A 144179-nucleotide genomic window follows, 5' to 3' on the forward strand; every position below is an offset into this window, starting at 1 on the left:
TATAAGTTTGTGGTGCAGGGCAGCGCTGCCCTGCATCACAGGAAAAGGGCAAGAATGTGCCATATTAATGGTATACGACGTATTCCTGTCCTTTCAGCCATCAGTGGTGCACAACTCAGTGCCTTACGCTAATGCAGGTATCATTGCAGCAAGGTGCAAGGGTGCCTGCATTGATGGAAGAATTGTTTTGTGCCGGAAGGGCACCTTCCTACATAAAAACATGGAGGCATTTTCCTTGTTCTATGAGAGCTTCAGAAATCCTCATTACACCTGCTCTGGGGAGAAGTAAGGTTTTGCCGCTGCCCAAGGTTTACATGATGTTGTAAATCTGGGGCAGCGTCAATATCCACTAGTGTGGAATAGGAACACCCACTGCAACGCCCATGGAACACCGTCTTCATACAGAGTAAGACAACGCCATGCTTTGTGCTGCCTTGCCTTACTCCATATCTATGAGGCCCTGCAAAATCATACAGGGTGGCTTTGAGTCACCTCATAGACATCATTGAGAGGCCTGCACCCCCTTAACGTCAGAGAAAGTGACACTCCAGCAGCAGAAGCCTCTAGTAAATAAGCCCCTGTGTGCATGTAAGAAGATGTAGGCATGTGTAAATAGGTCTGTCACTGACTGTATGGGTTTTGGAGTGGGTGTGTCAGTCAGTACCTGTGTGAATGAATGTATAGGTGTGTGAGTACATGTATGAATACCTGTGTGAGTGTGTTTGTCCCCATAAATTAAATTACTAATATACATTTTTATAAGTTTATAAATACATTTTATTAACACATTACAAAACAATTAAACCAAACAATTACCAAATAAACATAACTTATTTATAAAGATAACAACATACTGAAACTTGAAGTTAACTACTGTCGGAACTCATCCATATACTTAAAGTGCTGCTGTCAATTAACTTTACCTCTCCAAATGTGTAAGAGAGAAGGAATAAGTCAGAATAAAAGTAAAAACTTTTATTAAAAAAGCATCTAATTTGATAAGGAGGTGGAAATAATGCAAAGAAATACAAAGAAGAATGTTTGTAAAAAGAATAATACAGAATTTGGTGCAGAAAATGAGGGACACTAAAACTAGAAGAGCAGCACTCTATTTAAGAGTGTGTCAACCTCTGAAGTGCAAACTATTTATTTTGATACCAAACAGAATGTTAACACTGGATAAAACAGTTTAGTATATGAAGAAAAAGCCCCCAAAAAAGGGCTTATTAATAAAAGTAAACTATTGCAAAATTTCCAATTGAGAATGGAAGCGTACGTCTACTACTGAGACCATTTTTAACCAAGAAAGCTACTTACAAGAGAATGAATTAGTGTATGCAGTTGAAACAACTGCTCAATGTTATGAAGTAGAAGGCAGTAGTCCCTTGCAAAAGAAGAGATGGTTCCTAGAAATGTAGAAGAAGAGATAGATGAAGAGGTACAAGAAGGACGTAGACATGGCCCTGTGTATAAATGGGAGTGCAGTAGTATTTGTAGCATTTGCTATGAATGAATTGCTACAATAGGACTCCAACAATGTACTTGCAGTACTGCTGCCTATTTACTTTCCCTTTGCAAATATTCAGACGAATGAGTACTGGTATCATCGTCATGTTGAGCTTAAGTGCATGTTGTGAAATTTAAAAACTCCAACTTGGTTCTAACCGAGTTGTGCCAATTATCCAGTAATCCTTTAAATTAAAGCATTACAGTTATCCATCCACTACATTCAAAATAGGTGATTGGGGATGCCTTTAAACTGTATCAGATTAAACAAGCTAAAAGAACTACAATTAGGGTCCGGAGAAAAGTTTAGAGGCTCAACATTTTCCTCAACTATTTTGAACTGGGCTGGGTGAACGGTATGATGACCGCCCTGTGTAAATACATACAGCAGAGTACAGGTCGACAAGATTATATTATGAGGACCTTAGATTTCATATTCCTTATGTATTCTATCTGCTGTTTGAAACAAGTTGATTCTTTTCAGTTTTCTCTTTGGAAAAAAACCTGTTGGAAATACCTTATTAAAAAAAGATCAGTAGTTTAAACAAACATTTCAAAGGTACCACACAAAATCCTCCCAGGAGTGACACTGTTTCTGGCTAACTCTGTATTTCAACCTGTACTCCTCTGGGGTTAATCCATACTTATTGACAAGGGCCTCCTTTATAGTGGGATACTTCAATCTCTTCACCTTCTCTAGAGCCTGTACATCGTCCCTCCCATCGCCATGAATATGACTCCAAAGACACCTCTACAATCCTCAGATCTCCTCTGTACCTCTACAGCTTCTTCTTATGCCAAAAATAACCTGTCTATGTCAACCCCTCCTTAAAGGCATCTACCAAGTCTCTGAATATATGCACTGTTTTTCTTCACTAGACAAGGAAGTGGTGCTCCCACTATGCTTGCTAGACTCTAACATGTATTTGACCTTCAAGTGCATCTCATTGACACTCCAGCAGCAAGACCCTTTTCTTCCAAAGGCTCTCTTAGCCTCAGCTTGTCTCTCCTCTGCACCCAGCTGGGCCAACTGCAGACTCAGGTCCCACTCAGCTTGTCATTTTGCAGTACATATGGAGTACAACTGCACTAGTACTTTACATACTACAAAAGGCAATGTGGGAATTGAGCCCTTATATATATATGTATATGTATATATATTTTTTACTACCCCCAGGTCCCTCCTGTCCTCATGCCCTTCATACTTTACAAGTGAGATAATCTGTGTCACCGACAGAAAAAAAGAAAAGAAGGAATGCTGGTACCACCCTTCTCCCCCCCCCCCCACTGGGAGTACATAACTGTACTCTACCCAGCATTCCTCCTGTTCTTTTTTCTGTCTTCTGACAGTATGAAGGGGCGGGGCGTCTGGAGGCTCCTGGGGCTTACCTACTGCTGGGTGTGTTCCTGGTGTTCCTGGACTCCCTCCCTGCTGAGCTCCGGGGGTGTCCTGCTGGCTCCTCATGCATGGATGACGTCTTTTGGCTTTGGATTCCGTCTGCGTAGTCCTGCGGCCGGAGTCTTCGCCGCACCTCCCAGGTTGCTGGACATGTCGGGGCGCAGCAGTTCCTGTTTCGAGATTGTGGAGGCTGGGGTGCTTCCTTCCATCCTTTTGCCTGACTTCCTGGGATTAGGGCAGGAAGTCAGGTGTTTTCTTGACGTGCGGCTGGCGGTGGTGGCCGAGGGTGCTTGCTGGCCCATTTGTAAGTACCGCACAGTTGTTTCTTGCTACTGTTTATGTTCCCTTGCTTCTGTTGCTGTCCATGGTCACTATTTGCTACTTTGCGGACCCTGCATTGGGATGGTCCACTTTGTGTCCTGTGGTCTGGGGGGTGCTGTGATTACTTGCCAAGGGGCGCTTCAGGTTGGTCTCCTCTGTCTGTGGCGCACTGCTGGAGTTCTCATTTCTGGCTGATCCGTGGATTTCCCTGTCTGGGTCATTTTTACCAGTGTTGACAGGCCTGCGGCCCTGCGCCTGTTATCCTGCTCCTTTGACCATGGGTAAACATGCCAGGAAGAGCAGGCATGTTGACGTTTCCTCCTCGTCTTCATCTGTTTCATCTTCTTCTCCCACTCCTGCATGCTCCAAGTGGCGTAAGGAGGAGAGTTATGCCCAGATTAAACATCTAATTAAGGAGGCACTGCTGGAGATGGGTGGCGCTCCTAGACCCAAGAGCTCTGGTCGGGCTCCGCCGTCGCCTTATTCTGCTTCAGAGGATGAGTAGTTGGGGGGTGAGGAACTGAAGAGCAAGCACATTGACAAGGAGATGTTGCCGGACTTGTTAAAGCATGTGAAGTCAAATATGGGGTTTCCTTGTGACGATTCCCCGAGCACTTCTGGGGGTTCCTTGCTTTGCCAGTTCCAAAGCACTGCTGCGGTTGATCTTCAGGTCCATCCATACATCCGGGAGGCGCTTAAACGGGAGCAGAAGGACCCTGATCGCATTATGCTCCCTGTTTCAAGGCGAAACTCTATTCTCTTCAAGATATGGTCAAAGACTTGCCTGACTCCATTCCCATTGATTCTTTTGTAGTCAGTCTGGTGGGTCTTACTTCGTTACCTGAGGAGGCTGTGGTAAGGGATCCCATGGACAAAAAAAGTGGACGCTTCCCTGCAGGATGTCTATTCTGGTTCCCATCCGGCACTCCCGGCTGGCATTTATGGGACTTCTTTGGCTCAGTCACTCATTTCGGATATCAAGTCCCTTTATGGGTCTAGGGATGATTCTACTGACTGTTCTGCACTTCTAGAACATATTGAGAGGCAGGTGGAGTTCCGGTTCGATGTTTCCTTCAACGTGATGAGAGCCTCGGCTCTATCTGGCGTGGCTTGTGTGGCGGCTCGCCGCAATTTGGTTCTGAAGGACTGGAAAACTGATTCGTCCCAGAAGTCTTCTGCCCTGCAGTTACCCTATCAGGGTACTATGATGTTTAGGGAAGAGTTGGAGGGCAACCTGCATCGTCTTTTTGAGGAAAAGAAGCAATCTTCATCGTTCAAGCAGTCATCCTTGGTGGCGGTTTCTTCTAAGCCCAAGTCCTTCTTCCATCCTCCCACTCGCAGGCAGTTATCTCGTGGTAGAGGATGGTTTCCATATGGTAAAGGTCGGGACAAGAAAACAAAGTGTCCTCCTGTGCAGCCTCGTTCCTGGCTATCTGGCGGGTGATGCCGGATCCTTGGTCGGAGGCCGGCTTTGGTTCTTTCTTTCAGCCTGGATGAACACCTCTTCCGATAAGTGGGCTCTGGACATTGTGAAACTAGGGTACCTCTTCGAATTTTTGGATTCTCCTCCAGACTCTGGGGTTTGTCTGACTCCCTTGCCGTCTTGTCCTTCCAAGAGGTCGGAGCTGTGTTTGGGGATTAAGGCTCTGCTGGACAAGAGAGCGGTACCTGAGGTCCTTCCTGTGGAGAGGGAACAGGGATTTTATTCCATAAATTTCCTGGACTCAAGGTGACAGGGGCGTTCCATCTTGTCCTGGATTTGAAGGCCCTGAACATATTTGTATGATATATGCCATTCAAGATGGAGACTCTCCAACGGGTGATTCCCTGCATTACTGGGTCATTTCATGTGAGCCCGGACCATCAGGATGCCTATTATCAGGTCCCGGTTCACCCCCTCTCTTGTCGGTTCCTGAGGTTTTGTCTTCAGGGGAGGCATTATCAGTTTCAGGTCCTGCCCTTTGGCCTGCGTTCATCCCCCAGGTTTTTCACCAAGGTGGTGGCGCCGTTGGTGGCCTCGTTTTATCTTCAGGGTGTCATTATTTACCCTTACCTGGACGATTGGCTCCTTCATGCTCCTTCAAGGGATCAGTTGTTGAGGGATCAGGAGTTGTTGTGTTCAGCATTGAGGGCCCATGGGTTTGTGTTGAATCTCCCCAAGTGTTAACTGGTTCCTTCACAGGACTTGACGTTCATAGGGGCTCGTTTGTGCACCAATCTGAATCGGGTTTTCCTGCCGGTGTCTCAGGCAGTGACCTAGTGCTCCCTTGCTCATGGTTTTCTGGAGGGTTGTTCCTTTCCGGTATGTCTCTGGTTGCACCTTCTAGATCTGATGGAGGCTTCAGTGTTCACAGTGCCTTGGTCGCATTTCCATCTGCGTCCTCTTTGGTCCTTCCTGTTGGCTCCGTGGGATCCATTGTCTTACAATTTGTCCCTCTTGGTTCCTGTGTCTCTCTCAATCCTCCCTGCTCTGTGCTGGTGGATGGTGTCGGACAATCTCGCCAGGGGTCTTCCTCGGCAGTCCTCTCATCTGATTGTCCTCACAACGGATGCCAGTGTGGTGGGGTAGGGGTTGACTTTGGGGTCGGACTTCCTTCAGGATCGTTGGTCCCTCTGGAGTGTTGGCAGTCTTCGAATTGGCGAGAGTTGTCTGCTATCTTCCGTGCGGTCACGGGGTTCCGGAGTCAGCTGTTGAACCGCAATGTGCTGGTTTGTGCAGACAACACGGTGATAGTGGCCTACTTGAATCACCAGGGGTTGTCAGGTCTAAGTCCCTGATCACTGTGGTGTCCCCATTGTTTTGCTGGGCGGAGGGGCACCTCTCGTCTCTGGTGGCTATTCATATCCGAGGAGTGGACAATAGGGTGGGGGATGTCCTCAGTCGTTGCTTCCCCACCTCCAAGGAGTTGGCCATGATTGACTCCAGTGGCCTTTTGTCTGGTTTGTGTGTGAGGTTTGGTCATCCTTATCTTGACCTCTTAGCTTCCCGGGTCCATCAGGCGGAGTCTTGTGGGGGTGGATGCTCTGACCCTTCCTTGGCCATCTCGGCTGCTGTATGCTTTTCCCCCATTGCTCTGATCACTTGGTTTCTGTCTCGCCTGGTGTTGAAGTATCGGGAGGTGGTGGTGCCCTTCTGGCCTTGCCGGTCAGGGTTTCCCACTCTTAAGTTGTTGACTGTCGGGGGTCCTTGGTTCTTTCCATTCCCTCCATCTCCCTTGCGATCCAGTCCGATGTTGTCCCTCCGGCGGCTTCGTCTGTCGGTCTGGAGTTGAAAGGCAGGGGTGGAAGAATAGGTGTATCCCCGAGCATGTAGCTTTGGCAATTCAGCAGACCCAGAAACCATCTACTCTTAAGTCCTACGGTCTTCACTGGGGCAACTTCAAGCATTGGTGTCTGGGTCTGACGTTGTCTCCTTTGGTTTGTCCCTTGCCTGATGCTCTTCAGTTTCTCTGGGAGTGGTTTGATAAGGGTCTGTCTGTCTCCACTATGCTGGCCCAGTGGGGTTTCTCGTTTTTTGCGTAGCTTTTCCTTTCGTGTCCTGTGGTTCAGCCTTCTTTTCCTCTTTGGGACCTCCCTTTGGTGTTGAAGGCCTTGGTGGCTGCACCTTTTGAGCCATTGGAGGACGTTGATCTGAAGTTTGTCACTTTCAAAGTTGTTTTTTAGTGGCTATTACTTCGGCTAGGCACCTTGGGGAGTTGGGTGCTTTGATGGCTCAGGAACTTGTTCTTTCCTTTTCTGATGATGTCGTGGTTCTAGGTTTGGATTTGTCCTTTGTTTCCAAAGTTACGTCCCAGTTTCATCACTACCAGGAGTTGGTCTTGCCTGCTTTGTGTGCGGAGCAGGTGGATGGGGGTGATCTTCCCTGGTCTTTGTTGGAAGTCTGCCAGGCGTTGAGGATCTATGTGGACTATACTCATCCTTTTCGGCAGTCTGACTCCCTGCTTGTTTTGTTTAGTGTGGCCTCCAGATGGTGCAGGGCTTCCACTTCCTCCATAGGTCGCTGGTTGAAGCAAGTCATCAAGTTGGCCTATTCCCTTTTGGGCTCCCCTCCTCTGGCTGGGGTCCAGGGGAGTTCAACGAGGGGGTGTGGCGGCAACTTTGGCGGGAGTTTGTGGGGTGTCCCTGTCTGAGATTTGTAGGTCGACCCCTTAGACTTCTGCTAATACCTTTGTTAGGCATTACCGTATTCAGAATGTTCTGGGGGATGATGTTAACTTTGGTCTGAGGCGCATCGGGCTGTGTGCTACTGATTCTCCTTTCCTTGTGTGCTGTATTTCAATAAATCACTGGGTTTGCTCTGGTTCTGTGTCCTGATGGTTTGTTGTGGGATGACGGCAGGTTGCTGCTTGGGTATTTTCACCTGTAAAGTATGAAGGCGATGAGGACAGGAGGGACTTGTGGGTAATGTTCTATTACTTACCGGTAATCTTAATTACTCCAGGTCCGGTTGTCCTCGTCCCCTTCATAGCATCCCTCCCTCCCTCCTGGGCTTGCCGGCCCTCATCTGGGGCTTGGTGGTTCAGGAGGATTGCTGGGTAGAGTATGGTTATGTACTCCTAGTAGGGGGGGGGGGGGTGGTACCAGCATTCCTTCTTTTCTTTTTTTCTGTCGGTGAGATAGAGTATCTCACTTGTAAAGTGTAAAGGGGACAAGGACAACGGGACACAGAGTAAAGAAGATTATTGGTAAGTGATAGGACATTCTTTCATACTTCCTCTTGTCCGGTGTTGTAGCTATCTGCGTGAATGTGCAGCGGATTCAAGAAAAGTGTTATTGTGAGTTTTGTATAAAGAAATTATAAAACACATTTCTGTAAAAAAAATGTTTCACTTTACACCCTAGTAAACGACTGCATTCAAGCGTAATTAAATAAAACACATTTTATAATAAGTCAATGGTACATCAGATAGTAAAGAAACGACTATTTTGGAACAGTGTCATGGACTGAAATTTTTACAGACCCTGGACATTTTTTATCTGTTACACAAACAAATGGAAAGGAATGTTTTCTGGGATTAGTTTATTTCAGAAACTTGTAGCACCAAAGACAAGAAACATTTTATTACGTTTTAAAGATGTCTGCTCCAGCATCATGTTTCCCAGTGCAGGCACATTCTGGGAGCTAGGTGCTTATTCTAGTTCTTTACCATTAAAGAATGTTTTTCATTGCAATTTTAAAGACACCAAACATAACATAGCTACGTGCTCCCAATTGGAAATTAGGGCTGATTAATGTAAAAAGAATCTCTAATGTTATCCTATGGGAGGTGCAGGCCTCAAAGTAGTGAAAAACAGATTCAGGAGTTTTTCACTACCAAGACACGTACAACTGAACAATGTGTGTCCAACCTTTCAATTAAAAGGCACCCTGCTCTGTGGGCTACCTTGGGCCTATCTTAGGGGTGATGTGTATGTAATAAAAGGGGTGCTTAGGGCTTTGGAAAGGAATTGTCTTCCAAGTTGAACTGGCAGTTTAAAACTGCATTCACGCTACAATGGCAGGCCTGGGACATATTTTAATGTGCTACTTCAGTAGGTGGCACAATAAGTGCTGCAGGCCCACTAGTAGTATATAATTTAACACACCACTCTACAAGGGACTCATAAGTAAATTATATATGCTAATTGGGCATTAGCCGATTTAACCATGTTTAAGTGAGTGCAAGCACTTTTGAACTGGTTAGCAGTGGGAAAGTGCACAGAGTCCAAAGGCCAGCAAAATGGAGAAAGAGATGCATAAATGTTTTTGTGGGAAGACCACCCTAAGGCTGACAGGTCCAATACATATTGTAAAAAAATAACATGTTTTAGAGTAAAATGGTAGCTTACATTCATGAGGATAGGAACTATTGAGTGTCCTAAATCAGTATAGTGCATGCCCAGCATTGTCTGCTAACTGCATACAAATGTTTATGTATTTTAAATGGCAATTGTTGGGCCCCACCCAAAAAAATTGCATTGCAGGCAGTAATATGACGTGATTGATGTTTTGAAAGATACAATATTCTGCATGTTGCTACACAGAGAGTTTTAGGAATAGCAGGGCTATGTTGATACCCAATAATGAGAATGGCTTGCCGTGAATTTGGCTACTAAAATTGGATATTTTTATTAGACAGCAGTGGCAAGAGTAAGCTTGTCTGAATTACCATGTTACCCTTGACAATAGCATTATCTGGCCAGCCATGGAAGCTAATGGAATTGCTTTAACTTGCTCATGTTGTGAATTCCAGCATTTCTTTATGTTTGGCGGAAAGTGATGGATTCAATGCAGAAATCATAAAAGGGCACATAGAAACAGCACTAGGGGTCAGTTATATAAAGCATCAGAATAGCAATTTCGTAACTTTGATTTTTAGTATATCACAATTAAGAAATAGTTATTTGGTATGCATGATAGTAATTGTGTGTTATTTAGCGAAATGGTATTCATTCAGTGAGATTTAGGTGATATCATTTTGTGATTTTATTAAATTGCGTATATGGATGCAATTTGCTAGAGTCGCTTTTTAGCATTGCCTAATGACCTCACAACCAGGAAGTGTTGCTCAGTTGGAAACTGGAGAGTGTTCATGCTGGATATCATGCACAATATGCAACTTGAATCCTCATGTATGTATGTCATCAACCCATAAAACTGATGAGGTTCAGTGCCTGCAACAAAAACTTATAAAATGTGCAAATACTGTTGCTGAAAACCAGATTTCCATGAATCAGAAACGTGATAGTTTGACAGATGCAGTGAAGACTTTATGTATGGAATTACATCAGGATAATATGAGTCAAAGGCGTAGGGAACACCATTGCGCATCATACAGATATTGTTGGCTTAAGTAGGTTTAATAAATCGCACACGCTACAGCCACATCTGTAGTGTCATGCCACACTGTGAGTTTGTAAGTTGAAATGGGGCTTTACCTCATTCAAATTACTAATGCTGTGGAAACAATACACATAAACAAGAAAAGAGAGGTCAGATCAATCTCTGAGAAATCTCTAAAGACCACAAATAATGGAGTCAAAACAAGGTTACCACACCCGATTTGGGTGGTAAAGAAAGCCCTCACACACCAACCTAGTCGGTGTCATGCTTCATCATCGGGCCCCACCAAAGAGGCCGAGTGCCTCTTCGGTGTGCTACGACACCAGAAAGACTGCGGAGCTGGTTGTGTGGGGAGGGCGTGCTCTAAATTACAGTGAAGTTTAATAGTGCCTTAAAAAGGTATCAAAAATAAATTTTAATGAGTGATCCCTAAGGCACAGAACAAAGAGTATTATGTGTCTGGATTTAGTTGCCAAGGTTTAGGGTTGGTTAAATTCAGAATATACTCAAATTAATCTTAGTCAACATGTTTCTGCCATATGGGTGGTTTTATTTACCAAGGCATTCGTCAGGACTAAACCCCGGCGGTATGGGCTCTCTAATCACCCACCCTGACCTGGGGACGTGAAAGTGAAAATTATAAAGGTGAAAAAAGTGCTTAAAAAGGGGGGAAGAGTAAATTACTCTTCCCCCCTTTTTAAGCACTTTTTTCACCTTTATAATGTCCGATGATGAAGCATGACACTGACTAGGTCGGTGTGTGAGGGCTTTCTTTACCACCCAAATCGGGTGTGGTAACCTTGTTTTGACTCCATTATTTGAAGGCCTTTAGAGATTTCTCAGAGATTGATCTGACCTCTCTTTTCTTGTTGATGTGCATTTGACTGGGGACTGAGAGAGTGTCTCCTTTTTCCCTATCTCTCCCTTTGTTGTCGAGTGGAAACAATACAAACATAAAAAATTTCAAGAAGCAGACAAGAAGGTTCGGCCAGTATGAATCTGCATAGCAACAGGAGTCGCAGTGGCCTTGTAGAGAATGTAGGAGCTACAATATCTTCTCCAGGCAAACAGGAGTCTTACAAACTATGTTACACCACCATTTTGAGTTGCGTCATTGTACAACAATAAATTTAATTTTAAATTTAAGACATTATGAAATGTTCATATTTGCCTACCTTACATGCATTACCATACTTGAAAATAAAAGCATATTATTGTTTACAAATTGCGAAGTCTATTACATGTTATGTATTTGAATTTATCATTTACTAGAAAAATAATGATTGGTTATGTTGGCACATCTGACTCGCCTTCTGCTGCTCTTACCTCATCATGTGGTTGAGGTGGTGGCATTTCTTCGTCATACCCATCAGACTCTGACATCCTTACTTCAAAGCCTTTTCGTGTAGCTATATTGTGTAGAGATGCACATCTTGCTGTAATTTGAAAAAGGTTTCTAGTGAATAGTGGAGTGCAGCATCACTTTTTTAGACAACTGAATCTACTTTTTAGAAGTCCAAAGGGATGTTCAATTACACCTCTTATTCTTCTTTGGGCAACATTCTATCAAGACTCACTTTGGGTTGAAAGAGATAGATAAGGATTCATGATCCAGGAGCGTAAGGCATAGGCACTTTCACCTGCAACGACGAATAACATATTTACAAACAATACTCAAGTAACATTAAATAAATAGATCGAGTAACTTTTGAAAAAGTACCCAATAAATATCCATCCTCAAAATCTCCTCTTTGTAGCCTTGTGTAAAGGCCTCACAGTCTGAAAATTATTGAATCATGGATGTTGACTGGAAATCAGTAATGGCATTCTTGGCATCACACACCACTTTTATGATAAGTGAATTCGTATTTTTTTTATCGCAAAAATAAATTCTTAATATCAGACCGTTGGCATAATGGCCAATATATACCATCTATACAGCGACTTACTTGTGAAAAATTGGCAATACTGTCAATCTCTATTTTTGTATTTTGTAATTCCTGCGCATTGGTAGGAAAATAAATATGCATTTTAATCTCATTAACATTGCATCCAGGTAAGAGTGAAAACTTCTATATAGGGAACTCTGTGGAACTGAACTAGCTGCAGCTATAACATCTTGGTAACTACCAGAAGCTAAGGTGACAATTATGAAGTTGGGCGGATGCACCGTCTCATAAACAGGACCGACTGATATCTGGTCAGTGGTCCTGACCGCCTGATTAGGATGTGACCGAACACTGTTCAGACATTTTCCCATGGGAGCATGTGTTACGGCTGTAAACTTGCCATAGGGAAATGGGAGGAGGTGTAAATCCCTGCACCTTACAGCAGGCACCTCAAGGTGCCTGCCACAGGGGCAGGGATTAACAGAGTTGCAACCAGAGGCAGCGCACACTAGGGAGCCTTGCTAGGGACCCCCAAACATGCTTTGCGACAGGGTTTCCATGTCGGAAAGGCCGACATGGAAACCCTGCCGGAAACTGTGCATCATCATCCCAAGGGTAGAAAGGCGGTCCTTTGGGATTATGGGCCGGCCTCTGACTCCATCGGAAGCCATCCGGAATGACCAGCTGGTTTAAATTATGACCGGCTTATACATTATCAGCCGGTTAGAATTGAAACCGACGATGGCCGTCGGAAAGCCTCTGATCAAAGGTCAGAGGCTTTCCGACCGCCATTGTAATGAGCCCCCAAGAGTTCAACATAAAACCTGCATAGGGGTGGGTATTTGATTACTTTGCACAGTACTATTCTAAAGCTGTGGCTTTAAATCAGCTATGAGGTCCAAGATTACAGCTCTACTTAGCTCATACTTTGCCAATATTTCTTTCTTTAGTCTCTTGGAAAATAGGTATACTGATTCTAAAAATCCTCTCGTGTCTCCTCCGCCTGGCTCATCCTCCTCTTCTGCAAACCAGCCAGTATACAAATTCTTCTTGTCATCACAGCCATTTTAGAAGCCAGAGAAGCATTCTTGGGTTATTTTTTATAGTTTGCCCTTGTTAGTTACTACATGTGTTGAGTTAGCAGTAGATTGCATATGCCATTTACAGCTAGATTCATCAAGCTTAATTGCGCTTGCAAAGGGCCAGATTCTGAGAATCTGGCCCTTTTGCGAGTGCAATATTTGCATTTGGGATTCATCATCCCAAATGCAAAATTCGCTAATAAAGAATTCGCACATTTGCGAGGAATTGCATTTAAGGAATCTCTATTTGAGATTCCTTAAATGCAATTCATGAACCATTTTGAAATTGCGAAATCGCAATTTAGGACCGCTATTTATCACGAAGTCAAACCTCGTGGTAAATAGCGAAAACTTAGAAAAATGCATTTAAATGCATTTTTATAAGTTGCATGTTATACACACACATGGACATGTGTGTGCACAACATCAGTGTAAATTCACATTTCAGGGGTGCTACAGGGTGTCCTTTGGACACCCCTGCACCCTTGAAATCGCTTCCTTATTTGCGATTAGCAAATTGCTAATTGCAAATAATGAATAACTCCCTATTCATTCCTATGGGCCTTCAGCCCCATAGATGAATGGGGAGTTATTTGCGATTCCTTATTTGCGAGTCGCAAATAAGGAATGTGTAGGAATCGCATTTCTTTATGCAATTCCTACATGAATCCCGTTTTGCAAGTCCTTAATAGCGATTCCTTATGAATCGCTATTAAAGACTCGCAAAACGGCCCTTTCATGAATGTAGCTGCATGTCATTTTGTGACAATTCGCAATTTGTAAGTGGGCTTAAAATACAAATTGAAATGCAGAAATAGTTTTCCTTTGCTTGCTTGAGGAGTAATTTATTTGGGGACCGGGGCCTATGAAAGTACTGATAGTGATCGGTTCTCGCACTACCAAGACCCAAGTTGATAAGGCTAGGGCAAATTTCCACCCTATAAAGAAATTAAGGTCATGTCACTGGATATTGAATTTGCATCCCCAGCCCCATCTAAAGAAATACAGATTAGAACATTGGAATGTTGAGCGCTCCACGCAGAAAGTGGGGTGCTCTGGGCTTCTGATGGCAGGTAGAAACATAGAGAGTAGCATTTCAGTGTTGTTTTCATTTCACAGCTATTGCTGTGGGCAAAGGCCTCTCGGAGCCCGAGGTGATATAAAACCCCTCGGGCTCCGAGAGGCCTTTGCTTTTACAAATGAGAACATTCTGCCCTCTGGAGGCAAAATGGTATAATATCCTTAGAGTTCTCTGTAGCGGGTTCTACCGCCCATTAAAGGTCCGCTCCCTTGTTAAAGGCCCTCACCTTTGGCTCGAGCCTTTAAAGCTGGAGCGGGTCTCTGATGGCCAGTAGAGCCCGCTACATCGGGTTCTAAGTCTATATTAGTGAACTCATTTATAATGCACCATAACAATAAATGGCCACATTTAAAAGCCAGATGAACTGTGCATGGATATATATCATGGAAGGATACGCTGAATTTATGCATTATTTTGGGAATGTGTGTGTGCGCATGCGTGTCAATGTTCCGATGCTCACACATGTATGTATGTTTATGGTGTGTTTTCAAGTGCGTTTACTTTTTACATTATGTGTGAGAAAAGTAAATATTTGTGTTTTATTTTAAAGAACCAGTGTCATCTTCTTTGAAGCATTGTCAGTTTTACAAGTAGCAATATAAACTAGCAATATTTGTGTTCTCTTTGAAGACTTAATCTTTTCTGTTTAGATGCACGGTGTGTGCAGCAGGAATATTACCTGGTAACAGGACTATATCTGGCAAAGAAGATGAGGTGAAGTTTCTTTCACTCCTTTTGAAACCTGCTGCAGTGGATGTCTCCCCTTAGCCCTTGGAAGATTGATGGCTCCATTATTTGCATCCCTCTGCAATAAATCTCAGAGTTTAGGATAGAGTGGACACTTTTTGCCTTCTTTGCGTCTTGCATTACAATGTTATTCATCATGTTTAATCATTCATTTGCCTCTGACTACTACTGCAATAGGGGAGGACCAGCACATTATTGATTTTGGAATTTCACCCTTTAAAGTCAGGCAAAGGGCTAGGTAAGAGCTAAATCCATGGTGACGTGCAGAGTAGGGGAACTGCAGACTATTAAAAAAATGCCAGCAATAGATGTCATAAATTATGATGAAGCATTATTGCATTGAATGCAATTAAAATGATTTGAAAAGAAGAGAAGAGAATACGCCCTCGAGGCCACATACAACACAAATGTGCATTTGAAGAAAGGCTGCTTTCTGAACGGTTCACAACAATGGTTTGGTGAGTTTTTTCCTCGAAGCAAAAAAAATGAAGGGGATTGTGTTGCCCTTTTTGGAAGTTTTATTGCAAATCGTGCTTGTTCATGTCCATGATAGAAGCATTGGCCTGTATCCCATTCTTGTATAATTGAATGGCAGCTACCCTTTGACCATTATGTTGCTCTCTACTTTAGCACCTTTTTCACCAGTCCTCGACTCCTAACTTGACCTTCACTGCCTGCATGTACCTGGCGTAACGTTTGGACCTTTACTTGACAGTGGCTGTGTGTCAAAATAGCAAGGTCAATAAGGTAAACCTGCACTTATAGTGTCAGTCAGTCAGTCAGAATACTTTATTTCGATAAATCAATATCATAAAAAGACAATAGTACTATACAAAACATGCATAAAATACATTAATTATACACAATAAAAACAGAATAAAATACATTAGTTATACACAGTAAAAACAGAATATTAACCCTTTAAAAATGTTCCGTGATAATTCATCTAGAGATATCATGATTAAAAAGAATAAAAACATCAATCAATTTAGTTACCCTGGCTACCATTTTTCACTGTGCAAACATTATACAGAGTTACATCCAAGTTCATCTAGAAGCAATCAATCAATCATTTTCCTATTTCTGATCCTAACAGCACCCACTAAAAAACAAGCAACATGAAAAATAATCCTCGGGGTCTGTAGTAATTGCAAATACAAGAGGGCAGGCTTAACCTACAGGAACCCAGCCTCCTATAAAATCGAGACCAAGAATTTCAACCTTAATTCCGTGTAGTGACCACAGAACATCAAGAAATGCATAGTGTTCTGGGTGGAAAATTGTCACATGAACACTGCATAGCATTTTCAGGGGTACTCCAGTTAGGAAAGTAACCAAGGTTGAGATGAATCATGTTAAAACGAAAGCGTGTTAGAAGAAACCTATGGTATGGACGGTTCACCAGGTTAAGATAAAATTCAGGTCCTGGTGAGGTAGATATAATAAGGTTAGCCCTCACAGTCTTTTTTTTAGTTCCAGTTCTTCTCTCTCCAAACTCAGCATTTGACCCATTGCGCCCTTGATCAGTGCAATGTCCTTTGATGTTATTGACTCTGGTGACGAAAAAAGCTCCGGTCTCCCTAGTTTAAAAATACTGTTTTTAATATATGCCAGTCAAACACAATGTAGCCCTACCTCAATCAACACAACCTCAACTATTTGACCATAAATTGGGTAAGTGACCGTAGTGTCTATATCGATACCCTGGGTGTGTGCATTCACACTCCCCCTTAGGCCAGGATGTCTCAATAAATCAACAAGAACCAATTAAAACCACAGGTCGACGTATACTAGAAAAAGTGTGAAGAGTAGAGAGAGTACCTCACGGTCGTAACACCCGAGGGGGTTGCCGGTTTAGCAATACCCGGTATACCCACTTCTCATCATTGGTTACTCTCTCTACATGAAAGAAATGATATACACACAAATAGACTAGTACATTCAGTGAGAATAGTAACGGAATAACACACACACCACAGTGAGTGAATTTAGACAATACTGTGACAACATGTATACAAACTCAGACCCCAATACAACCAACAAATAAATAAAAACTGGAAAAGTCTTGCTGGCAGTTTACTTTCTTTATTCTGGTGCTGCAAGACCCTCCATTAAAAATGGTTAAATATATACCATATCCTTTCCTTTTCAAGCCAACATGTTTCGTTGCTATAAGTTCAGCAACTTCATCAGGGCGAAAAAGGGGTTCACTATTCTCAAACTTCACATCAAATTTAGACTGAACAAGGACCTGTGTAAAGATAAAACCAAAGCATGGCAGTGATTGTACTGAACCTCTACAACGAGAGAGTACAGTTCCAACAGTCCCAAGTTGCTCGCACGAGCCTGAATAAAAAGCAACATTCCTTGTTAACCTTCTGGTTGCCCAGCCATTATGTACCGGCAGCCATCAAACCGACACCGTGTCAAACGATCACGTGTCTCGCAGTGACTCGTCCTGGTCAGAGCAACCTATGTTGGAATAAAAATATACATAGTATATAGACTGGCCTATTTGTCTACAGATGGCAATCATCATAACTGCATTATCAATTTTCTCATACATACATGTGTGCCCAGCGGCATTCTCATACGAGTGGCAGCACCACTCGTGTTTATTATGGCTTGAATGTTAAAAAATGCCGTCTGCCCTTATAGAGGCTTTAAAATCGAATCGCCCCCGATATTGTTATTTATGGCAGCACCACTCGTGTCTGTTATGGCTTGGATGTTAAAAAATGCCGTCTACCCTTATTGAGGCTTTAAAATCGGATCGCCCCCGATATTGTTATTTAGACAAATGCGTGCATAACAACATCCAAGCCAAACATTAGAATTTCTGACTCAATTGCGACAACGCAAATACTGGCGCGTAACACACACACCACCCGCTATGGCCAGAAGGACCACCCGTAACAGATCAGTGCCCAAATACCGCCTTACTAGTGCCGAGTCCCTCCGGCGCTCCAGACGATCTTCACCCGGTGATTCGGGGAGGACCCGTAAGTAGCCCTGGAAGGAAGCTACGCCCCCGTGCCTGCATCACGTCGCGCACAGCGGTGTGGCCATTTTGAAATGGGTGCATTTATTACCCCGAACAGAACCAATTTTCGAGTATATCAAATATACCGAGTAGCTGGCTAAATACGCGGGGCATGTTTCATTAGGGTATTCATTATTGTAAATTATTTTGTGATACTCCATACTCATATCGACTTTAATGTTATATCATCACAACATAGTGCGGCCATCTTGGAATGGAATAGTATGAAAGAGCAAGCTCCAGACTATTGGAATATATGCAGGCATCGATATATATATATGTGTCAGCACCTCCAGAATGTCAAGGTCAGAGCAAATTACTGGAAAAAAGGACATTATTTGATGTTCAAATTGAAAAAATGTACTGTAGTTACACATCATTATAGAAAGGGATCATATGATGTTCAACATTGAAAAGATAACATATCAATATGTTATGCTAATGAGAAACACCCTCGCATATCCCACATAGATCTTAAAAGCAAGTGAAATAGTGTATTAACAAGGTGTAGCCAACTGAATGTGTATGGATGGCTGTTCATGAGATAGGACGTGAACCAAACGTTCTCCCCGCCTACTGACTTTGTTCCACTCAATATTTTCATTTAATCCTTCCTTATCTGCTTTTTCTAGGAAAATCCATTTCACCTCTTTTCTTGCCAGAATACTATCCAGATTGTGTGTGTCCCCTACCACTTTTTCTAGGACAGTCCATTTTAATGTTTTATGGTCATGGCCTGCCTCATTGAAATGCTGCACCAGGCGTCTAGTCAGTTTTTTCGCTCTTATAGTACTCAGGTGGAGACACCAAACTTACCGCCGCCACCGCCGAGAGTCTGCAGCAGGCACCAGCCGCCACCGCCAAGAGTCACAAATCCACAAGGACTGCGCCGCCGCTCCGGGGACTACAATACCCGGCAGGCCACGCGGCGGCGCACAGCACGTGACCTAGGACGCGGGGAGAACGCGCCAGGAGGCGCTACAAATCCCCGACACCCCGGCAGAGCGGGGGAGACACCAAACTTACCGCCGCCACCGCCGAGAGTCTGCAGCAGGCACCAGCCGCCACGGCCAAGAGTCACAAATCCACAAGGACTGCGCCGCCGCTCCGGGGACTACAATACCCGGCAGGCCACGCAGCGGCGTACAGCACGTGACCTAGGACCCGGGGAGAACGCGCCAGGAGGCGCTACAAATCCCCGACACCCCGGCAGAGCGGGGGAGACACCAAACTTACCGCCGCCACCGCCGAGAGTCTGCAGCAGGCACCAGCCGCCACCGTCAAGAGTCACAAATCCACGAGGACTGCGCCGCCGCTCCGGGGACTACAATACCCGGCAGGCCACGCGGCGGCGCACAGCACGTGACCTAGGACGAGGGGAGAACGCGCTAGGAGGCGCTACAAATCCCCGACACCCCCGCGTCGCGGGACGCGAGCGGGACGCCCGGGGCGAAGCCCGGGCAAAGGGCGGGCCGTCTACGGCCCTCATCGGCAGGAGGAGGCAGGGGCAGGGCCCAGAACCCTGCGCAAACACCTAAAGTAAGTTAGATTCCACCACGTGTAATTGTAAGAGTAAAAGATACCTCCTTAGACTGTCAAAACTAAGTACCTGCTCCTACTGCATTTAAACTAAGGGTGGGCGGCCAGCTACGCTCCGTGCACGGAGTGCATGGAGTGCCGTCTCCTACGCATTTTGCGTAGCCGGCGTAGCCAGGCGGCACTACGCGCGCTCCGCAGACGGTGCGTAGCCGGCCGCCACCCGCCTCCCTCCTCCCTCCCGCCCTCCCTAAATACATACATAAATGAATAAAAAGCTTTTAAAAACACTTACCTTGTCTGCCGCGTCCCCTGGGCTCCCTCTCGCCGTCCCGCGATGCGCGCCGCCATTTCGGATCCTAATGCGCATGCGCGGCCGCCCGCGCATGCGCATTTCTCGTGAGGAATGCGCATGTCCGGCCGCCCGCGCATGCGCATTAGGATCCGATTCGGTGGCGGCGCAAATCGCGGGACGGCGAGAGGGAGCCCCGGGGACGCGGCAGACAAGGTAAGTGTTTTTAAAAGCTTTTTATTCATTTATTTATGTATTTAGTGAGGGCGGGAGGGAGGCGGGCGGCGCGGAGTGGGGCTATGCGGAGTGCGTGGGTGGGCGTAGTTGAGCGCCCACTTCACGTAGCTCCGCGGAGCCCCACTCCGCCCATTACGCCCAGGGTTAATTTAAACAACTAATTAACATGTCTAAATCGAAAGTGACTGTTCCCGTCAATACCATAGACAATTACATGGTACAAAAAGTTGTCCAAATTAAACATGACAGGCGATCATCCCTGGGGTTGAGCCAATCACCTGATTTGCACTTCGATAACACGCTACCACCCACCCCTACCCTTGATACCAGCAACGAGGTGTTCCAGACCCAGGATGACATCCCATTGACCCAACTCTTGGTGATCATAGATGAACCAGCCCATGAGAGAATCGAAGATCTAGAAATAATCCCCATAGAAGAGGAGGCCCCTGCACCTGTCCCAGCACCGAGAATAGCAAAGGAGGGGGAGAAGAATATGCCCAAACGGGGTGGCCTACGGTCAAGCAAAAAACGCCCCAATGTGTCCCCCGAGAAAAATAGTGTAGAAGACACAAGTGCTTTGATAGAAGGAAAGGCACATATGGATGATGAGCAATTTAAAAAGTTATTAAATGCTATAGACTATAAAATTAAATCAATAATCAAACCTCTAAATAAAATTGACCATCTAACCGAAGAGGTGAATAGATTAGGGGACCTCTTGCAAAAATCAATAGAGGAGAATATAAAACATTCATTAGCGAAAGCACCTGCAGTTGATTCTAAATCTATCCAAACTGCCCCCAGACAAGAAGTATTAGTTGATATTCCCACTATCAATTTAGAGAGCTCTGATCGTGGGAGGGGGGGTTAAGAGACATGGACCCAGATACCAACATAGGGAACAATGCAGGGCCAAGCCATACATATAGCATAGAAGATGCCAAGCTAGACAAAGGGGCTGTAGAATTAGTTGTTGAGGCCTCTCCACTAATACTAGTCCTCGCAAACGTCCCTCAACTGGAGCGAGGGCAAGTAGAGAACATCCCCTCCCTAATAAATAAATCTCTTCACTGGCTATCAGGGAATATGGCTTTTTCACAAGGAGGAAGGGACCAGCTGGCACAAGAAATAATTAAAGCTAGAAGAGTTGAATGGATCGGGGGCGGCACTAACAAATTTAAGGGGGATTGTGTGGTGCTGCATCTCACCGATCCAGAAGTTCTGCCAAACATATTAGCTGCCATTGCGCTTGCGCTGCTGCTAGCGCTATTTGTATTTTAAACTTACCCTGTTTGATATTTGCTTTGCTTATCTCTTTTTCGTTTTCCCCTGTTTTTAAGCGGGATCAGGCTGGGCCTTACATCTCTCCCTCCCTCTTACCGCATTTAAAGGAAAGCACATCGCCGTTTTGGCGAGTCCGGGTCCCGGGGGTTGCCCTGCCTGGGAGCCATCTTAGTTTGGGCTCCTCACCACATCGACGGGCGCCATTTTGGAACGCCCTCGCGATCGCGCTGGGCCTGGAGTGCCTATTTAAGGCGGTTTCTTTACCATCTCTGCCCTGACAGGTACTGCTGCCTTTGCGCTTGCGCTGCTGCTAGCGCTATTTGTATTTTAAACTTACCCTGTTTGATATTTGCTTTGCTTATCTTATTTTCGTTTTCCCCTGTTTTTAAGCGGGATCAGGCTGGGCCTTACATCTCTCCCTCCCTCTTACCGCATTTAAAGGAAAGCACATCGCCGTTTTGGCGAGTCCGGGTCCCGGGGGTTGCCCTGCCTGGGAGCCATCTTAGTTTGGGCTCCTCACCACATCGACGGGCGCCGTTTTGGAACGCCCTCGCGATCGCGCTGGGCCTGGAGTGCCTATTTAATGCTCTCCTCTACCGCGCAGCGGGACGCGCAGATGGGTCGCCCTCGCTTAGCCGGAGTCGTGCCTGAGTCCTGCCCGTCTGCGCCCGTCCACGCTGAGGACAGGCTGCAGGACGGGCCGCCCTCTGCTAACGTGACTTCAGGTATGTTATCTCGGGACGGTCGCGTTTGTTATTCATCCGCGATACTCCATTCACTGCGACCCTCTGCCCCCACTTCTTGTGCCTCTTGTATTCTGCTGTGTCATTACTTTTCATGTTCCGGCTGTGGTTTCACTACTGGCAAAATGCAGCTTTCTAAAACCCAACAGTACATTAAGCATTGTAGGGGGAAAAGGAAGCCTACGAAGGGTGGTATTTCTCCTCCCTCTCTACTCCATTTTTGGAGCTTAAACTGTAGATCGCTCCCCAAGAATAAATCAGACATCTACGATTTCATAACCGAGGAATCTCCTGATGTTCTATTCCTGACCGAGACCTGGATACATGCCAGTTCGGGTCCGGACATCGCCGTAGCCATTCCCTCCAATTATGTTATGCTACATCAGGATAGACCCTCAGGTAAAGGGGGTGGAATTGCTATTATTTTTAAATCCACCTACCAATGCAAACTGGAAGCACTACATCTTCCAGGTAGTGAAGCTGCATTGTTTAGACTTACGATTAATCCCCGACTGACGCTTTCTGGCCTGTTAATTTATCGGCCACCGGGGAATGCTGCTTCTTGGATTCCCTTACTTGTTGATTGCCTATCAGCAATACTTCTGAAATCAAAGAATTTCACCATTCTTGGTGATTTAAATATTCATCTAGATGATGTCAACAATTCCCTTACTAAATCTTTTCCTTTCGATCTTGAGGTTTTTAACCTCAAACTTTGCAATACTGGAGCTACTCATCTTGCCGGTCATCTTTTGGACCCAGTTATTTCCACTCTTTCATTTGACTGCACTCACTTGGCACGCCCGCTTGTTTGGTCCGATCACTATGCTGTACACTTTGTGCTACCGCCCGGTCTCTATATAGCTAGTGATTATGTAGAGGAAACAAAACCTTCATATCGATGGGACAGGATTGATATAGCTGCTTTTAATCTGCATCTGACTGAGACAATTCCATCTCTCATTAACATTGAGCAAAATTTTAATGCCCCCATCTCTAGGTGGCTAACAGATGCAGTATCTGTTCATGCCCCTCGTTCTGGCAGTAAATTTCGATCCTTGCGTCCCCCAGCACCTTGGTACTTGGATGAGTTAAAAATCCAACGTGTTAAATGTAAAGCCTTGGAGAGGAAGTGGAGAAGGTCCTATTCCATTCCCTCTAAAGTGATTTACAAGGATGAGCTAAAAGCTTATCACACCAACTGTAAACGTGCCAAAGCTCTTTACCTTACCTCTACAATCACTTCAGTGCAGAACTGTCCTCAGACTCTTTTTGCTACTGTCAAGAAACTTACAGGTGCGGACACTGTCCCCGCGTTGCCGGCTTTAGATGGTATACATTGCAATGCCATTGCGGACTTTTTTATATCGAAGGTTCAGGGCATCCATCAATCCCTAGCTTCCCTTCCACCTTCTACTGACCCTTCCTTACCTGGCTTTTGCTGTAATGTCTCTGTCCCTCCCAATGAGTTTCTGTACAACTGGAAATTATTTGACGATGTGTCCTTCCTGTCGTGCTTAAAAAGCATTAGGTCAGGCTCTCCTCGGGACCCTGTCCCCATGAAGATATTGAAACAACTTGACCTTGAACCACGAAGATTCCTAATGAGGTTACTCAACATCTCCCTCAGTGAATCCCGGGTTGAACAGGATTGGAAACATGCCATGGTCGTTCCCCTACTAACAAAATCTGGTGCGGACATTACTAACCTGGCCAACTTCAGGCCTATATCCCTGCTGCCAGCTTGCTCCAAAATACTGGAACGCCATGTCAACATCCAGCTAAATGAGTTTGTTGAAAATACGGGATATCTTCATCCATTCCAATCAGGCTTTCGCGCCAATTATTCCACCGAATCCGCACTCCTAGGGGTGACTGAGCGACTCCGACACGGTATTGATAGTGGTGAGACCTTTGCGCTTATCCTTCTGGATTTAAGCGCGGCTTTCGATACCGTGTCGCATTCCATTCTATTGGCGTCCCTTCACTCCCTTGGTGTTGCTGGATCTGCGCTTGCCTGGGTGACCTCATTTCTTAATGAGCGCACCTTTCAGGTATTTTCAAACAAAGCTGGATCGGCGATCTGTTCATCTGCTTACGGCGTCCCTCAGGGGTCTATATTGAGCCCTTTGTTCTTCAATATCTACATCAGACCCCTCGCTACTATCGTAGAGGACGCCGGTCTGTCCATATACTCATATGCAGACGACACGCAGATTGTGTTTTCCTTGTCTGGCAGCAGGGTTCAGGACACCTCTGCCCTTAAAATCGGCCTTTCTCGTGTTGCGGCCTGGATGCAAGTCAATCTGCTAAAGCTCAACGGTGATAAGACTGAGGTTATCATACTGGGCAAACATAAAGATCTGTGGGGCTCTAGACACTGGCCCAGTGATATGGGTCCACTGCCTACCCCCGTGCCAGTTGTTCGTAACCTCGGTTTTTTAATCGACGAGAAACTCTCGATGCGACAACAGGCAACTAAGGTTGCTGCAATCTGCTTTAATACCTTACGCTGGTTGCAGAAGATCCTATGGATGTTGCCTGAGTCTACTCGAAGAACTGTTGTTCAGGCTCTTGTAATGTCCCGTATCGACTACGGCAATGTGCTCTATCTAGGAGCCGATAAAGCCACAATGAATATACTCCAGGTTGTACAGAACTCAGCTGCCCGCCTTTTATGCAATGTTCCACGAAGAATGTCTGCAACGCAAGCCCTGTGTGACCTTCACTGGTTAATAATCCCTGATCGTGTGGCTTTTAAAACCTTGTGTCTCCTGTTTAAGATTCATCAGGGTTCTGCCCCCACTTACCTGCACAATCTTGTTCAGCCATATCAGCCCAGTCGTCCTCTCAGGTCATCAAATAAAGCCAATCTTGTAATTCCTAGAATCCGATTGGCAAAAATGGGAGGTCGCTCATTCGCCCATTTGGGGCCGAAGATGTGGAATGCTCTTCCGTTGGCGCTAAAAACAGAGACCAATCTTTTTGCTTTCCGCAAGAAGTTGAAAACTTTTCTGTTTTAGTCTGGTCACTGCTCCTGCTCCTCCCCTTCCTCAGCAATTATCTGTTTCTCTTCTCTAGTCTGTCCCTGGCGCCGGGAAACCCATTACGGGTAGCTGAGCGCAATATAAATTCAATAAATAAATAAATAGCTAATATATACCCCCCCCCAGCGCAGAACAACGGAAATTGTGCCATTAACGTTGGACTTTTTCTATTCAAGCAAAAGTAACACCTTAAACCCAACCATGTTGAAAACCAAATGGAACCCTGTACTACGGAAAGCCAAAATTAGTGGAAAAATAAATAATTGGGGAATACCGTTGGAAAACAGGTTCTCGTCCCTTTCTGGTCTAAGCGAATGTAATTGACTGAAAGAAAGGTCAAGCACAGAAGTGGCCAAGGCTATAGAAACCTATAAAGGAAAATATGGTATCTTAAATAACATCGAATTAAATTGCAGTGAGAGAACAACACCCATTCACAGGGAAGACACCCTTAGCATAGTTGACCAAATCCCGCTAAGCCCCCATACTAATACAAACGAAGCGGAAATTAATCTTTCACACCCCCAGTCCCCCCCTATCCAGTGTCCTTTGTTACAAAGGGGCATTGCTCAGACAGAAGGTAGCACAAAACTAATTTCCTGGAATATAGCAGGTATCCACCACAAATTGGAGACCCCGGAATGGTGCGAGTTTATCGATAGTTATGATATTATCATGATGCAGGAAACCTGGGCAGTGGCACCAACCTTTCGCCAGGGGTATTTAAATTATCATATACCTGCGAAAAAGAACATTAAGGGACGGCCCTCTGGGGGCTTAATCATTTGGGTACGACAATCCTTACAATGCACTATCAAAAAGAGACCCATTAACAATAGTGACCTACTCTCGTTAGTGCTCACTAGGGTGGATGGCCAAAATATGGCTCTATATAACATTTATGCCAGGGGAACGCTAGGGGGCGTTGCCTCTGATGTGATAGGTGCATTAGATAACGATTTAGAGATCCTACCCGCAAATTATACTATTTGCGTGGGGGGAGATCTGAATACAACATTTGAACCGTTAGGTTGCGAGGATAATGATTTGACCCAAGAAGAAGATTCTAAATGGGGTATTCCGCAATTGGATCTGCCACTGGTAAAGAAGTGGACAGAAGTAGCTATACAGGTCAAGAGTTTATGCCTGTCCAGAGGTCTGAGGGCAGTAAATGGTCGCACCCCTTCTGACCCTCAGGGTATACACACCTTTGATAATGTGAGGTCAAGCAGTAGGATAGATTACATACTCATAGATGTTAGAGATTGGCCTAAAGTGGTAGACATGCAAGTGGTACCGAGACTGGAGAGCGACCACAATCCTTTGTGCTTGCTCATTAATTTAGTACCAGGTGAAAACACAACTAACCAGAAAAAGGGTGTTACAACACTAGATGTTGTCTCATCCAATAATCTCCGCCACATTAAATGGGCAACAATGATGGATAATTCAGGGGACATGCAGGTCTTAGAGGAAATAGTTAATGTAGAGGTTACCAGATTACAATCTCTTACCAATGAGCTGAATTTTAAACAATTGATTGAAGAGTCACAGCAAAAGTTGTTTGCTAATATCCAGAAGTTATTCTTCAAAAAAACTAAACAGAAGAAAGGTTCTAGAATACCATCAAAAGGAGCATGGTATGATAACTCGTGTAGAGAAGCGCGCCAGAAACTCAGTATAGCGCTGAGGACAAAAACTGGAGTATTAAAAGCCAGGAATAACTACAGAAAAGCACAAATTAGGGCAAAAAGATTGTGGGATGAGAACACATGGCTAGATTTGAAGAAAGCTTGTGCTGCTAAGCATCAGAAGGAGTTCTGGGCTATATTAAAGTGGGGCAAAGGGGGAAATGCAGATTGCCCAAAAAACCATGTAGCGAAGAAGGATTGGGTGGAATTCTTCAAACCGCAATACGCAGACAATTTACCTCCCCCAACTGAAACTCCCCTACAAAGGTATTCTACACCCAAGAACTATTTTCGTTGAAAGATGCACAAGTGGCAATGGATGGAGTAACCAGAGGTAGGGCGCCAGGTATTGATGGAATACCAGCGAATGTGTTCCTAGCGGACAGGACTAACTGGTGTAAATACTTTGTATGGCTTGCTAACGCTATTGCACAAGGAGCCACGATTCCAGCAACATGGAAGGGCGCGGAGAGAATACCGGTCTTTAAAAAAGGGGATAAGGCTTTACCAAGCAATTACAGGCCCATCAGCCTTATCGATGCTGCACAAAAACTGATGGGTAGGATGCTACAAAACAAAATACAAGCCTGGATTGATGATAAGGACATCCTCTCCCCGTACCAAGCAGGCTTCCGCCCCCTAACTAGCTCTGTCGACCAGGTATTCCACTTTTTGATAATGTTCTGGAAAAATGTAACCCTGACAAACGGTCCATTATACGCTGTCTTCGTGGACTTGAAGTCAGCGTTTGACTTAGTACCCCGACACAAACTTTGGATTGTCCTGAGGGATCTTGCAATAAGCCCAGAAATGGTGTCCCTGCTTGTGAGACTGCACGAAGACAACTATGCCCGGATTAGGTGGAGTGCCCAGGGAGATGTCACAGAATCCTTCCCGGTGGAGCGGGGGGTAAGGCAAGGCTGTGTCCTGGCCCCCACCTTATTCTCATTATATATCAATGGTATAGTTGACTTCTTGAAACAATCCACGACAGATGCCCCAATGTTAGGTGGGGAGCGAGTACCAGTATTGATGTTTGCCGATGATACCCTGCTGGTCTCGCGTACCCCCAGCGGATTACAAAAGACACTCAACGCTTTTGGTGACTTCTGCCAGATCCGGGGCTTAGAACTAAATACAACGAAGACAAAGTTTATGAACTTGTGCCCGGTTAAGAAATTCAAGGGGAAAATGTACTTTAATGGCTCTGTATTGGAGGAAGTGAATGCTTTTACCTATCTAGGCATTTCATTACAGTCAAACATGAACTGGAAATCTCATATGGATAATGTGGTGCTAAAATTTAACCAACTGGCAGGTTCAATAGCGCTAAAACATAAATCTTCATTTACAAAACCCACTCAGCCAATAATGGAGATTTACAGCATGAAAGTTCTGGGAGCTTGTTTGTATGGATCTGAGCTATGGGGCTTTTCAAATTTGAGTTCACTAGCCGTCGCAGAAAATAAGTTTCTTCGACGAACGATTGGTGTACCCCAGAGCACTCCTACGATCCCGCTACAATATGACCTCGGAAGGAAAAAGATAGAGGACATGGCAAGACTGTGTCCCCTACTATATTGGAGACGTGTAAAAACTACTCCCGAACTGAATCATTACGCAGCTGCCCTTATGGATGTTGTAAGCTCTGATCACTTTCATAAGATATTATGGCTCAATGAAGTAAGAACCTTGCTCCAAAAACTGCACCTAGATTACTTGTGGACAGCAGTAGATCCACAAGTTTTTCCATCCAAGACATGTTTGAAAAAAATGTATTGGTATATGATATTTAACACGGCATTGATTTTTAACCAACCATCGATGTTGACATCCCAGTTCTTGGATTTTAAACCCACACCTAAATATGAACAGTATTGGGACCTGATTTCCAAACCCCTAGATAGAAAGTTATATTTCCAGTTTAGAATTGGTTCCCTACCCCTTAACGCTTTTACTGCCAAATGGTCCTCTGGTAGTGTGAATACTTGCTCTCATTGCAAAGTACATGTAGAAGACATCCCACATTTTTTGTTCGTTTGCCCGCTATATGCTGCCCCAAGAAGTAGATGGCTAAAACCGGCATGCAGGAATTTGGGGACTAGGAATTACTCAGAGGCACTAAGAATACTAAGATCTAACTGTGTCCCGCATCTTGCTATTGCTGTAGCCAAATATATGGGGTGGGCCTGGCTAATACGCACGCGCACTTTAAAATTGTAACTATAATTGTGTATGTATGCAAGGCTTTACGCTGTGACTTGGATTTTATAACGTATGATTTTTATGAACTGAATTATTCGCCAGCACTATACAATATGTATGGTTTAATCTGTATTTTATCTTGCTCTTAAATTTTAGAATAGTATTTATTGTTATAGCTTAGGGAAACATGCTTTTATGACAGTGTTGTCGAATAAAGTATTCAAACTTGAGTACTCAGGTGTTCCTGGATACGGATCTTGACTTTGCGGCTGGTAAGTCCAATGTAATGCAGACCACAACTGCATGTAAGTCTGTAAATTACATGAGACGTATTGCAGTTGCTGAACCGGTTTAAAAACCAGGTTCGACCATCACGTGATGTGACACTTTTTGTGGCTGATGTAAGGCCACATACTGAGCAACTGTCACATGGATAATGTCCCGTGGGGATGGTATTGGACTGGGGAGTACTTAGCGCTCGTGTGTGTACCAATTTGTCACGGAAGTTAGATGGTCTCTTAAAAGCAAAACAGGGGGTTGGCATTTTCTCAGTGTTAGTATCCAATATGGACCAATGTTTTCTGATGATTTGTCTGATCCTTGTTGAAAGTGGATCAAAGGTTGTGACAACAGGGAGGCAAGTTTGCTTGTCTTTCACGTTGCGCTCAAGTAATGCTTCACAAGGTGTATTAAGTGCCCTCTTCTGTGCATGTTTGATCACTTTTTTAGGATAATTCCTTTGTTGCAGCTTGGTGGCTAGTTCTGCTGATTGATCCAAAAACGCTTCTCTGGTGGAACAATTGCGCCGATATCTCAAAAATTGCCCAACCGGAAGGTTGTCGTGGAGGGCCCTCGGATGAAACGAATGGTAATGGAGAAGAGAGTTCTTGTCAGTTTCCTTGTGGTGCACACTTGTCATCAGTACTTGGTCCCTTGCAACAATATCCACGTCCAAATAGACAGCCGATACGTTGCTGATGGTCCAGGTGAACCGTAAGCTGGTATCTGCACGGTTGAACCACTGTAGAAACGAATTCAAAAGGTCCTCTGTACCTGACGAGATACAGAGGACATCATCAATATAATGTTTCCATAACGAAATATTGCCTCGGTATGGATTGGACGGATGGTTGACCACATTTGTCTCGAACTGGCCCACATAAATGCACGCCAGACTCGGAGCAAATGTGGCCCCCATCGAAGTACCCGATGTTTGAAGGTACAATTGGCCCCTGTATTCAAAAAAATTTCTTGTAAGTGCCAGTTCTATGCACTGTAGCACAAATGTCTGCGGTGTATCATAAAACCATTCCAGCGCCCCAGGGCCCTTGCTGCTGCCACCAGCGTGGCATCCTGGGGGATGCTGGTGTACAATGACTCAATGTCTATTGTAACCAGAAGTTGGCTTTCGGGATCAAACACAGTATCTCTCAAGATCTTAAGGATATCTGTGGTGTCCTGCACGTATGAATCCTGAGTAACCACGGCTTCTCGTAAAAAGAAGTCCGCGAACTGGGAAAGGGGTTCCAGTATTGATTGAATCCCAGAAACGATGGGACGGCCGGGAGGAGGGCGTTGAGGCTTGTGAATCTTTGGCAAGATGTAAAATGCCGGAACCCTAGGGTTGTTGTTAGTAATGAAGTCTGCTTCCTATGGGGTAATCCATTTCTTAGCCACCGCCTCAGAAACCATATTTTTAATGGTTTCTGCAAGTTCAGGGGTAGGATCGCGTAGCAAGGGGTGGTAATTAGTACGTACACCAAGGAGCTTAAGAATCTCAGCCTCGTAGTCGGTGGTGTTCAACACGACTACTGCTCCGCCCTTATCGGCTGGCTTGATAGTGATAGCCGCATTTTTTTGCAGGGAAGTCACAGCCAACCATTCCTCTTTGGTCATGTTGTTGCCCTTTCCCAGTTCGCGGTCTAATTTAAGGGACTCAATGTCTCTGATAACGCTTTGTTCAAACACCGCCACTTCAGGGCCCAAGAGTGAAGTAGGCGGACAAAAACTGGAGGAGCGCCGGAGATTGGTATCAAACAATGACAAAGGCACTTTCTCCTTGTCATTAAAAAATTTGTGTAGTTTAATCCTCCTCATCATTTCTGAAATTTCTGTCCTACATAAAAAAGGATCGTGTTTGGGTGTGGGTACGAACCCAAGACCTTTATTAAGAACACCCAATTCAGTTGGTGTCAATACATGTGAAGAGAGATTAACCACAATGTCATTAATCTCCGCAGGTTGCGGATCTATCACTCCCCTGTGTTCTGGAAAGATTTGCCTCTGCTCCTTGTAATTTGTGGCGAGTGTGCTTGCCATTTTTGGTGTGACCGCCCTCTGCCCCGTCCTTGTTGTTGGCCTCTGCCCAGCTGACCCCCTCTCGTGGTTTGTCCTAAAAAAGACCTCAAGAGAGCGCCCAGATGTTCGTCGGACCTGTTCTCTGTGTCAGCCATTGAATCTTGTTGTTATTATCCAAATGGAGACAATCTTTCAATATAATATGATTCAAGGGAATTTCCTGATTTAACCAGGTCTTCATCTAACATATTATAGGAGCCATTCTTATCGTGTCTGAAATGAAGCCCACCCCAAGTTCAGAGTGAATGGTGTATGAGGGAGAAGACTGTGGCACTGAAAGAACAAATCTCAAAAATGTATTTTCGGTAGTCTGTAAACAATCCGGGGCAATATAGCCCCATATTGAGCTACCGTATGTGGCCACTGCAAGGCACTTCGCTTTATAAACCTTCATTAGTGCTGCTATAGGCCTAGCCCCCAATTCTTTTATAAAACCATGGAGTGCAGAAGTAGTCCTTGCGAGGGAAGTGTTTCTGCTTTTTAGCTGCGAGCCCCAGTTCCCTCTCTCATCAAAAGCAACCCCCAAATAAGGGAATGTTGGCACTCTGCAGAGTTCTTCTTTGCCACAAAAAAATGTCTTAGATGGCTTCTTCCTAGGCCTTCTCCCCATGATCATGATCTGGGACTTCTTAGCGTTTATTTTAAGGTCCAGGGAGCCCATAAAATTCCCGAAGACATCTAGCAGCCGTTGTAGTCCCACCCCGGTCTGCGAAAGAAGGACAGCGTCATCCGCGTATAGGAGAACTGGGATACCAAGTTCCCTTATACGCGGGATATCGAGGGTGGCCTCCTTTAGTGCAGGTTCTTGGGCATTAATGTATATCGTAAAAAGAAGGGGCGCCAAGATACACCCTTGCCTGACTCCCCTTTCTGAATTAAAATGGCTGGAACAACGCCCCTCGGTAGTGACCCTGACGGAAGCTAATAAGCCTGAGTGTAAGTCCGCCAGAAGATTAACTAAGGCCCTATCGAGTCCCATGTTAAGTAAAATTTTCCACAGCTTTGACCGATTTACAAGGTCAAAAGCCGAAGAGAGGTCCATGAATCCCAGATACATGGACCCCTCCTTGGCCCTAGTGTATTTTTCCAGTAACAATTGCAAATTGAGACATTGGTCCAATGTGCTCTTTTCGGTCTAAACCCATATTGCACATTGGACAGGACCCCTCTGTCATTCACCCATTCATTTAGTTTAAGCAAAATGACCCGTCCCAGAATCTTGACAGAGGAGTCTATAAGGGAAATGGGTCTATAACAAGAGGGGTCCTGCCTGTCTCCCTTCTTAAATACTGGGATGATAATGGATTTTTTCCAAGAGGCTGGGATGTTATTTTGGTTTAAAACGTTAAAAACATTGCACAAAATCTTCGACCAGAATTATGGCGCACATTTGAAGACATCTGCGGGGACCCCGTCAGGGCCAGGAGCCTTATTTCTTAAAGACAGTTCGATCGCTCTTTCTACTTCTTTGTCCTCAAAAATTACATTTGAGCCCTCAAGAACAGGAAGGATATCACCAATTTGAATTTCAGGGTCTGGATTAGAGTATATTTTACCAAAATGTGTAATCCAGCACTCATCTGGAATGTTAGCCTCAAGTGGCAAGTTCTCCTCGCCCAAAAACAACGGTTGTTTTACAATTTTCCAAAACTGCCCACTATTTTTAAGAATATCAGGGGCAAGTAATTGTGACCAGGCTTCGTCTTTCAGCTCTTTTTTCCTATCTAGGATAGCTTTCTTGTAGGCAGATCTTAGGCTGGCTATTTGATCTCGGTCTTTATGGGTGGCCTTCAAAGCCTTAAGTAAGTCGCCATGTGCCCTAGAACATCTTTGTTAAACCATCTCTTAATACAACTGTATATGGGACACACTCTGGGGGAAGATTAACTGATGCTCTTCTCTTGGCCACGCTCCTCCCTTCATTGTTCCTCCCTTCATTGTTCCCCCCACCCCTCATAGGCTGAATACTTGGGGGGGTTGTGTAGCTGATACAAGGGGAGGTAGAGTGGGTGGTACGGGGGGTGAATGAGTCATTAGTGCAGTTTGTGCAATATGTGTGACCCTATTCCCCCGTTGCTAAAAGCAACTGCATCCTTATTGACATTATTGCCAACCTTGAGGCTCTTCTGTGTATTAATCAAGGTATGATGAGAGTTCAAGAGACCACCCAGTCTAGATACTTCTTGTGTTACCTGATCTAATTTTGCCACAAGAGGTTTAATCATGAGTTCTAGTTTAGATTCTATAATACTGGCCAAGAGGTCATTAAGGTCAGGGTTAAGGTTAGTCATCTCTGCCTTTTTTAAGGGCTCATTTACACCTCCTGTGCTTGTCGAAGGTGTCCCAGCCTTTTTGGTTTTCCTTATCCCTCCCCGCTTTGCTGGAGCCTTCCTGCAAGCTCGTACTGCTCTTCGAGCTGGTGAGGATACCGGTGAAGATGTTGGGGAGGTTTGTAATGTGGTATCCACGATTTTATCCGGCACTTCCAGGACAGCCTGACTCTGTTCTGGGAGTGTTTCGTTATCACTAATTAATTCCGGGCTTTCATTACAGCTACGATCTAGAGCAGGGGTAGCTGGGGGGATGGGCAAGCTTGTTGGTGAAGCCGGTGGGCTTACCCGATTTAGTGAGAGACGCCTTTCTTTGTTAATTTTACTCACTTCTTTGACCAGGTAGTTGTCCATTGCACCCGTCTCAAGAGGAGTTTTGGCCGATCTATTTTTAGACATAGTTAAAAGTCAAGATCACAGTTACAGTTGCAAAGCAAAGTTTTTTAGAGGCACCGTTACTGTTACTGTTACAACACACAAGCTTTTCTAAGGATGGCAACAAAATAAGCTTACACCTATAAGCGTATACAATGCATAAAAAATAGTCTCACGGTTTTGGGGTATCTGGAAGCAATAAAAGCCAAAGTCCCTGGCCCAGCCCAGCCTTGTCAGCCACGGATGGCCACAGACAGCCCGCCCTTGTCCCGGGCTTCTCCCGGGCGCGCCCGCGTGCGTCCCGCGGGACGAGGGACCGACAGTGCCATTATGCACCTCCTGGCGCTGGTCTCTGGCGTCACTGGTGCTGGTCACGGGGTGGGAGGGACCCGGCGGAGCCAAGCCCAGCCGGTGGAGCAGGCGAAGCAAAGCCCGGCCCTCTGCTGCTGGTGCTGCGGAATGGCAGAGCCAAGCCCGGCCCTCGGCAACAGCTACTGGTAGTGATTCCGGAATATCAGCCACCTGCATATCATAAATGTAAGCATTTGGGAGGTGTATGGATTTACTGCTCTTAACTCCACTTCTACTTAACTTTAGTATATATTGCTAGCCGAAATTCTGCCGTTAACGTAAGCAATTAGTTGTGTGCTTAGGACATGGATAATTGTGATACCAAGACATTGTTGGATATAAAGTCACACATCCAATTTTGCATGAAGTATTGGAAATGTGATGCACCTGGCCATCTTGGACATCTTAGCCACTGTAATCGGTTGCTGTTACATTGGCACAACAGAAGAATCTGCTTTTAAATCGAAAATCCCTCGTCAGAACCAAGTTTGAGAAAGGAGGACTGACAAAAGTCATTACTTATAAAGACATCATTTAACATATTTTTGGGAAAAAAATGCAAATAATTGCAAAAAAATTATTTGGAAGAGTTTGCAAAAAAAAATTTGTAAAAGTAAGATGTGACAATAAGACAGTGGTAAATGTTTGCAGTAGTCTCTTTTCTATTTCTAGAAGGTTCAGCAATAGGAAGCAGGAACAGAAAATGAAGAACAGATTCAGGACAGGACAGACGAAAGGAAAGATTATGAGAGAAAAGGAGGATTTGGAAAGGTGAACAACAGATCAGCCCAGAAAAACCAACAAGACAAACCAATTCAGGAGTGCTTGTTGAGGACATATTCAGCAATGTGAGGATCGAGAATTCAAATCCAGGCAAAAAAGCCTGAGTTGTTCGCCTTTCTTCATTGCAAGATTGGTAAATTGAGTATAATTATAATGGGTACAAATTACATTTGTTTTTGCTTATTGCAATGTTTACCAATTGCTTCATTGACCGCTTCAAAGAGAGCTAGCATAACACAAATTATATTGTGTTTATGTTCATAGTATGACATGGTGCATATTATAAACTTTAAAGGCATACTATAAACACCAGGGGTACCTCTGGTGAGTGAAAGTTCTTTAAAGCAAAAGGATTATTTTCTGTTTAGGTTGACGGGAGGGTTCTTACATTGAGTCAACCGAGTTGGACTCTATAGTTTATGCAAAGTTCTGTGTTAGAGAAGGGTTAGCACATGCTCGACAGCACATATTCACTCCCCTCGATTTGTTTATGAATACTGTGAACATAAACACAATAAGTAATGTATAAAATGCGAATGATGGGTCTTGTGTCCTAAACAAGACATTTAACAATCACTCATCCTGTGATACTATATGAATTCCAAGATATTCGTGAGAAAGTAGCAGGACTTAGGAAAATTATTACCTCATAAAAGATGCACTGCCGCACATTTGGAAGTGGATACAATTCTGCCAAATCAGTTGTATTTCTGTTATACCTGATGTCCTTCACATGGTTTCCCCTAACTTTTTGCCTTCAGACCTCCTGGTTTGGCTGATTCACTTTTCGCTGGTCTTAGGATTCTGTGCACTTTCCCACGGCTAACCCCTGCTAAAGTTATTGTGCTCTTTCCCTAAAACATGGTAACATTGGCATATCCCCAATTGGCATATTTATTTTCTTATAAGTTCCTAGTAATTAGCACTAGCTATGCCCATGGCCTGTAAAGTAAATGCTACAAGTGGACCCGCACCCCTGAGTGTGCCACCCACTTAAGTAGCCCTTTAAACATGTCTCAGGCCTGTCATTGCAGAACCTGTGTGTACAGTTTTAAACTGCCATACCGACCTGGCAAGACAAACTTATAAGTCACCCTAGGGTATCACCTGGACAGCCCAGAGGGTAGGGGGCAATGTATTTAGAAAGCAGGACATGTACCTTTTAGTTTTGCATGTTCTGGCCAATATCATCCGTAGGATAATATTGGAATTACCTTATTACATTTTATAAGTGTAACATCCAAATAGGAACATTTGAATGGTTCATATTTAGTGTCTCTTGAATCATAATTTAAAATCCTAATTTATGGTGAAGTCAATTATTAAATTACAATTCTGAAAATATCACTTTTAGAAAATTGCCATTTTCTTGCCTTGGCCATTTGGTGCCTGCAGCCTGTCTCTGGTCACATGACTGTGTGTAGTTAGCAGTTGAGCTTTATGTATTCCCCCTAGACAGCCACACACGATAGGGGCTTAGGAGTGAGTTGATAAGCGATCCTGGCAGGATAGGAGGGAGGAGCTGAGCACAGCCTCACTTACATATGAATAGACTGTATCCTGTCCCCACACAAAGAGCTGCATACTCCCTGAAGTTAGTCTGGACCCAGGGCTGGCAGGGCAGGGCATCTGTGCACTTCAAAGAAATGCTTCTAGAAGGTTCTACCTATGTCAAAGGCACAACTGTGTATAAAAGAAGGCTCTCAGACACCTCCGCTTCAGGACACTTCTGGACTGGTGGACACTCTGCCAGGAAGAAGGACTGCTCTGCTGCTGAAAGGACTGTCACTCTGCTGGGTTGCTACTCTGAAAGAGATGCTGCCTTGCTGTGCTGCCCTGCTGCCCTCTTGCCTGGGGTAGAAGAACTGGACCTGCAACCTCCATATTGACCCTAGGACCTCAGAGTGACTCAAAGGGCTAGTCTGCTGGCCTCCTGACCTCTTAACAACACTACTGGGTTTTGGCTCCCAACAGTAAGGCCAAGCCTTTGAATACTAAATAACAACAACAATTGCCAATACTGCAGCCTGCTTTTATTCGAGCTTTATTGCCTACCACTAATTCAGTAGAAACAAAAGGGAGGTTGGACAAATATTTGGTCCGATTGAATCAGGTGTCTATTTATTTAACTTAATGCATATTTAAAGAACTTATTTTTCACTTTTTACATTTTTGTGATAGCGATCATCATACAATTAACATATACAAAAACACAAACCAGAAACCTCAATGACTTTTTACAAATGAACCTATGTGCTTTACAACATTACATTCATGCCCACTCAACACAATTATCCAACACTACACAAATATTTACAATAGTTCAGATTATTTATATACACAACATTTCTTATTTGCCATAAAGGTGAGAATTCCAATTATTTTTCTTTTTGAGCAGTTAATTCACAACACTTCTCTTTTGCAAGACTTTTATGGCTGACAAAGGGGTCTACGCGTTTCGAACTCTAAGTGGTTATAGTGTGTTTTTGTATATTTTAATTGTGTGATGATCGCTATCACAAAAATGTAAAAAGTGAAAAATAAGTTCTTTAAATATGCATTAAGTTAAATAAATAGATACCTGATTCAATCGGACCAAATATTTGTCCAACCTCCCTTTTGTTTCAACTCAATTAGTGGTAGGCAATAAAGCTCGAATAAAAGCAGGCTGAAGTATTGGCAATTGTTGTTGTTATTTAGGCCTCCTGACCTCAGCATCAGGGACATAACTGGATCCCCACTGCTCCAGGACCCATTTAATAAGCTCCTCTCAGGTGCCTCTCAGACCCTAGGCCCTTGGTGTGGCTCTCGAGCCCTTTAAATCAAGCTTTTAGGCTCTTTGCAACTGCAAACAGGTCCATTTGCATCAGGACTGCAATGCTCACACAAAGAATCACCATGAGCCACCACATGTTCGTCTCCTCATACATCAAGCATCCTCCGCTGGCGTAGATTGCCACCATGAGACCCCAGCACAGCCATCCACGACACCCGACCTGCTCTTTGCACCATGCCAACCATCACCAGCTGCGCTTTCCTTGTTCCCTACTAACTTCTTCCCTGCAAATGGGTCTCTTGGCACAAAATTTAAGAAAGCAAACATTCAGCAGAAACAAAAAAACAGTGCTTACTTTGTGAAAAAAATAAGTGCCAATGCTCTCATCAGGAGGCCTTTGCAGCTTGCAGCACACATTGCCCTGACATGCTGCCAATGATAGTAACAACACAACTACTAACTATCACTCCTCCAAGTGTTACAATTCTGACTATTTTAGGCTCCCAATGCTATAAGAATGGCCTGGGTGGCAGGTAATATTCATTTTAATGGATATTGAATTAGCAATGAACAGTTATTGTGGCCATCTCTATATTAACCAGATAGTGCCACCTTGTGGCAGATTGCCACAAGCACCGATGTTGACGATTAAGTGCCGGTGTTGGGCACTGGAAATCACTTGCTCAAATTAAGCACAATCTGGGACTGCATCTCACTCGTGCTCGATAGCGGTCAGTTGGGTGTTTTATACTTTTAGGTGCTATTTTATAGTTTATTCATTAAAAATTCATAGCTCCGGTTCTACTGATTGGATTTTTTGTCATTTTGGTTTAGTTATATTCATTAAACTAAGCTCTATTTTAGTAGCCTGGTGTAGGATATTTTTGTGTGGTGTTTCCACTGTTTTGAAGTGTAGCATACATACTCTACACATTGCCTTCAAGTTAAGCCTGAGTGCTCTATGCCAAGCTACAAGAGGATGAGAACAGGCTAGTTTGGGGTTTACTGGTGCCTAACCCTGACTGAGATTGTGGTTGCTGTTTGATCAGGGCTCACACCTCAGTCAACCGGAAATTTAGGAAAAAAGGTTTCAGTGTTTAAAAACGGTAGAAGTTTGGAGTGAAGGGCTTCATAAAAAGCATATTACAAATAATGAGGAGGTAATAAGCATTAGGAATGATGGCAGAGGAAGTAGGATTGTAAGATAAGCAGCGGGACGTGGAGACGTTGTGGAGACGTGCAGAAGAGGAAGAAAGTAGATTGTAAAGGAAAGTAATGAGGGGAGTGCATTACAGGAAAAAACCTTGGTAAGAAAATAACGAGAGTGTAGGAGAAAAAAAGTCAGAATTGGGTGGGTCCCCCAAAAGAAGATCTCTGCAATAGATGAATATATTTGATAAAATGAAAAACAACTATCAGACTCTATGGCTTACCTCTCCATACTCTGTATGGGTGTAGGGATCATACTTTGAGTGTACTCACATTAGCTCTGGTCCCAGGAAGGAAAGGCTGGAGCAGAAACATCAGTGCTATTCGGCAAAAACGTTCATGTTTTTGGAATACACGCTACATAATAGCACAAGGCACATACTAGATTGCCTAAGAGTTCGAAATCTCACGTAATTTGGGAATAACAGTGGCCATCATTGTTGCTGAATATAAGTTCTTCATAGTCTTTGCTAGGTAATTGAGATGTTTAACCACTGCAACCAATATCTAGCTATCTGAAATCCATGACAACATGAAGGGAGTTGTTTGCACAGACATCATGCATTATAGAACCAATCATAATGCTCTGATCAGTATTCCTGGGATGCAAGAAGGAATTGAACTTATATTCAGAGACCTTTTTATTTAATACATTGTGAATTAGAAATGTAACATTGACTAAAAATTAAAGCAATTTCTGAACTGTTGTTTCTCAGTGCATTTGGATGTGTGTCACCACAAGTTAATGGATAGTATCTTTAAAGCTCAAGTCATGTCTAGTGCTTAGGATGTGTATGTAGTAATCAAGGCAATAATAATTCAACTATGGTAACTAACGCAGTCAACATGGTAACAAAATACTGATTAATGTTCACAAAAGGGTTAACCAGGAATTCATATTACACGCATTAAGAGTTGGAAGTATAACTACAGTTAAAGGTAGCGATTGTTTTAATAGAATTGATACAAGGACAAACTACTACATACTTGAGACTATAAACTCTTATGATTGCTTTCAAATTTTAGAAATAGCAGATGTTTCACTTCACAAGAGAGGGAGAGAAATACAGAGTCCTCAGACCTTGGTCCAAGGATCTCACTCCACCCCATCAGCTCCCTAGCAGGTCAGCGGTGCCCTGAGTCACCTCGCGCCCAGCCAGCCCTCCTGTGCAGGGTTCGAGCCTGACTGCCCTCTGCTTCCGTCATTTTCATCTATTCTGCTTTTTTTATTTTTTTATTATTTTAACTCTAACTTTATTCTAACTCTAATAAGCCTGCCTGCCCTCTGTTCTGGTTATCTGCTTCTGTTCTGGTTATCTTGTAGTGTAGTTCCTATTATCCCAATAGGCTCTGCGCATTGGAATAATACCTTCAGTAGTATAGACCTAGGGCCGAGGTTAACTAGGTCTTCTACTGACGATATTAGACTTAAAGTTTTGGGTTTGCCAGCTAGCTCAGAGTTCACTAGAAACTTTCTCGAATAGGCAAGGAGGAGTTTAACCTCCCTGGATAGACAAGAAGGGATTTAGTTTCTTACAACCATAGAACATGAAACTTTGCTCTCCCCTAATCAAGAGTGTATCTCTAGAGTCGTGTGAAAACAAAAGACAACTTATTTTACTCAGTCAGTTCAGTGCATTCTTAGTTTCACCAGATTGTAGAGAAAAGGAAGAGACGGGCGTGTTCAATAAAAGATGTTATTTATTGATCAGTCTCTTTTCTCGTACAAGAGAAATGAATCGATATTATTGCAATACTTATGGTTAAGTAAAGTGCATACAGTAAAAGCAGAATTATAAAATAATACTGTAAAAGCATTGATATGGTTTCTAAGCCATAAGATATTTAAAATGGATAAAATAGATACATACATATATACATTTGACTAATCGTACTCAACTGGTGCTTCTAACCACGCCTACCCCGGTGTACCTGACCTAAGCCTAATACGTGGGCGGGAGTAGATAAGTAGCAGTTTAAGTTAAGTTTGTTTTGCCAAGTGACTGACTCAAGAATTCTCTGCAAGGGGTTATTCAGTTCTGTACCTGAGATCTAGAATGGTTGAGGGCTGGTATCTCTCGTCTTTGGTCTTGATATTCCAGCTGCCTGCAAGGGCTGCTTGGAAGCGCCGGAGCTGGATTTCTCGGCAGGAGAAAGGCAGCGTCTCCTTCTCAGCGCGTCAGGAAGGCGGGGCAGCGCCAGTGGGCTTCGCTCTGTGCTGGGCTCTTCGGCAAGTCTCGCTGCTCCGATCTCGTCACCACCGCGTGTGTTTGCTTAAGGCAATGTCGGTAATATTTATACCTGTAAGGTGCCGAGATTGACGTAAGGATGGACATATATACGTCAATAAGGATGTCATACGAACTGGTCGTTAGCACATTCTTTTACTGAAGTTCTCGGTGAAATCAAAACAATGGCTGTCGGGATTTTCCCAGGTTGTCATAGGTTTGATTTGTTTTGAGAACTCCGTATGCCTTATCAGGGCTGGAGGAATAGTGCTTGCCTAATTAGATGGCATGCGTTATGACCTAATCAGATAACACGTTTCTGTGCCGTGGTGTGGCTTAATCAGATAACGGTTTTTGCACCGTGGGATGGCTGCTAGTTAATTATTAACCAAACCAGGGTCAGGAATAGGGGGATCGATACAGAACCTATAGGAATACATCACACCCACTCCACGCAGACTATGTCCATATTTACAAATCTAGGCATAGTAAATATACAGTAGTGTATGTGTATACCGTACCACCCCAAAATACATTCATATGCATTTTGAAATTATGTAATATACGAGAAAAAATAATAATCATATGTACTATATGTACTCAAGCAGTAGAATAATGCTAAATTAATCACGCATATCCATACATTATTATTAATCAAATATGAGAATTACACATGAAATGGCTCTTAATACAGGAGAAAACGCGCGAGACCATTTCATCACAGAATAAAATATTTATGAACATGCCAGAGGGCAGCTAATGTCTCTAAAGTTCCTAAAAATAGAAATTTAGTTCTCTAAGAATAGTTTCAACCTTAAGCAGAAGATAAGTGTCCCGAAAAATTGCACAAATATTTTGGGGCCGCTGAAAAAATTGTGCTCCGCTGTCCATAAACTGGAGAAAAATTGTTCATGATACTTTATTATCAAAGTTGAAGGCCAAATTCAGGGTGTTGGGAACGCCGTGTGCTAACTTGCTCAAAAGTCATTATTTCTGCTCTGGTGAGAACATCATATCATTTAGACTGCCGAAAAAGCTGTCAACAGCTTCCTGTGAAAGTTCCACTAACTCGGAAAAGGATGTCACCATGCATTCATGAGCATGATTGCCTTCATTGATGTTTTGATTAGCATTGCTGACAGAAGGTCGTACCTGATTGATGCTGCTTTCATCTTGAACTTCACTACCCCTCAATCGTAGTGGTGAAGTCTCCACGAATGCCGTCATCAGGATTGGTAGCCGCTGGGGACAGCACAATGCATGAGCCGTTACCGGACCCAACAAGGTTTCTGCGTCCATTGGCATATCCGATTGTAGTGTCAGACAGGTGTCCAACATGCATTCTTCTCCGCACAGCATGCACCTTAATACAGGTAAAACACATCGTTGCCACATTGGTCGAAATGAAAGAAACCAAGTCATGTTTAGGTCTCTAAGCCGGGATAGTCCCAGTATTTTAGATATCCGGTCCCGGTATCCAATGGCTAGGATTGTTTCTTCCCTTGTCGCAGGTGTTTTGTCTGTGACACGGTTTGCCATAACGAAATAACAGGATCAAAAATAGGATTCCTGCCACTAGTCCCAAAAGGAGAGGAAGTCCGCCAAAGATGGAATGGATGAAGTCTGGAAAAATACCCAAAATGGCTTTGAATGGTGTTAAAGCCCCCGAAAACACTGTCTTAAATACATTTGAGAGTCCACTGGTATCAGAAATATTTAAGATTTCGTTCAGGATTTCTGCGAAATGTATGGGGGAATTAGTTGATAACAATGAATGAATCTCTGCCGTTGTCCTTGCAACTTGGAGATCATACGTCTCTTTTGATGACGTGAGCCTGGTCGGCGTCTGAAGGAGCACTGTCTTCATTCTGCTCAAAGTATCAATTCGAATAGAAGTAATTTTCAATTTGGGCCATAACCTTGCCTCCCTGTCTGGCGTGGTGCTGGGGAACAATACCCGTTCACAGCACATGACCTTCGCAGTCGTAGTTATGAGATAAGGCATTCCGGGCAGCAAACTACAACATCTGCGGTCTACTATTAGAATGTAACTCCCGTTCGATAGTCTCCTAAAGAATGGTTCTATTTGCGTTGCAGGTGTGCCTAGCTGGTGACATGAAAGGTTATTTGAAGACCCTTCACAGGCTCCATGTAAACTAATACCATTACACAGAAGTGTACCGCTTAGTGACATCGCACAATTATTGCCACTAAGAAACACTTTCTGGCCTTTATTACTGACACATGCATGTGAATAGGGCAAGTTCCATGTTGACTTAATGTACCCTTTTCCCAATTTTTCGTACATGCCAGCCTGTATATATTTTTGGCAGTATTGAAACCTGAAAGTAGATATTGGAATATTAATTATCCCATGTATTATCCATTCAATGACAGGTCGTTCTGACATTGTCAATGGTAATCTCTCGAGTTTCTCAATGCTCAGGATTGTATAATCAGCACCCTTCTGTGCCATACTGATTTGTTTATCAGTAAGGTTAAAGATATTGAATAGTGACGTTGTGTTGATTAAACGCCAAGGCACATAGCCTGAACGCAGATTTTGTAACGTCCAGCCAAGCTGTATAATAGAACGCAATTGGGACTGACCGTGTTGTAACAACAGTAAGTCTTGCGATATTATGTCGATTGCTGAAGACACAATGCTGTCCAATGAAAAAATTCTGGAGGACAGAGTCATTAACCCATTGTCCACTACAGAAAGTGATTTTTCCAAATTAATACGGTCAATTTCCCGTATTCTCCCTGCTGTCTCAATTTGAGTTATTTTCCAGGCTTCGTTATAAGCTGCATATATAGAGGCTGCTATGAAGCGTTTTTGACGCTGTTTGCGCGGTCCCATAATGAAATCACGCAAGTCAGCACCATCAGTAAGTAAAGTTAGGTGTTGCTTAATTTCTGCCAGTGTGGATGTTTGTAGCCATTGAAGGCAGAGCTTTCCCACACTGTAGGTGGTAATTATCCCTGGGTGTTGTCTTTGGGAATATCTAGGGTCTGGCCTGGTCAATGTGAACCTCTGTATTTTGTTCAGGAATCTGTCTTGACAGTTATTAGTATCTGTGGGCCAGATCAACCATTGTTTCCAATCAGGATGTGTTCTGTTTTGGCTTAATACATGGTTTACGTCTATCTCCTCATCTATAGAGCTATTACTGTTCATTGTTGGCTTTGGAATATACGGTTTGTTTAAATCTTTGATTTTGGCTAGCCCAAGACAGGTAGTTTGTTGAATAGTGTCATTCAAAAATATAATTTGTTCCGGGATCATGCAGGCTCTAAACAATGATTCCATACCTTGTACTTGCCATTCTTTTGTACCCCAAACACTTTTTACTTCAACATTTTTGTCCCAGTAATCAAAACCAAATGTATTCATTTGCTCAAAAAATGAGTCTGAATATATCAATTTAGTGTTTGTAAGCATGGTCTTCGTACCTGTCTTGTTTGACAATTTGAAATAAAATGTTTCTGCATTACTTGTGTTGAACCCTGAAAAATATGAATATTTGTCATAAAAAGTTCTTGAGCTACCTTTTGGAGGGGTTGCACAGTGTTCCCATTGATTATAATTTAAATCATTTCTAGGTTGTGCAGATTTATGCAGATAATGGTTACCAAAGTGATTATAGCAGAACATCTTATCATAATTAGACGAACCCTGCAAATAATCATGTTTTGTAAATTTAGCAGACATCACTAGGTCAGACATCATATCATTAATACTTTCAAAGTCCCAATCATCAGCAAATGAGCTTGGTTTTACAAAGTCACTCAATGAGATCTTAATTTGATGTGGATACTTCAGGATTTCAACCGGACCATAGATTTCATAATCAGTATTGTCCCATGCTACCCCACCGGGTATAGGATTGGCTGTGAAGTTGACTGAAGAAAGTTCTCTTTTCTCGACGTGTGAAGATGTGTGTGGTTTGAGGACCAAGTTGATTTTCTGGCTTGCTGTGTCCATTTTAGCATATTTTCCCTCAATGAAATGTCCTAAACATAGTACCATGATGAGCCAAAGTATGAGGATAAATGCACCTAAGGCCACCCAAAATTCAATCCATGGAGAAATTAGATAGGTTTCTTTCAGATGTTGAAAAAGTTCCTTAGCTTTATCTTTAAAAGTGTTTGTTGATGTCTGTTTCTTTGATTCACTCAGATCTTCAGATGAATCATTGAAGTTGATGAAGTAGCCGGATGCTGTTCTGTCTATTGTTCCAATTGCTTCTGGATTAGTTTTTGTTCTAGAAGTTTCCTTTGTTTCATCAGCATAGTCATATGTTACTTCATTGTAGGTTGGTGTGTCTCGACTAAATGTTTTTATTTGGGTTTTTAGAGGTTTAAGTTCAATTGCTTTGTTGCATAGTCCTTGTTGATGTTCTGTAGGCATTTCGAATGTGATTAGCCTCTTAGTTTGAACCTCTGTATTTGTAGCAAACCTTGGTGTTCTACTACTTATCGGGAGTCCACTTGGCCTACTGTTTGTTATCGGCCACATGATTGTGGTTTTACCAGGTCGATGGATACAACTCTGTTCTCCTTTTTACCAGCAAGAGGCGGTAGTACTACTGATCTTGTCCCTTTGATAGACAAGACAGGAACTGCTTTTCTGTAAGAAGGCCCAAATTCCTTCTTTACCGCGATCTTTTCTCTGACTAGATCCCCGACTTTTGGAATCCAGACAGGTCTTGCTGGGACACGTGGTTTTTCTTCAGTGGTTGTTGGCTGTTGTTTCAACTTTATGTTGCTCAGGTCTTTCCTTGTTTCGTTTAAGTCCTGCAAAATAGCCAAACGATCTTTGATGTCAAAGCTTTTTTCTTTAACCACTGAAGTCTGACTGTCAAGATCTAAGATCATCATTCTAGTCCCAAACAATAATTCGTACGGACTGAATCCCCTCAGGGAATTTCTTGGCAGGTTGTTTAGACTACGTTGGACACTTATTAGATGTTTGACCCACCCAGCTCCCGAACCTAATACCTTCGCTGTTATAGATTGCTCTATGCCTTTGGTTTTTTTCTTTACACCATCCCGTATCCCTCAGGTAGGAAGTGAGAAGAGTCCCGCTATGCTATGCTCATTTGGCCATGTTTTTCCTCACGCTTTAGGGCAAGAGGAAAAAACATTAGCCAAACGTAGCATGCTTCTAGCGTATATGCCATTATAGACTCGCAAATCTTTTTATAACAGTCCAGACGTCAGCCGAGTGCTGGGGTCTACATTACAAGTGGAAACTAGTCTTTATATGTTAATTGGACGCATTATTTTTTATTGTTGATCCATTCTGGAGTGAAACGCCATGGTAATATACCGTTTCTCTCGCCACTGCGATCTCTATTGCAGTCTGGGCAGTTCTTTACAAAGATGTGATGATGCAGGCTCATGCCTGGCCACCAGTACACTGATTGTAATTCTTCCAGGGAATCTTTTAGTTTGAGGTGTCTGAGACCCTCACCCATATGTGCGTCTGCTATTAACAAGCCTCTCCTGTCCGTGTTTGGAATTACTCTATCCCCCACTCCAGGGATACGAGCAAAAGGAACGGAGTTTGCATCGATTATGTATGTATAATTGAGTGGATAGTTGATCGGTAGCGCTGAGCAGTCGCCTTTTGATGACGTTTTCACCGCCAGCACTGTTTCACCGTCAATGTATTTTACTGCACGCTTTTTTCTAACTACGGAAGCCGATTCAGTTGCTACCGTTGTGGCTTTCTCAGCCAATGAATTCCCTGCAATGTGAACGCCATGACGCTGATGACTCAGTGAGTGTATCACGTGAGTTTTTGGTAGTTCTTTCAGCAAAAGAATTATTTGTTTCCAAAGCACTTTTTGCTTTATTGTTGCACCGGTGTCATCTTTGTAACCGTTTTGAATCCATTTCTGCAAATCGTTGTTATATGATTTGACGCAGTATTATGAATCGGACACTATAAGTGTTGGGAATTCGCGATCTGCATTATCTAGCGCCATTTTCAATGCTATTATTTCAGTTTGTTCTTCTGAATTAGTTTCTACTGAGTGTGTTTTTATTAGCAGAGGTCTCAGTTTCCCTCCGTGCCACACTTCTTTTGTAATTAGACATGTGGGGTTGTACGCTTGTTCTCCCCACCCTGGTGGTTGAGCATGGCCGTCTGTATAGATTACACAGGCGTACTGTCGTAAGGGCAGAATGTCGATTGGCAGAGGGTATGTCATTTCATATTCTAGATATTTTAATTCCTTTAATTCTGGATTAAAGTAGTATTTTACTTTGTCCGTTGTAATTGAATTCACCCATTGTATCCATTCTGGATTCAACGCTGTTGTTGGTAAATTACATGGGGTTGTTAATGCCTCAAAGGCTGATTCTGCTGTTCTGACTGTGATACGTCTACCGTCAGCTTTGTCTTTTTCTCTTGCTATAGCCGTTTGAACTGCATGAACAATGTTTTCTTTAATACTGAACTTCTTTTCAGCTTCTGTGTACAAGTGTGATTTGTATGCAATTGGTACCTTTTCTCCCTCATTAGAGGTCAGGTATGTGAATCCGCATCTTCCTGGGATGACTCGAATCACAAGATTGCGTGTGTTATCACGTGTTTCTAATTTTGTATTAATTAACATGTCTGTTTGTAAGGATCTCAGAATTTCTGTATGTTTTTGAGTCCAATTGATTCTTTTAAAATCTGGTTTTATTAGATCATAAAGGGGTTTGACCCTTTCTGCGTAATTTGCAATGTATGTTCTTCCGAAATTTAGGAAGCCTAGAATTGATTGTAGGTTTTTTAGTGTTCTAGGTGCTTGGAGTACAGCACATTTCTCTAGGAAATTGTCAGCCAGGCTTTTGCCTTCACTTGATAATTCATATCCTAAAAACAGGACTGTTAGATGGGCAATTCTAGACTTTTTAAAGTTGAATTTGTAACCCTCTGCTGCGAACCCAAGTATTATGGTGTTCACTCTCTTCAAGTGAGTATCCAAGTCATCATCTGTTAGGTAAATGTCGTCGACATAAGATAATGCCTCGTCATCATAGGTTTGTAGTAACTCTGTTACTCTCGCTGAGAATAATCCTGGGCTGTTCTTGAACCCCTGGGGTAACCGACAGAAGTTTTTTTGAGCGCCATTTATTGAGAACGCGGTCAAATATCTGCTCTCTGGTGCTATTATCTGACAAAAGAATCCATTAGAGATGTCTAATGTTGTTTTGTATTTTTTGCGCACTATGTTATTCATTAGTGCAGCACTATGCGAGTTTTGCACTGCAAAAGTTTTGCAACATGAGTTAAGGTGTCTGTAGTCCAAAACAAGACGATATGAATTGTCTGGTTTGGAGACAGGAAACAAAGGATTGTTCATTTGTGAGGTGCAAGTTTCAATCAGCCCCTGGTATTCAAGTTGATCGAGGATCTCTTTTACCTGTTATTTAGCTTCTTGCTTAATTGGATACTGCCTCTGTGCAGTAGGTTGTGATTTTAACTGGATTTTGTGAGGAGGAGAGTCCTCATCCCATCCTACATGATTTTTATATAAAGCAGGAGCTTGAGCTACTGCCCACTTTCTAGCAAGTGTATATTTTTTATGAATTGGAATATGATTTGAGAAGGCAGGCATAATTATTTCTTCGCCATGAGGGCACTCCCTGACAAACTCCGGTGGCCAGTCTTTCTCAGCTAGAAGGATGTCATAGCCCTTGGAGAGATTATCCCAAAATAAACCCCTTATTTTTCTAGTCTTATCCCCCTCTATACGTAATGTTATTTCATATATTTTGTGAGGTTTGCTAACTCTGGTGTCTGCAGTTTCCACTTGAATATATTCATTCGTGTCCACTGTCTCCAGATGATTCATAAGGACTTTGCGAGCTATGCTCACTTCTGCTGCGCTGTCTAGCATTGTCTGAGCCCATTCTCCGTTTTTCAGCTGTGTCCTCAGTATTCTCGGCATCTTTGATTACTTTAATACTGGCTACCTTCTTTTTTGGAAATTGTAACTTTTTATTTGGATGAGCAGGTTCCTTGTCTTTGGACTTGACGTGCTCTTCCCTGTGTTCTGATCGTCCTCTTCTTTCCGATTTCTGCGAGGAAGTCTGAAAAGATTGAGAGGGACGTGTATCATTATCTTGATATCTATCAGGTTTCTTTATATTATCCCTATTTCTAAGGTTGTATTTTTTCCCAGAGGGCTCACTTTGGGGAGACCTGCGTCCTTGGTTCGGAGATCTTTCTCTCCGCCGAGGAGACCTTCCTCTGGACTGGAATCTTTTTTCTTTAGGATTGGATTGTTTGTTTCCATCCCAGCTCGTTTTTTTGAGTGTTTACATTATTTTTAATAAATACTTTTTCTGGACTTTCAATTAGTTGGGGTTTTACCGGTATTCCACCCAAACTATCTCTACCTAGTTCCTCATAGGATTTTTCTATAATTCTGGCAATTTCAGCTGGTTGGTCTGCTATATTTGTCTCTTTTAACCTCTGGCGGATCGCCACACTCGCTGCTTCTCCCTTTATGTTGGCTAGTAATATTGCCGAGACCTGCTTGAAGTCTTTCAGTAATTTCATACCAAGAGTTAAAGCGGGTTCTGGACCGTATTCATCTTGAATTTGTTTTAGCACATCTGGTATTACTGACATGGATGGTACACCATGTGTTTTTGTATAAATGGAAGCAAAGACTGTACCCCAAGTGTCACAGTCCTCCACGTGTGGTGCGATTCCCATTGGAAGACAGATAGTCAGAATCCTATGTTTCTCAAGAGGAGTGGTGTCTGGAAATACCGCCTCTATTTGAGTGATTTTTTGTGCTAACCAGAATGGAATTTGTTCCCGTTTAGCTGGTACTTTACCTAGGCAGGACTGTATGTTCAGTGGTGTAATTTTATTTGTGTTCCCCTGATGAGGGGTCAGCTGTGGAATTTTAATTGCTGGTTGGACTGTTGAAGTCCGCATTACATATTGGACTAATTGTCTATGTATTTTGATTAGTTGTTTTAGCTGTATTAAAAGTTCTGGTGCAGGCATTTCTTCAATGTCTGGATGTGGTGTGTATCCGGCTAGGACCGGCCACGTTGCTCCTGGTCTACCTAGTGGACCGAGCCTGGTGATGTGATTATTATGTTTTAGGGCGCCATTAAACAAGAGCAGGTGCTCTTGGAATTTGAGTGGTACTTCCACCTCCTCGAAAGGAGTGTACTCATTAGGAGGTTCCTCTGTTTTGTAATAGTGGAAGTCCTTTGTTACAGCGTTTGCTTCTGGAAAGTTTATCCATGAATAGAATACCTCTGTCTGCCGATATTCGTGTGCCTCAATTACGAATATGACTGTGCCACCTCTCGGTGTCAGTCCATTTTCTATAAGTTTTAAAGTTATAGATTTTCTTAGGTTGACCGGGATGAGTATTATATCCGGGTCATTTTTCTGCAGAGTAGTATCAGCTGCTATGAGTTCAGCTGTTATTCTAGCTGTCTCTCTTTCTTCTTCACTGTCTACCATTTTACCGACAGGAAGGTTATTCCGTTTGTTTGCAGATCAGGTTTCTTATGGAAACAAAGATTAGATGCACAATATTTTGGAACAGTGTATCCTTCAACGTTGACTAAACCAAGAACCATACATAGGAGTCTCCTCCTGCGAGGTTTGGCGGATATGACCTTTCACCCACTCCAGACGTCTTTGGAGTATTATGGGAAAAAAGGGGTTCTGTGTGAAAAAGCACGACTGAGTTACTCTAATGTCTTGCGTTAGTTTTATCGCCTATCCAAACGTTTGGGCGCCATGTAGTGTAGTTCCTATTATCCCAATAGGCTCTGCGCATTGGAATAATACCTTCAGTAGTATAGACCTAGGGCCGAGGTTAACTAGGTCTTCTACTGACGATATTAGACTTAAAGTTTTGGGTTTGCCAGCTAGCTCAGAGTTCACTAGAAACTTTCTCGAATAGGCAAGGAGGAGTTTAACCTCCCTGGATAGACAAGAAGGGATTTAGTTTCTGACAACCATAGAACATGACAACTTTGCTCTCCCCTAATCAAGAGTGTATCTCTAGAGTCGTGTGAAAACAAAAGACAACTTATTTTACTCAGTCAGTTCAGTGCATTCTTCGTTTCACCAGATTGTAGAGAAAAGGAAGAGACGGGCGTGTTCAATAAAAGAAGTTATTATATGATCAGTCTCTTTTCTCGTACAAGAGAAATGAATCGATATTATTGCAATACTTATGGTTAAGTAAAGTGCATACAGTAAAAGCAGAATTATAAAATAATACTGTAAAAGCATTGATATGGTTTCTAAGCCATAAGATATTTAAAATGGATAAAATAGATACATACATATATACATTTGACTAATCGTACTCAACTGGTGCTTCTAACCACGCCTACCCCGGTGTACCTGACCTAAGCCTAATACGTGGGCGGGAGTAGATAGGTAGCAGTTTAAGTTAAGTTTGTTTTGCCAAGTGACTGACTCAAGAATTCTCTGCAAGGGGTTATTCAGTTCTGTTCCTGAGATCTAGAATAGTTGAGGGCTGGTATCTCTCGTCTTTGGTCTTGATATTCCAGCTGCCTGCAAGGGCTGCTTGGAAGCGCCGGAGCTGGATTTCTCGGCAGGAGAAAGGCAGCGTCTCCTTCTCAGCGCGTCAGGAAGGCGGGGCAGCGCCAGTGGGCTTCGCTCTGTGCTGGGCTCTTCGGCAAGTCTCGCTGCTCCAATCTCGTCACCACCGCGTGTGTTTGCTTAAGGCAATGTCGGTAATATTTATACCTGTAAGGTGCCGAGATTGACGTAAGGATGGACATATATACGTCAATAAGGATGTCATACGAACTGGTCGTTAGCACATTCTTTTCCTGAAGTTCTCGGTGAAATCAAAACAATGGCTGTCGGGATTTTCCCAGGTTGTCATAGGTTTGATTTGTTTTGAGAACTCCGTATGCCTTATCAGGGGCTGGAGGAATAGTGCTTGCCTAATTAGATGGCATGCGTTATGACCTAATCAGATAACACGTTTCTGTGCCGTGGTGTGGCTTAATCAGATAACGGTTTTTGCACCGTGGGATGGCTGCTAGTTAATTATTAACCAAACCAGGGTCAGGAATAGGGGGATCGATACAGAACCTATAGGAATACATCACAATCTCATTCCTTATTCTAACTCCCTGTCTGCCACTGTACTTTCCCTTTCTTTTCTTCTGCCCCTGCGGGCCTGCCCCCCATGCCCATTCGCTGACCCCTGCCTACCGCCTCCCACCTGTTCCTCCCTCCCAACCCCCTTATAATGGCGGCTGCTGCACGGCCGCCCAGCGGGCACGCCACTGGCGCGCCGATGGTGCGCCTAAGGCAAGCCCGTCTGCGCCTGTCTGCGCCTGGACCGTGCCCAGCGCCAGAACCCCTGGTCCCCGCACCAGCCATGAAGACCACCTCCGATACGACGCCAGCACCCTCATCGCTCTCAACCCAGGACGGACCCCTGCCTGCTGCAGAGCCACCCCCAAGCGCACCCACGGCCCCTTCCCATGCCAGAACTGCTGCTTCTCCTGCATCGAAGATGCAGAGATACCCGCCACGACAAAACCCAACCAGCTCCGATGCATCCTGATCAACACCCGCTCCGCACGCAAACATGCCGTCGAGCTCTGGGACCTACTCGACACCACATCTCCAGATGTCGCCTTCCTGACCGAGACCTGGATGAACGAAGCCTCCTCCCCAGACATTGCCATAGCCATCCCCGACAGATATAAGATCGCCCGCAGAGACCGCACCAACGGAGTCAGAGTAGGAATCGCCATCGTCCACAGGAAAACCATCAGGGTCTCAACAAACACCGACGACACTCTCAGCACCACCGAACACATGCACTTCCAAATCCACATGTACACCAAGACCACCCTAAGAGGCACCCTTGTCTACAGACCACTCGGACCCCAACCACAATTCTGCGACGCCATCGACAACTTCATCAGCACGCACGCACTGACCTCCACCAACTACATCCTCCTCGGAGACCTGAACATCCACCTGGAGAACAACAACAACAGCAACTCCGCACCCTACAGATCCCCCGTTGCTGCTGGGGCAAAATCACCGAAGTACAACTACAGACAAACCTCGCACTCAACCCACCAACCAACCCCTCCAACCCCGACGAGGGTGCGCGCACCTTTAGACTATGGATGGACGACTGCGCCAACACCTTAGCCCCGCTGAAAAAACCAACCCTCAAAGACACCAGCAAGAGAGCCAACTTGTTCACCCCAAAACTCCTTGCGTCAAAGCGCACCTGTCGGAAGTTGGAGAACATATGGCTCAGCGAGAAGTCACCGGACAGCCGCGCAGCCCACAAAGACGCCATCCGCAACCACCACCATCTCATCAAGACCGCCACGAGGACCACCTACAACAACAACGCACACAACAGCAAGGAGCTCTTCAACATCGTAAAGGAACTCTCCAACCCCAGCTCTAACGCCAACGACATCCCACCATCGCAAGCCCTGGGCGACTCCCTCGCCTCCTTCTTCCACCGCAAGAACGCCGACATCCACAATAGCTTCAACCCCCGGATGTCCCCTACAGGCCCAAACACGCCGGAACCACCTCACCCCTCAGACAACGACCCCCTGACAACCTGGGCCAACATGAGCATCGAAGACACGATCAAGACCATGGGCGCAATCCACTCCGGCTCGCCGTCTGACCCATTCCCACACCACATCTTCAACAAAGCCTGCAGCTCCATCGCACCCCACCTACGCAACATCATCAACCTCTCCTTCGAGACAGCGACCTTCCCTGAAAGCTGGAAGCACGCCGAGATCAACGCCCTACTGAAGAAACCCAAGGCGGACCCAAGCCAACTGGAAAACTTCCGGCCCATCTCCCTGCTTCCATTTGCAGCTAAGGTCATCGAGAAGATAGGCAACATCCAACACACCCGCTACCTCGAAGACAACAGCATCCTGGACCCCTCCCAGTCTGGTTTCCACAGCAATCACAGCACCGAGACCACCCTCATCGCCGCCACAGACGACATGAGGACACTACCAGAGAACGGCAAGACGGCAGCCCTCATCCTCCTGGACCTCTCCGCCGCCTTCGACATGTCTGCCACTGCACACTACGCACACAACTCCATGACGCAGGGATCCGAGACAAGGCCCTGGAATGGACCTCCTCCTTCCTCTCCGGCAGAACCCAGAGAGTCCGCCTCCCCCCGTTCCGTTCCGAAGCCACCGAGATCATCCGCGGCGTCCCACAGGGATGCTCCCTCAGCCCGACGCTGTTCAACGTCTACATGGCGCCTCTCCCACGCATCGCCCGACATCACAACCTCAACATAATCTCCTATTCCGACGACACGCAACTGATCCTCTCCCTCACCAAGGACCCCCTCACCGCCAAATCCAACCTCCACCAGTGATTGAAGGCTGTCGCCGACTGGATGGAGGATAGCCGCCTTAAACTGAACACAGACAAAATGGATATCCTCATTCTCTGGCCCAATCCCGCTTGGGACGATTCCTGGTGGCCCGCATCACTGGGGACACCCCCTGCACCCACCAACCACGCACGCAACCTGGGAGTCATCCTCGACTCGAAACTCAGCATGACCAAACAAGTCAACGCTGTCTCCTCCTCCTGCTTCAACACCCTCCGTATGCTCTGCAAAATCTACAGATGGATCCCGACAGACACAAGGAAAACAGTCACCCAGGCCCTAGTCAGCAGCAGACTTGACTATGGAAACGCCCTCTACGCCTGAGTCCCGACCAAGCTCATCAACAGACTGCAAATAATCCAGAATGCCTCTGCACGCCTGATCCTCGACATCCCGCGCCGTGACCAAATCACCCCCCACCTGAGGAACCTGCACTGTCGGCAAAAGAATCTCCTTCAAGCTCCTGATCCACGCACACAAGTCACTCCACAAGACTGGCCCAGCCTATCTCAACGGTCGACTTCCCTTCTACGTACCCAACAGGAAACTCCGCTCCGCAGACCTCTCCCTGGCTGCCGTCCCGCGCATCCGTAGAACCGCCAAGACCTGGAACACCTTCCCCCTCATCCTACGACAAACTGCAGACCTTCTAACCTTCAGAAGACAACTCAAGACCTGGCTGTTCGACCAGTAGCAACAGCACCCCCTTCCTCCCCTCCCCAAGCGCCCTGAAACCCTTGCGGGTATTTAGTGCACTTTACAAATTATATGATTTATTGATTGATTGATTGATTGATTGATTGACAGATATTCTGCAAGTACTTTATATAAGTGCTATTTCCAGTTGAAGTCCATTGTTATGCTATGTTACAGGGACTTCCTAAGCGCACGTACACCAAGAGGTTTCATGGCTCATCCATTCCCAGAAGAATGGATGAGTCAGAGTGGTGATCTTCACTACCTTTGTTTTTTCTCTCTTATCCCATTCCCCTTTCCACAGGTCAGTTTCATATTGCAGCTGTGTTGGGTTGGTAGCGGATATGGTGACGTGTGGAACCATACAGCAATCCCATTAGATCTAGACCACAAGGTTAGTGCTTTCTGCGAATAACAGTGGAACAAAAACTTTTAAACAGAAGGCATTCATGGAGCTTAGTGAATGCTATTTATTTTGAATCTGTCAATGAAAATGTTACAGCAGACTAGTTCATCAGAACAGGTTTGTACAAATAGTTTTTCCTTGAAGTCACAAAGAAACCGAAACACCTGGGCAGATTGTTGTAATAGCCTCTGATGTGGACCATTCAAAATATGTCCCAGTTCTGACTTAACTTTATGCATATCCTGTAATTGGATGATGATGCATGAACCTTTCATATGCTACACATTTCCCCCAATGCCTAATGCTGCTGCAGATCTGTAAATGTTTGTCAGTTCTACTAAAATGTACGTTTGATCCAGTCTTACTAAACCGCTACTAAATAGCATTTTAAGATCATACCCACTACTCCATCCTAAACAGCAGTGGTTTATTTATAAAACAAATAAGTGCTGGAGCTCTCATCAGGAGACACCTTGCACCAGCCCATTTCTCCTGCTAGCTCTGCCTAAAACAAAACCAACTACTAACAATTAAAGTTGGGAGAGGATGTGGTGTAATGGCCAGAGCTGGCAACTTCCTAGCTGGGAAACTAGGTTCAAGTCTCGGCTCAACATCCTGTGATTCTGAGCAAATCACTTAATCTCCCCGTAAATGAATGTGTCCTAACTGGTGCTCATGAAGAGTGCTGGTGTTAGTGATTATGTGCCGGGTGCTGAGCACTAGAAACCACCGGCTCAAATTAAACACTGCTCAATAGTTACTGCGGGCCTTTTCCTCCAAAGTGCTAAGATGAATTTGATCACAGAATCGGTTGAAGTCATCCAACAAGGATGGCCAAGAAAAATTAAAGAGGGCCACAGATAATACTAGTACATCAACAGTTGAGTTGTCATTTAGCTCAAAAAGCCTAAAAGTAGCAGGAAGATTGGATTAGTATTTTCACTCATAATATTCTTTAGCTAAGTTAACTGATATATCGAATCTGCATATCAAGGGATGTAGTGAGAAGAAAAGATTTATGGGCAGAAAATCACTAAGATGTATGAAGTTAATGTTTAAATCAGGACAAAAACTTTTCAAATGGCAAACTTTTAATGCTGTATTTGGTAAACAAACTTTCTATTGAAAATGCTTTAAAATACCTCTGTGGATCTGTGACTTCTATATTCTTTGGAAAAGAACAATGTTGAGGAGACTACTCTTCAGATTTTAAAGTGTGCAGTAGAAATATTAAAAATATAACAGATTGATTTTACAAAGAAAAATACACATGTCTAAATAAGTCAAAGACAATTGCAGCAAAAACAACAGACTGTCTGGGATATCATTATTAGGATGCATGAGTCATAAAACCATATTGACAACATCAGATGCTGAGCACAGACACTCAGTGAGTCATATCCATCATTATTTTATGAACCAATCTGCATTCGACATTACAGTGATTAGCTGGTGCAAAAATGCAAACTGTTAATTTTGCAGTGGTTAGTCAGCACAAAAGTCATTTTTTTATTCGCCATTAATGCAAGTGTGACTAAAGAATTGCAGGTGCTGATAAAAAGTTGGCAAGAATTGTGAGCACTTCCTACTAAAATATTGTGGCCAAAATATGGCAAAGTTAGGTACATAAAGGTAAGTGTAGTTTACCAAAATCAATTCCACAATATGTGCTTTGACAATATATATATAACTTCAAGTACTTAGATGTGAATTTAAGAATATTAGATTTATGCTTCACCACATAAGTTTCTTCATGATTTTTCGGTAGTCGACATTTAGGCCACCATATTTTTGGACGATATTTCTGTCCTTGATATTCCACCATAGAGGATGCTACCTGGATTAATGATGTCATAATATAATTCCACGATTCATTGTGTGACGGTACATCGCAAACCGTCAGTACAAAATATGACCCAATCCACTGGCGTAAGCCTGAATCAGTGACTACAAGGGGGTGCACAGAACTATAGCTCCCCACCAATCTCTTATACACTTTCTAATGAGACGACTGCACTGTTCTCCGCCATAGTTAAAAACCTGTTCTCCAAGGCACCACGCAAGAACCTATTAAGAGTACACCAGATAATAATTGGTTACACATTCGTCCACACCACACATTGGACAACGCTCATTATAGAGCAAAAAAATGTGAGAGAAGCAAAAGACCCCTCACGGAAACACCACCAACGGGGTAACTGGTAATTAATTTCCAGACAGGCCCCTGTCTCATCATCGGTGGTCACTTGCTTCTCAAAGAAATATAAGAAGAAAGGAAAGTAGTGTCCAAAACAAACAACATATAGAGTGACATATAGTGAATTGCAGAAAAATCTGCTGGTGATAAACACATATACTAATAATATTAACTGAGTGCCTAAAAACACACACACCAATCCCTTAACCAATTTTATTCATAGGGCGGTGATAGTGTGCTATAATAAAAAGGCTGGTAGCTAATCATGCCTACCATAACCTGTTGCCAGTGCCGACATGTTTCACTGCTATGTTGCATTAAAGCAGTTTCCTCAGGGCTGCACTCAATTGCTGCCACTTCGCTTTGTTTGGACACTAGTTCTAATGCGTGCTGCCAAAAGAGAACAGGTGGAGAAATATAATTAAAAACCATGTGGATCACAAGGAGGCAAGGAATGCACCATGGGTATCTTAGGTGTAATCAGTAATAGACTATTACCAAGGAACAGCGAAGCCGATCGTACCGACCGCTCCTATGTCGTCCAGGTCAAAAACTTCAAACGTAAGTATGTCCCTAGGTACTTGCTTTAAAAATTCGTTACCTGCAAGGAGTGGAGGAAACAACACAAGGAACTTGTGAGGGGCGTTATTATAATGCCTACACATCCAACCCACTGCGGCACCATTTGAAATCTATCGGGGCCCAACGCGGCATATTGTCTGCCTGTCACCCTACCTTGGAGATCATAGTCAACATCATATCGCTGTAAAAAAGGGGGGAAAACGGACCACTATGCGCTGGAAATTGCAGGGACCCAAATACATCCCAAGTCTGGTGCTGCCAAAATGGTGACAATCTACATGTTTCCAGCTCAAATCTCCACGCCCCCACCTTAAGTCATTCTTAGTCGCGATGTAACCCCTCCTCAACTCTCTCACAAAAAGTCCATAAAGTACTTCCCTGCAGGGTTACTGGCGGGAGTCTCCTCACCGTGACGTGCCAGGAAGACACCTTTCCTCAGCCGTAACGGAGGAAAGCCCGTCGGGGATAAAAAGGAAAATGGAACCGGAAGCCAAGTGCCAGCGGAGCCGCGCCTCTCGATGCAAACCACGTGATACTGGTCCACAATGCGGTGGCCATCTTGGCCTAGTCAACCCGCGCGCATATACATATATACATAAGTGTGTTGGGACTGCCTACGCGCACTGGGTTGTACATCGGTGCCACATTATCGGGAGAATTCGCTGTCAGCACCCCCAAGAAAAAGAAGGTGACGAAAAGCATCGCAAACCGTAACAACGCAAGGTATTACAACGTAGTTTTAACATCGCAAAAACAATTACCTAGCACACATTTACAACGCATGCTGTTGCCACGCAATTGCTGTGTCTCAGATGGTTAGTGGCGTTGCAACGCAGTAGATGAAATCGCGTATTAGTGTTTGTCGGGTAAGCATTGTTTTTTTTAAAATTAATTAGAGTTAATAATTATTAGTTAATAGTAACGCACAGCAGTAATAGGAAGCTGTGTACCACTTAGGAAGGCTTGGAAGGCCCAATCCTAATCTATGATGGTTGTCGATTTAAGAGTTTTGGCTCATGGTCCCAGGTGGCATTCTGATTCCCCCGAGCACATTCGTGCCATGACTGAGTCATACAAGTAGCTCAGATATGAGAAACAGGCCTTGTGGGGGTCTATCACGGAAATCTGTTTGTGACAGTCCTCAGAGGTCATTTTTAAAGGAGAAACGTTCCTTGCACAGCAGAAAAACTATGAAAACGTTTTCTGCACGGTGAACAGAAGTGAGGGAGCAAGCTCTGGATCTGCAGTGGCAGGAGCAGAAAGAAAGGAACTAATATTGACACACGGAAGCAGTGGTTATATGGTGGCTCGATGTCACTTCAGGCCAAACGTTCAGCAGCATGACAACACCTGCTGCCACAGGAGGCAATTGTTGAAGAAAAAGTTTTTGCATCCAATCTGGCATCTGTGGGTACTTCAGAAACAGAAGTATCTGCGGTTAGAAATACCCATCAGAACAAATATGCAAAGAAGGAGCTTTGTGAATGCCATAGTCAAGTCAAGTCAAAATTTGTATAGCGCACTACTCACCCAGAGGGTCTCAAGGCGCTTGAGGGGGAGGGGGGTTCGTGTTAAAGAACACATGTCCACATGAAAGATGATAGGTTTACCCCCGGTAAAAGGTTCCTACACGAAGGCCTAAACTAACTTGGCTCTGTCCTTTAGTCACAGGCTGGCGAGACGATACACTAGCACGACATGGGTCACCCTGTCTAATGATGTCAGCTGGATCGTCTCCAAGAGTTGTGATCCATAACAACTTAGTCAGTGATGGCACACCTCTGGTGCCCCATCTACATTTACAATCCGCCTCTTACAGTCATTAACCTCCATCTGGTTAACCCTGTGCTCAGATCATTTGAGTTACTTGGCCTGGTATCCTGGAACACCCCCAGCAACCAGCTCCCCTTACCATCCTGATTTCAAAAGTTTCATTACCTGACCACCCTCCCCCGAAACTGTGTCTGTTTTATACAGTAGCTTGACTCACTCCCTTATTATCTGGTAGCATTTGTTTACGGTGCCTGAGCTCTATTTCATGAGATCTGTACTCCTTCGCAACCATTATTTCACCCCATGTTTACACCCTCTATTTCACATTCAACTTGTATTCCAAACTTACATACATACCCACTTGTTGTCATGAACAACTAAAAAGCTTCTACATTTCGTTTCGTTTCAAATCTTTATTCAGTCTTGCAAGCCCTTCATCCATCCACCCATCCATCCATCCACCCATCATTCATCCACCCACCTTTTCACACATCCATCCATCCATCATTCATCCATGCAACCTTTTATCCATCTATACATCCATCCTTCATCCATTCACCCTTTCATCCTTCCATCCATACATCCATCCTTCATCCATCCACCCTTTCATCCATCCATCCATCCATCATTCATCCACCCACCCTTTCACACATCCATCCATCCTTCATCCATCCACCCTTTCATCCTTCCATCCATAAATCCATCCTTTATCCATCCACCCTTTCATCCATCCATTCATCCATCATTCATCCACCCATCCTTTCACACATCCATCCATCCATCCTTCACCCATCCACCCTTTCATCCTTCCATCCATACATCGATCCCCCACCCATCCTTCATCCATCCACCCTTTCATCCTTCCATCCATCCATACATGCATCCTTCATCCATCCACCCATCATTCATCCACCCACTTTTTCACACATCCATCCATCATTCATCCATGCAACCTTTTATCCATCCTTCATCCATCCACCCTTTCATCCTTCCATCCATACATCCATCCTTCACCCATCTATCCTTCCTCCATCCACCCTTTCATCCCTGCATCTATACATCCATACTTCATCCAACCATCCACTGTAGTGCCAGCCTTTGACAATATGTTTTAAAACATACCTCATGTCGCATCAAAATCCTCGACGCGTCATCTTGCATCTGCCATAATCCATCCTCTTGCAAACGCGATGTAATTTCTAGCGATGTAAAAGTCAATGCACAATTGTTGCATGCGTTCTAAAAGCATACGATGTAAGTCCACCTGCGATGTTAAAGTCGCGTTGTGATGGCAGCGCGTGAAAAGACCATTGTTGTTATGGGTGTTTCCTATACATATATATATATATATTAGCTAGAATTTCCCAAAAGGGATAGAAGGAAACTCACACACTCTTCGGGGTCGTTTCCTATCGGTTTAACAGACGCGTTTCAGCTGTTACGCCTTCTTCCAATGTATAAGTGCTCAGCGCCATATTTTTTCAATTTCAACTTGTACTAGGACAGAATATTAACCTCATCACTGCGGCGCGAATTCCGCCGCATTGCTGAGCATTCCAATCGCGGGAGTGGTCATGACGGCTCCCGGCCGTCATCAGCACACGCCCATCGTGACTCATGACGGGAGCCGTCATCAGCGTCGAAGAGGTTAATCCCAGATTTAGCACCTGCTTCTCATCCTGTGTCAAGACTCCCTTTGTTAGATTTATGATTGTCAAACCTGTTGTTGTCAATACTTCCTGGCCCCTCTTTTGCTTCTTGTAACTCTCTGAGGTACTGGACTTGATACCTCTTTTGTTACCCCGTCTTGCCTTCCACCTGTGTATTCCGGCTGGCATGTTCGTTGTGGTATCTTTTGCCATGACTGTCTCAGCATTTAACATGCCTCTAAACAATTAGTACTCTCCTTTGTGTTTCTTGTTCCCATATGGCTTCCTGAAGGTTCACCTTCTGATAAATCTGTATCAGCCTGGATTCTGATGTATCCTTATTTGTCTCATTTATTTTTTTTGTTGCATGGTTCAATTGTTGTCTTGGAATATTGTACTTTCCAGCGGACAACAGCTTGCAAGTTCAGTAAGAAAACTCAGATATATGAGATACCCGAATCTTAAAAACTAGGGCAGATCAACAAACTTTGGAATTCCAATTCGGATTATGTGGTATGTTGCCTCATTTGTCCATGTGAGAAAAAATACATAGGAAGTACAACAAACATGGCAAAAAAGAGAATATTAGAACATAAGAGGGCAATCGCCAATCACAGGTAGATATAGGATGAACTATTACCCATATTACCTCAAACTTTTCAATAATGGTTGTAGCATCCTTTAGAGATACATTTCTTTTAATCACATTTAAACGAAATAGGAATGTGAAAACCTTTTGATTAGGAAATGAGGGTGGAATGAAATGTCCTACATATGATTCACTTTTACTTTATATTGTTTATTTCTCCTGAGATTATTAATATTTTTGTGATTAATAACAAGAAAATAATATATCTACTGCCGTGCAGAATACCATGTAAGAAAAGGTATTTGATGAGCAATAGAAAATTGTAAATGATTTAGTTCCATCTCTGTTGACAGTATAACATGGCCACCCTATTTGTAACACAATTCTTCATTGCAAGAAAATGGTCCGTTTTCTATGTCAGCAAATGTCACATGCAGCTGAGATAAAAAGAAAACATATGGCGTCAAGCTCTTTGACATTGGAAGAAGGTGTAACAGCCGAAACTCATTTGTCCTTTTGATGTATTAAACCGATAAGAAACGACCCACGAGAGTGCGCAAATTTCCTTCTCTGCCTTTTGGGAGATTCTGCCTAATTCTATGGCAGGACGGAGGCTCCGATTATGCTTTCTCAATTCCTTTACTGAAACAGCAGCCAATAAGCACAGTAAAGAAAAAACTAAGACTACATTACCCATAAACCCTGGGTAACCATAGAGTCCACATAAGTATAAATAAGGAGATAGAGGTTACAACTTCCTCTTTCTTTGCTGCTTCGCAGCCAGTTAAGTGCTTTTTGCATTACTCTTACTTTATTGATGCGTATTTGGCTTACCGCTTTGTTTATTTGATAATTGCTTCTTGAATTCATTGTTAACACGCTGTGTGCCCATTTTCTGCCGGCTTTTTCGGCGCTTTGCGGCGCGACTTAATTGGTTGACCGGCTTCTGTGCCGGTGTTTGGGGAGAATGTGCGGCACCTCCCGACTTGAATTTTTTGATTTTTCAGTCTTTTTGTGGAGCGGGAGCGGAGCTGGAAGGACGCGCGTGTCTCGCGCACCCTTCCTATCTGGCAGCGGCTGTTCGCGCATGCGCAACAGCTTTGTTTACACGTCTTGTCAGGCGTGTGTGTCGGAGACGCCGTCTTTGCCTCTGCTTTGCCGGAGTGACTGCTAAGTTCAGCGCGCCCAGAATTGCTGCCTTTTGAGCTCCCTTACGCCCTCTGACAGGTTCAGAGTTGGGGGTTTGTAAAATATTGCATAGGCATTGCCTAGAGTGGGAAAAATTTGCATTTCTTCTTTGTTGGTGCAAGTCTGCTCCCTCCACATTTAATCATTTTTCACAGGGTTTTTTCCTGTATTCCTAAAGACTTGCGCTAGGGGTACCACTCCCCCAAATAATTGGCTTTTGGCTATTACATTCTTTGACCTTCATTGGGCATTTATTGGCAGACATTGTCGCCATGGCAGAATACTGCGAAGAGGAAGGATATGATTATTATGAGGAGGAGGAATCCTCTACTTCATTTGATGACTTTATGGGTCAAGCGCTTTGTCAAGCTATTGCGCCACTGAAGAAACACCTTGCAGATTATGCTGCGCAACACGGATGGGTGCCTCCTTCCTCTGGGCGTTCCAAAAGGTCGCCAAAAAATCCTCATACCATCCATTTTGCTAAACTTGCTAAAAACCTTTTCTGCTCCTTCTGCAAAGAAGCACAAGGTGTCCTCTCGTTCAGATCCTCCTTCCGATACGGATGAGGGAACATCCTCTTCTTCTTCCTCCAAGCCTACTAAGCCTCCCCCCTCAAAGAAATCGCGGAAAGAACATTATGTCGATGCTCCTACGTCTCCGCAATTGTTAACATTCAACCCCTCTGACATTATCCACCCACACTCTTCTTCTTGGTTACCTTCCCCCGAGGTGGCTCTATACATACAATCCCACATCCGTCATCCTTTTGACAAGGATGTGAGAGCGCGTTTGCGCTCCAAATGCCCACGACCGGATCTGGCAGACAAGCTGGCATCCACCCCTGATGTTGATCCGAGTAAGGTCACATACATGAGGAAATACTCAAAAGACCCTACCAAAGGTTTGGATAGGTCTTGGCGGACGTGCCAAGATAAACTTTTAGATCTCTTGGGCCCCCTCACGAAAATTCTGGACTTGGGATATCAAGCCAAGGAGTCTGGCACCCTTATTGACCCCGATGAGCTGGTCGGTTGGTCTCAACGGGCTGTCTGTTTACTTGGTAATGCCAACTGTGCCTTATCCACTGAGCGCCGTCGCTCCATCTTAATGAAACTTGATCCAAGACTTACGGATTTAGCCTCCTCAGAGTCGGGCCCTCTGGCCCAGGGTTTACTTTTCGGCGCTCCATTTCTGAAGGAGCTTACAAATTTTGTTTCCACCTTCAGCGGCCTTGACAAGGCCCAATCTAATTAGAGACGGGCATTCCGCCCGGTTTTTGGCAGGGCCGGACGAAGGGGACGCTCGTCCGGCCGTGGTTCCGACAATAACCCCCAACGAGGGAACAAGTCCCAACGAGGTGGTCAACAGCAATACTCCTCCAACAAGTCATCTTTCTACCCCTCTAAGAGAAGTAGAGGGCAATCTGGCAAAGGTGGATACTCCGGAAGTCATGGAGGACGTCAGGATTCTTCCCCATCAGGTGAGCTTGATTCTCGCTTCCACTGTAATTTTGGGGGGCAGGATTTTATTTTTTCTGCACAATTGGCATTTGATCTCAAACGATGCCTGGATACTGGAGACGGTGCAAGGGTACAAAATAGAATTTTACTCTCACCCTCACCAAAATCTTCGGCCTCGCCCCCTTGTTTTTTCCCGACAAGACCAGGAGTTCATCTCCGCGGAAATCTCTTCTCTTTTGACCAAAGGAGCCATCATTCTCACGACACCTCATCCTCAGGGTTTCGTCAGCAATGTTTTTCTCGTGGAAAAAAAAGGGGGAGGGTCTCGTTTAGTCCTCAACTTGAAGGAATTCAACGGCGGCGTGGTTTATCGCCACTTCAAAATGGAGGGCATTCATCTTCTGCAAGACCTTCTTCAGGAAGGCGATTGGATGGTTCGACTGGACCTAAAAGATGCTTATCTGTCGGTCCCGATTTATGCTCCTCACCGTCGGTACCTTCAATTCCAATGGATGGACAGTTGGTACGAGTACAAGGTTCTTCCTTTCGGCCTGTCCTCCGCCCCGTGGTGCTTCACAAAGCTCCTTCGTCCGGTGATGGAGTCTTTGAGGTCACGCGGAGTGCGTCTTATAGTCTATCTAGACGACATTCTCCTTTTGGCTGAATGCCCTGTTCTTCTTCAATCTCACTTACACTGGTCCATAGATCTTTTGCAATCTTTGGGTTTTCTCATCAATCCCCTGAAGTCCGACTTTTCTCCATCTCGGTCGATGGATTTCCTGGGCTTTCAAATAGACTCTGTCTCTTGTCAACTCCTTCTTCCAGGTCAGAAAATAAGATCCATCAAGAGGGACTTGAGGTCGTTTCTCGCCCAACAGACTGTCTCGTTAAGGTCAGTGGCCAGGATTGTAGGTCTTTTATCGTCTTCCATCCAGGCGATCTTTCCGGGCCCTCTGCATTATCGAGCGCCTCAAAATACGTCATTTGCAGAAGGGTCTTCGGTATTCCGATCACATCTTCCTTTCGGAGGATGCCCGGACGGAAATGATGTGGTGGTTGGACCACATGGAATCCTGGAACGGCCGTGCTCTGTTTGGGAGGACTCCCGACATGGTGATAGAGTCCGATGCCAGCCTTTGGGGCTGGGGAGCCCGTTGCGGTTCGGTGTCAACAGGGGGTCGTTGGTCCCCAGAGGAATTGTCCCTGCACATCAATTGCCGGGAGCTGTTGGCGGGCTCCTTCGCGATTCGGTGTCTCACCCCTGAGAAAACGAATTGTTGCATTCTTCTCCGAATGGACAATATCTCTGCGGTTCGTTATGTGAACAAACTGGGGGGTACCAGGTCCAGGCTTCTCTCGGAGATTGCAAAGGATTTCTGGCACCTTTGTTTGGAGCGCAAGATCACGATTATTGCAGAATACCTGCCGGGTTCTCGCAATCTGATCGCGGACTGGAACTCTCGTCACCTGAGAGACTACAGCGATTGGAGGCTTCATCCTCGGGTATTTCGCAAGCTGTCCCGCTTTTGGGGGACTTGTCATCTGGATCTCTTTGCCTCCCGTCTCAACACCCAAGTTCCCCTATTCTACAGCTGGCGTCCGAATCCGGAAGCTCTGGCCACGGACGCATTTCTCCATCACCTGTGCTATGCCTTTCCACCATTCCTCATGATTCCCCGGGTTCTGGCCCGAGCACGTCTGTTCTCGTCGGAACTTGTTCTTATCACCCCTCTTTGGAGGGCTCAAGCGTGGTTTCCAGTTCTTCTGGAGATGAGCTGCTCGACGCAGTTGCTACTTCCTCACATGTGAAACCTGCTGTTGGATCCTCTTCGCGATCCTCACCCCCTGGTGCTGTCAGGCCAGCTCCTTCTGGTAGCATGGAGAATTTCGGGGGACGCTGGAAAGTCCAAGGCTTATCGGGAGACGCTACCAGATTTATCAATGAGGCTTGGGCACCCAACACACACAAGCGCTATGCATCAAGTTGGAAACGCTGGTGTGATTGGTGCTCACAGCGGTCGGTGGATCCCGTTTCTGCGGATTTCACTTTAATCGTTAATTTTCTGGCATCTCTAGCATCCTCTGGGCTAGCTTACAGAACAGTTATTAACTTTCGTTCTGCAATTTCTGCAGGCCATGTGCCTGTTGATGGTAAACCAGCGGGAGAACATCCCTTGATATCTAAATTGTTACGGGGCATCCGGATGGTAAAACCTCCTTGTACCAAATATGTTGCCCTTTGGGATGTCTCAGTTGTTTTGCGTTTTCTATCAGCCTGGCCTTCTAACTCTCTCTTGACACGCAAACAACTTTCGGCCAAGCTCACTATGCTTTTGTGTTTGGTCTCTTGCAAAAGAGTATCTGATGTGCGTGCTTTGGATCTCGCTGGTCGGTCTTTCTCCCCTGAAGGTGTTACCTTTGTTATTTCACGAAGGACTAAGTGTAATACGTCCTCCGTTTCTTACCCTTCTTTTCCCCACAACCCTCAATTGTGTGTAGTCCAATGTATTAAAGATTACGAGGTAAGCACTGCACCTTTTAGGCATGATTTACATGGACAATTGCTTATTGCTTTGCAGAAACCTTTCAAGCCGGTAACTCCGGCAACATTGGCACGTTGGTTACGTTGGCTCATGCAGGAAGCGGGCATTGACACTTCTCTGTTTGGTGCTCATTCTGCTACAGGAGCCATGGCTTCTAAAGCTTTTTCCATGGGTGCCAGCCTTCAAGACATCATGAAGGCGGCTGATTGGTCATCTGAGTCTGTGTTCAAGACCTTTTATTTTAAGCCTATTGTTGATGTTGCATCTGTTGTGGTGGCTAAGCTTTAAAAAAGCATAATCGGAGCCTCCGTCCTGCCATAGAATAGAAAATTTGCTAACATTTGTGGCAAGAATTTTCAATTCTATTAAGGACAGGAGGCGAGGATTATCCCACCCTTGTACATTACTGTTGATGAATTGTTTTTGTATATTCTGCTGCATCATGATACTATTTGTGCATATACTGTTTTTCCCGCCCTGTTGTGGTTTTCTATTTTTTCCGTTTGGGAATAGTCTTTACGGCTTTGTTCTTACTCCTTTCAGGCTCCGACCTTAAATGAGATGTGCTCCGAATTTATCCTGTTGGTTGGTCTTTTGCTGTTCCTTTGGCTCTGGGAGGTTCCAGTCTCTTCTGCCTGATGATGACCTCTCCGTTGGACGACTTGGCCACTGGGACTTAATGTTTGAACTTTTTACTTACTGTTATTGACAAAGAAAGAGGAAGTTGTAACCTCTATCTCCTTATTTATACTTATGTGGACTCTATGGTTACCCAGGGTTTATGGGTAATGTAGTCTGAGTTTTTTCTTTACTGTGCTGATTGGCTGCTGTTTCAGTAAAGGAATTGAGAAAGCATAATCCTCGCCTCCTGTCCTTAATAGAATTGAAAATTCTTGGCACGAATGTTAGCAAATTTTCTATTGTCCGTGAGGCCACCCTCAGGTACTCGCAGCACCCATTCTGTGAGGAGTGGTGGCATCTGAGTGGCCTTAACTATATATTTATATATGTGTATGTTTGTTTGTGTTTATTTAAATATTTATAGATATAGAAAGTGCAACATAATTAGTACAAATATTTTTTTAACATGATATTATTTTTATATTTTAAAATTGTTGCTATGAACAAATATATGTATATTATATATATTTATTTTACTACATTTACAATATTAACAATGACAAGCACAATAAAATCATAAGAAATATACACAATACCCATAAGAAAAAATATGTTAATTAATGTAGACAAAAATAAAATATTACAATTTAAAAACTCAAAAAACACATTTTCTAAAAATACTATAAAAATGCAAATACATGTAAAAATAAAAACAAATAATATAGAATATAAAAGAACAAACAATTAATGTTATAAAATCTATTCACTCAATATTATAAAACTATTGGAGTCTAAGAATACTAAATATACTATTTCCACTCTAGTTTATGCAACAAATCCAAGGGTGCCCCAAAAATGAGCACCGAAATTATTGTTTTTGAGAAGAGGCCCTGAAACAAGAATAAAAACCTGATAATTGAGTTTGAAAAGTCACTTCCAGGCAAACCAGACCAATGCTCCCTTTGCAAGTAACAAACGGTCATTGACAAAGATAATAGATCTAGCTCCAAAGTTCTAATGCATGCAAACAAAAGCATGCACACATGCTGCTTGCATGCATTAGCACATTAGATAACGCCATTTATGAAAGCACGTAAAAGAGAGATATTGATAAAGCACTGCAATTCATAATATGTATAAGGAGAAAGTGGATCATCAATGCATACTTCATGTCCATGCATGTGCTCAACTATTCATTTATGCACTCTTTCAGTCAGACTCTCACTCATTCCCCCGTTCACTGTCTCTATCCCAAACACTGCCCCATCTTCCACTCTGCTCCCTCCCACACTTCCCTTGCCCCTACTCACTGAAACTGGCCCCCACGTTGCGTTCCACCCACATGCTGCAGTTGCATTCTTCATCCATTCATACACTCACTCTTTACTCTAGTAATATATCCATGCATTCACTCACCGATTCAAATATAATCACACACTTTCATCCATCTATGCTGTCAATCACTTACCCATTCACTACTCATAGCCCATAAACATCTCCTTTCCCCCACTGCTTCCATCACTGATCCTACTTATGCCCCATCACTCCATTTCACTCCTGAACATTAGCCTTGTCCATTTCATCCATTCATAAATAACACAAACTATCTATCCATGTAGTCAATTACTCAGTTACTATTAAATCATTCTCCTATTCACCAATCACTCAATAACAGGAAAATGAAGTAGAACTTTCAATAATAAAGCCAAACCTTGTGGTTTGTCAATGCTTATTTTTGTCATAGTCTCAAACAGTTTGCTATGTTAGCAGTGTGGATTGTTTTCGTTCCTTGTGCTTCCAAAGCCCTACCTCTCCTCACCAGTCTTCCATCACCCTGCACCTTATTATTTTTGTTTCAGCAGTTACATGTTGGTAGTTTTGTGCTTTCCCCAATGAGCTTCCCATTGCCTCGAACTTGCAGTTTCTGTCTTTTACATCCTTCTGCAGGGTTTCTGAAACACGACTCAGATGCATTAAGACAAAATATTTTATATAATAGATACGGCGTCCATGGCAGTGATGCACGATGCAGGTGTTTTTTGTGGATTTGTCTATGGTGAAAACACATAAACCCTTTCAAATTGATTCAGTGAAGAATGTTAAAACATATGATGGGATTATGTATATAAAGATCACGGCTCAGTTACCGCAAAAGCTCTATTTCAGATCTAAATTTCCGATAACAAGAGGGATGGATTACATGTGGGGATACCTTGTGGCCGAAAATAATGTTTCTGGCTGGTAACCCTGCACCTAAATCCGGCTATTCATAGTTAATCTCCATGGAATGGGAAATATCTATGTGGACCCAGTTTTTCTGAGTCAAGTTACTCACCTAATTGCCAATTCCGTGGAGATTAACTCTCCTATTTACCACCTCCAAGGTGGTAACTGCCTTGGATTGCCTTCCAATCCGATTGCATAACATTTGGCACATTTTCTTGTTTTCAGGTGTTGGATTGGCGTTTATTCATCTTTAGAGAAGGAGTGGAAATTCCAGGACCTAATTTTCAATGGTATTTCTCATGCATGTCGAGCACGTACACATACAAATAGTCTAAAATTTATGAGTTCAAAACCTCTTTTCTAATTCAAGTTTTTTGTGTCGGTGGATCTACCAGCAGGTTTGTCATGGAGATGAGGTGTTTGTTACCTAGAATAGTGTGTCCATTTGTGAACACCCGCAAACTTCAATGAAGTAAGAAAAGTTTGCAAGTTCATTTGCACTGCCAATCTTCTAATGCATGTATATTTGTGGATCACAAAATCTATTTCACAAATTGTTTCAAGAAACACCATTGGAAACCTCTGAGTACTAGCATAACCAGGAAAATAAAATAATAATAACCCTGTATGTGTATAGCGGGAACTAATCGCCCCTAAGGGTCTCAAGGGGATGTGGGCCATCGGGGAGTTTAAGCAAGCTATTGCTCAGAGTCACAGGGTGCTGGGCTGAGCTGCCACCGGCACCGGGAATTGAACCTTGAGCCTCATGCTGCTGAGTCAGATGCGCTGGCCACTGCGCCACACCTCTCCCTGCCAGAGAAGGCTGCAGCATTGCTAGCACCCTCAAATTTATGATGTTACTCTCTATTGAAGAAAAACAAATATCCTGAAAAACGTGTCTAGAGATACACACCACTGGCTGCATCAGTAATGGTGAATACTAAACACTTTCAAATAAAGTGAGTGTTATCATGTACTACATTTATCACAATAGATCTGTGCGAATTGTGTGCTGGTATGCTAGGCAGTGCACTCCCTCACACTCTTTTGTGATTGCCAATTTGTTGAGTTGTTGGGTTGGCAAGCTCATTGGGATACACCTGAGTTCTTGGAGTGGTACAGAAGCAGGGCAGGACTGGGAACAGAAACCGGCCCTGGCAAACTGCTCAGCCAGCCCCCCTGGGGTAAGGGGAGTGCAGTTGAGCAGTTTGCGAGGGCAGGTTATGGCCGATTTTGTTACAGGGGGCCGATATTGCTGACCCCCGGTAACAAAAACGTCCCGCCAGGGGCCACTCTAGTGGCCCACCAGGGAAACGCCTGGTGCCCGCTATGGCAGTCCTGCTCTGTACAGAAGACTGTGAGGAGCATTTCCAGGACCCCCAAACTGAAGTTGTTACTCTCTACTGAAGAAAGACAGAAATTCAAGAACAGGAGTCTAGAGATGAAATGGTGAATATGAAAAACTTTCAACTGAAGTGAGTGTTATCGTGCACTGTGTTCACCACAAGGCATCTGGGTGAACTGTGTCTTGGTGTGCTAGGCAGTGTGCTCACTACTCCCTGTTTGCGATTGGCTCCTTGTTACATTATTGGGCTGATGAGCTCATTGGGATGCGCCTGCATTCTTGGAGTGGTACAGAATACTCAGAAGACTGTGAGCAGCAACTTCAGCACCCCCAAACCTAAGATGTTACTCTCTCTGAAGAAGGTAAAATATCCTGAAATACGTGTCTAGAGATACACAGCACTGGCTGCACCAACAATGGTAAATCCTAATTAATTCAATTAATGTGAGAGCTACCATGCACTACATTTACCACAATGAATTTTGGTGAATTGTGAGCTGGTATACCAGGATGTGTTCACCGTCCGAATTTTGTGATTGGCTTCTTGTTACCTTATTATGCTGATGGGCTCATGGAATGCACCTGCCCTCTGGTAGGGGTACAGAAGTCTGAGAAGACTGTTAGCAGCATCAACAGAACCTCCAGATTTAAGATGTTACTTTCTACTGAAGAAAAACATTTATCCTGAAACGTGTCTAGAGATACACAGCACTGACTGCACCAATAAAGGTGAATGGTAAAGATTGTCAATAAAAGTGCTATCATTCACTACATTTAGCCCAATACATCTGTTCAACTTAACGCCTTCCTGTGGGGCTCATTCCCCTGCTGTGCAGGGTGAGGGGGGATGCGCGCAGCGCCGCGGTGCTCATGACAAGCTTGGCTTGTCATGCAGCACGGTGGCGCTGTGCTCATGATGAGCTGAGCTTGTCATGACCACGCCCATTCCAATGGAATGCCCAGCACAGCAGGGGAATTATCCCCGCGTGGGCGCGGCGCAACGGTCATCACGAGCTGAGCTCGTCATGAGCACAGCGCGACCGTGCCTCATGACGAGCTGAGCTCATGAGCACAGAACGGGTAATGAGCTGGTATGCCAGGCAGTATAAATGTAAATGTAAATGTAGTATACTTGTAAAGCGCACAGCTGCCCCAGCAACGGGGCGTCCCGGCGCTGTATAACTCTGGGGAACCCGTCCTGGCTTTCCCTGTGGGATGGTCCCTTGCTGGGAGTCCCCAAGGTGGAGCCAGGCATCCCCGGAATTGGTGGGGCCGTTGTGGAGATTAGGCAAGCTAATGCCCAGAGTTGCCGAGTGGAACCCCTGATTATAGTAAGCACCGAAGCGAGAATTATCGAGTCCGCTGACCAAGGTCCACGACCCTGCCGCGTCGGGAATTGAACCCTGGTCCCGGGCTGACTTCTGCTCTCAGGCCTGCCGCCTCTAACCAGTGAGCCACACTACTCCACTAGTAGTCCTTCCTCTCACCCTTTTATAACCAGGAAAATATGTATGAATTAGTAAAAGGCAGACTTTTGAAACCAGGAGAGGTTGAAAACCTGCAAGTTCGGATTTTCTTTTTATATCCAGAGTCTGCAAAACATTTATCAAGGTGCTCTCTTGTTGTTCTCTTGCCTCTCCATCTCATAATATATTTTAGGTTGTGTATGTGTTCTTTTGTAATCTGTGCCTTCTCTAGTAGAAGGTCTGTTAGTAAGGGTATACGATTCCATTAATCTGAATTAATACGTGTAAAAGTATGAGAATACTCTCAAATGAACAGTTACAAAAAGCTATTTTTTTAAACTGTTTTTAATTCAGCCATTAATATCATATATTTTCTTGCTGTACACGACCACATTTTTACACATTATGGGGCTCATTATGATAGCGGATAATCCGCATACTCCGGGCCGGCGGAAGCCACCGCCGGCCCGGAGTATGCGGATTATCCGCCGCAGTGACTTGGAAGACCCACCGCCAGATCAGGATGGCGGTGGGAGTGCGTGTGGACCAGCGGCGGATGGCAGGTCCATCCGCCGCTGATCCGCGGTGTAAGGAGGGATATTTGGTGACGGTGTCTGCAAGACACCGTCAACCAAATCAGGATTTGCACAAACACATGCTTTTCCGCGGCGGCTTTTCCGCCGTGGAAAAGCATGTGGACTTTGGCTTTTGGGGGCCCGTTGCGGGCCCCCAGGGTGTCGGGGGGTGGGGGGTGCTCATGGGGGGTACCTATGGTACCCCCCAACATTTACCTGCACAAAGCGGCAGGCACCGCGCGGTGCCTGCCGCTTTGTGCATGTACATGTAAAACATGCAGTTTTAACATTGCGGCGGGTGCTGCTTCAAGCAGCACCCGCCGCAATGTTAAAACATACAGGATGTGACCGCCAGGGTGGCGGTCACATCCTGATTTGCACGGAGGGACCGCCGCTGCCCCTGCGGACGGTCCCTCCACCTCTGGGGTGGCGGACGGGCACAAGTCCGTCCGCCATCCTAATCGGCCCCTATATCCGGAGAATGCCATTTTCCTTCAATGGTTTTATTCAAATTTTGCTTCATAGCTCAAGCAGTCTGGACAGACAACATGAACCACAGGCAAACATCATGAAGCTACCTTGGAATAGAATTGCTGACTTTCACCATCGTTCCATTCATTTCTAAAAGTGTATTCCTTTGCTGTTTCAGTCTGGTCAATGTTGCTGAGCCTTATGAATTTTAACATAGCGATCTGGATGTAGAAAAATATGTCTCAATGCAGTTTTTGGTTTCTGCGTGGTTCGACGTTTTTGACTTTGCATCTGCAATTATTAGTTGTTGCCCAAAATACCGACAAATACCAGCAGACAGGAACCTGTTACAGATAGGGCATCTATAACAATTACATGTGATACAGGTAGCTGCGGGTTTGTTTAAGGACATACAATACTTACAAATGATTCAGCGGTGAAACAGATGATGATAAATTAGATGCTAAATGTACATGTGATGTGTGCTTATTATTACAGGCTGGTGTACAAACGGAGCTGATCTGCACAATTCTTACAATGTTAGAGATATGTACTGTGCATTGTTATTGAATGATTACAATGCGCTAATAAAATGTTATATACAAAAAAGATTTCATTTAAAAATCTTAAAACATTTATAGGTTTAAATGTTCGAAGATATGGCTCTTTTATTAGTTATTTGGGGATCCTGTGTGATGCAAGCATCTGAATAACTACTTTTCCTATCAGATCCTGTTTAGCAGGACAGATTTAGATATGAAAATATCGAATGGCCGGCTAGTATCTGCGAGAAATTGGGTTATTGGTTGAGTGAGTTGTTAACCCTGCTCAAGCAACAGCCACAATCCCTGTCAGGATGAACCACAAAAGTCTCTAAATTAACCTATGCAGAACACTCTGGAAGCTTGAAGCCAAAGCAGTCAAGCTTAACTTAGAGGCAATGTGTAAAGTATTTATTCAGCACACAAATTATTTGACACAAAAAAATGGCAAAAATCAAATCAGTAGGACCGGAGTTATGAATTTTAAAACTTTGAGGTAAAAAGGTCAAAACAAGCGCCTAAAAGATCAAAGTGCTAAATGTGAACATCTAGTCATGCGAGACCAGGTCAGAGTCATAAAATATGGCCAACTGCGTTGAAGTACTAGTCGGATACAAAAAGTGGATTGTTCCCGTTCAGCGCTTACCTTCAGACTTAGAAGAAATTTCTACAAAAAGTCTCTAAGAAGATAGAAGTTCAGCAGGGCAAGGCTACCGGTACTGTCTGATGAGAATGCATTGTTGCAGGGGAGCCACTCGACAAAGTCGCAGTGAAGATTTCTACTTTCAGACTTGGTATCTTTTTTGGAAGTCGAAAATCTGCCTCGGGGCGAGGTGCAGGACTGCTTTACAGGATTTCTGCTGCTGCAGAGTAGAATGTAGCAGGAGGCACCACAAAGTAAAGCCGACATGTGATGCACCTTGTGCGGATAGACGAGCAGGTTGGTCACGCCCTCCTCTCGGTTCTCAAAGTCGTTGTTAGTAAAAACAATTATAATACCCAAGTTTCGGATTTTGTGTATTTGGGAAACTTTAACACCACCAGAATGGACCCAAGATTGGAAGGCACTCAATCAGGCTGACTCAAGGTGCGGGTTCGAGATCGTTGAGGCCTATTCAGTCTGTGACGCTCTGATCAGGAGGCCAGCCAACTAGCCTGAGGAGCCACTATGGCAGTACTGGGTTCAAGAAGTGGAACAGAGATCAAAGAGGAGGGCAGCCCTCTGAGGGTTCAGGACAGGCTTCCGACAACAAAGTAATCCTTTCCGGTGCAGCAAAGAAGTCTTCTGAAGTACAAAGCAGGCCACAACAGTTGGTTGTCCTGTGAGAGTCCTTCGGTAGGTCCAGAAAGTGAACTGAGGAGTGGGATTGAGAGACCCATTTTTTATACTGGATACCTTCCCTGAATAATAATAATTCCTAATTGTAAAGGGTGAACATATCACCCCCTTAAAGGTTTCAAGGCGATGGAACCATCGGGGAGAATGAAGTGTACTATTGCCCAGAGTCACATGGTGCTGAGCTGGGCTGCCGCCGGCCATCATATTGTGAACCCCGCACTTTGGAGTCAGCCACTCTGGACTCTGAGCCACACCTCTCCTTCTTGAAGTGTGAGAAGCTTCTACACAATTCCTAAGAACTGCATGAAGTTTCCTGACCTGTCTGCCATGGTTCCAAGCTGACTGCATGAACAATGCAGCGGTGACAAGTCCTTTGTGTGAAGACATGGCACATCCTATTCAGTTTCAAATGGGACTGTGCCCAGTTCCACCCTCCATCTTGCCAATGATGCTCCATCCAGGCGCACCTACACCCTCTATTGTCTGGCCGTGTGGGAGGAATGAACAAAGTACAACTACCAACTATACCCAGTCATGCGACCCAGAAACAGGCTTCTGGCACCAAATTGCTAGATCAGGAAAATGCCAACTTCCGAAAAGTTTGGAATTGTAACTTAACACCTTGGCTGCTAGGGAGATTATCCTGATGTGCTGCAGACCCTTGTTTCCCATTGTTCATGACGAGCTCAGCTCGTCATGTGCACACGAGCAGTGTACTGCATGACGAGCTCAGCTCGTCATGAGCATGGAAGGGGTTAAAATCTGACTTTACAATTACATAGGATTTTAAATTACAATTTCTCAGACACCAATCATGAAATGTAAACTATACTGGCTAAGAGAGACACACATTAAGCAGCATATATTATGCACACAAATGACGATGACATATATAAATTTTGTTTTTTGGAGACTTGAATTTGTAGAAAATCTTCTTTATTCTTATTTCTTGAACCACACAGCCAATGCGTTTTTACCCACAGGGGCTTCCTCAGGGCTGTTAAAATAACAATAAAATATCTGGTACACGTTCTATCGCAGAGTACAATTAATATTATCCCATAACCAAAGTGAACAGTAGTGAACACACTAGCACTTTATAGTCTAAACATGTGAGTTAAAATCACAGTCCCAAGCCAACACCTTTGTCAAGACCTGCCATGAGAACACCCAGGGGGGCCGGCCAAGCACTTAGCCAGTGCCGGTTTTGGTTCCCAGTCCGGCCCTGCCTAACACAGTCACAGGCACCTCTTGGCAGGTCATAACTCCCAGCAAGGAAGTTCAGGGTTACTGGGGGTGACATCTTTGTGTCCCTGAGACTTCAGAACAGGAGACAAGCTCTATTCAAGCCCTTGGAGATCTTCCTCAAGCACGGGTATACAGCCCACAGCAAAGTCCTTGTCTTTTCCTTGGCAGAAACAGCTGCTGCAGGCCAACCCCAGACAGCACACAGCAAAGGGGCAGCACTCCTCCTCCAATTTCTTCAGCTCTTATCCTTGGCAAAGGTTCCTATTGGTTCCAGAAGTAGCCTGAAGTTCTGGGGTTTGGGCCCCAACATTTATAGTCCGTTTCTCTGTGTTCTCTGGTGTCAGAGAGGCTCTGTGCTTAGCCAAAACCAGTTCTGCCCTCTCTGGTGCAGCCTCCCGGCAGGAAGTGGAGACAGCATTGTCGAAAGCACACCAGGACCATTCAGGTGTAAAGGAAATCTCCTCCCCCTACTCTGAATGCAGCCCAGGTCTATTCAACCCAGCCCTGACTCATTCAGGAAAGGCAGGGCACACATCAAACCACCCAGTGGCTGTCTAAGTGAATGCACATCCCCAGCCCCTATCAATCTAAAGCCAGACAGTCGATACACAAACCAGCAGAGGCATATAGGATGGTTAAGCAAGAAAATACCTACTTTCTAAAAGTGGTATTTTCAAACACAGAATGTAAAAATCATCCTTATTAAAAGACGAATCTTTAGATTCTGGGTTCAGGCATACTAAACTTTATCTTCCCATCTTGTCCCAGTGGAAAGCTATATTTATAAGATGTTATAAATAAACTACCATTCAATCCTATGGGACAGATAGCCTTTTCATAGTGAAAAATTAAATTGGCAGTATTTCACTATCAGGACATGCTACACACATCAGGCATGTCCTACCATTCACATACACTGCACCCTGCTCACAGGGGTACCTGGGCCTACCTTAGGGATGTATCACATGTAAGTAAAGGGAAGGTTAGGGTCTGGCAAGTGAGTGCACTTGCCGAGTCGACATGGCAGTTAACAAGCTGCACTCAGACACTGCAGTGCCAGGTCTGGGTTATCTTTGCAGGGCTACTCATGTGGGTGGCACAATCCATGCTGCAGGCCCACTAGTAGCATTTGATTTCCAGGCCCTGGCACACTCAAAGCACTTTACTAGGGAATTACCAGTAAATCAAATATGCTAATCGTGGATAACCAATCATGTTCACTTTTTACACAGACAACATATGCACTTTAGCACTGATTAACAGTGGTAAAGTGCCCAGAGTCCTATAGCCACAACAACAGGTCAGGATTACATAGGAGGAAGTAGCAAAAAGTTTGGGAATAACCCTGCAAAAAGGGCCAAGTCCAACAGCAAAGGAGTTATTTTACCAAGTGAAATTGGCAGTTTAAAACTGTGCTATAGCCTCAATGACAGACGTGCTACCGCTTTTAAGTGGCTACTTAAGTGGATGGCACAATAGGTGCTTCATGCCCATTAGTAATTTTCAGTCCCTGGGTATATAGTATACCACTTTACCAGGAACTTATAAGTAAATAAATATGCCAATCAGGGGTAAGCCAATTTTACAATATTTTAAGAAGTGAGTACAAGCACTTTAGCACTGGTTAGCAGTGGAACAGTGCACAGAGTCCTAATTTCAGCAAAAACGGGCTTAGCAAAATAGGAGAGTAAAGGCAAAAGGTTTAGGGAAAGTTAGGGAAAGACCATCCTAAGGCTGATAGGTCTAACAGTATTCTTGCACCTGAAACCTATGATTCTCAGCCATCCACCATATAATGGGAAATAACCATGCAAGCCAAATTTTGTATGTATTTACCCATTACGTGCAAATTAATGATTTATTTACCTGCCTCCTCCAAGCCGGTGGTAAATGAGAGTGGTGGGTGGAGTGGTGGTTAGACTGATTAGCCTGTCAGGGGACAGGGCAGCTGTTGGCTGAAAGAGGAAGTGTTCCAAGTTCCCCCTGTGCCATAGGAGGGAGGTGGTTCGGGCTTGGGGCTAGGCTGTGCTTGCAGCCTGATCCTCAAGTAATTTTGCCAGATGGAATTTCAGGCCCATAAGTTGGAGGCCAATGTCTCTGCACCTGGGAAATCCAGAAGTAGTAACATTGGGCCAGTTGTAATTGGACGAAGCCGTATACTACCCAGCAATAGCACTCCACTTGCCTTGTTATCAGTACCTTAGTCTTTACCACTGGCCATATTGCAAATTGTTATGTGATATGCCTCCAACGTATTCACAAACACTTTGCAAACTATAGCGTTGTGGTCTCTGGGGGACTGGAGCAAAAACACTAATGTAGGACTGATTAGGACATTTAATTTGAACACAACTGTAAATTGCTAACAATTAAAAAGGTTGATTAGTTTCGCTATGATATCTTATCCTGGAAAGGTAAGTTATTTTGGAATTAGTTCACAGCCCAGAAGTTGACTTGAATTCCGAATTTTTCTGTAGCATAATTGTATGTCACTGTTTATTTCTAACCCCACCAGAATTAAATACAAGGTCCGTCGATTTACTGCAAACCTGCTACATTTCAATCAGAGACTTGCTGAAAGCAAAAGAAATCCCCAGGTGGAATTAAGGTGGAAAATAGAATCAAACCAGCAATTACTGATTTGCCTGGTAATTCCTCGTTTCTAAGGGGGCTGTGATGGGCAAAGTTGCCATCGCCATTAACAATACCAAGTCATCTGTCCACCACCGTGGAGCTACCAGTACCCGCGGTACAGTATCTATGTGGTGGTGAATTTACTAGGAGAAATCCGGGTCACTCGTTTTGAGGTCATGGTTGTTTATGAGTGTTAAAGTAGCTGAAAACAGATATTATGGATACAATGAGCCAAATATGAGTCAATGGTGCATATGACAGAGAAAAATCAGTTGTCAGGAAAAGGTTTGTCTTGAGATCCAATTATATATTTGATTGTGGACCATATAACATTTAATATTTGTTTCATTGTTTGCTGGTTGACAGAAAAGGTGTTGAAATTCTTGGGACATATTCTCAGTGGTATTTATTGCTTCATGTAAATCAGTCTTTCACACACAAACAGCCTTATTTTGGGGGTCCAAAACATTTCATCTAATTCAAGAAAGTTAATTTCAGGCTAGCAGATTGTTTTAAGCGCATATAAAATGTTCCTGATAGTAAATCTATTAGCAGGTTTAGCTTGCAGGAGGAGAGTGGATGGTAATGGATGGGACTGGCCTGTGAGTTTGAAATCACCCAAAAAACTGAAATGAAAAAAGAAAAGTCCATTCGCACATGAGAAAATGTAATTCACAAACGTTTTCCAGGGGCACACATGGAAAACTGCAAGTGTATTAGATTACCAGCATAACCTAGAAAATATTTTGAATTTGAAAAAGCTGGACCTAAGTGCCCAGGCGAGATTGAAAACCCGTGGTTTCTGATTCTTTATTTCTTAAAAAAAGAAAATCGAGTGTCTGTGATGAATCTATTAAAGCGCTCTATTATTGTTCTCGTCATCTCTTTGAATATATTTTAGAATGTGCACATTTATTCTTTTGAATGACTTGTTTTTCACGGGTAAAAATTGTTCGTCTGGGGATAAATATTCATGAAACTGAAATAATGGTTGCAAAAGTTTGGCAATACTCTCATGGGCACAGTTCCAGAAGGCTAAATGTCAAAGAAAATACGTTCTATGTCACAACAATCATTATCATACATTTGCTTTGTTGTATATACATATATTCTTGGCGCACTATATGTGTGGAATGCCATTTTATTTAAATTATTTTTATTTAAATTGCTTCCTACCTCACACAGTCTGGGCAGACAACATGGCCCACAGCAGCGGTGCACCTCAGCACGCGGCTTTAAAAAAAGCTTATAAAGGGTGGATGATTATCAAGCACTTCGAGCTAAATCGTGGTAAGGATTTCTGAGAAATACATCACAGAGTGAAGCTATTTTTGCATAGGAAGGCTGATTTTTACCATCGACCCGTGAATTTCTAAAAGTATATTATTTTTCTTTTGCCAAGTGGTCAATGTTAATCAATCTTATGAATTTGATAATAGCTTTATGGGTTTATAAATTTCAATTCAATGCTGATTTAGATGTCTGTGTGGTTCAAAACGTTTAAGTTCTCATCTACATGTATTTGTTAATGTATAAACGAAAGAAAATACATTAAATCAGGATCCAGGAGCTCACTAGAAAGTGCTGAAAGTAGAGGGACTTGGTATGAATACTCCAGTATGGGAGGGGTCAGTTTCACACCCCTGGAGTTAACGCTGCCATGGTCCCATTGACTTCTGGGGTGCAGCATTAACAGGGATTCAGAGCTGTGATTTGAGAATTTTGGAATTTCCAGGGAATGTAGATACCTGGGTAATGGTGCCCTGCCACTCTAAGGCCAATTATTATATGGAAGATGTGGCATGTTTCTGCCACCTGTAAACTACTACTCATTAGAGATGAGAGGGAGGACGTGGAAAATGTGGAATACTGCCTTTATATCATCATCAACAGAGCACACTGCAAGAGGACACCTCACTGTCAGGGGATGATTCTTATTTGCATGGGGATGTGTTCAATGCAAATGAGCTGTATCCCTTTCTCTACTGTTGATGAAATGCATTGTGGGATTACAATACAAGTGGAAAAAGGACAGAATCGCACTTCCATTAGACTGCTTTTTGTATAAGGCAAAAATGGTTCCCCTGTCACCCTCCTAGGTTTTAGAGGGGTTTTGGATGAGATACCACAACATCCCCTACTAATGGAGTTGAGGGAGGACTTACTGTGATCGGTAGAAAGAAGGGCCTTAGGGCATTTCTTTTTTAACCTGGATAGTTTTTTTCCTATGAAAAGCTCTCAAGACTGCAAACCACAGCTGGAAAGGGGACATTTTCTCCTACTCATTCGTTTTTCTAACATGGCCCTAATTGGTAATTGGACCACTAAAAAATATCAAAATAACTATGCAATTTCAAGACACAAAAGGCTGCCAGTGTGGTTACACAGATCTTTCTCTATGACAAATTAGCTCTTTATCTGCACTTGCAAAATACACAATCAGAAGTAAAATGTTGTTATTTTATACTATTTACGTATAAATGTCCGTCGCAAACCCGTTCTGATGATTGTGTACTTTCCGACATGAGACAGTCCTGTTTCTCGTAAAAATTGCTTATTACCTTATCTACATTTATAGCATTAAAAAATTCAATTGGATTATCCTGCTCCCCTGCAGAACAATGCTTCAATAATTAAGTCAAAGTACAATTCCCAGGAGAGAACATTTCAAACGAAAACACCCAATAAATAGCCAGTCAATCTGTTAAAAAATATGTATCTATAATACGTATTAACGACCCCTGTCAGGAGCCTAGAAATAAAGCATGTAGTGAACAAGTCAATGTAGCTCTACCAAAGAGAGTAATCGAGTACCCAGTCGCTGAACCCACCCACCATAACTCCAAGAACACCAGCAAAAATAATTTGCCATGTAACTGTGCCAAAACTCCCAATAAAACCAAGGGCAAGACCTCTTGAGCCTGATTGAGAGTTAGCAGTATTGGGGCTTTTGCCTCAAAGAGAGCTGGTCCTGTCTACTCTTTTCTGTGTTCCCTCTGCTTTTAGAGGTCAGAAGAAGGTAGCGGTGATGATGACAGACGTTCTGCCCAATCCAACATAGAGAAGATCATTGCGGCAGATGCTACATTGCCAGAAATTATGGTAGGCTAGCTACCCAACATTGCATGGCTAATCTGACACCATTTCTGGTGGCATAATTTCTTGACAAAGCCGCTATGTAAACTAGGTAAATTCTCAAACCTCCATGGATATTTTTAATACAATTCTAGAAAAACCTATTTGATCAAAGTGGAGGCAGTGGCAGGGAGATGGAGACAAAGTGGGAGTTGGTGGCAAGGAGCTGGAGCTACATAGATGGAATCCGCAAGAAGTGGAGATTGTAGGTTATACCGAGGAAGTCGCACACACCAGCCTTTTCCTCTGTTGCCATTGCGTGTTAAGTGGGAAAGGGACATAGGTAGAGCACTCCTAGACAAAGAATGGAACACTGAATTAGACTACCCCAAGCAGGTATCCTGTAACTCGTGACTCAAATTCATACAATATATGATAATGCAGCGTGCTCACCTAACACCACACAGGATACACTCCATTTTCCGTAACTCCACAGCTCCACATGGCAGAGGTGTCCCAAACAAGATGCCAGTTTAATTCATATGGGTCTGCCCCGCATTGCTCACCTACTGGAGGCAGGTCATTACAGCCTTGAAGGAGGTAGTTGGGGGTACTACATGGCACACAGCTGAAAGTTGCCTTCTGGGTCTCTACCCACGGCAGAAGGGCCACAAAGTGCAGTCTAGATTTGCAGATCTGGCAATTATTCTGGCAAAACGAAGCATCATCAAGAGGTGGAAGTCGGCAGCTCCACCTATGGCACTCACATGGAAAGAAGAGGCGGAACATTGCGGTCTAGCTGAGAGTGGCACTCTCCGTAAGGAACAATACTGTGTCTTACGGAAAAGACCCCTAGAAATGAGTTGAGATCTAATATTGAAGTCCTTCAAAGATTAGGGCACCTCTACAACCCCATAGCACATCACTACTAGCTCTCTTAGGTTCTGGCTACAATAGACGAGGAGAGGTTCAATTACGAGTACCTAAGCTATATGCTTCCCCACTCTCATTGCTAATATACACAATATTCCAACCCAGACAGGTTAGGGTAACATATTCCTGTGGTATACTCTCCCACGGGAAACAATCTACAATGCAGTCATTACATTGCACTACCTTTACATAGCAGTCATTACATCACAGCATCCTTTACATCGCATGTCATTACAAAGCAGCCACTACATTGCATGTCACTACAATGCATGTCATTACAATACATGTTACTACAGCGCAGACATTACATCGCAAGTCATTACAATGCATATAATTGCAACACATAGTACCCTTACACTATCCAACACTTACCCTACTGTTGCACTCACTGGAGTTAGAATAGTATTTTTTACCCCTACACTATCCAACGCTTACCCTACTGTTGCACTCACTGGAGTTCGGATAGTAATTGTTACCCCTACACTATCCAACACTTACCTTACTGTTGCACTCACTGGAGTTAGAATAGTAATTATTACCCCTATACTATCCAACATTTACCTTAAATGCAATGTAATGGTATGCATTGCAATGGTATGCGTTGTAAAGGTATAATCAATGTAATTGAATGTGTTGTAAAGGTTGTTTCTAAAAATGGTATTTTAATGGCATGCTGTTTTAAAGTATGCATTGTAAAGGATGTTGCGATGTAAAAATTGCGTTGTAAAGGCATGCATTGTAAATGTATGCATTGTAACATCCTACATTTTCCTCCCATGATAGGACAAGGTGCGTACCCAGGTTCAACCCCAGTATTTGTGTTGTACCGCCAGAGCTGGTCTCTTAAGCAGTCAAAGATTGCATGCTGCGCCCGTCAATAGCGGGGAGGGGAGTTGATATTTACATTTAACTGTTACCCTATTAAACTGGGTTGGGCACTCAGACTCAACTGCACATGAATATACATGTTTTCTGTAAGTGTTATCTTACAGCTGTAATTGATGTGGACCTTCACCCACATGCCGTTACAATTGCGAATACACAGTGAGAGGTTATTATGCATTACATAATATGCTCTTTTACATCATATGTGTGTTGAACTACATGATATTATATAATTGTAAAACCCAATAAAATTTGTAACAAAAAAAAAGTGGAGATGGTAAGGGGATGAGGATATGGTGGGAATGAAGTTAGGTAAGTCATTGGGTCAGGGCAATAGTTGCTGCACAGATTTTAAACTGCAGCAGGTCCTATCGTGCAGGCCAGCCCCACAGCAAGTGAATATTGGGTCAAGAATCTACTAGAGGTGTGGTGCAAGAATTAGTCTCACACCTATATCAACCACATAATAGGAAAAGTCATCCAAAAACGTTGACCTCTTGGTGACTTAGATTAGTAACAATATTTACTGGTCGTATGAAGCACAAGTCCATTAAAATGATACCTTTGTGTTTTTTACAAGCTACAGATACTGGCCCACTTTGTCAAGGTGGGTCGGTATCCATAGCCAATGCTCTCTCCAACTCGTAGATCCACAAGTAGACTAACAAAGATGGCCAACTTTCAAGGTAGCATCACAGTAACCTCAAGTCACAAAGTCAACATGGATAGAGGATCCTGCTTCGGCAGAAGAGTTACATGCCCCATGTCTTGAGGTACATGTCCCACAACGGTAAAGCCTATTGACAATGCTCGGAGATTCGTGTTAACATGCCTTTTTGGGAGAATGCCAGTATTGAAAATCTAATTTGCAATTCTAAAACCCCATGAAACGTGTGCCTATGCTCAGCTGAGTCTGATTGGAATACCTCTCATGTTATACTTCCTGTAATGGCCCCATGTATCAGTACAGACATGGAGAGGTAATTCCATCATAGTAACCAGAATTCCAAAGAGACGCATGAGGTGCATAATCATTTAGAGCTGTGTTCACAGTCACATATACAGTATTTCCAGGACCCCCAAAACCACCAGACTAAGTAATTCTCAATTATTTATTGTCGCATGGGTGAGCACATCCACACTCCATCAGGTCTACAGACTAATGCCCACCAATCAAGTGAACACAGTCTAAGAATACAGAATGCAAAACCAGAATACATATATAAACTACACAGTGCCAAAGGAAAGAAGTAAGATAAGCCTAAGGCTGAGTTCCATAGGCATTGTTAAAGAAAAAACTACTTCTTCCAATGCTCCTGGAGGGAGAAGAAAGTCAGCTCCATGCAGGGCTGAACAAAACTCCCACCATCCCCTCCACCTCCACATCCGTCTACCATGAAGTGGTCACTCTGCACTCCATCACCCCTGCCATAAACACCAGCCACCTGCATCTCAAATGTGTAATGGAAGGTCTATCTCTATATAAAAAAAAGTATACTTTCTGTTATGTGCTAGCTTATGCATTTACAGAACCTGACCTTTTATTGCGTGAGTGTAGTGCAGGCGGCTGTACCTGTTCTGGGTTGGAAGCAGTGAGTTTGATGGGTATAAAGAGGTGTGAGTTTATGAACAGCCCCTCAGGGGCCTTCCCTCTCCCATAGGGCTGTAACTAATATTAAATACATAAAACAATTATGGGGAAGCAAATATTTGCAGCCAACAGTGACCTGCTAATATCCATGAGCAGCCACACATTTTCTAGATGCAAATTATTATTTATATTGATAGGGCATTATTATCAATAATTATAAACATTTTATGTGAAACTGTTGAAAATGATAATATTTTATTTTAAACTATCAAGGTATGTCAATTAAGTTGATTATGAAATGTACTACTGCTCCTGTCAGATACCATTTCCTTGGGGAACCCCACTCGGTAAAAATCCCCATCAGGGCCCTATCCTCTGCAGGTGCAGTCACAGAACTCAGAGGTATGGTTTCTGAACAATAGGTGGAGGTATGTGAAGAGGGTGGTCTGGGTGTGTGGCAACCGGCCAGTTTTGAAATACTTTTTTAAATGCTATATATTTTTGGCCAACCATTACTCTTCTGCTCCTATCCATGATGAAAGCAAGAGAAGGTGAATTTGGAGGGGTGAGGGGGACATACACAAAATTAAATTATAAACAACTAAACTCTGTACAACAGGAATGTTTTTACCTCACTATTCTGAATAACATCCTAAACAACCCAAGCTTCACTCTGATTGTCTATTTGAAGTCACACAACTCTTTGGTGAAAAACATGCCTGTTAATCACAGTTACCCATATGTAATTCAACATATAATGCTTACCTATATCTATCCTATGTTGTAATCTCCTATGCAATGTTGCCCCTACTGATGTTATGATAGGAAAACGTGCTTCCTCTTAAAAAAAAATAATCTTTATTAGTTTTTTTACCATATAATACATACCCCCTTCCCGCCCCGCTCAGACAATTTATAACTATACAAAATTGCATTGGTGCAATGATAAAAAATGCAAAATTCATCTAATAGTAACAAATAACAAGCTTATGCAGTAGCATCACCATTGTTTTCATCATGGGTCAGGAAAACGTACTTCCATCGTAGTGACTCGTGATATAGTACTTGCATTGTAATAACTCCCGTAGTATAGACCACATTGTAATGAGGATACACCATTAAGATGTGGGCATGGGTTGTGAGCCGGAAATCTCCCAACTATGGTTGTGGTGTACGCATCTCAAAAACATGATGTGACAAGCGTAGGTGGGCAATTTAAGTAGTATGGAGTAGAGGGTTAGATGGGTGATAGTAGTTGTCGAGTGGGATGAAAAATGATATGTTAAAAGGTGTAAAACATTCAGGAAGTCCTTCAAAACAATTCAGGTATTGAGGCAGTGCACATTGTAAAAAAGAGCGTGAGACAATCATTCACTGGCTCTTTGGCACTTGTTGGTTACAGGCACCATTTTAAATTTCTTTAATGCGATACCCTAGGATATTGATTGTCTGCTGCAGTGATCTCTATGTAACCACATATCACAGATTTCAATGGCAGTGAGAGAGTCTAGTTTGTAGTGAGTAAGCTCAAGATTATTTTCATTTTATGTTAGGTATTTGACAAGATAAGAATTTCAGCTCTAGGTGCAGCTAAGCCTTATACAGAAAACATTCTATGTCAGCGGGAGCATCACATGCCTAAAATGTTTCACATTTAAGTGATTTGAGTTTGTGTGTTCCAGCTGAAATCAGATTATGAAAAGAAGAAATGATGAGGAATAAGGGATAACCTCATTTTGTGATATAACCAAGCAATCAGGATTCAATTTGCAATTATTGGGGTGTGTGTGTGTGGCACTTAAAAAAAGAGAGACATGGTATGTGGCTCCATTTCTCGTCGTTACAGACTAAATCTAACACAGAGAGCACCATATATGACTGGGAGTCCCGACCCAACTACCGATTACAGAATGGTTGATTGCGTGATTCATTGATTTAAAAACATGAAGCTGAAGATTGATTAATGAAGAGATGAGTTAAAAAAATTTACAGAAAGAAAGTTGACCGAACATTGGGTGCTTCTTATAGTAAAGAAACCTATTTTGAATAGCTGTAGTAGAAGAAGTGACCACCCAGCCTAGCACATCTAAAACATAAAATGATCATATTTCCTTTGGCAAAGGAAAGATGGAGCATATGGTGTATAGCAGACAGATTTTCTGGTTATGGCATCCATCAACCCTGGTGTTTGCCAGCATCTGCTGAAGGCTCCTAAGAAAAACTTTCGCTTGAATTTTTGCAATACCCCACGATTCACAGAATCAAAGTTGAAATTGCCTTCAGCCTTCCCTGATGAGAAACGTGGCTCCAAGATGTCCAATCAGTGGGCTACCCGGGAGCAGAAAACATGGATGCCTGCAACCCTTCTGTGATCACACAGTAATGGGTGTTGGGGCGGGACGCAAGGGTTAATGCATGGGGAGGAGAGCAGCAATGGAGCAGACCCTGGCCAGTGCTGGCAATGGATCAGTAGTGGTGGTGGGGCGTTGTTCAATGATGGATCAGCTAAAAAACCTTGCATGCGGGGGATAATCAGAGTGGGGCATGGCTGCTAAGTTGTGCCATTCTCTCTGTTGCCTTGACTGGCCTCCATAACACAAGAGCTTTTTCGCTGCAGGGAAGGGCCAGAAAATCTACTATGTTCTTATCTTCATCAGCTTTGCAAACCGCAGAGCTCCCAACATATTTAAAAACATTGTGAAGGTGTGAGTTGAACGACTTTACAACTTTGCAAACCTTTGTGTCAAATAACGCAGAGTACTAAACCAACATAATGTAAGCATGGCTTACATAAACTCATTTATAATTCTAATGCAGGGTGTATCTGCCATTTAAATTTGACATGTCCTTCCAAACCAGCTTGACCCTTCTGGATCAAGTGTCATGCATTGAATATGTCACGTTTGCTTAAACAGAGGCCTAGCTATCAATTGTGCAGTCGGTGTAGGCAGCCGCGGCCCGTGCAGGTAAGAGCGCTGGGACCAGGTTGGGGGGGTGGTGTTTGACAAATGACCACAAGGGAAAATTAATTAATTTCCCCTCGTCATCGCCTGTCGAAAGCCCCCCTACCCGGCCCAACCCCACCTCCGCACGGGCCGCAGCTGGGTGGAGGGCTCGAAAGGTGGAGGGGTTATACACACCAATTATAGAATTTTATTTTTGCTACCCAACACCGGTTGAGGGGGCTAGGGGTCTCCTTGCACCCTGACTACCCCACGCTATAGGAGACATTCCAACTGCATCCTGCATAGTGCTCACAATATTTTGTTTCAATGTGTGCTGAAATATGATTTCACACTTCCTTCTAATTTCTCCTGACTGATCACTTAAACAATTAGGAAACTCAAGCTAATAGATACTTCATTGACTTTTCTGTCACCACCAAGTGATCCAAATTAAATAGATCTTTGCAGCAGTCAGCTACTTCCCAATGAAGAGGATATATATAGGGGGAGTATATCATTTATTGCAATTAAGATTGCAATGGGTAATGTAAATTCTGACAGCCTGGCAGGAAAACGCTGTGCTGGCACTACGAAGATTGAACTGAGGCAAAATTTCATTATACATCAAAAGATCTGGCTGAGTTCAGACAATGACACCTTGGATAGCACAAGATGAAAGTGATAGGCAGAACGCACTCTCCTTCAGATGAAAGCAGTAGATGTGGAACTACGCGAGGAACACATTAGAATAAAAGTGTAGTCCCAACACTATTACACCACAGGCAAAGCTTCTCCTTGAGCAGGGTCACTGGTAGAAAAGAAGCAGCCTACCTTACCTTAAGAAAAAAAATGCACAATTGAACTCAGATATTTTTAATTCATTTTAAGGATATAAATTGATGTATCAGACACATATGCTTCGTTAAGCTTAATTGTAATTTCATAGGGTGTGTTAAATCTTCACAATTTGTTCCACAAATATTGATAATTTTCATGATATTACATTTATTATGCAAAACACATTTCATCAGTGTCTCGATAATCTTTTTTGTGGTGGGTATACCTTTCACACTTCACTAAAGATACGGACAGGAGACTGGTTCAACGAGAATGTTTAATTGAAGCAGAAAATCGGCCATGCAGAGACGTTTTCTATTCAAGAAATTCTCCCTTGGGAAAAATCAAACAAAATTTACACTTTGAGAAATGCCCAAAATTGTGCAAATTTCACGAAACATGATACCTAGGAAAGAAGCAAGTTTACACGCAGCCATCAAAAAATTTTACGAAAACCTAACACTGCTTAAACACCTTTTAAAATTTGACTTTGGAGGGAACTGCGTTTGTGGGTTGAACACCAAATGTGACATGCTGCATATTTTGGTGGATTGCTTAAAACTCAAACAACAGAGGAGACAATGGTTACCCCCAATATTCTTGAAATATGAACTTAGGACTCAAGGGCATGCCGTAGAATTTGCGTTTTTTAGATATAGCATGTGCTATTGTAAGATCTATGAGGGAAGTTAGTGCAATGTTCATTGAGAACCAGTAGGAGTGTGGATCTGTTTTATAAAATTACTGGCTGATTTTATCGGAACATATATTTTATCTGAATAATGTATATATGGTTTTATTGTTATACATGTATTTTACCATTTTTTATTGCTATATTGTTTAAAGGCCATTGGTCTAAATAAACATATCCTTGATTGATTAATTGGAGACTTTTGTGGACACTGCTGGAAACCCTTGAAACATTCCAGAGATAAGATCAAAACGAACCGCTTCTTTTCTATTTTGTCACTGATCATATTGTAGCCTGTTTTCTAATTTTTTAGTTGCCTCTCTTAAACAATGGAGCAAAGTTGCCACTTTTTGATGTTTGATGGTCCATGTACAGTACTGAAAAAATAGTCTTGCAAATTTAAAGACCACAAAAACCAAACCAATGTACTACTTGTGACACTTGATTTAAAAAAAAAAAAATTATCTGATTTTGTTTCTTGTTCATTCAACTGGGGGAATTGAGACAACACTGCAGTAATTTCCCCATTAAGGGGCATATTTACAGCAGAATAGAGAAGTGTGATGTTAGGCAAACATTGCTAACGCCACACTTCTTCATTCTGAAAATGCAGGGATGTGCGGTATTCACAAGAATGCGGCACACCCCTGCGTTTCCCCTAGCGCTGGCGCTGAGTTCAGCTGCCTAGCGCCAATGCAGGCATTTGCGTTGGGGGGTGATTGTTTATGTGCAAGAAGGTCCCCCCTCCTGCACATAAACAATCTTTAAATGTCGTTTTGTAGCTTCTGTGTATGCTGCTTAATGCAGCACACATAGAAGTTGCAAAACAGCATTTTTTTTTTAAATCATAGTTTATGTGCAGGAAGGAGGACCTTCCTACACATAAACATTATAGGCAATTTGCTGTTTCTATGTGTGCTATCTAAAAAAGCACACATGGGAAACCGCAAAAAAGAGGAAAAAAATGTTTTCCTTGTTTTGCCTGTTTAAGACCAGGTTTTCCCTGGTCTTAATTTTGGCGCTGCCTCCTATATGGCCGGGATGCCCGCCACCCCCTCCCAACACATATCCCCAAGGATGGGAAGTCGGACAATAGTTGAACTTTTGGAAGACGGGAGGGAGTCACCCTCCCGGCCGTATTTATTAAAATATGAAACAAAATTTAAAACATTAAATAAAAGTTTCATCATTATGCATTATGTACAATTTGACATTTATTACATTTCGATGCAGTCATGTACTTTTGGCTAACATCCTGAAAATGCATACACTCTAATTCAAATTGTACATCCTAGCATTAAGGGCCAACGGCAAGGTCTTAACCGGTGTCAGATCCCTACTACCAAACTCCCGCCCTCACCGTGTGAGCGGCGCATGCGCAGAGGGCTCTACCCTCATTGCCAACTGTAACTTCCCTTGTCGTGGTGGGGGCCCCCTTTCTACTCGACGCCATCTTAAGGGTCGTCCGAGTTCCCGTATAAGGTCTCTGTAGGAAGGACAGCGTGGACTCTCCCCCCCAACCCCACACTCTCTATCCGCCGTCGCGGATATCCGGCCCCCGGGAAATTAGTCAGGAGGGGCATTTAACCGCCTCCCCCCTGGGAGGGGCCCATGGCCATCTCCCCCTAGGCGCCCCATCCTTAGTGGGTGCCGCCTCCCCGTGGAAGGGGCCAATGGCCGTCTTCCCCCGGGCGCTCCCATCCATTGTGGGTGGCGCCCCACTCTAGGGACCTTTAAATTCCTGCTCACCGATCATGACCTTACCGCCCGACAAATAAATACGACAGTTGTTTACCTACTAAAAAGAAAAAATTCCACATCATCTTACTGTTATTACTGATCATTCCTGCAAGAAGAAATTTCTCCAATGCAAACCATATTTACATTTCTCAATATTCCTTTATTCACTCTACCAAGGAAAAAGAAAGGCCTCTACTTTCATCACTCAGAAAACTTTATTTTCTCCAAACATTTGCTATCAGGGGCTGGTGGGTGGGTCAAAATTGCTGCTTGTTCCGTCGAGGGCTCACGAGCAACGAGTGGGTGCAGCCTTCCGATCCGAGGAACAAGAGGACGATCTTCTGGATTCCCGCTCCTTTATCCTTCTGCGGGAGGGCGTGTACCCGTCCCCGATACGCCTACTGGGCGTGGTCTTCCTTCGAGGTGTCTAGGACAACCCCTCTCGGGCGGGGGAAGGCGCGCCCCGGCTACGCCGCTTTGGGCATACCAGCCGGGCCACGCCCACCCCGCCCAAAAATGGCTTCCCGGGAGGTTCGGGCCCCCATCCATACGTTCGGGGGGACCGAGCGGTCGCCCCTTTCCATATGGCCGGGATGCCCGCCACCCCCTCCCAACACATATCCCCAAGGATGGGAAGTCGGACAATAGTTGAACTTTTGGAAGACGGGAGGGAGTCACCCTCTCGGCCGTATTTATTAAAATATGAAACAAAATTTAAAACATTAAATAAAAGTTTCATCATTATGCATTATGTCCAATTTGACATTTATTACATTTCGATGCAGTCATGTACTTTTGGCTAACATCCTGAAAATGCATACACTCTAATTCAAATTGTACATCCTAGCATTAAGGGCCAACGGCAAGGTCTTAACCGGTGTCAGATCCCTACTACCAAACTCCCGCCCTCACCGTGTGAGCGGCGCATGCGCAGAGGGCTCTACCCTCATTGCCAACTGTAACTTCCCTTGTCGTGGTGGGGGCCCCCTTTCTACTCGACGCCATCTTAAGGGTCGTCCGAGTTCCCGTATGAGGTCTCTGTAGGAAGGACAGCGTGGACTCTCCCCCCCAACCCCACACTCTCTATCCGCCGTCGCGGATATCCGGCCCCCGGGAAATTAGTCAGGAGGGGCATTTAACCGCCTCCCCCCCTGGGAGGGGCCCATGGCCATCTCCCCCTAGGCGCCCCATCCTTAGTGGGTGCCGCCTCCCCGTGGAAGGGGCCAATGGCCGTCTTCCCCCGGGCGCTCCCATCCATTGTGGGTGGCGCCCCACTCTAGGGACCTTTAAATTCCTGCTCACCGATCATGACCTTACCGCCACAGACCGGATAGTTGACCGACTATCCGGTCCCCCCAACTCCTCCTATAGGTCATGCTTCCTCAAACCTCTCAGCCATGCAACAAAATCTCCTATTAGTAAATCATTCCCCTCCCTGGACAGGTGAACCCCATCGTTCAGATACATATGATCACCCCGGATACACCCATGAGGAATGACATGCAACTGTGCAGAACGGAACAGTCTATTAATCTTATTGTTGACCCATTTAACTGAATGGTTCAGAGCTGACACCGAAAGGCCCCCCTGCCACCTCCTTCTAGGAATCATGTGGGACCAGGCAATCGTGCACCCCGGGACTCTTTTAGCCAACCAGCTAACAGCCGACAAGATTCGTTCTAGCAACACTCGTCTACCCAGTGTCACCAAATCGTTGCCACCCAGGTGTACTATGACTATAGATGGCGGTGACCTATGCCGCCCTAAAAGTCCCTCGAAAAATGACTCAAATTTGTCAAAAACGAGCCCACCTTTCCCATGGAAAGCCACTCTGAAACCGTATTCCCCAGGTGCGTGAATCGCGTCACCTTCCATGAATACGTCACCGGCGCGCCTCACGTATGAGTGGCCCACGACCCATACCATCCTCTCCCCAGTCGGTGATCTCTGACCGCTGGTCTCTTGATGTAGGGTCGACCTCCAATTCCGCCCTGCATGGCAGGCCCGCGAAACTGCAAAGTAAACAAAAGACAGAAAACGTGAGTGCATGTCAATTGATCACTTACAACATGTGCAATCGCACATACCTCTTGAAGCAATTCGAGGACCAACGGCCCAATTGTTTCACTTCCTCGGCACTCTGACCCCTGGCTGTAGCCTCTGTAGCAGCCCCTATCCTAAAGGAGTGGGTCCCAAAATCGCACGGGTCCATGCCCGCGTCAGCGATTGCCAGTGCCAGCACCCTCTGAAACTGAAATCTCGTCAGTGGGGTGCCATCCTTGTGTCTGAGCAAGCTCCCCCCCCCAAGCGGCCGCCCTTAGCGCCAAATAGTCTTCCACACACCTCAACGGGCAGACGGGGGACCCACGCTTGCGCTGTACGACCACACTATCTCCCATAGCCCCCTGGTCGGTCTTGGACCTGGCTATCATGATTACCATCGAATCACCCCTTATCTGGATGTGATCCCTGCACAAACCTCCCTCCATCTCTCTCTTGTTCCTTGCGACAAGCTCGCTCACCCTCATGGCCCCATGAAATGCCAATGTGAACGCTGCCCGGAACAGAACTGCTTCGTAATGGGAGGAACACGTCTCGTCCAGCTTTGCTAAAAGCAGAGACAGTCTGTCTAAGCCAATCGGGTGCCTCGTATCTCTCTTGCAACCCTCAAGGCGCTGCCAGCCGCGAAGGGCTTTCTTCACCAAAAAAGAACCTGTAGGATCTTTTATGCCATGTACCTGGGCCATGAAGGAAATGGCCGCCCTATGCCTACCGGCCGTTGCCACTGATCGACCCTCCCTGTGTAGTGCAACCAGGTACCCCAGGAAGGATTCCTCCTGACCCCAATGCAGACTCCCTACGGGACCCAAACATGTGCAATAGGAACGAAACGCTCCTTCGTATGCTTTCCTTGTCCTGGGGGCTAGACTCGCTGCCACGAGGTCTTGTAATCCGAGGCACCGATTAGCCACATTGCTTCTGGGAATGGTGCTGCCTCTAGGTCTGCTGTGGGCAGATAACCCCTGAATGCCTGCATATGTGAACGAGAGAGTGCATCAGCCGCATGATTCAGTACACCTGGCACATGTTTCGCCCTGAACAGTACATTCAATCTCATGCACAGCAGCACAATCTCTTTCAACAATCTCAAAATCATTTTGCAGCGTGCTGCCTGTTGGTTAATGCAATCTACGACAGTCATATTGTCAGACCAAAACACCACTGAGAGGCCCCTGAAGTCATCAGCCCATGTCATCAGAGCAACCCAGATGGGGAATAACTCCAGGAACCCAATGTTACCTGTGAGGCCGTCGGAGTGCCACCATGTTGGCCATGTCTGTGCCGACCATCGATCACCTAAGATGGCGCCAAAACCCACGCTCCCTGACCTAATTCCTCCGAAGACTCTGGCGGGGAGCTCCAGACGACTCGACCGTTGAAGTCCGCCAGAAATGCCAACCAAATCCGCATCCTGGCGAACCTCTCCAGACAGTCTCGTACGGTGGTGAGCCTCTTTGAGACCACCCATAGCCTGCGCGATAGAGCGCGAAAACGGGCGGGCCATAGGAATCACTCTTAAGGCAAAATTAAGCTGACCCACTGTTTGTTGTAACTGGTGCAGGGTCACTTTCTTCCCGCCCAGGCATTGCATCAAGGAAGCCCGGAACTTTGTCACTTTGTCTACTGGTAGTCGGAAACACCCCTCCACAGAATCGAGCTCAATACCCAGAAACTCCAGTGAAGTAGATGGTCCGACCGTCTTACCTGGTGCCAGTGGGACACCGAATTCATTCATGAGGATGCAGAAATCATACAGCGCCTGTGCGCAATTCATATCACCGGCTGCCCCCAAAAACAGAAAATCATCCAGATAATGCATAACATGTCTATGCCCTGTGGCCTCTGTAAATGCCCATTCCAAAAAAAAGCTAAACATCTCGAAATATGCACATGAAATGGAACAACCCATGGGCATGCATTTATCCATGTAATAATTACCCTGAAATTCAAAACCTAGCAGGCGCTGATCCTGCGGGTGCACCGGAAGCAACCGGAATGCTGATTCGATATCACATTTCGCCATCAGCACCCCAGGGCCTAGGTGGTTCAATATGGCCACGGCATCGTCGAACGATGCGTATCGTACCGAACAAACTTCTGGGTCTATGGCATCATTCACCGAGGAACCCCTGGGAGCAGAAAGGTTATGTATGAGTCTAAACTCCCCCGGATCTTTCTTCGGGACAACCCCTAACGGGGAACATATGAAATCGGCCACCGGCGGGCAGGAAAAGGGGCCAGCCACTCTTCCGAAACTGACTTCTTTTGCTATTTTCTTTTCTGCCACGCTTGGGTTGTGCCGTACCGATAACTGGTTTCTACAAAAGGAATTCCCCCGAACTTCCCCCACCGGGATGTGGAAGCCATGTAAGAATCCCTTCCTCAACACCCCAGCGGACACATGATCAGGGTATTTGTTTAACCACGGAATCATAACCATGAGATCAACGGGTGTCGGCAATCGGTTACAAAGGTCCACCTCACTCCTGTTTAGGTCCTCCTTTCCCACCCGTCCCGCCATTCTTTGATCTACATGCACTTTCCGGGTGTGAGGAATTCCCACAGCCGGCACACACATGCTTAAACTTGCATGTCCCCTGCGGTCTGTTACAATTGCCTCGATTAAATCCCCAACAGACCCCTCCTTGTCCGCCCTTCCCGCCAACTCTAGGCTGATAGCCCCCACCTGTGCCTGCTCGAAAGGGCACCCCGGGCTTTTGGCGGACAACTCCGGACCCGCTCCCGCCTGGCGAGGACGTACCTGTCGCCCCTGGCAGGAGTTGCTTGTGCCATGACACCGAGTCCAAACAATCCCAAGACAGAGAAGCATCATATTCCTTTGCTTTACGGAACTTCATGTCATAGCCTTTCCATTCTTCCCCCTCATACATTGAATAAAAATCCATAATGCGATTCTGATAGCAAACCAACTCAGTCATAACATCAGGTTTACGTTCCCCCATAACTGCGGTAAATATAGAGAAGGCCTTAACCCAGTTCGTCACCGTCTCTTCCACCCTGAACTCGGCCATCTTGGCGCGCCATACACTAGGGTGCCACAAATCTTTCTGCGTTTTAGCATACTCCATCTCACGATGGTCCGTTAACAAAGAAAACATGTTGACATACTTGTCTCCCCATATTAACTCTTTCGTGGCCAAGGGAACGTGCTGTGCAACCTTTTCCCGCCTTGAGGGTATCAAGCCCTCCCCCACCATTGGCAATGCGAGCTTACCCGGATCGGCTATTGTTGCCGCCGCCTTTTCTTGACCAGCTGCTGGTACTCCTGGCGCCACCTGTGGGGGAACAAGAGGAACACTCGCCTTCGCGACATCTCTCGATTGCCGCAACTGCTTCATTAACACTCTGGCTTCTTCGGCCGGATCTCCCGGGGTCGCTGTGCCCCCCACCTTTGTTTTAAGCCATGCGGTCAACTGTGCGGCCAATTCTGGGGGCATATCATCATCCTCGGTCGAGGTGATCACCACTGGGATAGGCTGGCCTAAAACTGGTTCCTGAACCGGGTTACCAGCCGGTACTAGGGGGACGATGGTCGGCACCTCTGGTGCCGGGACCCCCCCCGAGACTGCCCTTTCTTTGACCCGCTTCCCTCTTAACCCGGGAACCACTCCCGGCAAGGCCGGGCATATTACCTTTTTCGGCTGACCTGGGTCGTTCATTGCATCCAATTGTTTCTTTACCTCAGCCAAACCTCTACCGAGCGATTGGACTTGACCGAGCTTTCGGTCCATACAAGCCATCCGGTTCGACAACAGGCGTAACACCTTCTCCATCTCGGAACCCTTTCCTGCTTGCTTGCTAGGCATGGTTTCGAGTCCTCCGCCTGTAGTCGATCCACGAGGTCCTGAAATCCGTGTCGAACTGAAAGAGAAAAAACAGGATTACCACGTTCAAAATTGCTGCTTGTTCCGTCGAGGGCTCACGAGCAACGAGTGGGTGCAGCCTTCCGATCCGAGGAACAAGAGGACGATCTTCTGGATTCCCGCTCCTTTATCCTTTTGCGGGAGGGCGTGTACCCGTCCCCGATACGCCTACTGGGCGTGGTCTTCCTTCGAGGTGTCTAGGACAACCCCTCTCGGGCGGGGGAAGGCGCGCCCCGGCTACGCCGCTTTGGGCATACCAGCCGGGCCACGCCCACCCCGCCCAAAAATGGCTTCCCGGGAGGTTCGGGCCCCCATCCATACGTTTGGGGGGACCGAGCGGTCGCCCCTTTCCATTTACGCTGCCCTTGTAAATAGGGGGCAGCGTCAAAAGCAATGGGTGTTGATGTGCAACGCCCACTACAACACCAATTGCCCTCCCCTTTCACGTTAAATACAGCATGAAAGGGTGACTTATTTACAAGGCAGCGTTAAGCCACGTTAAAAGGCTTTACGCTGCCTTGTAAATACGGTAAGGCCGCCATCACAACGTCACTGAAAGTGACGTTGTGATGGCCATAGGGGCTTGTAAATATGACCCTAAGTCAGGGCAATGTTCCGTATGCTCAAAGTCTTAGAAATCAGTTGCACACTTAGTGGAATATTTACAGGTCCCCTATTTATAAGGGCAATGTAAATAGGAGGCAGCGCCAAAATTAAGACCAGGGACACCTGGTCTTAAACAGGCGAAATGAGAAGAAATGCTTTATTTCTCATTTTAGCCTTGGGCAGCACACATAGAAACAGCAATTGCCTATGATTACCCATTGCTTTAGAAGCTGTCCCCTATTTACAAGGGCAGCGTAAATAGGAGGCAACGCCAAAATGAAGATCAGGGAAAACCTGGTCTTAAACCGGCAAAATAAGGAGAAATGCTTTATTTCTCCTCCTTTATGCTGTTTCCAGGTGTGCTTTCTTGGATAGCACACCACACAGAAACAGCAAATTGCCTATAATTGTTTCAGTGCAGGTAGGTCCCCCTTCCTGCACTTAAACTATCATTTAAAAAAATGCAGGTTTGCAACTTCTATGTGTGCTGCATTAAGAAGCACACATAGAAGTTACAAAACAGCATTTAAAGATTGTTTATGTGCAGGAAGGGGGGCCTTCCTGGACATAAACAATCTTCCCCCCAGCACAGACACCCTAGCACTATGGTTCAAGTGTGCCTGCGTTGGTGCTAGGCAGTTTAACTCAGCACCAGCACTGGGGAAATGCAGGGGTGCGCCCCATTCGTATGAATAGGGCACATCCCTGTGTCTTCAGAATGGAGAAGCGTGGCATTAGCAATGTTTGCTTAACGCAATGCTTCTCAGTTCTGCTGTCAATATGCCCCTAATGGGATATTCACAAAATACTGCAGTACTATTCACACACAACAAAATGCACTTCACAAACCTATGAGTGATATCGCAGGCTCCACCGTGTCTATCTTTTCTTTGCAGAGACAGCCACCATGGACACCCAGGAGTCATGCAGCAGCAAGTACGATCCTTTGCAAAGTGCACAACATTGTCCTCTTAACCATCCTCAGACAAAAAAGGCTTTTCACTCTAGCTGGTAGTGGTTGCCTGATGCTGAATGTTACAAAGAACAAAATAAACCGCTGGCTTTTCTGAGAAAGAGAGGACACAAAACATTTTATGTCGAAATGGCTTCTGTATAAATATCAGGCCAAGTGCAAACAATAACATCTTGGGTAAAATGGGGAGGGGGGGGGGGGGGGGCACTTACATACCACTGAGGCTTGTTCTGTGTGAAAAAGGCCACTTTATTGAAATAGGTGTGCATCACATGGAGCGTCCTTAGCCCATAGTCTTACAAAACTAAAACCTTATTACACATCTTAACACCTACCTTCCCTACCCCCTATCCTATCCCCTCCCTCCCCAATATACATAACATTCAAACTTTGACATCATGACCTATTCACTTGTCTGCTCATTTCTTTTTAACTCCCCCCTTACTTAAAGTGACTAATTAACCTATGCTCAACTTGCTCTTGCTATGACATAACAGCTTTAACTCGAAGACTTCTTTTTTTTTTTATTTATTTTATTTGAGCAAGGAGTGCAGAAAAAGCAGAGCAAACATTAATAGAAAAGAGAAAATAAATATACATCCATAGAATGGCGCCCGATCAGCAACCAAACACAAAAAACAAAACAGATCAAAACAATCACAATATAACGTAGATCCAGTCAGCTACAGGTGTCCGAATCTTCACTCCCATAACCCTCTTTCTTCTTCCCTTAGTTTTGTATATGGCAGTTTCTAAATTAAACATAGCTAATAAGCGAGCACGCCAGCTAAGGAAAGAGGGCGGATCAGGATTGATCCAGTCATTTGTTATACATGCACGAATCACAGCCATACATATGAATACAAAATATTCAATAGTATCTGATCTAAGTTGGGCAGACACTTCTGAGCTAACACCAATCATAACTAACTCAGCAGTTATAATCACTGGTATTCCCAGTATTGAATTTAAAAATTGCTCAATTGCAGCAAATAATACGGATAACTTAGAGCACAAAAAAAAATATATGTCGTCAGCAGCATATTGGCCACATCTATTACATTTAGTCCCAACTGTAGTGCTCCATTTAGATACCTTTTTCGGGGTATAATACAAATCGAATATCGCCATATAGTGCTGCGTACGCATCCTACCTGTCAATAGTACCAAATTTGCTAGCCTGAATGACTCAACAATATTGACTTCTTCAACACCTAACTTAGTTACCCACATAAGCTGACTGCTCTCAATATCATCGGGTAGTGCTGTAATAAGACAGGAATAATATTGACCAATAGAGGTCTTATTCCCCATACTTTCAACAAGGGGAAATTTCCTAAGTTGCTGTTCTAAGCCAGGGACCGAAGACTGCAATAAGCTACGAATCTGAAGAAATTAAAAAAAGTCATGCTTTGCTAAGCCAAACTTCTTTTGCAGCTCACTAAACGGGGCTATTTGACCCTCTTGTAATAAGTCACTTAAACAGCGGATCCCCCTACACTTCCACCTACTAGCAATTTGATCTCGGAAAATATATGGTAATATATCAGAAGCAGTAAAAGGGGTGTACCTATTTACTTTCGGAATTCCCATCAGGCATTTGATCGATTTCCATACCAGGTAAGCTGCGTTTAGAATTTTGAATCTTGTTTTTTTTAAATAGCTAGGTTCAATTATTGAAACCAAGCAACCCTTAATTGATTCACCCATACCGAATTCAAAAATAGACGAGGCATGACATGGCAAAATTCGAGCTCTGCCACCCACTACTAACGGACTAATATATTGCAATACTGCAGCCACATAGTAATAAAAAAAATACGGTATACCCCAACCGCCTCGCTCTTTCGGCAGCACTAGCTTTTTATACTCTCTTCGTTGCCTCTTATAACCCCACAAAAATCTAGACGAGATCCTTTCAAGTTTCTTAAAACACACAGTGGGAAATGAAATAGGAATTGTGCGGAACATGTACAAAAATTTGGGCAATACCAACATTTTTAGGACGTTCGTTCTGCCATACAATGATAGGTGCAAATGGTCTAATCTCTCTAATGTTGTATTCACTTTTGTCAAGACCGCATTCATATTTAGTTCGGGGATATTACAGACCGGGAGTGAAATCCTAATACCTAGGAAAATCACCTCTGGGACAGTAGTTATATTAGCCGGAGGATTGTTCCCAACATAGAGGATTTGGGTTTTCGAAATATTCAGCTTGTACCCTGAAAATGAACCAAATCGAGAGGTCAATTCAGCGGGGAGTGCGGTACCTATGTCAGTGGTAACAACAACAATGTCATCCGCATAAGCGAGAGCCCGGTAGTTTGTATTGCTTTAATAGGTTTAATATTATCATCTTCATTTAATTTATGCAAAAAAAGATCAATATATAAAGCAAATAAAAGTGGGGAGCCAACTCCAGGACTTCTAGTGTGAGTTTTTTTAGACCCTCCGTTTTTGCCTGCTTATTCTATCTTAATCAAAGTACCTTAAAATAAAGGCCTGCAACCTTTCTGCAAAATTCTCATTCTTGCAACCCAAAAGCCTTGGGCAGAAATTCCCTCAACTCCACCAAATAAAGGTCCATACTATACTCCGACAGATGCACTCTGTTACCAATAGGGGTCTCTAGTTGGAAGAGGTTGATACCTTAGTACAAATAAGGACCCTTGCTTCTTGTCAGAGTAAGGGGGATACACACTTTAGACAACCCCTGCTAACCCCTTGGGTAGCTTGGCATGAGCAGAAGTGATAGCATCACAAATGAACAGTACACCAGTTTAGAATAATAAAGTATCTTTATGTAAACTCAAGACCAAAACCATAAAAATCCAACATACATGTAATAAGAATATGACTTTTCAAAGGTTTCAAGTAACTGGGTCCATAGAAAACTATGGATGCATGATTCTACACAAAGTATCTGTAGATGCATCACAATTCACAAGGCCAAACAGTCACGGAGATGGGAAGCGTCAAGCGACAAAGAGATGTGTCAGTTCCTGAGACCTTAGGGGGGCGACGCAACAGTTGTGTTGCACAAGAGAAGTGATGCATCGATTCCAGTCTGTAGAGGGAAGTAATGCGTAGACTGCAAGACGATTCTGGGCAGCGGGTGATACGTCGGGAAAACTTGCCAAACAGGTACAATGAGTGGAAATCCAGGATGCATTGGTGATCGTTGCAGCGGCGACAAGCGACGCTTCATCAGTTTCCTTAGCCGCGACCCCACGATGCGTCGGTTCTTGCAGACGCAACAGGTGCTGCATCAGTTTGGCAGCTGTGCGTCAATGCGTAGAGATTCTTCTTGCACGGCGGTGCTTGCTCAGGAAAAACAGCTGCAAGAAGAGTGATGCATCGATTTCTTCAGTTCTTTAGGTTTCTTCCAGCTCCAAACAGCAGGAACAACCTCCAGAACCCAGAACTGGAATAGGCAGGTGAGACCTCTCAGCAACAAAGTTCAGGGGAGCCCGGGGTGAAGTCTTTGTGTCCCTGAGACTTCAGAACAGGAGGCCAGCACACACTGGCCCATGGAGAACTTCTTCGAGCAGGTTCACAGCAAAGTTCCAGTCTTTGTCTTTTCCTTGGCAGAAACAGCAACTGCAGGCCAACAGCACACAGATCTCCTCCTTGGCAAAGTTTCCTCTTGAGTCCAAAAGTAATTTAAAGTTCTGGTGTTTAAGGTATTCTACTTATACCCCATTTTGTCTTTGTTCTCTTTGTGCAAGGGCCTCTGAGCCCAGTCTAAACTAGTTCTGTCCTTACTGGTGCAGTATGACCACAGGGGGTGGACACGGCATTGTTCAAGGGAGACAGGCACTATTCAGGTGTGAGGAAATCTCCTCCCACTACTCTAAATTCAGACAAAGTCTATTCATCTCAGCTCTGGGTCATCCATGAAGGGCAAGGCACGCCTCGACCCCCCAGTGGCTGTCTAAAATGAATGCACATCCCCAGCGCCCGTCACTCCAAAACCAGACAGTCAATCCACGATCAGGCAGAGGCACCCAGAATAGTTAAGCAAGAAAATGCCTACTTTCTCAAAGTGCCATTTTCAAACACACAATTTAAAAATCATCTTTACTAAAAGATATGTTATTACATTCTGAGTTCAGAGAGCTTAAACTTTATTTCTCCATATTGTCCCATTGGGAAGTTATACTTGTAAGATGTTAGAAAGTATTTTCAATTCTATCCTATGGGACAGATAGCCTTTCAATAGTGAAAAACGAAATTGGCAGTATTTCTCTATCAGGACATGTTACATTCACTGCACACTGCCCATTGGGGTCCCTTAAGCCTACAATAGGGGTGACTTACATGTAAGAAAAGGAAAGGTTAGGGCCTGGAAAGGGGGTGTACTTGCCAGGTCGACATGGCAGAAAACAAACTGCGCGCATACACTGCAGTGGCAGGTCTGAGCTACCTTTTCAGGGCTACTCATGTAGGTGGCACAATCAATGCTGCAGACCTACTGGTAGCATTTGATTCACAGGCCCTGGCACACTTAGTGCACTTTACTAAGGGTTTACCTGTAAATCCAATATGCCAACAGGGAGAGCCAATTGTAATAACAATTTAGACAGAGATGAGATGCACTTCAGCATTGATTAGCAGTGGTAAATGCAGAGAGTCCTAAAGCCAACAGCAACAGGTCAGGAAAACATAGGAGGAAGAAGCAACATTATGGGGTTAACCCTGCAAACGAGCCAAGTACAACACACTCCATCACTTCTAAAACACTCTGCATCTTCATGACGCAAGTCCACATGCTGCACCCTACCTAGGTCCTCATCCCTACAAAAGTGCCTCATTTCTGTATTGACTTTCCTCTTAGCTCTATCTATTGCTGAAGGCTTGACCGTGCCACCCCAAAACCTCAGGGGAATAAACACCGCCCATGCTACAAAACAGGTGTACCATTGCGCTTTTACCTACTTCAAGTCCTGTTTCACGCAACGTAAAACATGCCAGGCCCTTCTCCACTACCATGTCATTTTCTCCCAAATGAATCACAAAACGTCAGGACATCATTCCTACCCAACACCTGATTGAGCCTGGGAAGCAACTCCTTCCACTTCATCCCCTTTTTGCCAAACAAATCGATTTGCACCGCACTGGAATTAAAACCCAAGTTCCTGTCCCAAGCATTCCTTTCTGCTGCTTGTACCAACCAGTTCACAAATGAACGGCTAATAATCCACACCAACAAGCCCACACACATATGACCAGACACGTACCTGAAAAAGAAAAAAGTTAAGAAAATGAAATTCAGAATTCTACCACACCCATTCCCACCCCTACCCTGATGTATCTCTGATAATATTCCAATGACCACCTACCCAAACTCTTTATCTGGTCCTGAGACCAACCTCTCTTACCTGCCTCAGTGGCAGCCTCTATTCAAAAGGAATGGTTGCCGAAATATGCGCCCCTTAATTCCAGTTTCGGCACTGTTTTTCTTAAAATCTCCAGAAGATCGAAATCACCCGATCCCCTGGGTGATGTGAAAATGCTAAGTCACTAGCATTACCTGCATGTGTCCTGAGTCTCTAACATGAGAGAAATAGATGGGGGTGGGAGCGAACACCTGTCTAACATAAATCGTGGTATTAACTCTACTTTGCTAAGTGATAATACAAAGGTGCAACAGTGAGACACTTACTGTCTATCAAGTGTAACATCAAAACAAAATGAATACTGCCAGACACGACAATAAACACTGTGCACTGTTCAAAAATTGGTCCGTGGGGACCCTCCAATCACATTCGACTATAAACCAATGATAATACAAACTCCAACAATTATACGGAACTTGTAGTATTCTTTTATATATGCAAAAAGTTTTTTTGAATTAACACGTAATGTGCTAAGTTTCATTAATCAAAGATCTAACATAAATAACACAAAACCAAAAGACATGTCATCATTACATCATGAGTAACATCCATAGGTACAAGACAAAAAAGTCTGTTATAACAAGTAAATTAGCAGTGATGTGTGAACAGGAAGTTCAAAACAGCCCGATGCATTTCGGGACAATGGCGTCAATTCGTCAGGGGAAACCTGTAAAGGGAAAAATGAGAGTCACACAAAAAAACATAATAACGTAGTAATTTGATAAGCACTATTAGCGGACTACATCATGAGGGTACCATGAAATCAAAGCTGAAAATGTGATAAAGTCCAAACATATTGCGCTATGGTTGTCCACATTCATTATGCCCATAAGACAAGGAAAGTTAATCACCCGTGTGTTGAAAAAAAGTGTGTATGATTGAAAACCGACAGTGGAAAGAATGGGTGAGACGCTAAAATCAACGAGACAAGAAAAACAACAAAAGAACCCAATAATGTGCACTGAACGGATGCAACGAAAGATAGAGAGTGAAGTACCTGGCTGAAAGCAAATCCTCAAATCTGCGGAGGATAAAAAACAGAATTGTAACTAAGGAAGAGTAAACAGGGAAAAATGGCAACCAAGTGGAAAAATGCCTGAAAGATTGACCAACCTCCGGGTAATGGGTACTTGTATGGGGGGCAATCAACAACAGATTGCTATCTTGGGTCGTGGCATGTCATTCGTACCAACGGCGACCACTACACCTCTACAAGCCCAAGCAGGCATGTTCAAATTCATGAGATTACTGAGGTTGCGACACTTCTTCACCAATGTGGTTCCAGATAACATGCAGAATGTTGAAACTATCCTTATACCATTCAAACCTAAAAGCTCGTTCATTCCCCCAGTATCGCATAAAATGTTGGACACCTTTGAGGCGTTGGTACACAAAGACATTCAACAACTTTCTTTCATGAATAGAAAACATGATAATCTCACCAAACGTGAGCGCCACATGATAGCTGAACTAGCCAATGACCCTACTATCACGATGCAACCGGCGGATAAGGGCGGTGCCCTGGTTGTTATGGACACTCAATACTATGAATCAAAAGTACACATTCATGTCAATGACCCCTATACTTATTTGTTACTTACGTATGACCCTACAACACAGCTTCAGGATATGCTCAACAAGTTATTATTGGAGGCTCACGACAATGATTGGATTGGTGATCAAACCAAACTATTTCTGACCACACAAAATCCACGGAGACCACGTCTTTATATGATACCTAAAATGCACAAAGATGCCCAGAACCCGCCATTCCGGCCGATAGTATAAGGCTGTGGTTCTATTTTTGATCCGGTAGGGAAGTTCCTGGATTTTTATCTTCAAATGTTCGTTCAAAATTGGTGTACATATTTGAAAGATACGACCCACTTTCTCCAGAAACTTTCCGCAGTGAACATTGACCCTCAAGCCTCTATTTTGTTGTGCACCATCGATGTGACCACACTTTACACCTCAATACCTCATGCAGCTGGTTTAGAAGCTGTTGAATGGGCATTGCTCCAATCCACAAATATAACCATTGAAAAGATTTTCATTCTTCAACTATTGAAATTTTGTCTTCACAATAGTTATTTCGAGTGGCAAGACCATTTTTACATACAGCTGACCAGGACCTCAATGGGTTTTTCTGGGGCCCCATCATATGCTAATATCTACATGTCTCAGTATGAAATGGAAAATATCATTACTAATCATACATGGTGGAAGAACATCCCACTGTATTGCAGGTATATCTACGACATTTTTCTGCTTTGGTCAGATACTGAACAGTCACTGATTGCTATGATTGACACCCTTAATAAACTTAATCCACACATACATCTGACATTCAACAAGAAACCATTCATTTTTTGGATGTTCAGATCAAAAAGCTTTATGACAATAAATTCTAAAAGGCTGTTTATTCTAAACCCACAGATCGCAACAGCACGTTGTTATATACCAGTTTTCATCCGAAAGCATTGATCCAAATCTTGCCTTATTCTCAGTTTATTCGGATACGCAGAATCTGCTCAGACCCCATGGTCAGTGCCAACAAACTGGAGGAATATTCTCAAAGGTTCCATGCATGCGGTTATCCAGAACAAACCATTCAGAATTGCCTTCAGAAAGCTATGAGTACGTTGTGTGATGACTTGTTACAGAAACAACCTTCACGGCCAAGCACACACATGGTACATGTATCCAGGTTTTCTACAGTGTCTCAAACAGTTAAAAAAAATCATCTCCAGACGTTGGGACTTATTGCAACACGAAGAAGACTTCCGTGAAATATTTTCGGAAAGGCCTCTTTTTGCCCACACGAGGGGCAAAAATCTACGTTCATTATTGGCAACACCTACAAGTGTACCAATACAGGATAATTGATTGGGTACCCGGAGATGCAACAGTTGCACACACTGTAATAATGTCATGACTGGTAACATACTCACTCATCCAACATCTGGTAGAAAAATGTAATTGTAACATACCAGTGACTGCAATTCTGCTCACGTGATATATTGCATAAAGTACCCATGCGGGAAAGCATGCGTTGGCAAAACATCCCGTAAACTGAAGATCCGCATCACCGAGCATAAAAGCAGAATCCGCAACAAAAATACTACTTCTAGCTTGGCCACCCATTGGGATAAGCCAAACATTCAATATTCCAACTTTGGTTCCAAATAGTTGACCAAGTAAGACCAGGTCTGGACATTAACAGATTTTTATTACAAAGAGAGTTATATTGGATTCAAATGCTAGGTACCATGCATCCATCAGGTCTTAATGATCGATTTGACATGGGTTGTTTTCTGTGATCATCATCCTCACAGCATTAGACATACTTATACACTGCAATCCAGTGCATATCCACACCACTTCATGTCTCTTTCAGAGGCAATAGTATCATGCATATTCTGCTTCAGAGTTATCCTTTCCATATAGTCTCAACCACAGCATAACCAGATTATTGATAGCTGGTTTTTTGTTCTTTTATGTTTACATTCATTGTTGTTGTGAGTAGGTCTACACTACGCCTTGTTGCCCTCAGTGTTTTCATGATGAGGATACATATTCCACATGTTATGCTATTTATTCCGGTGGAGGTCTTCTTTTCTATTTCCTCTTTTTTCCACATTATTTCCACTTGGACACTTTTTTGGGCCAAATAGGTTCAGCATTGCTTTACCGCTTTGCCACATTCTTTCCCTAGTTTTATTCACCCACATTGGTACGACAGATTGGATTCATCTATCTGCTCCATTCCTCCCTTTTTTTCATCCACGATTCGCATTGCATTTGTTTTTAACATCTTGTCTTTTTATATTGCATCCCTTGGGGCCGCATCAGTATATTGTGTCTTTTGTCAGTTTGCCTCATGTGGAGTTTACATCTACTGATTGCAACAGATTTGTGAGCTTGACATTCCTTTATTGGAGAAGTATATTACTATGCAGGACGTTTTAACTTTCAAACAAACATGGCGCTGGTATGTTTCGGTGTTCAGTCCCCTTCCTATGTCTGTCCCACGTCGTTTATACCTTGAGCACTCCCTCACGTCTTTATGAACCCGTGTTTGTTGGCGGTCGGTTCACCACGCGCACTTTTCTACTTAGTGGTTGAAAACTGACGATAACGGTGAGTGTTTTTGATTATGCGTGCTCATATCTGTTTTATTTGTTGAGGCTGATTGCATTCAGCAGTGATCAGTGTTTATAGTGCGGGTTACCGTTTTATAGGAACCAACTCTACATGCCGTGAGGTCTTCAGCATTTACCAGAGTGTCTCCACTACTGGGATTTCAGCCTTGTACCCCAGGAGCAGCATTTCCCACCACGTCATCACGCTGGTGAGTCTCTTTTGCAGCTGTCTTTTTGTTGTCGTTTGTGCATAGTATTTTCATCGCTTTATCACGGCTTTAGTTGTGGACACTTTCTGGCCACATTGTGTTTATTGGCATCACTTGTCTTTGCAGCCGGTCAATGGTATCGCCCCATCTGTCCCCTGTACAAGTACCCATCACCCGGAGGTTGGTCAATCTTTCAGGCATTTTTCCACTTGGTTGACATTTTTTCCCTGTTTACTGTTCCTTAGTTACAATTCTGTTTTTTATCCTCTGCAGATTTGAGGATTTGCTTTCAGCCAGGTACTTCACTCTCTATCTTTCGTTGCATCCGTTCAGTGCACATTATTGGGTTCTTTTATTGTTTCTCTTGTCTCGTTGATTTTAGCGTCTCACCCATTCTTTCCGCTGTCGGTTTTCAATCATACACACTTTTTTTCAACACACGGGTGATTAACTTTCCTTGTCTTATGGACATAATGAATGTGGATAACCATTGCGCAATATTTTTGGACTTTATCACATTTTCAGCTTTGATTTAATGGTATCCTCATGATGTAGTTCGCTAATAGTGCTTATCAAATTACTACGTTATTATGTTTTTTTGTGTGACTCTCATTTTTCCCTTTACAGGTTGCCCCTGACGAAGGGACGCCATTGTCCCAAAATGCATCGGGCTGTTTTGAACTTCCTGTTCACACATCACTGCTAATTTACTTGTTATAACAGACTTTTTTGTCTTGTACCTATGGATGTTACTCATGATGTATTGATGACATGTCTTTTGGTTTTGTGTTATTTATGTTAGATCTTTGAGTAATGAAACTTAGCACATTACGTGTTAATTCAAAAAAACTTCTTGCATATATAAAAGAATACTAAAAGTTCCTTATAATTGTTGGAGTTTGTATTATCATTGGTTTATAGTTGAATGTGATTGGAGGATCCCCACGGACCAATTTTTGAACAGTGCACAGTGTTTATTGTCGTGTCTGGCAGTATTCATTTTGTTCTGAGTTTCTAACCCCATACCATTAGGCATACCTCCTGCCCTTGAACTAACAAGTGAACTGTCACTCCCTTCAATCTCTGATCTGTCTTGGACCTACGCAAGTGTATTTCCAGCCATTCCTGCTGAAAACTAATCTCATTAGACTTTAAACCCTGCTCTCCCTGATGCTCCAGCAGCTCTGATACCTGGTACGCCCAACAAAACATCCACAACATCAAGGTGGAATATAAGATTGCCTTCCTTTGAGAATAACAACTCTCCGGCAAACTATATAATACTGTGCAGAAAACCTGCCAAGAAAGAGGTTTCCTAAGTCATCCCGTTCTACCCTGCTCTCTGGCCCAACCCTCCAACATCCTCTTACCCAACTCTTCCGCTGACAGGGCGTAGCCCCAAAGGAGTTTACCCATGATGGCATTTCTGGTCAACTTACCTTAGATCGTCACTTTAGGTGAACCTTTGTCGGTCATTATCAATAGAAACTGCACTACATCCTCCAATCTCTCCCATTCCCCACAGCGATGGCTATCCCCATAGCTCAAGAATTCGCCCCATGCCTTAGCATAAGCCTTATGAGTGGACGCTGCTAAAGACCCCACTACCAGTTGAAATATCCTCTGGCTCCCACCGCGCTCAAATCCATCAGCATGAGTGTTCTGCCCCTGTCCTACTCCATGGTTAGTCCATGGATCCTCTCCCACTGTGAATGAGACAAAGTATCCACAATACAATTGTCCACTCCTGGTATATGCCTTACTTAAAATGCCATATCCCGATGCAAACATTCAGGCACAAATACCCTCAGCATCTTCAAGACCTGAACGTCCTGTGCTGATTGCTTGTTAACCACCTGGACCACTGCCATGTTGTCTATCCTAAAAAGTGCTTTCTTTTGCTCCAGCCACTCTCCCTATAGTATAACTGCTACCAACAGTGGAAAGAAGAACTCTAGCAAGGCAGTGCATTACCCTCCATTTTTCCAATCCTCTAGCCACTCTTCTGCACACCAATTAGCCTGCCAAGATAATCCAAAGCCTACTCCACCAAATGCATCAGAAAAAATCTGTACCTTTCAATCCATTTCCTGAAGGGTCCTCATCAGGATGCCATTGAAGATGTCCAAGAAGCATCTCCACATACGCAGCTGACAACCTAACATGGTGGTGTGGAAGGGACAACCCTGAAAGTGGTAGGCTTAGCCTCCTGCAAAAATTCCTACCCACCCGGACCAGACGGCAAGCAAAATTCAAATGCCCAAGAAGTAGTTGTACCTCCTGGACCGGGCTTTTTTCTTTTCCAACATCCTATCCAATCGCATCTGCATTACCACCTTCTTGTCCTGCAGAAGGCATGCTGTCATGTCCATTGAATCCAATTTAATGCTAAGGAATGAAATGGTGGTGACCGACCCACTGTTTTTTCCGGGAGCCAAAGTGACCTCCGCTTCCTCCTTGAGCTACTTAAAACTAACCAGCAGGCGCTGGCAGTCTGCAGAACTGGAGCCCGTGACCATAAAATAGTCATATATCTAGGTGTCAACTTCTCATGACCTGTACCCTGCACAAAGGTCCATTGTAAGAATGTGCTGAAGTGCTCAAATAAAGCGTAAGAAACTGAGCAACCCATGGGCAATGTGTTGTCCTCGTACCAGGCCCCTTGAAACTGAATGCCAAGCAGTGAGAAATTTTTCGGGTGCATCTGAAGTAACTAAAATGCTGACTTTATGTCACATTTGGCCATGCAAGCTCTGGCTTCAATTGTTAAACCATAGCTACTGCCACCTCAACAGAAGAGCATGAGACTGAGGAAAATTCGTCCCCAATGAAGTCATTCACTGACTAGCCCGCCGGCCATGACAAATCCTGTATCAGCCTGAACTGCCCTTCCCTGCCTCCTTTTTGGGTACTACCTCTATTGGGCACAAGTCAAAGGGTTCGGCCATCCTTCTCTCTTTTACCTCCTTCATCAGCTTGACTTGCACCACCTAGGAATGCACCCTAACTAAATTAAGATTCTCTGCTCCCAAAACCCCTTGTTGGCAATATGGGCCCCATTATAGAGTTACACATCATGTATTCTATGCTGAAGGTCTTTGGATCAGCTCTCTTCATTCATTGAACTGTTCAATTGTCATTCACATTTCACTAACACCCAACACTACATACAGCATGAGACAATGGGTGAGCACACTTTAGCCAACGGCTCTCTTGCACTGTCAATGATTGCATTTCATTTGATCAAACACATTTACGTACAAAAAGGGTCACCTCTCTACTAAGCTGGTGGGTTAATGAGTCCGTTTCCAATGCATTTTACGTTACATTTGTTATCCTTTTTTCCCATCCTTGTGTGTTTAATTATGGATTCAGATTACAGTAATTGAAAAACATATTACCTTTTTTGTGCCAATAACAATAATATTGTTCTGTGATATGCATTAAAGCTGGAAAATGTTCTATGACTGTTCTAAGTACATCTGCCTCATGGGAAAAATCCTATGCTTTTCTATTAAAATGATATGCAATAGTAATTTTTGAAATGTAAACCTTTAATGAAAATATACGGGCCGTAACATTTAGGTGGCAAGATTTCTTTTTTCCTTTCTTTATTTTTGTTGTATATGCTTGAAATCAAAATAAAATAAAAATTACCATTGCATTATGGTTTGGGAAAACCCTACATATTGCCAATGCTCAGATGCAAACACAGCATATTGGTCTGCAGCCCTTGTTTTATGTTTGGATTGTGATGGCCCCTGTGTTAAATCTAAAGTAATCAACTTTCTTTCAACAGAGTCTGTAAATAATTAGAATAATGAGCTATGCAATTATGAGGTGATATACAGCATGGTGAATCTTGCACAATTTATATTAAGTGCAGTTTTGATTTTGTAGCAATATTTTTTTGAATTACTTTATATATTGTCTTATGTTTCCAGCCGCCAATTGAAACGATTTTCTAACTTACTGTGATTATGATTATTTCTCATTTTTTAGAACAAATTTAAAAGTGTCACAGCGGTTAAATATAGTAAATGTTGCAATATGTTCTAACTGTTTAATCTGCTAAAAACAACTGGTACAGACTGGGAATGTTGGAAAAATATTGAAAAATTTGACATCCTTTGCAGATGTATGAATATTACTGTACAGTCACACAAGCACTGGCAATGTCAATCATTCTGGCTTTTGTATAGTGAAAATGTCTTAACCAAGTCTCAGTAACATACAGCACAGACACAGTAATGGAGCCCCAGGACCCCGGGGCCCCAGCCAACACCCGGCACTGCTCCTACCCACAAGGAGCAGCTACTTATGCTGCTCCCAATGGGCGGGAGCAATCTGTTGATCTGTTTCCCTGCCCGCATCAGTGTGGGCAGGCAAACAGATCACAAGTCTGATTCCTGTTAGGGGGACGATTTATAAAGCTCCTTCCCACTGGGAGCAAAAATTGTGTTAGCTCCCATTTGGTGGGAGATTTAAAAATGCTGACGCCAGGCAGGGGCGAACACAACTATCCCAGCCCCCGCAGGTGCAGATGGGGAAACTGCTGTGCCCTGGGGGTGGGTTCCTCAGGACCCAACAAGTGTGCCGGCCCTGCGGGATGAGGTCCCCAGGGCCGATAAAGCCTAGGGATGGCCCTGGGGGATAGGGCCCCAAGGCCCTTTTAAAGGGCCAGGAAGGGGGGTGCAAGGCCCCCTTTCCCTTAAATATTACTTTGGGCCTCAGGGATCTAGTCCCCAGGGCAGAATACCACTCAGGTAGGAGGGCCATATGCCCCCTCCCCATACTTAGTCATTTGGGCCCCAGGGGATTGGGTCCCTAAGGCCAAATATGGCTCAGGATGAGGGTTGAGTGCCTCCTCTCGATATTTAATAAATCAGATCCCTCTGTATGGGGTACCTGGTGCCCAATGTGGCTCGGTGAGGGAGGCCATGCATCTCCCTCCCCATTTCAATAAATCGGGTCCCAGGGGATGGGGTCTCTGGGTCCGAATACAGCTCGGGGAGGGGGGCACCCCCTCTACATAAATAAACAATGTGGCCCACTTGCCATTTTTTTTAATCGTGCAGGATTGCTAGAAAAATTACTAATTTGTTTTCCATTTTGGACCCTGCAGGGGTCCCTCTGGGCCCCCACACATGGGTTCTAGGGGATTAAGTCTGTAAGTCCTGTAATGGCCGCCAGCAACATTTTCTGATGTTGCTGGCAGCCAATCAGAGTGCTCGCTCCTGCGGAAGTCTGACTCTCATGGGAGGAAATTGGCCCAAGGTAAAAAAAAAGCTCCCTGTGCCAATCAGAATGCTTCATTATTTAAAGTGGCGTTCCAGCGTGACTCTAACAAGCTTCTTGCGGACTCAGCTGGCCAGGTATAGAAATATTTTTCATACCTTTTTGTCTCAAAAACTACTTAACGGATTGACACAAAATTACAAAAAGCACAATCTGCGTAACAAGATATAGCTGCCTAAAGAAGTATATGGAAAAAGCATGAGGATTTTGCATTTTGGGACCCCCATTTTTTCTCGGTCCTCGCTCGACAGATCACCCCGAAACTTTCCATGCACAATCTAGGCAGAAAAACATTTTGGAAAGTTTCCTGGAGGTTTTTCAAACAGTGGGACGGGTATGCTCAGACGTGAGTCCCGTGCTCTCCACACCACTGGAGTTAAGCTATCCTGGCTGATGACGGCCGATAGCCAGAAACCGGTCCTAGGATGCTTATTCCGGTCCAGGGAAGACATGGCTTGGCAGTTCGGGCTGGACTGTTCCTATGAGGCACAGGGTCAAGGCTGATTTGCATATGGCCATGTCTGAACTGGGGTGGTGTGAAGTGCAAAAAAACTATGGATTTAGGCCCAGATCTCTGTACTGGGGTGAATGTATGACATTGTTCTGCATTCTGTCCGTCAACTGTTGTTTTTGCATTTGTCACCCCGAGTGGGACGGGTATGCTCAGATGTGAGTCTCGTGCTCTCCACACCACTAGAGTTAAGCTATCCTGGCTGATGACGGCCGATAGCCAGAAACCGGTCCTAGGATGCTTAATTCCGGTCCAGGGAAGACATGGCTTGGCAGTTCGGGCTGGACTGTTCCTATGAGGCACAGGGTCAAGGCTGATTTGCATATGCCATGTCTGAACTGGGGTGGTGTGGAGTGCACTAAACGATGGATTTAGCCCCAGATCTCTGTACTGGGGTGAATGTATGACATTGTTCTGCATTCTGTCCATCAACTGTTGTTTTTGCATTTGTCACCCCGAGTGGGACGGGTATGCTCAGACGTGAGTCCCGTGCTCTCCACACCACTGGAGTTAACCTATCCTAGCTGATGACGGCCGATAGCCAGAAACCGGTCCTATGATGCTTAATTCCGGTCCAGGGAAGACATGGCTTGGCAGTTCGGGCTGGACTGTTCCTATGAGGCACAGGGTCAAGGCTGATTTGCATATGAAAAGGTAGAGAGGCCTTCAAGGGATATGATTCAGGAGAACAATCAATTGTTTGATGTAACTCTAGGAGAAGTTAATTGACCTAATGTGTGAATCATATAATCAAATACACAAAATTAATTTGTTTAAACTATATATAACAAATAAACACATTGAAACATATAGACATATAAACAACAAAACACAAGGGTGTATATGAAAAGAATGTTATCAAAAGTTCATTAAATCAGCAATAAATCAAGAAAGCAGGTATGGAAATGCTGGTATGAGTAACGTGATAACAAAATAATCAATAACACAGCAAAACCTAAAAAGAACATCTATCTCAAAAAACAAAGTGAATCAAACACTGCAGAGATAAGATGAAGGTCGACGTTTCGGTCTCTTTACAACAAAATTATCGAGACCATCCTCAGGACTGTTGTCATTAAAACACTGCTGAAAGCTGTGCTGTAATCTGTAACATAAATGTTAACAATTACAAATCTATCATAGTTAAAAACCAATTGCTCCATACACCCATGTGACAGACCTAACTACAGAAAGACGTGACTTACTCAAAATAAACATGACTTACTGTAGGACAAACCTAACTACAGAGATACATGACTTACTTGAAATAGACAGACACTTAGTGCATAATGCGAACACATTAATCGACGTATACCTACATTCTAACAATTTCTAAAAGGCAGGTACATTACTCAAAATTTATGACCACTGGCACTGGCTATTATCTTCAAAATAATAGAACTGGTTATTCAAATATTATTCAGGCCTATCTTCACTTTAGGCGAAAAATATAATAAAGAAAATGCTAACAATGAAGTCAGTCAGAAAAATGTACACTAGAGTAACAGTATAACCATATCTTCTAATAACATATCCATGAATCAAACCTATGATTTATAGAAAGAGACATGTCATCATCTAATTTCAGAATGACTGAAGACAACAAATCTTACACCCTAAAATAAGGCAGTTATATACAATGCAATTGACATGGTGCAGATGTTTCACAAACATACCCAAATGGAGTAAGGTACCACAACGTTGGTCTCAGGACAGGGTTTAGCGTTGAGCCCCGGTAGATGCCTGCATAAAGAACCACGTGCTTAGTCCACATATAGTGACCAATAGATGTAAAGGTAAGACTAAGTATATATTAAGTACCTATAAATAGAGCACAACTGTCCCTCACGCCAAGACGCCGGGGAGTGTAATGGTCGGTCGATTCTAAATGGCTGATGGCACAGGGTGAAAACCGCTACAAATATAAATATATAAAGACAAGGCTGTAAGTTTAAAATGCTTTTTGAGCATTTGCGAATAGATTATGACCTGGGTTGCACCCACCTCCGTAATGTAGAAGCTAGAGACTTGAAATCCTCTTAACCTCCAATGTCTGTATCCACGAAAAATGCAGTCTACAAAAAATAATACAAATCAATGGAACCTACTTAGCAAGGCATAAGGTTTTAAACACTGCCTGAGTGAACAACCTAGGGCATAGCTACCTTTAACGCTGCGGCAGTTGCATGATTTATAACCACGGGGCGCTTGGAAACTTCGTTTCTAAGGTTGCTGTAAAGATAATATACGGCAGGGAATCAGTATTATAATCCCAAGTCAAATCTGACAAGCGCTATAGCGGGAGCCCTAGCTAGCGCATATGGCTTACCTCAGATCTGAAGCGAAGTCAAAGTTAATTAGACTGGGATCACCGGAAAAGCCGAGTAAAAAGCGGGTAGCCGACATCCCTTTTTGATGCGTCATTTGAAGCGCGAGAGAGGACTGCGCGCATGTCTGTTTGTGCCTAAAGTTATGAGCGCCATCTTAGAATGGACTAAAAACGGAATAGGGACTGAACTAGATAAGAATCGAGTATCGTCCAGAGCCAATATTACAAATGATTTTAGGAGCAAAAATTGCTCAACACCATGCGCTTATTAATGCATCCAATGCCAAATTCAAAATTCAAACGAGGGTTGGAAGCCATAATAAATATTACAAATGGACTAGGTAGCAAAAAATGCTCAACAAAGTACGCTTACTTATATATGCACTGCATAATTCAAACGAAGAGCAACTATGGCAAGTAGGTTGGTGAAACATCCACATTTACAATATTCAGCATAGAAAACTGGCAGACCAAAGGGCAGCAAGTTACAGAATATAAACACATTTTATGTCTGAATACACAGAATTGGACTACAGGCTTATTCATGCAACTAAAGCGTGATGTACCCCAAGAGAACATTTGTATACCTGAGGCTGATATCTAAGGTAGGTACGCAAGAGCATGCCATTCTGTAGCAGAATTCAGACCCCTTTTGACCGTATCGGTAAGGCAGATTAATTTGCCTTCTCTTAGTGAGAGAATTCTGTCAACATTATTCTGGCGTGCATTTGGTCTAATGACTTCCAGCACCCACCACAACATGTCGGTTTCTTTATGCCCCAGTTGTAGATAGTGTTCAACTAATGGGGCATTCTCCTTCTTGCAGCGAATCCGTGACTGATGCTGTAAGATACGTTTTTTAATAGGCTGTATCGTTTTGCCCAGATAGTGGAGTGAGCAGGGGCATTGGATGCAATACACCACATTGGTGGTATTGCAATTGGAGAAGTTCTTAGCCGTGAATTTAATGCCATTAATTGTGCATGTTTTCATGGTTATTGTTGTGGCGCATGCCACACAGTTGTTGCATTTGTGGTGGCCAGTTAATGGGACAAGTTGTCTCATGTTGTCTACGGTGTTATCTCGTGTGGTGTTATCGTACGCATGGATGAGTCTATCCTGTAAATTAGTGCCACATTTAAACGAGAGCTTCTGTGCAAATTCTGGTAGAAAACGGAGTAGGCTCCATTGTCTAGAAACAATTTTCTTGATCGCATTGGAATGCGTGCCGAACGTCGAGACACAGACTATGTTGACTTTCTTTTGTCGTTTGTTCACAGTTAGTAGTGCCTGGCGATCATTATACCAGGCCCTTTTCATAGATTTCCTTAGTAGCCTAGATGGATAGCCTCTGAGTCAAAGTTTTTCTTTCAGTTTGCGTGCTTCACAAAAGTAGTCATCCTTATATGTACAGTTCCGTCGTAGACGGAGAAACTGTCCAAAGGGTAGTCCATCTTTCAGGGCCTGGGGATGGTGACTAGTGTACCGTAGCAGAGTGTTTCTGGCTGTTTTCTTAGTGAATAGGCTAGTATATAGAAGATTGTTTGAAACCACTTTGATCGTAATGTCTAGGAAGGGCATTTCAGTTGTATTTTGTTCCAAAGTGAACTGTAGATGAGTGTTCCTGGAATTGAGCCATAAATGAAAATCAAAAAGCTGATCTGCCGATCCTGCCCAAACCATGAACACGTCATCTATATAACGTAGCCACTTCAATATATTTTTAGAATATGGGTTAGTGCAATGCCAGATATATTGATCCTCGAAATCGGCGACATAAATGTTCGCTATATCAGGGGCAAAAATTGCGCCCATAGCCACGCCTTTTTGTTGTAAGTAGAACGTGTTTTGGTACAGAAAGAAGTTTTCACACAGAGGAATTCTAATACATTCCATGATGAAAGAAGACGGAACAGAGTGTGGTCTAGGCCTGGATTCTAATAGGGTGTACAATAGCTCCAGTACTTCCGTCTGAGGGATGTTTGTGTACAAACTTTCTATGTCCATTGATACAAGTATATTTGTAGCCGGATCAAAAGGAAAATTCTCAACTTCATTGATCACGGCTGTTGTTATGTATGATGGGCGCTCAATAGCAAACGGTCGAATAAAAAAGTCAGAGTATGTTGCAAGTGGCTTTAGGATGGAATTACAGCCCGACACGATCGGACGACCTGGAGGATTAATAAGGTCTTTATGCACCTTGGGGAGCATATATATCACTGGTATTGTGGGTGTTTTGTTAACCAGAAACGAAGCCTCCTTTTCATTCAGCCAGCCTCCTTCAAGTCCCAATTTGCTTAGGGCTTGAATTTCTGCTGTCAATCTCTTGGTCGGATTACTTGCAAGTTTAAGATAATGAGTAGGGGTTGAGAGTTGTCTCATCATTTCTAGATCGTTTTTGGACCTTTCCCACAGAACTATGCCACCACCCTTATCTGCTGGTTTTAACAGAGCTTGGGGTAGCTTCTGGAGGGTTTGTAATGCCAACTGGTGTTCTTTGGGTAGATTTGATTTATATCTACAAGACTTTTGAAATAGAGATTCTATTTCAATGAGTGTGGCATTCTCAAAAGTAATTATGTCCTTATGTATCATCGTGTTAGATGGATAAAAAGTGGATGGATTCCTCAGTCCTGTGAATCCTCTTTTGGGATCTGATGTTGAACTTGCAAAAAAGTTTTTTAACCGCACAGTTCGAAAGAAACGGTACAGTTCCAATTTAGTTTGGAACAGATCATTCCTGTATGTGGGAACGAAACTCAACCCATTGGACAAGACTGCCACTTCCTGTTCAGATAGATTGTGTAGTGACAAGTTGAAAATGGGTATCGTCAGATCCTCATCTACCACTCGTAATATTGGTTCCGGGTCCGGCGGAACCCTGGGGTGTATTGTCTGCGGAACCATCCTCGTCTCGATTGTTGAGGTCTCCCCGGTGGTCTGGAGCCTCGTTGGTCCTTTCCTAAAAAAGGCTGGTGTGATGTGGAGGGTTGTTGATCCTGTTGATGGTGGTTAGTATTAAAGGATCTGTCGCTACCAGACTCAGAGCCGGTATCTGAAAAATTGACCCTTTTGGTTGACTGATGGTTAGGGCCTTGAGAGGTTTAAAAATCCTTTCTCAAATAGGGATACGTTCTTTCTTTATTGTATCTCCTGATATCGTTCTGTAGTTTGTCACACTTTTTCTGAGAATTGAACTCCTCAAACTCTTTAATTGTTTGCTGAATTTTATCCAGTAGGAGTTTACTATTAGGGATTGAGCTGTCTCCTGAGATTTTATTTTCTAAGGATTGGATCTCTTTAGTCAGAATTTGTATTTGACGAAGTGCAGTTTCTATGCTCAGAACCATCCAGGTTCTCGAGCACCTATTCGCAGAAAAACTGAAGCCGATTTTAAACTCTTCGTCGTCTACAAATATAATTGGTACATTACGTATTTGTAGACCCGCCGGTATGATATTGGCGTTCAGGCAGTCAGTCAAGAATTTCGCGTGTAATTCTGTGCGAACAAGCTTCTTTTTCAGTCTCTCAAGTTGATTGAGATCTGAATCAAGTGGTAGATTGATACTAGGCCCTTTGTTCCCCAACAGAGAGGGACCAGATGCAATCTTAAGAATATATTCGTCTGAATACACCAGAGTTTCTGCCTCAGACATGGATTTAACTAAAAAGTATTTACAAGAACAACCACTGGTTAAAGTGACTCACAACAGGCATACGCCTGCGCGAAATATTGATTCAAAGAAAGTGAGCGACCCAGTTACACCCTTGAGGGCTTGGGTAGTTAAATGAAAAGGTAGAGAGGCCTTCAAGGGATATGATTCAGGAGAACAATCAATTGTTTGATGTAACTCTAGGAGAAGTTAATTGACCTAATGTGTGAATCATATAATCAAATACACAAAATTAATTTGTTTAAACCATATATAACAAATAAACACATTGAAACATATAGACATATAAACAACAAAACACAAGGGTGTATATGAAAAGAATTTTATCAAAAGTTCATTAAATCAGCAATAAATCAAGAAAGCAGGTATGGAAATGCTGGTATGAGTAACGTGATAACAAAATAATCAATAACACAGCAAAACCTAAAAAGAACATCTATCTCAAAAAGCAAAGTGAATCAAACACTGCAGAGATAAGATGAAGGTCGACGTTTCGGTCTCTTTACAACAAAATTATCGAGACCATCCTCAGGACTGTTGTCATTAAAACACTGCTGAAAGCTGTGCTGTAATCTGTAACATAAATGTTAACAATTACAAATCTATCATAGTTAAAAACCAATTGCTCCATACACCCATGTGACAGACCTAACTACAGAAAGACGTGACTTACTCAAAATAAACATGACTTACTGTAGGACAAACCTAACTACAGAGATACATGACTTACTTGAAATAGACAGACACTTAGTGCATAATGCGAACACATTAATCGACGTATACCTACATTCTAACAATTTCTAAAAGGCAGGTACATTACTCAAAATTTATGACCACTGGCACTGGCTATTATCTTCAAAATAATAGAACTGGTTATTCAAATATTATTCAGGCCTATCTTCACTTTAGGCGAAAAATATAATAAAGAAAATGCTAACAATGAAGTCAGTCAGAAAAATGTACACTAGAGTAACAGTATAACCATATCTTCTAATAACATATCCATGAATCAAACCTATGATTTATAGAAAGAGACATGTCATCATCTAATTTCAGAATGACTGAAGACAACAAATCTTACACCCTAAAATAAGGCAGTTATATACAATGCAATTGACATGGTGCAGATGTTTCACAAACATACCCAAATGGAGTAAGGTACCACAACGTTGGTCTCAGGACAGGGTTTAGCGTTGAGCCCCGGTAGATGCCTGCATAAAGAACCACGTGCTTAGTCCACATATAGTGACCAATAGATGTAAAGGTAAGACTAAGTATATATTAAGTACCTATAAATAGAGCACAACTGTCCCTCACGCCAAGACGCCGGGGAGTGTAATGGTCGGTCGATTCTAAATGGCTGATGGCACAGGGTGAAAACCGCTACAAATATAAATATATAAAGACAAGGCTGTAAGTTTAAAATGCTTTTTGAGCATTTGCGAATAGATTATGACCTGGGTTGCACCCACCTCCGTAATGTAGAAGCTAGAGACTTGAAATCCTCTTAACCTCCAATGTCTGTATCCACGAAAAATGCAGTCTACAAAAAATAATACAAATCAATGGAACCTACTTAGCAAGGCATAAGGTTTTAAACACTGCCTGAGTGAACAACCTAGGGCATAGCTACCTTTAACGCTGCGGCAGTTGCATGATTTATAACCACGGGGCGCTTGGAAACTTCGTTTCTAAGGTTGCTGTAAAGATAATATACGGCAGGGAATCAGTATTATAATCCCAAGTCAAATCTGACAAGCGCTATAGCGGGAGCCCTAGCTAGCGCATATGGCTTACCCCAGATCTGAAGCGAAGTCAAAGTTAATTAGACTGGGATCACCGGAAAAGCCGAGTAAAAAGCGGGTAGCCGACATCCCTTTTTGATGCGTCGTTTGAAGCGCGAGAGAGGACTGCGCGCATGTCTGTTTGTGCCTAAAGTTATGAGCGCCATCTTAGAATGGACTAAAAACGGAATAGGGACTGAACTAGATAAGAATCGAGTATCGTCCAGAGCCAATATTACAAATGATTTTAGGAGCAAAAATTGCTCAACACCATGCGCTTATTAATGCATCCAATGCCAAATTCAAAATTCAAACGAGGGTTGGAAGCCATAATAAATATTACAAATGGACTAGGTAGCAAAAAATGCTCAACAAAGTACGCTTACTTATATATGCACTGCATAATTCAAACGAAGAGCAACTATGGCAAGTAGGTTGGTGAAACATCCACATTTACAATATTCAGCATAGAAAACTGGCAGACCAAAGGGCAGCAAGTTACAGAATATAAACACATTTTATGTCTGAATACACAGAATTGGACTACAGGCTTATTCATGCAACTAAAGCGTGATGTACCCCAAGAGAACATTTGTATACCTGAGGCTGATATCTAAGGTAGGCACGCAAGAGCATGCCATTCTGTAGCAGAATTCAGACCCCTTTTGACCGTATCGGTTAGGCAGATTAATTTGCCTTCTCTTAGTGAGAGAATTCTGTCAACATTATTCTGGCGTGCATTTGGTCTAATGACTTCCAGCACCCACCACAACATGTCGGTTTCTTTATGCCCCAGTTGTAGATAGTGTTCAACTAATGGGGCATTCTCCTTCTTGCAGCGAATCCGTGACTGATGCTGTAAGATACGTTTTTAATAGGCTGTATCGTTTTGCCCAGATAGTGGAGTGAGCAGGGGCATTGGATGCAATACACCACATTGGTGGTATTGCAATTGGAGAAGTTCTTAGCCGTGAATTTAATGCCATTAATTGTGCATGTTTTCATGGTTATTGTTGTGGCGCATGCCACACAGTTGTTGCATTTGTGGTGGTGCTCTCCACACGACTGGAGTTAAGCTATCCTGGCTGATGATGGCCGATAGCCAGAAACCGGTCCTAGGATGCTTAATTCCGGTCCAAGGAAGACATGGCTTGGCAGTTCGGGCTGGACTGTTCCTATGAGGCACAGGGTCAAGGCTGATTTGCATATGGCCATGTCTTCACTGGGGTGGTGTGGAGTGCAAAAAAACGATGGATTTAGGCACAGATCTCTTTACTGAGGAGAATGTATGACATTGTTCTGCATTCTGTCCATCAACTGTTGTTTTTGCATTTGTCACCCCGAGTGGTACGGGTATGCTCAGACGTGAGTTCCGTGCTCTCCACACCACTAGAGTTAAGCTATCCTGGCTGATGACGGCCGATAGCCAGAAACGGGTCCAAGGATGCTTAATTCCGGTCCAGGGAAGACATTGCTTGGCAGTTCGGGCTGGACTGTTCCTATGAGGCACAGGGTCAAGGCTGATTTGCATATGGCCATGTCTGAACTGGGGTGGTGTGGAGTGCAAAAAAACGATGGATTTAGGCCCAGATCTCTGTACTGGGGTGAATGTATGACATTGTTCTGCATTCTGTCCATCAACTGTTGTTTTTGCATTTGTCACCCCGAGAGGGACCGGTATGCTCAGACGTGAGTCCCGTGCTCTCCACACCACTGGAGTTAAGCTATCCTGGCTGATGACGGCCGATAGCCAGAAACCGGTCCTAGGATGCTTAATTCCGGTCCAGGGAAGACATGGCTTGGCAGTTCGGGCTGGACTGTTCCTATAAGGCACAGGGTCAAGGCTGATTTGCATATGGCCATGTCTGAACTGGGGTGGTGTGGAGTGCAAAAAAACGATGGATTTAGGTCCAGATCTCTGTACTGGGGTGAATGTATGACATTGTTCTGCATTCTGTCCATCAACTGTTGTTTTTGCATTTGTCACCCCGAGTGGGACGGGTATGCTCAGACGTGAGTCCCGTGCTCTCCACACCACTGGAGTTAAACTATCCTGGCTGATGATGGCCGATAGCCAAAAACTGGTCCTAGGATGCTTAATTCTGGTCCAGGGAAGACATGGCTTGGCAGTTCGGGCTGGACTGTTCCTATGAGGCACAGGGTCAAGGCTGATTTGCATATGGCCATGTCTGAACTGGGGTGGTGTGGAGTGCAAAAAAACTATGGATTTAGGCCCAGCTCTCTGTACTGGGGTGAATGTATGACATTGTTCTGCATTCTGTCCATCAACTGTTGTTTTTGGGTTTTTCAAACAGTGCCACTCGGTAATAATAAATATATATATAGTCTCAGGCAAGCCACACAGTACTGTGTTTCCCTCTTTATGGTGGAGCAGCGTAATTTTATCTTCCACCCTATACGTCACAGAAATGTAAATCCTTATGTGCGTTTCACGCTTTATATACTCAGTGTGTCCTAAAATTATTAACAAACGTGGAGTATTCAATTGTATTTCCGAAATGCTTCATTGTATAATATTTGAGATTTATAAACAAGTGCATATTAATATTCAAGTTAATCATGAAACTGTAGTTCTCACATGTAGTTACATGTATACACCAAGTTGTGGAACATTTATTTGAAATTGCATTACACATGCAGTCATGATTCCTGCTTAAGTTACCATCAAATAATTGATATTATTCTGTGACTGGTTGTGCACGCATATCAAAATGTCGGGTGCACACTTGTATTACTAAAGTTAGCTTTTGGGCTTCCTCTTGTATAGGCAGAGGGGTTCAAAACCTGCAATCAAATCATCAGATTCTGCTTCTTATTTTCTGCATTGCAGCTACTTAACCCCTTATATGCTTTCTGCTTTTGAGGATACATTTCATTCAAAGCTTTGGATTTCCATTAGTAATTCTGTATTTTTACAATATGTTTCTGTGACTCATTTAGATCAACTTGACTTAGAGTCTGTAATAAACTGCCTAAACGTTCATGTGGATTCAGTCTCTTATTGTGTGGTCATAAAGATTTCACTGTAACCTGAAGCTTGAATTGATGTTAACCCTTTTTATCTCTCAAGCAACTACAAAAATCTATCGACCGAAGACAGATAGTAAGAATGACCCAGTGCCCTCCCGGATGGTAGCAGAGCGAGGATAGTTAGTTTCTGAAGTAGAGGGGGCTAGAAAACTCTATTCTAGATTAGCTCACACCAACCCAGTCCCTAGTGCCCCAGTTTCGACTTGGAAGATTGGCAGAGTTCTAGTGGTTTGGGATAGAGTTGTAATAGTGGAGAAGTGCGTATTAAATAGTTTGTGTGTTGCTGGGCCTTACCTATACATTGCATTGCTATTGTGAAGATTGAGTGGTGTTTTGTGTAGATGTTTTAAGTTGTTGTGTGAATGTGGTGCTTAATGCAAAGAGTTGAAGTTGTTATTGGGCCTGACGTGCCCTAAGATCCCGGGATAATACTTAACACTGTAGAAGACAACAACTGTAATTGTCTGCTGAGGTTTGTGCTGCTCGTCATGAGACATTGTGGATGGTACAAATGAGTTAGGGCCATTTATGTTGTGTGCAAGTGAGATGAGTAGTATGGTGGACTTTTGTGCAGGGGGAAGCTGTACAAATTGGAGTGATTCCATTGCGGTCAAGGTTTCATCTGAATGTATATCTGAGTGGGTCAGAAACAGTTGTTCCAAGTCAGTTCTTATATGCTTGAAATCAGTAAGATTTTAAGTAAGCAGACAAAGTTATTTGTTGAAGTTGCCTTGTATTCTGTAGTGTGTGCTTAGGGGTGAGAAGAGTGTGTGCATTCACGGAGATTTAACAGAGGGGGAGCTACTGTGAGGAGTGAGATTGACGTCACGGTGTGCTGCACTGGGATTGGTCAGTTGGTGCAAAGCAGCGTTGTTATTGGTTGATTCGCGTCATGAAGTGTTGCGCTGGCATTGATCTGTGGATGGTCATACTTGCGGCTGAGAGCATAATGTTGAAGCACTGGGCTGTTCTAAACCTTGCTATACTGTTACCCCTTCCTCAGAATGATATTGATGATGATGAAGTGGAACATGACTTTTTTGATGTCACTGAAGTATGCATCAAGCCAAGGCCAGACATACAGGATGAGCCACTAATTGAATCTGATTACGCATTGTTTGTGGATGGCTCATGTTTACGAGGACATGAAGGACATTTGAGAGCTGTTTATGCAGTGCAAACCATTTCAGGGGTACTAGAAGCTGCTTGGCTTCAAGGAGTAGTCTCCGCATAAGTGGCTGAATTGATTGCTCACACTAGAGTGTCATGTGTCTTAGTTATGCCTAGAAGGAAAGGATTGATGTTTTACACGAACACTTGGCTTTTCTAAAGTTGCCTTCTCTAGTCACATTGACTTATGACATATATTTGCATTTGTGACAATTTGGGTTTGTTTCCTAGAAACACCGACCTTGTTTCATGAGTCAACTTCCCAAGAACACTATCGTATTCCCTTGGCACTATGTGCATGACCTACACGTACGTTGTGCAAATGTTTTTGTTAATTTTGTCCATATGCCGGCACACCTATCTAAATCACACAAACTATGGCAGCCTTATCACAATCTCAGCCCATTGCAAGGATGTCTTTTTCAATAAAAAAAACATTTGTTTCCACGTGTAGACAGAGGAGGCACTTCTGCTGACATTGAGAGGTTTTTGCCCAGCAGCTGACTAACATCTCAGTGAGGGGGTGTCCAGCTCATGACCAAGACGGAGTCCTACATTCTTACCCACCAGGTAATGGAGTTGGATCATCCAGCAAGGGTATTCTTGGCAGAACATAAACATACACCCCAGACACTTAGTTTAGGGTCTATATAGTAGGAGTATGGCAGATTGTCATATTATGTCATATTCTTGCATATATACGTGGTTTTAGCACGATGGTGAAACTTTTTGTTTTATTCACTGGACTGATACTTGTCATAACTTTCCTATGCTTCTGTCTATTGATCATTGCAGCACATATATTCTATAGAGAAATCATGGTTCAATTAACATTGAAAACTTCTGTCTGTGTATTCTTTGTATGTTTCACTGAGCCAAAGAGAGCACGAGTGTGTGAGCGAAAGGCTCTAGATCTGTCCCAACGGTTCTTGAGGGCATAGGGTTGTCATGTTCAATGGTTGCCAGAACTGTTCACTCTCTGTCTAGGTAAGGGGGCTTATGGTGGCACTGTGAGCTAGCTGGTCAATAGGACAACATACTTCGTTGGGTGTCTGCAATCAGTGTGACACCCTCGCAAGGTTTATGTTGTTTACAATTGTGCAGTTCCTAGTGACTAGTGAAAACTACATGACAAGTGCATACTGTGTTTCAGACCAGCTAAAGGTGACACTTTCCACTGATAGTCAGTATGGCTTTGGTGTAGCTTTGGTGTATTGCACAACTTCGGACAGTTAAAGCCCCAGAGGGGATTTATGACCTCATCGGTGTCCCCCGATTTGCAATGGTGAACAAGTGAGAAAATGTTACAAACCAAAAGAGGCGCAGAGGTAGCCATGAAGTAGGTTATAAGTAAGAGGTTTATTAAGCTTAGTTGCAAGATGGTAAGTAGGATAATACGTTCAGCCCCACCAGGAGCAGCATAATTTCTGCTCAGCCCACACACTCCAACTGTCTCTCTGTCACCCACACCAGGCACTCCAGCATTCCACTACCTCATCAAGCACTCCAACATTCCACACACAACACATTCATACTGGCTAAGCAGCAGGGAACAGGTAACCAAGGGAAGGAATGCATTATGAGGATTCAAGTCACAACAAAAAGCTTCTAGAAGCTTTGCAAATGCACGGGCAAGTTGTCTTCATGAAGGGGTCGATTCCGATTCGGGGTAAACAACTCCGAACAGCCGTTCGGAGCGTTTTTACCGTATGAATCGTACCCTGCAACGACCCCTGTACGTACGATGAATTACGATTCGTACCAGGAGCTGGACTCCGTACGAATCGTACAGAGACCGTACAACTCAAATCTCCGTACGATTCTCCCTCGGAACCCGCTGCACGCGACATCTGTACGGTTCGCGGCTGGTTTTTACGACCCACGCACCGTACGACCCTTTTTCTACGGCAGCTGAAAACAGCCGTAAAAGCAGAGTTTGCGCTGAAACAGGTACGCAATGCCCCACCACGGGTACGGTGCGTACCCCCCATAATCGCAGGGGTATGCACCGTACCCCTGCGATCATGGGGTGTACGCACCATACCCCGCGATCATGGGGTGATCCCAGGGGTATGGTGCGTACCCCTGCGATCATGGGGGGTACGCACCATACGGTGTGTATGTGAATGTGTGCTTTTCCGTACAAATCGCACTTACCTGACGATGACCGTACGAATCGCGTCCTGATACCCCGGTCCGGATCGTACTCGTCGGGTCGTACGGCATGTGTACGAGTCCTACAGTTCACTGTTTCAGCCTTGCAATACGTACGGATCGCGACGATTCGGATGGATTGACGGAATACAGATCGTACTACGCAACTCGGACGGACGGGTACAAATCGTACGGCGATGGCTCCTGATGAAAATCGTACGGACGTTTATTTTCCAGGATCGGAATCGGCCCCGAAATGTTCTGCACACTGCAAGGGAAATTATTATGTGACAGTCTGCAACAGGTATGCAGATGGAGTCACAAGGTATTGTGCCTACAATGCTTGTACATTTAAAGGAGAATATACCAATGAAGGAGCAGATGAAACCGACTACAACCTTTTGGTAACTGCCGTTAAATGCATGGGAGGAGGTTAAGAGATTGCAAGAAGAAGTTTCGGAGGAAGAGCAGCAGAGTTGGATTCGAGCAGGATGTGTTAAGAGGGATGATGAAATTGTGAGTTTCAGGAGATTGGAGACCTGTATTGACAAATAGTTTGCTACAACCCTTGGCTAGGCCTTAACATAGCCCAACTGATGTGGGGAGGGATGCCATGGTACAGTTTTTCACCTGATGTGGTTGGACCCCAGATTCAGACTGATTGCTGAGGCGTTGTGTTACAGGTCGCATTGTGTGCCAGCATATAAATGTAAGAAAATGGACTGCAGTAACATTGAGTCATATAGGCAGATCAGGAGACCCACTTAACAGAATGCAGTTGGATTTTATCGAAATTCCTGTGTATAATGGGTTGAGATATGTCCTCGTGTTTATGTGCATCTTTTCTTGTTGGGTTGAAGCTTACCTGACCAGAAGTCTCACAGTAGCCAAGTTGTTGTTGGGGGAACTGCTACCTAGGTTCAGATTTCTGACTTTTCTGGAGTGAGACGAGGAACTCATTTTAATAATGAGGTCTGAGAATGTTGGGTGCAGCATTGCAAGTAGAGCAGAGACTTTCGGAATAGTGGAACAGGTCAATGGCACTTTGAAATCCAGATTGGCTATAGTGTTGCTTCTACGTCCTTGATGTACCCTGATGCTTTGCCTCTTGTACTAATGAGTCTTCGCAGTGTTACTGATCGGAAGACAGGATTGTCTCTCCATGAGATCATCTTGGGCAGGCTGTAAGACTGCTAGCTTTGCCTGCAAATATGCTTGTGGATATTACAGATAACATGATCCTTGATTCCTGCAAAGGACTGCCTGATGTAGTTCATTCTGTGTCTTATCAGGTTGAAACGAACACAGGCCCACCTCATCAGTAACAGTGTTCTGACCTTACTGGCAATGCAGCATTGTGATTGGTCTGAGCGATTAGCCACGATTCGCCACGATTCAGCACTCAGCCCGGCAATGGGAGCCTGGGCATGTTCTCTACCCAGGCTGTAATGGAGAACAGACGTATGGCCAAACATTCATGTGCACTTTCAAAGTGTGCTCACCACTTCCTCTGCTACTGTGAAAGAGCCGCCCACCTTACCCTGCAAAGCTTCCGCAGCAGGACAAAATAAAATGATAATAACCTTGAGTTATTTTCATTTTATTTTTCCTTTATTTTGCTGCTGTACAACAGTGGGGCGGCGCTCCTCCGCCTTGGCGGAGGAGTCACCACTGTATAAATGATTGCACATTAATGTTCAAATTAATCATGAATTTGAAGTTCTCACATCTAGTTACATGTATTCTCCAAGTTGTCCAACATTAAGTTGAAATTGCATCACACATGTAGTCATGATTCCTGTTTAAATTGCCATCAAATAATTGCTATAATTCTGTGACTGGATGTGCATGTACATCTAAATGTCGGGTGCACATCATTTGTTTTGCTTAAATTAGCATAACCAAAGGCCTTAAGGTTTTGAGCTTCCATGTTTAACCTTCAATGTGAAAGTTTACTTGCTTAGCACATTCTCGCCTCTACAGATGCACTTTGAAGCCTTCGTTAGAGAAAGGTGTATTGTGTATTGTGGAGATAGTGAAGTACAGGAGGAAATCTTTGGCAAGAACAAGAAGTGCTAATAAAGTAGGAGACCCCACATCTGAAACAGATGCTCAAGGTTGCCCTGATGTTCCAGTTAGAAGGTGGGAGATTTGAAGGATCTAGCCAATTTCTACCATGAAGATGATGGAATTCTACTGGAGATACTGACGTAGATTTTGAATGTGTTAATTGGTATTCACATTGTTAGTTAAGCAGCAGATGCCCCTCAGACTTGGATTGGTACAGACCTCTTGCTACATTTCGCAATGTGTTGGCTTAAGCTATGCTTTCCCCTTGATTTGAAGAACTTATTGAAGTCTCCATTATGCTCAACCTTACCTGCTTCCCTGATTTACATAGGGTTGTCTTGATCCCTGGTTTAGAATAGGGCTTAATAGATTACTTAGATATCCTCATGCATAGGCAGGAGGCTCTAACCCTGCAATCTAATCATCAGATTAGGTTTCTCAATTTCTGCATTGCAGCTACTGAATTCCTTATATGCTTTCTGTTATTGAGGATACATTTGGTTTGATGCTTTGGATTGCCATTAGTAATTCTGCATTTTTACAATATGTTTCTGTGACTCATTCATATCATCTTGGCTTTGAGTCTGTAATAAACTGCCTAAACTTACTTGCAGATTCAGGCTCCTATTGTGTGGTTGTAAGGATTACACTGTAACCTGAAGTTCGGATTGATGTTAAACCTTTTTACCTCTCATGCAACAACAAAAATCTATTAACAGCAGACAGATGGTAAGAAGGGCCCAGTGTCCTTTCAATGGTCTGGCTTGAAAGTGCAGCTGTCACCAAACAATAGTATGAGCATCCCTAGAGGGGAGCTTTTACTCAAACCGATATGTTTAAAGTCAGGAGTATATGTTTTGATTGGGCAGACATTGTGTGCTTCTACAAAATCATGCCTGCCCTCCCTGCAGCTGTGATCATCTTATTTATTTACCCAGCTGCCTAAGCTTGAACTTTCTGGGCCACATGCAACATTGGAATGCTATTGAAGCATGTTAGATTACTAGATAATTTATGTTATTTTCTCTTTTAGCAGCACAGGTGGAGTCGGGCGGTCATTAACCTACATTTATTTATTTATTTATTTATTTATTTTTTATTTTACAGATTTGTAGAGCGCATGGCTGCCCATAGGCGTCCCAGCGCTGACAGACAAAAACCTAGTGAGAGATGTTTTATGGGAACAGCCATGTTTTGAGTGCTCTACGGAATGCAAGAAGGTTAGATTGGGCTCTGAGGCTAGAGGGGAGCGAGTTCCAAAGTTTGGCAGCGTTGAGGGAGAACAGTCGGCCGCCTGAGCGGGCCTTTCTGATCCTGGGGATTGAGGCTAGATAACAGTTGGAGGAGCGGAGAGGTCTAGAGGTGATGTGGGGTGAAATGAGATTTTGGAGTATGGGAGGGGCCTTGCCGTGCATAATCTTGTGGGTCGTACAGAGAGCCTTGAATTGAATTCTCTCTTGAATGGGAAGCCAATGGAGGGCCTTCAATGATGGTTTGGCAGAGCAGCGACGATGGGTGCCTGTGAGCATGCGGGCTGCCGCATTCTGGGCCGTTTGGAGTTTAGCTAGAACTTTTTTGGGGGCCCCTAGGTATAGGGCATTGCCATAGTCCAAACGAGATAGTACAAGGCCGTGGATGAGGAGTTTGCGGGATTGAGTCGGAAGCAAGGGTAGTATTTTTCTTGCCGATCTTAGTAGACCGTGACAGGTTCCAGCGATTTTCCGTGCTTGGGCTGAGAAGTTAAGTTCTTCATCTAACCAGATGCCCAGGCTTTTAATTTCTGGTTTAGACGCAGGGGGAGGGCCCATAGCTGACGGCCATATGGAGATGGAGCTGTATAAAGATTTGTTACCTAAAAACATGATCTTAGTTTTTTCGTTATTCAGCTTGAGGTGGGAGCTACTCATCCATTTTGTAATTTCGGTCAAGCAAGTGTGCAGGTTGGGAATGGAGAGATCTTGCTGGTTAAGGGAGACCACAAGTTGAGTGTCGTCGGCATATGTCAGGAGTTTGATGCCATATGGGGCGACGACCTTCTCGAGGGGGGACATATAAACATTAAAAAGGGTTGGGCTCAGAGACGAGCCCTGTGGTACCCCGCAGTTGATGGCTGTAGGTCTGGACGTGAAGGTGCCCTCTGTCACCTGGAAGAGTCGGGTTTTGAGGAAGGATTACATGAATTTGTGTGTCTCAATTGACAGTGCAACTATCCCCTGACCTTTTAACCTACATCAAAATTATTCCACAGTTGTTTGCTTCCTCACAAATACATATCTATTTCCATGCTATTTACTTGTACTTCTTCACAATATCATACATCATTCCTTTACAGCCAGACCTTTTTGCATATCCAATCCTTGTCTTACTGTGGGTCTGACATTCTTTGAGCCTACCTTCAATCCACCTCACAAGCTGTAGGCCTGTCTGATCCCTTCTGTTTAGGGGTAGTCTTAAATAGTGATCCCTGATTACCCTCAATTGAATCAGGGTTTGTTACTAGGGTGAATCGTTGTATTCAATCTGCTCCGAACGTACGTGCACATTACAGTGCCTGCTACTGTCTCTTTTGCCACAAATCATTAACTATATCTCTCAAACACACTCAGAACAGCACATTCTTTTTCGTAAAATATATTTTTTACTTATAATAAACTTTTTAAAAAATCACAGAGCAAAGTATATTCCTGGTTAGCATATCTGAAGCAATCTAAACAAAAATGCATTACAAAGCACACAAATCAAGTCTATTGTTTCTATGAAGATTAGCCACATTTGTAACATCAATATATGCAACACTTGCTAAAAACATACACAATGCTTTTAATTCAACAGTGCTACTTTAATATCAATATAGAAAAATATGTCCCCCATAAAGAATTTACTTATAGGACCTCCATTTGCACATACACAAGTTGAAGTATTTTTCTCTCTTTCGTGGAGAAAGTCTGCTGCTTTTCCCAATGCAAACATTCAGGGCCTTATTTATGAAGGCCCTGTATCACTTTTGTGCCACGATTGCGTCACATTTCATGACGCAGCAGTGGCGTAATCAAGGCGCCACATTGTGCCATATTTATAAGGTGATGCATCTAAACAGATGAGTCACTTTATAGATGCCTGTGCTACATTATACATGCGTCAGGTATAATGTATGAGGGATGGGCACTCACACAAAAAAAAGGTTATAGAAGTGTTGCAGCTAAATCTATGAGATTTCACTGCAACACTTCTATGATGCCACTGCATCAATACCTTACGCCTGCCTCATGGTAGGTGTACGGGTGATGCAGTGCCATAGGCACAGGCCTACCCCATGCATTGCTGGAGTTGCGTCATGCTTGCGACACAACTTCAGCAATGCGTGACTTTTGCGCCGACAGATACGGCAGGATTCCTGACGTATTTGTCAGTCCTTGCGACATCGAGCGCCGTACATTAAATACGGTGCATCCATTGTGTCGCAAGGAGGGTGCAGTGAAAACTGTTGCATTGCTGTTTTGTCGAAGCGATGCAACAGTTTTCATAAATGAGGCCCTCAATGTGTTTTTCTTTGTGGTGTCTTTTAATCAGTGGATGTTGGTGCTTGTGTGAAATTATACGCAGTAAAGTAATAAAATGTTTTAAAAGTTGCATATAATTTAATTATAAGAATGTATTATAGATGCAGACTGGCGCCACAGACGGGAATTTGATACCTCTGGATCCCCAAGCTTCCTTCAGCAGTGTACCCCTGAAATGTCTGGTCCATAACTTGGAAGTGATTTTCAATATTTTTTATGGGTCCATAGTAGAATTGTAAATATTTAGGATACGAGTCTAGGACACTTAATTTCTCCAAGCACTCTTAGTGAAACAGATGGTTACTCCAACAGAAAACTTTGCATGGCAAATCTATTTCAGAATCACACTTTCAAAATGTTGTTTCATTTTGCTCCCTTGATTTGGTTTATACTTACCTAATTTGGGTTGTAGGGATGTTCGCTCTCTATTTATTCCTCATGTAACCTAACTATTCAAAGGGCAGTTTGTAGAGGAGATAAGGAATACCCCAGTGCTTTATTTGTGAAAGAAAAAGTGACGGTGTCCGAAACTCTGTTTAGAAGCCCACTGCCGATGCATTTAAACGTCGGTGCGCGAAATACAGAGGCTGGTCGTTTCAAAACAACCTCTTTAATCCACAACCAGAAACTCCCTCCCCATTATCCCACTCCAGCAAGTTCATGTTTTCTACTTTTGTGACGGTTATGCCATCTTTGTCTTCAGCCTTCCTTCGGTTCTGTGTAATTTCCCTCTCTGGCGCTGGGTAAATACGCAATGCGGAAAAATGAGCTCCTGTCCCCAAAAATAAGTCCCAGTGGCCCCCACCAGCAACCACTGGCTCAAATTAAGCATTGGAATACTCCCTATCTCTTGCTTGTCTAGTGCAGGGACTTTTTCCCTCAGGGACTGTCTACAACTCCTGCTCCAACTGCAACTGGCTCTCTGCTTTACTGCTTACTTGCTTAACTCCCTTTGACTGACTACTCTCCTGTATGTAAATCACTTTTATCCCTCCTTTTCTTTATTATAATCCATGCACCATAGGTGGCTATCTTGACTGTAAAATGTCTGTATTCATTGGAGAGGCTGAGACCTTGTAGCACTAAAAATGCACAAGCCACTATTGTCCACTGCACCCACCAGGATTCAGTTCTATGGCTTTCTGGTTACACACAAAGACATCTGCAATGCATTAAATGCTGGAGGTGTATATTGTACTATAGTGCTTTTCCCACTCATTAAAGTAACTTGTATTTAGCTTTCATTTAAGCTGTGTGCTATTTTAGATGTAGCTATCTGAAGGTGAAAGAAAAAAAGTTACAGAAGATTTTGGGTTCTTTTTGACCCTGTACTCAGGCTGACTGGCCCCACGCCCATTGCACGCCCCATTACGGTTCACATATTCTTTTGAATGCACGTCGACTGCTGGCTACAGAGAATGTGTTTGCTGCCCCGAGTCGGCCACATGTAAGAGAGTTGGGGGGGCGGGGGGTGGGGGGGGGGGGGTGTGCAGGTGATTCCTGGTTTTACCATCCTGCGATGGCCGTAGGTAAGAGCGGAGGAGGCAGCCGCCCCCAAAAGTCATGCCGCCCAGGGCAGGCTGACCCCCACAACTCCCTTGCAGTGCCATTGCCAGGCTGCCCAGGGGGGCCACGTAGGGCACCTCCCAACAGGGCGGACACCTTAGTGCCACAGGAAGGCACAGGTTTCAGCATACCAGGCTCACTGGTCTATGGACCAGGGGGTCAGTCGGCCGCGTCACTTCTGGCCGTGGGTGGGGGAGGACAAGGGTACAAATACCTTCCCCCGCCCACTGTGCAGCCTCTTAACTGCTGCTGTCTCACTGTTTCCCGCCCTACTGCTTACCCTGCGGACGGCCAAAAGATGGTAGGGGGAGGGGAAGAATCTAACTTATTGTTTTGTGTTGCAGGAGGAGTTACAGGGCGATTCAGAGTATGCAAGGTACAGAAGGGTACTACATGCAACAGTACATTAAGGGTACTAAGCCAAGGATACCCATGGATATCTTAGAATTGTCCCCTGGAAGATCAACGGCGCCCCGTTAGTCCTACGGGTGGTTGTGGGCCTGAGCAACTGGGGGCTGCCTGGAACGCTCCCCCCCATTTGGGGGGCGTGAGTAGGTGAGTGGACTGGCGACCCACGGATGGGAGGGGTGGCCCCTCCCAAAATTGGTAACCACCAATTGGCGACGGCACGGTGTAATTTGGCTCATTAGGCAGGCAGGTAGCATAGGGGCTGGCCTGCCCTTGGATCGCTCTTAAAATAACCCACCATGTTGGCATATTTGTTATGCAAAGAAACCTGCAGCAATTTTCTCCACTACAAAGGTGTCGTGTGGTTTATTTATGTATTTTTCTGTATGAAAATTGAGAAGGTGTCTTGTGGTTTATTTATGTATGTTGCTGTATGAGAACTGAGAAGTGTTGCCGATATTGGCACCATGCAGATAGTATTGTCACATTTTATAGCTTGTATCTTTTTTTTCTGTTTTTCAGTAAGATCGATCAGTGGGTTAATGCACCTTCTGCAGAGAGATTGTATACACACACACACACTCATCCACAAGTAGACAAAAAAAAAACACGTGCTTACAGCCACCCATTTTAGACACCCTCGCCGACTGCACTGCGGCGTCATCGAGGAGTTAGCTCCGCTGGTGGTGGCTCCGAGACAGGACAGACCCAAGTGTGGCAGGTTCAGCCCAGGATGTTGAATCAAAGGTGAACTCAGCTTCTGAATTAAGCTCTATGACAGGCGATACAGGGAATACGATGGGTCGGAAAAGAAGCTGCTTGCAGCGAGAATGGAAGTTGTGTGCACCAATTCACCTCTTCCATGCACTGGAGCAGGGGCTGGTCAAGTAGCAATGGCCCTAGTCATAGTCTGTGGTGGGTGCTTTCGCAGAGAGGATCTGAGGCCGTGCTTTGCTTTTTGCTCACTAGTCAGTTGATTGCGAAGTTTCAACTGTAAACTTGCAGCCATCGGGGCGCCTCTAAGATACAGCAACAGGCTAACAACTCCAAGAATAATATTCATTGCAAATGGAGGACGGGTTAGAGAATGCAGTGAGAAAACAAAAACAAAATATTAGAGAAAAGTCTGAATTGATGGCTGCCAGTGGTAATTACTCTGGGCTTTATTCCTGTCCATCCGTTTTTTTGCCCACTGCACCAATCCAAATGGGGTTTAACCATACGTAAATCAGCCATAGTCCTGCTCTATAGGAACAGTTCCGCCCAAACTGCCAGCTACCCCCACTGAAGGGGAACAAAAGGAATCCAAGACCAGTTTCTGCCGTGTTGAACTTCATCAGTGGAGTGGTGTGGCTCACTGGTTAGAGGCGGCAGACCCGGAAGCAGAGAACGGCCCGGGACCAGGGTTCAATTCCCAACGCGGCAGGGTCGTGGACCAGGGTCAGCGGACTCGATAATTCTCGCCTTGGTGCCTACTCTAACCAGGGATCACACTCGGCAACTCTGGGCATTAAGCTTGCCTCATCTCTACAACGGCTGCCCACAGACGCCGGGGATGCCTGGTTTCACCTTGGAGATACCCAGAAGGGACCATCTCACAGGGAAAGCCAGGACGGGTTCCCCAGCGGTCTTCAGCACCAGGACGCTTACGGGCAGCAGTGCACTTTACAAGTCCCACACATTTAATATTAACATCAGTGACAGGCAGATTCAGTCCTACATCAGCACCCGCTTTCCTTATGACAATGCACTTAGAAAAGCAAAGCATCACCGATAGAATCCTCCAATTCATCTCAGCCCCAGCTAATTATGCTGGGCAACATTCCATGCCATAATTTTTTTTGCCTCATTTGCCACTCCAGAGAAGGAGCACCCATATGCAAATCAGGAGCGAGACTGGAACCTTTAACTACCTGAGTTTGGCAACAAGGTCAATAAAATGCAATCATAAATGTAATACATCAAAACACTTAACAAATTAAATCTATGCCAAGCTTGCAAGTCTTGTAAGATATTTCCATATAATGTTCTCCTTTCATAATGTCAGTCTCGAGGGTGTTCCCCGCCATTCCAAGATGTTTCATTCTTGTGCACAAGTCCATGCATGTAAAACGCTTCAGGAGTGAGCTCACCTCTGCCTACGCAATGGGGAGATTCCTTCAGTATATATATATATTTGTTGGGTTTTTTTTATTATTATTTTTTTTATTATTTATTTGCAGGCTTACATAGTGCAAACTCAAATATATTGGATCACTTTACATGAGCACCAGTTATATTACACGAGGACACGTTAATGATTTTTAGGAACGGGGAGAATAAGTGATTTTCTCAGAATCATAGGATGTTGTTGAGCAGACGCCGAGACTCGATCCATCCTGGTACCCCGATGTTAAAGTTGGCGGCTCTGGCCGTTATGCCGCAACTTCTCGCCAAATTGTTTTATGGCTGCTGGAAGGAGTAGAATAAGCGAAGAGGCAGTGAGCACAAATGCTTTTCTGGTGTATGCTGCCAGTGCAGTTGTCTTGAGATCTCTCATAAATGAAATAAATAATGACTTTTGATCGTAGCGCCTATAGACGTCACGGTGTAATGTGCACTATATAAACGCCTTTTCAGTCACTCCTCTGATGTGGAAGGCAATACAGTGGGGTTGTTGAGGAGAAAGCTATAAAGTCAAATATGGACGGCTTGAGATAGGACAGAGGGGAAGCGAAGACTGAGGTTGCCCACGGCTCATGCAGTGGTCCACCTCAAGAGGGCGGCCACCTTAGTGCCACATTAGGCCCTGTAATTGAGGGGACCCCAGGGAGGAGTCCTCCAGCCCGGCGCGCCAGCCTACGCAGAGGATTGGAGTGAGGTATTTATACCTGCTCCCGCCCATCTGGTGCCCTCTTTGGCTCTGGACACGCCACCACGTTGGCATACTTGTGTATGGAATAAACCTGCTGCAAACTTTTCCCAACAAAATTGTGTTGTGTGATTATTTATTACCATTGCATGTAGGTTCTGCAAAGGTGGGGAGGGTTGCCTATATAGGCACTATGTACTTGCAATGCTGAAGGCTGCTTACTACCACCCTAGTTAGCCTACATGATGAAAGTCCAGCCTGCTTGTAGCCAGGTTTTGTGTATTTGTAAAGCGTACTATCACCCTGGTGCTGTGGTAAATTATGTATCCTGGAACAGTTGTAAATGGTGTATCCTGGTGGCGTGGTGAATGATGTTTACGGGCGCTGTGGTAAATGATGTATCCCGTCTGCCGTGGTGAACGATGTATCCTGGCACCATGGTAAATGGTGTGCCCTGGTGCCGTGGTAAATGGTATATCCCGGCGCAGTGGAAAAAGATGTATCCGGCTGCCGTGGTAAAAGATGTATCCGGGGCTGTGGTAAAATATGTATCCTGGCACCTTGGTGTATCCTGTCTGCCCTGGTGAATGATGTATCCTGGCGCCGCGGTAAATGATGTATCCGGGCGCTGTGGTAAATGATGTATCCGGGGCTGTGGTAAAATATGTATCCTGGCACCTTGGTGTATCCTGTCTGCCCTGGTGAATGATGTATCCTGGCGCCGCGGTAAATGATGTATCCGGGCGCTGTGGTAAATGATGTATCCGGGGCTGTGGTAAAATATGTATCCTGGCACCTTGGTGTATCCTGTCTGCCCTGGTGAATGATGTATCCTGGCGCCGTGGTAAATGATGTATCCGGGCGCTGTGGTAAATGATGTATCTGGGTGCTGTGGTAAATGTTGTATTCTGGTGCTGTGGTAAATGATGCATCCTATCTGCCGTAATGAATGATGTATCCTGGCGCCGTGGTAAATGATGTATCCGGGCGCTGTGGTAAACGATGTATCCTGGTGCTGTGGTAAATGATGTATCCGGGCGCTGTGGTAAACGATGTATCCTGGTGCTGTGGTAAATGATGTATCCTGGTGCTGTGGTAAATGATGTATGCTGTCTGCCGTGGTGAATGATGTATCCTGGCACCGTGGTAAATGGTGTGTCCTGGTACTGTGGTAAATGGGTTATCCTGGCACTGTGGTAAATGGGGTATCATGGCACTGTCGTTAAAGATGTATCTGGGCACTGTGGTAAAAGATGTATCCTGGCACCTTGGTAAAAGGTGTATCCTGTCTGCCGTGGTGAATGATGTATCCTGGCGCCATGGTAAATGGTGTGTCCTGGTGTCGTGGTAAATGATGTATCCGGGCGCTGTGGTAAATGATGTATCCATGTGCTGTGGTAAATGATGTATCCTGTCTGCCGTGTTGAATGATGTATCCTGGCGCCATGGTAAATGGTGAGTCCTGGTGCCGCGGTAAATGGGGTATCCTGGCACTGTGGTAAATGGGGTATCCTGCCACTGTGGTTAAAGATGTATCCTGCCGCCGTGGTAAATGGTCCATCCAGGCGCCATGGGCAATGGTGAGAACTCTTCTGAGGAAGCAGTGATCTGTGATGACCCAACTACATCTTGCTGCGGGGCCATTTCCACATCTCACATCTGTCTGAACATACTAGTTGCATGGCACTACACACAAATGTAAACAGGGATTTGAGTGTTATGGCGGAACCTGTGATCATATTAAGGTAGATGTGTAGTTAAAGCCATTGCTGCGCGGTGAGTTGAACAGAAACAGGATACAAGTAGAATTGAGCATCTCAGGTTTTCACGTCTGATGAGTGACGTGTTGTTTATGTTATTTTTCTGCTCACTTGGTCTCATGATGCAGCAACGCCTTTATAAATAATAAATAAATAAAAATAAGTATTTATCTATGTATAGTTATCTATATATCATAAAACACATTGCACACCATGCCTGAAAGGAGAACTACAATTATCTCAAAGCACCATAGTTTCAGCATTTTAAGTGTGTTATGGTACATACTTCACCCAGATGGGTTCCTGTAGACAGTGATGTAAAGCACAATGCTAAGCCCCCCTCGCAGAATGTGATGAGAGGACCCCGAGTATCCTACATATATTCATTGGTCTGGGGCTGAGTGGGGGGCCTTTGAGGGGTTAGGGGCCACCGAAGATTGGGGGGGCCGTCTGGGCCACAGGGGCTGCAGGGGCCAGTGTTGCACCCCTGCCTGTGGACCTGTTGTTCATTTTGGGGTTGCCGCAGGGCGGAGTATGATGTCAATTTATCAATGAAAACGTTTGTTAATTGCCTCTAATTAATGCTGGATCTTGCCTGGCACACAGATGCTGCTCTTGTGCTCAGAACTTCCACCCAGCCTCCACCTCATGCTGGACCTAAACATAGAAGGCCTGATTCACAGAGGTAAACTTAGACCTGAAGTCGAACTTTAGACCTGAAGTCTAAGGACCCTGTTCACAAAGGAAAACTTAGACCTGAAGTCTAGGTTTAGACCTGAAGTCTAAGGACCCTGTTCACAAAGGAAAACTTAGACCTGAAGTCTAGGTTTAGACCTGAAGTCTAAGGACCCTGTTCACAAAGGTAAACTTAGACCTGAAGTCTAGGTTTAGACCTGAAGTCTAAGGACCCTGTTCACAAAGGTAAACTTAGACCTGAAGTCTAGGTTTAGACCTGGAGTCTAAGGACCCTGTTCACAAAGGTAAACTTAGACCTGAAGTCTAGGTTTAGACCTGGAGTCTAAGGACCCTGTTCACAAAGGTAAACTTAGACCTGAAGTCTAGGTTTAGACCTGGAGTCTAAGGACCCTGTTCACAAAGGTAAACTTAGACCTGAAGTCTAGGTTTAGACCTGAAGTCTAAGGACCCTCTTCACAAAGGAAAACTTAGACCTGAAGTCTAGGTTTAGACCTGAAGTCTAAGGACCCTGTTCACAAAGGTAAACTTAGACCTGAAGTCCAAGTTTAGACCTCAAGTCATTGAATGGGGTCTAAACTTAGACTTCAGGTCTAAGTTTACCTTTGTGAATCAGGCCCAGAAATGTTAACCTTTCACCAGACTCAACATACAATCAAATTGGCAGGTTGGTTCAGCAATATCAAGGGTCACCATAAAACATGTGATGAGGGTCAGGACACACGTGTAAATTCTATCACTGCTGATCGGCCCCTCAAACCCCCTGAAGGTCTGTGAACTGAGTAACATTAAAGAGACTTAAAAGTAACACCTGCTGCCTACACTTTATAAAATGGTCGAGTGAAGAGCCGTGTAACAAGCAAGGAATTATTGTCATAGATCACATGTGACTGCATTGTCTTTGATTTCCTCCTAACATTGACACAGACTTCACCTTTAAAACAATCTGGGTTTTTTGGGCAGGTGCTCCTCCTGACTCTAGTCAGAGGGAT

The sequence above is a fragment of the Lissotriton helveticus genome, chromosome 7, assembly GCF_964261635.1.
Source record: "Lissotriton helveticus chromosome 7, aLisHel1.1, whole genome shotgun sequence".
NCBI classification, from domain to species: Eukaryota; Metazoa; Chordata; class Amphibia; order Caudata; family Salamandridae; genus Lissotriton; species Lissotriton helveticus.